Source organism: Parasteatoda tepidariorum, chromosome 1 (genome assembly GCF_982258835.1).
Source record: "Parasteatoda tepidariorum strain Cologne lab strain chromosome 1, Ptep-v5.0, whole genome shotgun sequence".
Taxonomy (NCBI): domain Eukaryota; kingdom Metazoa; phylum Arthropoda; class Arachnida; order Araneae; family Theridiidae; genus Parasteatoda; species Parasteatoda tepidariorum.
The window spans coordinates 101,600,502-101,744,680 of NC_141755.1; the positions used below are offsets into that span (position 1 = coordinate 101,600,502).

Consider the following 144,179-nt stretch of genomic DNA (forward strand, 5'->3'; position numbering starts at 1 on the left):
TAACTTCGTAGCTTTTTATGAATATTCATGATATTTAGTCGCGCACAAACTTTTTTCACAAACTTGAGCACTAAGGAACTGTAGGGTCAACTCTATGGATGGGACGCACATCAACTGGTTTCAGGGGACAATCTAGATCCGACATCAGCATTCCACTAGCGAGGAGGTACATGTAGTTGACGATGGAATGAGGAATCCTTCCTTTCCTTCTACGCTTTTTTCACTGCCGATGAAGCAATTTTTTCCCCCGGTGGGTGATGGGATGAGGTTATCCGAAGTCACAGCCGGCCTCTAAAGAACTGCATAAGTTTCCTCCTCAAGCAACTATCCTGGCGCCTTATAATAACCAGGCTACAGCCCTGTTATTATATATATTCAAAGTCGGTCAGTTTTTACATTAAAAAATACTTAGCTACCATACCAAAGGGATTATTTATAGACGAACTAGGGTAAAAAAGACTATGAAAAATTGAGCTTGTTATAAGTCTACCAGCCAAGAGTGACCGGTCAGGTTAAGTGATAGGAAACAACAAGTTGCTAGTCCAGAGGTTCTGGTTTTCAAACCCAGGACATGGACAATATTTATAAATTATTCGCGATCGCAACACTCGAATACGCCATCTGGGGAGAGACCGGTTTCATGCCTTTAGCCCTTCTCCCTTCCCTCTCCTCCTCTTTTCAGTTGTATAGGAATGTACTACGATATTTTCCCTTTTCTTAATATTTTTCCTTTTTATTTAATAAGAATATTTTTCAAAATTTCCATAATACTTTTCTTTAGAACTATGTTCAATGTAGTTTTCAGTTCCATATAGTTTTTCAAGTTAAAAGATTTCAATCTATATGAAAATCAAGAGAGAAACTAGCGTACTTCCTTCCTCTATGACTTTCCACACGCTAATGGGGAAAGCATGTGAAGTGTTGCCATAGGAAAAGAGTTCTGCTCTACGCCACCTGCAGCCCATTTCGATCGCCAATATTCAATTAAAATATTTTTTTATTTATTTTAGAATACTATAACGCAAATAAAACATTCCTTTTCTTAAAATAATTATTTTTTCCCTTTCTAAGTGCGTAATACCATAATAGCGATCAAATGGGCAAACAGTGTGGCACAATATTTATGTTCGTATTTATTTCTAAGTGCGAATATTAACTTTCAAATGGAGATATTGTTGTTCATATACGATATGATCCCTCAGCTCCCCTTAAAGCACCCCTCAATTACAACTTATGAGGGGTTGCTCAATATGGTTCATTTGAAAAATTGTGGGAAATTACTTAAAATACTTCTAATAAGTCCGACAGCCAAATGAGGCTGGAAGGGTTAAGAGGCAGGAAACAACGAATTGCCAGTCTTGAAGGTCCGAGGATCAACACCTGGAGATTTTCAATATTTAAAATTTGCGTGCAGGTCGTTGGGCTACCGAAGCGGGGGTGCCATCCCCACTGCAGAGGATCAAAATTGTGATGGCATGTCTTCGGATCATCCTCAGGGATGTTTCCCACACCGTCGCCAATAGCCCATTGTGCAGCAGCTCTAGTGCGACGTAAATGAACTACAACAACTGAAACTAAAACTCAGTGGCGCGACACCCCGTAGAGGGCCAAAGCCTACTGTGCCCATCTCAGTTTTCTTGACCTTGGGCTCTGGGGTGCAGGAGCAGATGTTCCGGTCAGGTGGTCAGCCGAACGTGGAACCCTCCAGTGTACAGTTCCCAAGCATGCTTGGTACTCATTTACTGACCCACTGAAGGGATGAAAGGCTAACTACAACAACAACAACGACAATATTTAAAAACAGATCGAGTGTAACTTATCTCGGCTGTATGGAGGGAGAAATATGCCGATCATGCGAAAGAAACCTTGCCGAAACAATCGATTTGGTATTGCCAACAGACAAAGAAGTATTTAACTTCCCTTCTTAGTGTTCCCATTTTCTAACTCATTCTTTAAAAAAAAAAACAACTGTAAGATAGCACTGAAAAGTCAGTTCGTGAAAGTTGAAAAAGTTTAACGGGTTTCTTTCAAATCTTCAGCTGATCTTAAGTCTACTATGCATTTTTTTAGGGTAAATCCATTTATTTATTTCATTTATTGAGTTACCGTTACGTGAATTGTTAGTCATGGGATTTATGTAAATTTGTGAAGTTTTCAGTAACTTTTCTGTTTTGATTGATTATTTACTTTTAAGTAAGCATCCCTTTTTACTTTCTATCAAACTTTCTATCATTTATAAATTGTTATTAACCCAATTATATTTTCTGAACTATATTTAAGGGGGTGTTACTTAAATTAAAATTGTTTGCTATGATAACTATGCCAACCGAGTATTTAACACAGTACATTTATTCTAGTTGTTGTTATTTATTAGAAAGATAATTTTGCATAGTTTAAAGGGTTTGTAAACTGTTATAAAAGTAGTGTGCAGTTTCATCGTTGAAATGCATTACCAGGTTGTACTGATAAAGGTTATACAATAGCCAGCTATAATACTGATTAAATTCTTTGTTTTGTCATTAAATTTTGTTTAAAAATTGTTTCGATATATGTTGAAAGCTTACACTGCATCGAGTTCTGAATTTAATTTTACGTGAGTAGAATTTAAACATTTTCTCGAATGTTACAGTAGGTATATTTAAAAAAATGTGTTTATAAGTAGTTTGCAGTCCTGTGTTTCCCCCTTCAAATTATTAGCATCAAATAACGGTTTGGGCTGGAAATGAAGAGCACTTTTTTTTTCTATTTATTTGAAGGAGTTACTTATTACACATTTTGAAATAAACCATACACTATGATTCTTAAATTTTAGTGTTTTTAATGAAGAAAGCTATTTGTTATTCATTTGATTTTTTTAAAAAGATTTTTGAAACTAAATCTAAAATATTTAGTACATTAACAATATGAGAATCATATGCTCAACTTTAGCATAAGCATTGCGACTTTGAATTAAATAAACTAACTTTTAATTGTGCTGTTCATGTGTGTATAATAACACAGAAAATGTTATTTGAGTTCAGCTTTTTCTTGCTCTGTTTTATTTAATTTTCTCTGTTTCACAGAGTGCGTAGAGTTTTTGAAAAGTGCTTTAAGGTGCTTATTTTTGATTTACATTTTTTAAAAGCCCTTGAAGGTGCATTTTTTATTCGGGGTTAGTAAAAAGTGCTTAATTTTCTATCAAAAAGAGATTTTTTTCTTTGCAATGTTGATTGTTGTTCTAAATTACAAAAGATGCATGATTTTCACAATTTTCTCTGCAATATTTTTCAGAAACTAGTTATTTTATCGTAATTATGTAATGTTTTTGAATTTCATTTATTATATGTTTATAAATGAAGAAATTTTAACGGTAGGGAAAAAATAATTTTTGTTACTATTCAGATCCTAATTATGATTTTTTTTTTTGGAAAGTGATTAAAAACATTTTTTTAGTGCTTTAAAAGTACTTAAAAGGTGCTTATTTTTTGTAGAAAAATCTGGCTATGCACCCTGGTTTCATTATAACATGTTCAGTTACTATATTTACATCTCCCCGCAAGATTTATAGATACACCCTATCTTAGACTTAACATTAAAAATTTAAAATGATGAGATGAAACCAGAGCTCATCCTAGGCAACAAAAAAAAGGGCAGGGTGCAAAAGTTTAAAAAAAGGGCATTATTATTCTAAAAAGGCAATAATTTTAAGTTCCATTAAAAACACTAATTCTTTACACATTCTATTAAAAAAAACATTGTCAATTAGTAAAAGATTTTTTTTTTTTACTTAACTAAAAGTAGCAAACCAATCAATAATTACTTATTTTCATTAATAAATTAACATATATATCAAGTTAATGAGCTAATTAAGCTTAGTAATTTATTTAAAATGCATGCATATATTAATAAAATAATAAATGTATGTTTTTAAGTGTCTGTAGTTATGACTAAATAATTAAAATGATTAATAATAATTATGATTTAATGATAGTGGAAGTAACTGTAAACTTTTAAAGACAAATGCAACAATGGGTTTTGATGGCTATTTTTCCTTTCCCATATAAATCTATGTATTGACAGCAATGACAAACTAAATAAAAAGAGTTAAAAATAACAGTTTAAGAAATTCATTGTAGAGTTTGGGGAAAAAGTAAAGAAGGGTCGAGGAAAGAAAGGGCAAAAAGGGTATGGAGCCTATTACACCAGGGCACTAATTTACTTCAGGGGCAACAGGGTGAATTCTTTTGACTAAAAGGGCAGCAGGGTGAAACACAAAACATTGTTGATGAGATGCTTGGATATTTATAGATATTAATTTTATTTTAAATTAAGAACGTTAATATTATTATTACGATGAAAAGGTAAAATTAAAATACGAGATTACAACGCTGTTTAAACTTATCATATTGAAATTTCATATTCAAAGTTAGGGATCATTATATACAAAGTGAAAAGTATTTGTAAATAAATATTATGTTAACTTATAGTGTTATTTTTTCTGGCGAGTGTGTCCTCAAACCTCGTGGAATGTTGCCCCGCAGAGGTATTATTTATACCATTGCCTGAAGCCAAGTTTGCCATCATCTGGAAACAACACCAGATTGTGGTTTACACCAATCTGACTAAATTTGTGTGGTGCATAAGGACAGTAGTGATAAATTTCATATTTTATCTGCTGAGTATGGGGGTGATTACTGTATCATGATCTGTTACAGAGAAATCACCAAGGCTTGGTAACTTCCGGGCAGCGGCCCACGAAAACAAAACAAAAAATGACAGAAAGGGACCAACTCGAAAGGTATAACCCCTGGCAAACATCTACTTATTTTTATTTTTTTTTAAATTTGCAAGTTCAAAATATGTTTAGCACCTTGGCACCTGTAGTTGGTTCGATAGATAACGACACGGAAATATATATCCGGTTTATGACCGCCCAAAATTTTGATAGAGCAATGAATTTTTTGCTAACTATGTTGATCAAGCTCCATTATTATTGAAATTTTTTACAAAGTTTTTATTAAATTTCGGTTGTTATTTGTAGTAACAGACCACAATACTTTTATTTTGTTAAATTTCGATTGATATTTTTTTAGTTTAATTTCGGTTTTTATTCATATTACCAGGCCATAATAATATTGTTTTTGTTAAGTAAAACTTATAAAAACCATTAACGACACAAATATCAATGTTATGGAAAGAATTAAATGTGTATGATTTCATTCATCATATTGGAGCCAATGTTCATGTTTGCGAGAACACAGAAAAGCAGTCCTTATAACCGATGAGTACCATTCCTGTTTTGAATGTATGTCTGAACTTATGATGGTTCCTTATTGACTATTAAACTTTACGAATATTAGTAAATTTAATGAATCTTATTGTATATTTATACTGTAATTCTGTGAAAAACTGATAAAGTAATTTCAATTTCATATTGCAAAATGGGTATTTGGTAAGGGGAATCAACCATCAAAACCTTTTGATACAATCACATTAAATTGTGTTTAAATATGAAGGGCATATGTTTGTACAGAAAAGTCACTCAATTTTGCAGAGTTCTTAAAATATTCTTCTATGGGAAATATTCACTTGGGAATTAAATCACTCATGACTCCGGGTTTTTGCTTACACTATGAAAATTATTATTTTTCTTTTTATTAATTTTATTACTTAAATCAAGCCTGTTAATATTTTTTAAATGGCTTGTTTTCAAATGAATAAAAAGTGTACTTAAACAACTGCAGCTGAGGTTTTCTTTTACTTTTTCTGAGCATTAAAGACTCTAGGAAATGAAGAGACTTAATTCATGTAACTGTAACCTTATTAAGATTAAATTTGAATTTAAGTACTATTATCATATACATTAATAACGATACATGGCATTTTATTTGTATTTCGTTACTTTTTAAATTAAGAACCTTTGCTTGTTTTTTCATTATTTTTTTCTGAATTTTTTAAAAATATTCCTTTAAAAAAAAATTTTTCTCCAGTTTTAATTATTTTTTTAAAATTTATAAATTTTTTGTATTGTGCATTCTTTTTCTCCAAAGGAAACAATTTTTTTTTTCTTTTCTTACATCAGACTACAATGAGGGTGAGGTCAAAGGTCACAGCGTTACCTCCTGCAAATTCCTGGAAACTAATTACCACCTGCTTGATCCATTTTATTTCAATCCAAAACAAAATATTTAAATAGAACCTTCTGTTCTTGGTTAAGAAAAAAAAGTCTATATTTCGAGAGAACTTTAGCGGAAACAGTAACAAAATCATCCCCCGCCAAGGTGTTATATGTCCCTTTGCTGACGGATGGGAAAATACTTTTAATTCAAATGTCACTCGATTTTATCTTTATTGCTTCAGGAAAATTGTTGTCTAATTTTCTTTTCCATGGCTTCTACAGGGTCCTTTGTCCAAAATTCAAATGCAGATTTCTTTCTCGGAGTTCTTTTTCTTAAAAATTATTAGTGAGAAAAAATAGAGAAGCACAACCTTGGATTTCAAATGAGCTCGTTCAAGAGCACCAGATTGCTACTTTGCATTTAGACCTAATGGTCGAAAAAATATTCACTTCAATAGTTTAAATATTTTTGAGGACTAATATTATATAAAGCAGAAATGTTTGACGAATTTATTATCATCATTAAATGTGTCAATGACCGTTGTTTTAACATTTTCCTATTTTGTATAAATTGACTGAAGATCTTTGAAACTAAGCATTTTTATATTTTCTGAAAATATAATAATTTGTCTCAATTTGTTTAAATTTTGAATTAGTTTTATAATACTTAAATAGTTTAATTTGACGCTTTATTGGACTTTTTAATGTCAAGAAAAAACTAATTGCAGTAAAATTATATTTATTTATTATGTTAATAATTATAATTATTTTTAGCAGTCACATATCTTAATGACTAAAGATAGAATTTTTTTTTAAAACTAGTTTTGAAGTTATTAAAATTAAAAATTTTTGTTTATTTTTATAGGGTCTCGAAAAATAAAAATTTTTACATCTTTATTTATTAATTTTTTACAGAACTAAAAGCAAGTATTCCCTTTTCTCAGAATTTTTTTTATTAAGAGGCTCAATGGTTATATTTATATGGACTAATATCAAGAGAATTACTTGATTTTTTGTTATGTAAGTTTTAAAATAAAAAGTTATGCTTCATTTAATTAACATGTAGTATGCAGCAAAGAAAAATCTGGAGTTTTATTATTTCTTTCATTTTGAATTTTAAAAAAATTTTTCTTTTCCCAACTTAACCATTTAGACATTTAGTTCATCATATAAACAATTTTAAAAATAAGACTTCAGTGATTAATTTTTCAGAAGATTTTATACGAAATATATATATCGGAACTTAAAAAAATCTTCATTATTTAAATCTTTTTTTTTTTTTACTTATGTGAAAATGAAATATAAATTTTATTTTAATGGATTTCAAGGGGTTACTTGTATATGAATGCCTATTTCTTGAGCAAACTGACGGTTCTGCACGTTAAAAGTCCCATTTCAACCCGTAGTTTTCTTCTCATAGCAAAACCAGTTTTTCTATGTTAATAGATAGGGGAGGAACATTCTTCAATTTTGTCCATTTGCTAAACTAGCCAATTGGTTAAACAAAAAATATAATACTTATAGAATTTGTTGAACAAATTTGTTTATTACATACTACAAATTCCGAAAGTAAGATCTGGTATTTTAAAATTAATACTCCTTTTTATATGCTAGCACTAAATTTTGATAAAAAATCTAGATATTTTCAACATTTGCTATCAGAATAAGATTCCCTAAGGAATCTCATTCTGCATCTTTTCCCATGGGGTATATTTAAGCAAAATTGTCAACTCTACTGGCCAGTTTCTCCTGGTCTACTGCTTTCATAAAAATTCTTTTGGTTTTTGTACATTTTGGGAAATCCCCTAAAAAGAATATCTATTAAAATGGAATTTTTACTCAATTTATTGCTTGCTTAAATAGGGTGACCTGGGGTAATTCCTTATCGAAAAATGCAAACATCTATTTACTGGAAGTTTGAGGCTATATGAGATGCGTCCTATGCCAACTTCTTTTGTTTGAAAATCTAATTAGAATTTAAAAGATTTTAAATTTTTAGTGATCAGGAATTTCCCCTGGTCTTGATCATTTGTGGGGTAATTCCTGATTACTTCTGGGGTAATTGCTGATCACCAGTTTTTATTGTAAAGGGGCTGTTTGAAAATAATGGTAATTAACAAGTAAGACATAAAGATAAAAAAATAAACCATAAAGATATGTTTAAGCCGCTAATAAAACAATTTATTTAAAAGCAAGAAGAACGATTAACGCTTTAAATTTTCAAAAATCTTTGCATCGTTCCATACATTTTAGGCAATCAGCCAACTCATTCTCATGTTCTTCTGAAATATAAGAGAGTTCCCACATGGGTTACTTTTGCTGGATTTTTTAACTTCATTAAGGGAAAGTGTAAAGTTAAATAAGGTATGCCAACAGCTCTGGCAGCAGCTCTCACACTGAAATTTTAATTTTCAATCAGTAAAAGAAATTCACTAATTTTGTTTTCCAGAAGCTTAGTATCCTTTTTAGGCTTATAATTTCTCACCATATTTATACTAGGCTCATTTATAAACTTAAAAATTATTCTAACAATTATACTAGGCTAATTTATAAACTTAAAAATTATTCTAACGATGTACACACATAAAATTAAGATAGGAGCAAGGTAAAACAAACCAGAAATGGTGCAAATCAGAATACAGTCTTGTATACAGTTAAAAACAAATTTTGTTCAAAACAAAAATTCCACTTAATAAATATGAACTGTTATTTAAGAAAAGACAATTAGTTATTTATAAGCTATTTTGTATACTATTTATATGAAGAAATGACAATGATCAGGAATTACCCCAGTGATCAATAATTACCCCATCTGTAGGGGGCAACATTTGATATAGTTTCCTATAATCAATTATAAAGTTTACAGTTGATGTGAAACAATTAAACAAAAGCTTACACTACTTTTATATCAAAGAAAAAGAAAGTAACTCAAAATATTTATTATTAAGAGAATGAGGGGGATCTTTGCAGAAATATGCACATTTTGAAACCCATCTTTGAAATGGAAAATACAGAAAGCAGTTTAAAATATAGGGGAGAGTGGGGTCAATTGTAACAGGGTACGATTGTAACAGAGCAAAAATTTCGAGTGTCGGGTTCTAGATTTGGTTCCTAGGTGGCGCACAAGGTGCATTTAACAAATCTACATGTACACCCCTGATGGCAACCATTTTTATGTACTTTTGAAAGAGTTACATCGCAAAAGATATTTTCACGGCACGCAAGTACTTTTTTTGGTATTAGAATACTATATTATAACAAAGAAATTTTATTTAAACAAATAAAAATTAGTAACCGAATATGTAAGTGGACACCTTAATTAACATTTCAATAAAAAAAAGATTAGCTTTGCTAATTAATTAGCATTATTTTTAACAAATGAAGCTGAAATGGCGTCTTGGGGACAATTGTAACAATAAGTAAAGGGACGATTGTAACAGTTGAAAATAAATAATCCTATGTTTACAAACCATTACTTAACTCCTTAAGAACCACCAATAGTTTCCTATAGCATTTATATTATGTTGCATGTGCATTATTTTATTTGTCACCTTTCGCAGCATAAATTAAAATTTTTAACCCCTTAAAGTTAAAAGTTTAACCCTTTAGGTCTCTGTTCATTATTATTTTTACTCCTAAAATATCACTACTATTTTGATCAATAAAAAAATATATCACAACTATGATAATATGTATAATTAACTATGTTTCAGTTGAATTTATGAACTGTTACAATTGACCCCGTAAGTGGGGACAATTGTAACAAGTGCACGACTGTTAAAAATTGTTAATAACTAATATAATAATATTTAAAATCAGGTATTTATTTTTCTTCTAGTAGAGGATAGTCTACTTTAGACGTCTGTCAATAAATACTAATAATATATTGGATTTTTTTGTTAGTTAAAAATAGTTAAGTAAAAAATGTTACAATTGACCCCACTCTCCCCTACTTATTTTGTTAGATTAAACAAAAAATTATTATTAAGTAAATGTAATTATACTTTAGTAAAGTGTACAAGCATTCTTGTCCATGTCTCAAATTTAAAAAAAAGATAATTTTTTTAATTCATTATTTGCCCCAGAAACAGAGTGGTCGTGAATTACCCCGGGTCACCCTATTTAAATAAGTACGTATTACTTATACATAATTAGCTAGGCTCATTTATAGAAATCAGTTTAAAGCTTTCCTTTTCTTCCTTTTTACTAAAATTTTCCTTTTATTTTTTTTCCTCCAGAACTCCCTTATTAAATTAAAAAGTCTTAACTATCAATAATAATGCGTATTCAACGTATTGCATGCGATTCGATGCACATTTCTGCAAAAACTGCGTAGTGAGTTCAAACTGTGAATTCAAATTTCAAGGAAGTACCTGAAATTTTAGATTAGCATTTTTGTGTCAGAAAAAGTGACAAAAACTAAATATTTTGTTAAGTAGCTTATATTTTATTTTGATAGCTTTACTTCATTTTAACTAACTGTTGGTTTTTACCCAGAAAGCTAAAATCAATCAAGACAGCGCAAGTTCCGAGAAGAAATAATATTCATTATGAGAATAATTATAATTCTTATATATTCTTATAATTATAAGAATAATAGAAATAATAATAATTAGAAAATAAGTTTGCGAAAAATGTACAATGGAAACACCCTGTATATGTAAAAACTGTGTTGAGCAATGAATTAAAAATTCTTATTCTTTGTTTTTGTAATACAAGAAAATTGTCAATATGCAATTTTGGTTAATCATTATAAAGTTTTTTTTTTAGTTTATTTCCTTCCTAACATCCATATTTCATTCATTCAATCAAGAAACATAAAGTCCGGTCAATTGACTGGCTATGGTAGAAATATATATATATATATATATATATATATATATATATATATATATATATATATATATATATATATATATATATATATATATATATATATATATATATATATATATATATATACAGTCAATTCGCTATAACTCGAAGTACGATAACTCGAATATTACTATAACTCGATTTTTTTATGAGGTCCCGACCCTTTTATCTTCAATTTCATGTTAATTATTCTCGATTACTCGAATTTTACTCCCTTTAACTCGATTTTTTTGGATCTTTTAAAACAAGAAAAAAAACCTAGGATCTTACATCTGATATCATATTATCCTTTGCAACACGCACACAATGTCTTTCGCACTCTTCATGGAGAAGCTAAAGCTGTCCCTCTTGAAGTATGTGAACAGTGGTTAAATGAAACGTTGCCAAATTTACTTTAAGGATACAGTTAAAATGATGTTTTCAATATTGATGAAATGGGTCTATTTTTTAAATGTCTTCCAAATAAGACTATGATGTTTAAGGATGAAAACTGCTCAGGGGTTAAAATGAGCAAGGAACGTTTGACTGTCCTAGTTGAAAGAAATGCGTCTGGGACAGAGAAATTACCCATACTTGTTATCGGAAAATACCGAAATCCCCGATGTTTCAAGAATGTAAAAATGTATCCTTTGGATTACAAGTCTAACAAAAAGTTTTGGATGACATCAGTTTTATTTGAAGACTATGTAAGAAAATTGGATCGGAAATTCTTCGCTAAAAAAAGAAAAGTGATACTCTTTATGGATAAATGCACAGCGCATAGTGATCTACCTAATTTGAAAGCAGTAAACTTGCAGTTTCTCCCTCCAAATACAACAGCAAAATTGCAGCCGATGGACCAGGGTATCATAAAGTGCTTCAAACAGTCTTATCGTAAATGGCTAGTCAGAAAAATGATCTTAAATATTGAAAGCATTTAGAGGATTTGTAATTAATAAGCATTAATTAAATAATCCGACAAAATTTTGAAAGCCCAAAACCGAAACTATCGGTAAGTCGAACTTCCGATATGTCGAAGTTTTTCGTCAGTCCTATCAGATTCGAGTTATCGCGAATTCACTGTATATATATATATATATATATATATATATATATATATAATATATATATAAAGTGTTGGTATGTTTAGTGTTAAGCAAATTATCAATGTATTTTCGACATGTTTTTTTGTACGTTCAGCTTCAGTAGAAGAACACACGACGACAGTTCTAAAAATATTCTTTACCTACTGAATATTACTGTTAGATACTACAGTCTGCAGGGGTCTGTTTAGAAGAAATTTGGGTCCGTTGACGGACCCTTCACAAAATATCTTTTCATAAAAACGGAACCTTCACAAAATATTTTAACTTAAAAACGGACCCTTCACAAAATATTTTAACTTAAAAACGGACCCTTCACAAAATGATTTTTCTTTTAATCCGACCTTTCACAAATTTGTTTATCTTCATTATTGTTTTGTTAATCGAATAAACCCTTCCCAGGGCAGAAAACAAGAAAGATGGATGTAAACGAATTAAGTTTTGTCTTCGGCAGACGATTCTTCCATTATTCGTCTGAAATGAATATTCTGCGTTCAGCAGTATAGGCTAAATATCAAATGTTGCATCTCTAATTTAGAAGCAGCAATTGCTGTTTATTTTTTAAAATTAAATTTTTTTTAATTATAATTTTTCAGTGCCGAGCATAATCTTGTATCTATTTACAATTTAAAAAGTCTTTGAAAAAGTCTTTTTTTGCAATAACGGACCCTATTTGCACAAATTCATAAAAGCGGACCCTGGTTGAAAGAATGTGAGTAATTTTTTCACAATTTCACGAAAAACGGACCTTTCACAAAATGTCTGGACAGACCCCTGGTCTGACTTCTATTTAACGAACTTCCATTTTGTGAATTTCTCTATTTTACGATGTTTTTCGAGGAACCAAGAGCATTTTGGAAATTTCTTCGTTAAATAACTTCCAAGTAGCGAATTTTCTATTTAACGAACTTTTCCTTGAGATCCACTTTCCCTATTTCCCATATTTCAGACTTGTTAACGTCTTTTAGGCAGGAAATGACCTTGATTTGATTTTCGAAGCCTAACTTATGGAGAAAGCAGTAAAATACCTTATCGTTTGCATTTCAAACGAAAAACTCAGACAAAATTAACGTATTTTATCAGTAGTAATTAAAAATACGAACACATGTGGTAATGTATGTTCAAAATTAGTTTCATAATAAATGTAACTGTAATTTATACAGAATTTAAATTTTTTTTAGTGGAAAATGTATGTAGCACGATAGTGTAACACAATGTTTTGCTTTATTCTTGTTTTACATGCAGATTTCTTTTATGGTTAAAAATAAAAAATAAATAGTAGATACTAGTTAACAAGATGAGGACATTCCAATTGCTATTTTAATTATATCTGGAATTTATAAATTTAAAGCCTCTTTTGTGTTGTTTAAGTATTTCAAAAGGTGACGATCATTTAACGATAGACTATTTAACGAATTTTCCATATAACGAACTTTTTATCGGGATTTAGAGACTTCGTTAAATAGAGGTCCTACTATATGATTGATTGTCCATGTTTACAAAAACGTTTTCAATGTAACCCCTACAGTCATTGATGTCTTTTCGATTCTTGAAAATGTCAACAACAAAAAAATGCAGAGGCATTGATATTCTGCTTTTTTTTTTATTAATCAATATGAACTTTGTAGTTTTGTAGAAATGGGATTTAGAAAATAGTGAGAAATTACTTTAGACTGAACTCTCAGTAGGGGAGGAATGCCCAATCTCCAGAGGTCATTAACGTGGCCAACCTTGCGTTGCTTTTATTCTATTGTTCTTAACTATTCATAACTGTTTCCTCCTCAGTGAGACATATGCGTAGGCAGGCGTGAGGGGGTCATATAAATCAAAAGTTCAATTTATTTATTTATTTTTTTAAGAGGTTGTTTCAAAAGGTCTTAGAGGTATCTTTCTTCCCGATCGAAGAAATGGAGGGGGAAATATGGGTATTTCGCTTTTCGAATTGTTGCAAAAATGAATACGGGTCTCTATAACCCAGCGGTTCCCAAATATAGTGTTCCGTGGAACCCCGGGGTTCCACACAAGGCTTGCATGGGTTCAGAGAGTTTTAATTCTTTAATAACCAGTAATGTTTTTTAAAATCTGTCATATTTATATCCAATTTATAGCAATTGTAATGTAATTTTTTTTTATCATGATCTTTAAAAATTATGATGTTCTTTTAAAAAATGAGAGAAAAAACATTATTTTTAATTCTGCGAATTATCTTTTAAACTTCTGTGATTTCAGAATTTTTATTATTATTTTTTATTTTTATTTTATCAACTTAAAATTCTAGCTGAAACAAGCCACGTCATTGGCGAATTTTTTCAATTCCGAAATGAGAACAGAAAAATCAGGAGTGTTACTTTCCTTTCTGATGAACAAGAATAGTATCTTTAGAATATAATTCTGCAGAAAGAAAGAATAAAAAGTCAAGATGTATCAGATAAGGCCAGATAAAAGGCCAATAATTCTTAGATGAAGTACACATTAAGATGGTCCCAAAGATTCCACAGCGGCAGAATGGCGCCATCCTTTTACCGAATCAAAATCTCTCAATTTTATCATTTGAATGACGTTTCGTTAAGATAAGATTATCCTTGCAACCACCTCCCTTTCAGAACCTCCCTTTAAATATCGAGACAGCTAAAAATTCGTGGCTTTTTCATATTTTCATGGCTAGATAAATCTGTGCCATATCCAAACATCCCTGCAATGGAAATCCCATCAATATAAATATCCAACGAACAATGTTTTCAATACTTCATGTAACTTAATAAAATGCCTTTTTGAGTGATTTAGCCTAATTCTCTTCACTTATCTAGCCTTTAAAGGCATATTATTACATATATATATATTAGTAATTTATTAAAAATATTTTTGAAAATACTTAACGAAACAATAATGAATTTAAAAAAGCTTTTTTGTGACTTAACTCAACAAAATCGTTTCTTTCTAAGAAAGCTTTTAAGTCTAAAACGGGAATTGTAACTCAATTTCGCTTCCCTATCCCCGTAATATTTATGAAATTTCTAGAGCACATTTCGTGTTGAGCCGATGAAATTTTTTTATTCGCTTTGGCGAGAATAAACGGAAATTAACTGAGCTGTGTTGGGCAGAAATGGAAGGTGAAAAGAAAAGTGTTTCATCATGCTTGTTAATTTATTCAGACGGCAACATAAGCTTTTATTTAGTTTTGTAGAAGCTTAAGAATCAAACCTCCCAACAACGGTCTCTTATGACCTATGTAAAGAGATCGACACTATTCGAAATGATTGATCAAAAGATTAAAATAAGTAAAAAACAGATTTAATCCACTAGTAGTCACAGACAGTAAGACTGATGACGAAATGACTGATCCAATGATGATCACTTTTTATTTTTGCGTTTTTCTTCAGTGATGTAGGGTAGCTTGGCTTATTCCTATATCTCGGTAATACTTTAATTGGGGGGATTTAAGAAGTCCCTCTACGGAAGAAAATATCAACAAGCATTGATGCTCCCTGAATCGCTCAAAATGAACGCCCATCATGAATGCAGGAACATTAGTCACTTGATTCATGTATGGATGCTTAAATATTGTCCTTATTACAATAATTGGAATGTGATAATGTATTTAGTAATGATCAATGAGAATCATTGCAAGCTGAAGATAGAAAACCTTGTTTTGAAGTCGCTGTTTCAGAGGTTTTTTCTTAATGTAAATCTTAAGGAACAAATACGGCTCAAAAATAGATCTTATGTTTTATTTTATAACCATCGTTGACCAGCCGACCCATTTTTTGGGTTTACGACTACTTATGTTAAACTACGTAACCTTGTCATTTTGAACCCAATCCAGAAGACAAGGAAAATCCTGGATCAAGTATTGGGGCTAATTTTGCCTTCGTGGAAAACATTTTGATGGAACAAACCTGCGTTTGAGTTACAGGAGAGGAAAACCACGAAAACCTCCCACGGTTAGCCTAACAGCAAGGGGACTCTAACCCATGATCAGTATACCAGGGAGGATATTTTACGTCAGCACTGTGGTCGGTGCGAACCGGGTGCGGAATTCGTATCGACCAGCCATTGCTGGAATTCGAACCCGGTTCACCTCATTGGAAAGCGAACGCTCTATCCCCTGAGTAAAAATTTAACCGTTCTTCGGAGGTTGCCATTATTTTGGGTGGTCGTTAAAAGGAGTTTGATTGTAATTAATTTATATAGTTTTAATTGTTGTGCCTATTTTTTTTTTTTTTACTCTGTTATTTATACTTTGAAAATTTTTATTTAATTTTTTCTCAGTTTCTAACCTCTTTGTTTGGAATTGGACAATTTACGGAATTATGTTAGAATAAAATAATTTTAACCGTGGTCTCCAATTTATATCTGTGTCTAATTGAATTGATTTTAGTGAAGCCAAAACAATCGTCAAATGAGCAATAAGAAAGAGAAATCAATGTTCTTGAAATTCTTTTGTCTTCTGCAAAATTGGAATGACTGCGGCATCAAACAAAGATTCACGTTTTTAATCATTGAGACGGTTTGAGCTGCAGGGCATTATTTCTTATTAAAACTCTTGCTTGGTTAATGAAACATTTACATAATTTCGTTTCCATGATAATTCGACTCGTAATTACTTCTCACTTTCACCATTCTCTATTTTAAAGAAAATAGTTGTTTCATACATTTATTTCAATTTACCAAATTCATGCTTTCCTAATTGCTCCTATGAAACTGCCATGTCATGGTTTTGCGTCCACAAATCGCCATGGCGTCTAACAAATTATAGCTTTCGCTCAGTAATTAAAGAAAGCAGAAGGCTCTTCTTATTCTTTTCATTCCATAACATCTTGACTGGTAAAAATTTGTCAAGGCGCCTTGAAATTTCTCGTTTTGTAAACCCATGCTTATTAATTGTAAGGAGACAGTCTTAACTTAAAAAAGTTTATTTTCATATTCAATTTTTTAATTTTGGGTTCAAAATGTTTGAGCATTTTAGTTATTACAAAGGTAAAGAAGTATTTAGTAAGGTTTTAATTTTTGGGAGCACTATATTACACAGTATTTTTTTTATTATCATAAAATTAAAAATAATAATAATACTCTAACAGCCATCCTAACAGCAAACTAATGTAGTTAAAACAAACGTTTATTGAATTTGTCCCTTCATACACTTGGTCATTAATCTGTAAAATTTTTAAGACTTAAAATCAAATAAACGTCTTACTAGTAATTATACAAATGAAAATTGAAGGGAGGAACGGTTTTTTTTTTTAAAGAACAAGTAAAGTATCAAAGGATAGCTAAGCTCTTAACAGACACCTCTGCCACGCAGTGGCCTGCGACGTAAGGCAGTGGTACTGTGATCGTATTCGTGTAGATCAGGGGTTGCCAAACTTTTTTGATCGTCGACCCCTACATAATTTTTCGAAATCTCCATCGACCCCCATAAAAGTAATTTTCTGTTAATTAAAATAAAACTCTATTAGATACTGTGTTTGTACATTTATTTTATGATTTTGAACATTTATTAAAATAATAGTACATAGTGTATCAAAAGTTTTATGAAAAATATATTAATGTTGAAATTTAATACCTTAATATTTATGAAATAATAAGTAATTAGAAGTAAGTAGAAATAATAAGTAAAGTAACTACGGATTTATTGCTTCTTAATCAATGACATGGGTGTGTCTGGTGTTTTTTTTTTTTTTTTTTTTTTTTTTTTTTTTTTTTTTTTTGCAAGGTTCGTTATATTGGGTTCAAAATTGGTCAATTTTAATCTTAAATCCCCTCGAAACTCCACATTTAATTTATTTCTGTTCTTAGTTAAGATTGAATTTACGTGACTGAAACCGGCTTCAACCATATAGGAACTTGGAAATGCTATCATAAATGGCTGAGCTATTTCGTAAAGTTGTACATATTTTTGCATTATATTTATATTTGTCCAAAATTTGCTTATTGTTAAATTTTTAAAAAGCGTCCTTGCTTCAATTCCCCATAATAATTCAGCAAGCTCATCTTGCAGGTTGATGCCCACGTTTTCAATTTGAGCAGAAAATGGCACAATAATCCAATCAGGGATGTCAATGTTTTCCAAATCAACAAAACTCAGTTTAAAATCGTCGCCCAATTTTTGAAGGTTACCTGTATATATTTCCAAGTCTTCTTCTTTAATTTCTAATTGTCACATATCTGAAAAATACTGATAATCCTTCGACCAATCGACCCTTCCGGTTCGGATCGACCCCCATTCGACCCCCTGGCTCAGATCGACCCCCGCTTATGTTAAATAGACCCCTGGGGGTCTATATAGACCACTTTGGCGACCTCTGGTGTAGATGTATCTCATTTGTTTGCCGAAGCTTGAAACGTAAGGACGTTTTTAAACATCCCAGCTTAGCCCAATTCTAGTTTGTTTTTTTAAATTTTTTTGTTTACCCATCTTTAGCACGGCCAGACGTTATCTATGTTCAGTTTCAAAGAGATTATTGTGTTGTAGTGCCCCCTAGAGAGAAAATAATTCGAGTAAGCAGTGAGAGATTTTGCGTAACGAGTGAAGCTTTCTAATAAAATAACGTTATTCTAAGGTGATCCTTCTTGTGTTGTGAATATTACACGAATTAGCGAGTAAACAATCCACGAGATGGCGGATAGTTAGAAGACTAGAGTGGCTACAGTTTGTCTAAAATAAGAACTCCCCCAGACATTCGTCTGGACCTGTGGCGGTGACTATAGGAACGAGATATGACTATTTCAAGTAGGGGTGCGGTGTCACTGTTTTGGAGTGGATTAGGCTTGGATCGGCGAATGAAAGGGAATCTCTTTCCTAGAGTGAAGCTACCCTCCCTAAAATACACCATTCTTGTTTCCATAGCGCCAGACGACCTCAGACTTTGTGGCGGGAGGAGTTCTTAGCTTAGACAAACTGTGCTTGTTTATGAATCTCGGTGTTTCGAGAAATGTGATGTCCACTCTGCGGAATCAGTTCACAGAGACAGGAACAAACGGTCCGCCTACCTGGTCAAGTCGCAAAAAGGCATCAATGACATCAATGACCGTCGAAGCTTCTAGTCAAAAGAGATAGGTCCGCGACAAAGACAGTACTGTCTCGTAGCCCGTAAAAAGCAACAAGGACATCCATTTCACTGATAACAATGACCAGTATGCCCTGTAGTCATCACTGTGAACCACAAAAAAGACCGTCTGGCATGCCGTGAGAGTCTTGGACAGAAGATGATTCCTTCAGTGATGAGTCTTGATTCAGTCTGGATAGCGAATCGAGACGTGTTCTCCCCTGGAGTCTATATCAGCCTTCTAAAATTTTCGAAAAGGACTGTTTACAGGGTATCCGCGCATCTGAAATGTCATGGAAAGTCATGGATTTTCGTATTGAACAAAATTTGTCATGATTTTTACTATTTTTTTTTTCTTTTATAAAAATCATGGAATGTCATGGAATTCGCCGAAAAATCTTATTTTAAATTGGAATCCCCCACCCTCCCAATTTCATGGTGTTCCGAACCCACTCACAGTCATATTTATTGAAATATAAAAAGTTTTTATCATGTCCTTTCAAAAAATGAAAGAAAAAACATCCATTTCTAGAGCGAATTGTCTTCTAAACTTCTGTGATTTTAGAATTTTTGTTTATTATTATTTTATTTTGTCATTTCAAAATTCTAGCTGAAGCAAGCCAGTCATTATCGAATTTTTTTTTAAATTCCGAAATAAGAACAGAAAAGTCAGGAGTATTTCTTTCCTTTCCAAAGAACAAGAAAAGTATCTTTAGAATATAATTCTGCAGGAAGAAAAAAAATATTTGCTCTTGTATTTTTTTCAGCTATTTTATTGCTTCAATTCTTTCTTTACTCTGTTTTTTAAATTTAAAATCTATAAATATGAATATGCTGAGTATAACAGTTTTGGTTATACCTATCATTTCAATTAATGTTATTATAATGCTTTCTTAAATTTATTGTTGTGTTTTTGTCTGAGAAGTCATGAATAATTCTTGGAATTAGTCATGAAAAGTCACGGATTTGAAAATCTAAAATGTAGCAGATACCGTAACTACTATGGTTGAGTGGCAGGCGTGCATACCGACCTTCATGTGTTCCATATAGGTACCCTGATAGATCAGCGGTACAGAGACGAGTTCCTTGTACCCCATGCGTGACTTTTCCTCGGAGCATATGGACCAAATTTCATCTTCATGTACGATAAATTCCAATCTACACAGGGCTCAGTGGGTAGACGAATACCTCCGTCGGAGGTTATTAAATGATTGAAGTGGCCTGCGATGTCACCTGTTTTTAATCCTGTCGAACACGTATGGGATGCTCTTGGACGCTTAATTGCAGCTTAAAAACTAGCTCCAACGACCCTCCTCGAGATTAAGGTTGGTTCAGGAGCGTTTGATTCAAGCGTTGCAAGAAAATTCAGTAAATATTTTTTCAAAGGAATTGTAACGATAATAAAGAAAAATATTTGTAACTATATAAAATAAAACAATAGTAGTGGACAGGGCCGGGATAGCCTGGTCGGTAGGGCGCTGGGCCCATATCCAAGAGGTCGTGGGTTCGATCCTCGCCGGCCGAAGACTCCCCGTGTAGTAAATGGTGACTGATTCACGTTAAATCTGTCGAGTCTCAAAGTCCTCCATGTTCCCATAACAAATCAATACCTCTGGGGGTACTGATCCAGGAGTTTCCTTGTCTTCTGGATTGGTTCAAAATTACGAGGCTACGGAGTTGAACGTAAGTAGTCGTAAACCCATGAAATTGGGTCGGCTGTTCAACGACGGTTATAAAATAAAATAGTAGTGAACAACTGATCTTACTAAGTCTATGCATCTTATGGACCCCCATAAAATCATACAAAAGGATCCTAAAACTAACAAAAGAATATTCGGCTGTCATCAGCTTACAAACAGTAATAATTTATATATAAATTATTTATCTCTTATGCAAAAATATTTTTATTTTAGAGATATTAAATAAGTTAAAGGTATAAGTCAAAGACGTACTATTATTGATAATACTGGTAATGTGGTTACAGGTTTTTTATGTTTCTCGGAAATGGATAAGTTCGTAAAAATGATTCTATAGTAGTCGTGGAGGTTTGTGAGCGATGCGATAGGGCGGACTTCATTGTATAGCTTATATTTTGAATGTTTTAGCCAAATCAATGTGTTACCCAGGTCCCCCTCCCCCCCGAAATTGTATTTGCTGGTTTTATTTTCCAAAAATATTATTTAAAAAGAGATGACCGAAATCTGCCACGAAATGCATTGGGAAATCATTTTCATGGAAGAAGAAAAAAAAAAAAAAGAGTCTGTTTTCTGAAAATGGCGTGAGTAACGGCCGTTCTCTTAGGTTTGTGTTTATTTTTGTGAATATGACTTCCGTACAGTGACATAACGGAGCAAACTGATTATCTATCACTTTTGCAAGCTGTGTAAACTGATTTTGGGGCCCTCATGAAATAATTCGAGCTATTCTGCAGAAGCCGTTATTGAAGGTTTCCTGTTTTGTCTATTAAAGGTAATAATTAAAATGTACTGTTTTTTTTTTATTATTATTTTGAATTAAATTTCTTCTATTTCTTGTTTTTTTTTTCCGGGCTTCTATTTCGTGTCAAATACACGCCTTCATATTTTCGAAAGAAAAAAAAAAAGTTAAAAAGAGCTTGCAAATTTTGCACCATTTACAACTTGTTGCTTTAAAATCTTAATAAAATTAATTGTTTAGGAACGCCATCATATCTAGAATATTTTTTTTTTAAAATAATACAAGTAAATTATTCTTGCTTCTTTTCCCCAGAGCTTTTCTAAAGTTTCTTCACTATAACAATGTAACAATAACGTTCATAGTACAGCTGGTGCATTTTTTAATAGCATAATTTTATAAATTTTCATTTTAATAAGCAAAAATTATGCTTCCTAGAAAATTTTGAAGATTCAATACAACCAAACAAATAACCAAACATAACTCAATTGAATAGTAAAGGTAACGATTTTTTATTTAAAAAGAAAATAAATGGCTAAAAGTTGAAAAGCAAACACATTTTTCCGGAAAAACTTTAATTATAGTAAACCAATATAAAATGCTGTAAAATTCCGAGCACTCCTTAAATTTTGGCAAAAATCGCCAACATTCCGAGTGGATGCATTAAATGGCACTAAATGGAAAATCAATTTTAATTCACAAACCTTAAATACTATCACTCAAATTTAATTTATATATATAATGAAATAAAGAATTTGTTTGTGTGTCTGTTAATCGGATGACGGGTAAAAGTACGGCATACAGCATGAAGCTAAATAAGTTCTATTGTAAACAAACTTCGAAGCCCGATTTTCAATTTTTCAATTAGATTTTTGATTCAAAAACATTTTAAAAATGGAATTTTCTCATTGGTTTAGCGGTAGCCATTGTTTTAAAATAAACTTTAGACAATTGGGTATAATATAAAAAAAAACACAACTCCTTCCACTTAGTAGGAATAACATTTACCATGACGCAATGCTAAATTCTATGCCACTATCCACATAAATGCCACTATCCACATAAATCAATTATTAATCAAAAATCGAATATCAATTACTTTTCTTTATAATGCAATAAAATCTGGCGAGTACGATCTGGCGATCAATCTATCTACGTGGCCCAACAACATTCACCATGACTGCCACCCTTTCATATATGTATAAACACTAAAAGAGTTCGATATTTTGTTATTATTGGAGTAATTAACCTAATTGTCCGCAAAACATGTTTTTACCAAGACAGGCTCAAAGCGTTGTTTGACGTGTAAGCTGACCAGCTGGGCGCCGCAGACGGCTAGCTATATAAATAAAAATAAATTAGAAATCTATGAAAGGAACCAAAGATAGCTTGCTCTTTTTTTATTCTCTTGTTGTCATGCTCATTAAAATTTAAAAAAAAACCAAAATCGCTACGCACAATAAAAGTTATTGTAAAACTTTATAGCCTGTTGAAAGTTGAAGCACATACTTAATAATTTTGATAATAATGCGTTTGCATATACTACTGTAATGTTTATGAGTGCTTCATATTTCTTTGCTGACATTAGTACTTATGATTATAGTACTTAAAATAAAAGTGTTGATACAAATGTAATGTCGTTAATACCATTTTTGTTGGTTGCATTCATTCGTTATTATGCAACCAAAAAAAGTTGTTCTAGCATATATTTTGTTAACTAACGTGTACGGACAATCCTTTCTTTATTGCTTTATAGAAATTCAAATGCAATCATTGTTTACAACAAAAAGTACCTTTGAAAATTGTTTTTGAAACATCACAATGAGTTCTAGAAAAGAATGTTGTAGAAAGAATCACCTACTACTGTACATTGATGACGATTTTCCATGTTGCCAATCTGATTCAAACATGTAGCGTGATAACATGGACCTCTAAGCTGATGATGAGGTGATCTCCCAGATTTCTGTACAATCGAAAATCAATCCTATCGATCATGTCTTGAAAGCTCTTGGCAGAGCATCTAAACAATTTTGGAAAGAACTTGGCAGAGCCTCCCACAAACATCCCAGGGATTGTCTTAATGGACGAGTGTTCCAAGATCTTAGGTGTATTGCCCCAAACCATTAGTAAGCCTCTTAAACAGCATGAGAATTCGTTGTAAAACGTGCAGATCTCTCAGGAAGCGTCATACTCTTTATTAAGCACTGCACATGCATAGGCGTAACATGAGGGGGGGACACTTTTTGTTTTTAGAAAACTGTTTATTTCAAGTTTTATATAGGCATATTTTTTTAATATTAATGTCTGTCTATAAATGTGTGTTTAAAACTTAGAATAGACGAACAGTTTTATAAGAACAATTAGTGTGCCCCCACCCCCTCACACTACACCTATGTCTACAAGTGCCATTTTGCTACATCTTCCTTAGATAATCCCGCTGTAACTTCATTAATTTAATATCGTTGATGCCACTACTGATTTGTTATCATAGTTTTACTTAAAATTGATGTGATAATAAATTAAAATTATTGTTTCCAAATTTCACTTGATTCTTCTTCTTTTTGGGCACTACAGCCTATGACAGACCAAGGCCGTCCCAATAAGTTTTTGCCATCTTGATCTATTCTGTGCCATGGCCTTCCAGTTAGTTATTCCTATTATCTTAAGGTCCTTCTCAACTGCGTCCAGCCACCTAGTCGGTGGACGACACCTTTTTCTTATACCTTCTGGTTTAAAAAAAAAAGTTACTTTTTTTTTGCGGGGTTGGGGTCTTCAGATCTACAAAAGTATCCCAGCCATCGACTGCGATTGGCTTTACTAACATGAACTATGTCTGGTGGTTTATACTTTTTATGTAACTCATGATTGTAAAGGGTACGCCATTTGTCATTCTCATAGACTGCACCAAAAATTCTTCTATGTATCCCTCGCTTAAAAATCGGCAATTTGTTCTCCTATTTTTGATTAAGAGTCCAGCACTCACTACCATATAGGATCACTGGAGTGTTTTGTATATGTTAATTTTTGTCTTTTGTTTAAGAAATTTACTTTTTAGTTGACTTTTTAAACCAAAGTAGCACTTGTTTGCCATTGCTAAACGACTACCGATCTCAGTTTTTATGTCATTTTTGCAGGTTATAGTAGTCCCAAGATATTTAAATTCATCAACAGCTTCGAATTCATAATCATTCACACGCAAGGGCATTGTCTTAGTGAGCCCTCTGTTCACTTGATTCGGTTCACTATTGTTTGAGCTAACAGCAAAAATGTTTTTTTGAAAGTCTTAATTTAAACTTAAGTTAACAAATTACGCATTTTTTCCCCATAAGAAATAAGGTTTAAGAAAAATTTGTTTTTTTTTTCTCCAGAGAAAACGCCACAAATGCTTTATTTGCAGAAACAGTCAGTTTAAAGCTTAGATATTATACCGAGCACAAGGGAGCGTTTCGATGGGGGGTGATTGAAACAGGCCTTCAAAACTTCTTTAAAATACAGTTATTTCTAGTATTCAAATACAGCTCAAATAGCAGCGTAATTGGGTATACTATAGCCTACGTCACAGGTTGTTTTATACCTACTAAATTTAACCCATGAACGGCACTTTCTGCGAGCCTAACTTCAAGCCACAAATAAACAAACGAAGTGTTTGATCGTTTAAATAGCTGCTCGCCAGATTTTATTGCATTATAAAGAAAAGTAATTGATATTCGATTTTTGATTAATAATTGATTTATGTGGATAGTGGCATTTATGTGGATAGTGACATAGAATTTAGCATTGCGTCATGGTAAATGTTATTCCTACTAAGTGGAAGTAGTTGTGTTTTTTTTATATTATACCCAATTGAACAAAACTCTTCAATGATATAGCTCGGGTCACAGAACACAACTTACAGTTACGAGCATGCTACGACCTATTTATATATAGGCTTGGCGACGAAAATCTGGAACTGCCGATACGATTCTCGCATAACTTTTTAAATATTTGATCCTATCACTTTAAAACTCGAAGTTTCCAGAACAATCATTTTATTGCAAAACGGTCGCCAAGTATCGGCAAAAAAGTCTACGTGAAATTGAGTTCTCCATAAAATATTTTATAACATTTAGACATACATTTGACGTTATTTTCTCTCTAAATTCCGTGACTTTCTAGCACATTTTCGGTCTGAAGCCTCATCACATGTTTACCAAATTCTACAAATTTGTAACAATATTTACCGTTCTGAATGAACGAATTTTTCAACTGTAGTTGAAAGAAAAGGATTCTTGCCATTCAAACGCAAAATTAAATAGAACCATTCTTTTATGTTGCTTATTATGATGGATTTACTATAGGGTGGCAACAGACTACAACGAAAACAGACTATAAAAGAAAAGAAAAAAAGTAGATTGAACCAGAATTTTAACTGATACATTCAACGTGGATCTAAAATATAATAATAATTTAGGATAATTCGCTCTAAGTGGTGGACCTTGATGGGCAGAAACCCTAAAAAGTTTAAAAAGGTGCCGAATGAATTATTGTTCGTTTTGTTTTGGCCAACTAGTATAAGTTGTTCTCATAGTTACTGGGTTTAATTTTTTATTTTATTTATTTATTTATTTATTTTTGAAAAAACATTGATTTGTCATTATTTTCAATTATACTAAATTATTACTCATTTACTAAAACATGTATAAATGTTTTGCTATTCCTGTGAGCAGTATGTTGAGCAACCTTGTCCTAAATGAATACAATGTAAAAACCAAGAAATTTATTTTCTTTGGTCTCTAGTGCGCAAGAAATTTATTTGAGGAATTTGCATCTTTTAACGAATTATTATAATTTTGCGTTCCATTTAATGTATTCTTTAAAATGATGACAATTTCAACAGTATAAGAATCTCAGACGGGAACTCCCCCTTCTTAAACATCAATGCTCGACACGAAGGAGTGTTTCAATTATTTTTAGTAGGTGTGAAGGACGGTAATTTGTTGAAAACCTTTTGATATTCCCCGAATCCCTGGTTAATTAAGAAACTCGTCCTCAAAAACAGGGCAGAGCATTTTTTTAAGATGCACAACGCATAAAGTTTTATAGTTCTTTTTATCTCTTGCAGGATTTGATGATGAAAGGCCTAACTTGGACTCTTCGCTCTTACGCCTCCCGTTGTCATGGCAACACATGAAGTAAGCCCTCTCTCAACTGTTCCGTCCGAAACATTCCATCCAGCGACCTTTGCGAAGACAGCCGAAGAAAAGTCTTTTTACTATTATTTCGTGTCACCCATGTCACACCTCTGTCAGCTGATTTATTGGATCTTTATACGAGAAAGTCCAATATTTGTCTTTTCCGGCTGAACATCCAACGTGAGATCATTCCGTCCTTTACTGGTTCACCGAGAACATTCAGTTGTAGGAAGATTTTTTTTTCTTTCTGAGCTGGTATTTTCTAAAATGATTTTGTTGTTGATCTTTTAGAAGCGATGTGTCAAACATGTTTTTGGATAGTTTGCGAACTGAACGGATCGAAATATGTGTAGTTAAATCCATCCTGTTTGTTCGACTTATCAATGTTCCTAAAAAAGTGACTGCAAATGCAATTTTCGTTTGAAAATGTGACTTGCTGATCGTTTAACTGTGACAACGTGTGTTAGTGTTCCTGATTATTTTTTTTTAAGCTGTTTACATGAACGAACCCTCTTAGTTGAATGACCATGGCCGAGCATTCCGAGCTGATTGTGGAGATGAGTCAAATTGATAAAATGAGCACGCAGGAGCGATTGAAGCTGGCTAAGCGAAGACGCCTGCAACAGCTGAAGAAGTGGAGCCAGCGAGAGAAAGAAAGCAATAAAAAAAGGACAGCAAAGACGGTGGTGCGAAAAAATGATTACAAGGTCCATTTCGTGCCCAGTGTTATGTTGCTCGAAGCAGCGGCCAGGAACGATGTGGATGAGGGTGAGTTTTTCTTCTCAAATGCAACTATAGTTTGTCTAAAGTAAGAACTCCCCTAACCATTCGTCTGGAGCCGTGATGGTGACTATGGACTCTTTCAAATAGGGATGTGGGATCATTGCTTAGGACGGGCTCGAGTCGGCGATAGAAAGGGAATCTGCGGTCTACTGTGTTAACTGTGGAGAGCAGAGAAGCCACCCTTCCTGAAATGCGCTATTCTTGTTTCCATAACAGCGGACGACCTCAGACTTAGTAGCGGGGGGAGTTCTTACCGTGGACAAACTATAATACATGCGAACTGATAAGCTTACTTACCCCAATCAGGGTAATGTTTTTTCGCATGCAATGTCTACAAATATTATTTCCGACACTAAATGATGCCCAAGATAAATTATCATTTTATGTTGGGCACCATTTAGTGTACATTACGGTGTCATCAGAAACGAGTTTGCCATGGGGAAAGAAAACACAATTTCGTGTATGCTGTTCCGTTAAGCAATTGTGTTTTCATGTGACTGCAAAGTAGTCTTATTTTTAAGAATTCGGGGTAGGGTTTGTTGATTTTAAATCAGCTTGATTAAATCACGGTTTCCATCAATCTGATTCCATCAGAGGTACAAAAGTAAAGAGAGTAATGGCTGTTTATCGTTTTCAATAAAAAAAATCTATTGAAATATATCAATGTGAGTAATTGTTTCAGCTACAGACCATATTTTTTAAAAAAAAAAATTTTGTAGTTATGTAAAGAAAAAGAAAACCTTGATAATTTTTAAACCATTGGCGAGATTCATTTAAACCTTGGTAGCTCACATGTTCACAGAACACGGAAAATAGGAAGAAGTCAGGGAATTTTATTAAAATACACAAAAAGTCGAGGAAAATGAATTAATTTAAGTTTAAGGAACCAGGAATTCTATATGTAATAATTATATACTGTTGTAACAATTCTTTTGTTAAAGAAATTGTTTATTTTCAATTCTAACAGCGTGGCTGGGTGGCGCAGTTGGTTTGTCGTCGGCCTTCTGAGCCCAAGTCTGCGGGTTCGATCCCCGGCCCAGACACCGGATTTTCGGGATGCAGAAAATCCTCAGCGGCCATGTCGTATGATTATGCGGCATGTAAAAGATCCTTGGAGTGCCTTATTGGCTCTTGGCATTTCCGGCAAAATTAAATTCCTAGTGCACTTTAGCATCAAAATAGAGTCTCGGTGCTGCCATCTAGTGTGGCAGAAACTAGACGTCCAAATTAACATGACCAACGGTATCTCACCCATTGTGGTGGTCCTGAAAGAGTGGATACCACCTCTGGAGAACGCACTAGGGCTGCTCATCGGCAAGACCGATTGTGCAACTCATTGGAAATAAAATAAAAAAAAAAAAATTCTAATATCAAGTATTTGTCTCTTGTAATAAATTTTATATTTTACACGTTGACTGCCGCACGCAGTGAAATCTTCAGGCCGTATTCTGCTACTAGTAAGTACTCCCTCCTGTTGTTTTCATGGTCTGTCATGTCTGTTTATTTGCGTCCGTTGCTTCGCATCTGTTTCTCATCTAGCCACTTTATACGATCCATTTGAATCTTTCCGAGTAACTGAAAATCTTTACCCCCAATTTGTTGAAATTTCAAGAAGAAGAATCGAAAACTTAGTGAGTCAAATAGCCGTAAACAAAAAGCTTTTACGAGGGCCACAATAATTTTTTTAATAAATCATTTTTGTATTACTTTTATAACAATAGTTTTGTTACTGCTTGTGAAATATCTTTTCGAATACATACGAATATCCTTCACAAGTAGTCAAATAAGCTTCATCCGAATATGGGTGAAGCGGCATAACTGAATTAATGTCACCGTTTACAAAAATCAGGGAAATTGAGTAAATATGTTTAAAAATTAGGAAAGGGTCAGAGTTTTGCTTTTCTGAATGCTTTGAACCTACCTGTGCAGTTTTCGGGGAAAATGTCGAAATATAGCGTTTCTAAACTGATGTCAGTCATTAAAGCCACCCATTTCGCCTGACATTAATCCTTGTGACTTATTTTTATTGGGCAATGTTCGAGACAAAGTATCCTAACAATTACTATAGTTAAAAATTGCCATTCAGAAGGTCACCCAGCGAATTTTTCAGAATTTTGCTATTTCTCCTCTCCAAGTCATCATCAGTCATAGTCATGTATCGAACATATCATGAAATAAATTAGAACATCTTTATCTGCTTTAAAAATTTGTATTGAAATGCTTGAACTTGAAAATTCTATTTTATGTTACTCAATAACTGACGCTATATGCACAGGGTTATTTTCTTTTTAAAAAAGTTATTAATTTTAATCGGCTGATTTTTTTTTCAAAAAATCATTCATATTAGTCCACATTTTTTTTTAAAATTCTGATGTGGATTTTTTTTTTAAAATAGAAATAATGCCTAATATGCCTTTCAGAGAAATAATGGATTTAATATATTGCCTTATACTAAATATGAAATAGACTTATAAATAGAAAAAGAAAGACCAAATGTGAATAATCGCAACGTGAAACTTTGAAATTATAATTACCCATTTGTTGTATATAAAATAGTTTTTTAATATGCATATTTTAATTATATTCGTTTAGTTTTATGTTCATTTAAGTTTAATACAAGCATTTTGAATTAAATGTCCAGTTTGTATTATTTAAATAATGAAGAAAGATTTGTTTTTTCAAAAATAGTTTTGAATGATTGATTTTTTTTTTAATGTTTCCTGCTTTAAATTAATTTATTCTTCATTTGAAGTCTAACTCAACAAATTAGATCTTTTCTTTTTTCAAACTCATGAGTTTATTGAGCTTGAATAAAAATAACTATGATTTTATTGATTCACTGATTAGTTTGCAATAACTAAATAATAGTTTTAATCATTTTAGTTAGAATTATTAAATATTTTAGTTATAATAATGTTTTTAAATAACAATAAGCGTTACTGATACTTTTTTATCTGAGCTCATTTGATGACATGAGCTAATTGGAACGTACGCAAGGTTTCTCGTGGTTTGAGGTTCTCATGGTCTTCCTTTCCATGTAAGGCAGATGCTGATTTTCATCAAAAAGTTCTCCCCGAAGGCAAATTTCTCCCAATACTTGATTCAAGAGTTCTCTTGTCTTCTGGATTGGTTTCAAAATAACAAGGCTAAGAAGTTTAACATTATTAGTCGTAAACCCAAAAATTGGGTTGGCTGTTCAACGACGGTTATAAAATAAAATTAAATAAGTCTACGCGCTTATTTCAAACAACCTGAAATCAGGGAAATTGATAAAGGAACGACGTCTATTCTAATTACCCTGAACTACGTGGTCTTACAAAAATACGCCTAAAAATGTGATACTGATTAGAAATAGTGGAGATTTCTCCAATTTTCGTAAAGTACTGCATCGGTGGCTTTCAAAAAATTGAATTAGCTTACATCTGAACCTCTAACTGATTAGCTGCGCTGACTTAAAATATCCTCTGTGGTAGACGGATCACGGGTAGAATTCCCTTGACGCCTGGCTAACAGTAAGATATTTTCGTGTTTTTTTTCCCTCCATGTAATGCAAATGTGGGTTAGCTCTGTGAGGAGAGAGCAGCTAGCTGCAATTTCTACCTTCATCTATGAAAAGGTGCCCCACCCAGAATCGAGTTAATATGCCTTATATACTAGTGAATTGAAATTATACTTTTTGCAGTGGCAGAAACACTTAAGTACTCCCCCACCAGAATTATATCTGTGATAGAATTCGATGAATGGGATACCACTAGTTCAGGGGTTTCCAACTTACAAGAGGCCGCGGGCCACAATTAAAAACACAAATCAAATGGCGGGCCACAACTTTATCAAAATTTCATGAAGGACTTTTTTATGTTTGAAAGAACATTAAATATTACTGTCAGATTTTTAATAAGTTGTACAAAACAAAAGTATTGAATTACAAATTAAAATAAGAAGTAGATTTTTAAAAATATTTAATTGTTATTAATAATATTTTTAAAAATATTAAGTAAATAATAAAAATTCGGGCTACAATAACTTTAATGTGCACCTATGTATTAAACAAATAATGTGCAACAGATATCTAATTGTAAAGATATGAAACTTTAAAAAGGTTGGTATTAAAACTTACATAGTAGCACGCAGAATATTCAATAGAAAATTGAGATTTGTCTGCTACAACCACCAGAGAATAGATATTTACATTTAAAATTTACAAATGTGTGTGTAAATATTTTCGTCCAAAATGAGTGAGTGGTTTCAAAAAGTTAAATCGGATAATTTCTTCGAGAAAATTTCTGATACGCACATGCTAAATTATATTCACAAAATGCAAAAAAATGAAATAAAATAGAGCTACATACACGATTATTTTTGCATTTGAATAAATATTTTCCTGGGTGCAAAACCTGAGAAATAATTTTTTTTGCACCGTTGGTAAATTTCACAGATACGAAGAAATTAGGTTTTTATCAACGAGAAAAGTATTTTAAACCCATATTGTTTCTTTACGAAAATTGTCCGCAAAAAATGACAACTAATATAGTTTAGTTCGCGGACCACAAAAAAAGGCTTCGCGGTCCGGATGCGGCACTATAGTTGATTCATTGCTGTTTTGTGAGAAGCCAGGAGAGCTGTATTGTACTTTTTGAGTGCTGATCGTGAAAGCTGTATTAAGATCACGGTTGTGGTCGCTCCAGTGTTGCCTTTAGCAATCGAGTGTGTATACATTGTACTTTGTGAGTAATCGAGACTAAGAAGCAACAGCGTGAGGATGTCGCAGTCACAAGTCAACTGTTCAATGTGGACCATTCATCGAAGTAAGCGGGTTCAAATTTTAGTGGGCGTTTCTGTCAAGGTAGGCGTGTTCACATCACGTCCGAAGGTCATCAATGTGGAGAGAGTTGTTAACGACAGTGTCAACCTTCATCTACTCCTCCTCAGAATCGAGTTTAACATGCCCTATATACTAGTGAATTGTAATTATATTTTTTGTAGTGGTTCAATCGAACTACTAATCGAACTAATACACTACAAGTTCAATCGAAAAGTAGTTCGTCGCTATGTTTGATTTAAGAGTTCTCTGGTCTTATAGGTTGGGTTCAAAATTACAAGGCTCTGGAATTGAGCATTGATGGTCGTAAACCCGAAAATGGGTTGACGTCGATTATAAAATAAAAATTAGCCTACGAGTAATACATATATGCTCATTCTGTATTTCCTTTAAGGATAGAACGAGCTATTAGAAATAGTCGCATCCTCTTATAGTAAAAGTAAATGACATGTCAGCTAATTGGTTTCGTTTGTTCTTTTGTTATAAAGGAAGGAAAATGGCCCAAACATTTGTTTGGTGGGTTGGCACAATTCCCTATCTTAGTAATAATATTTATTTACTTTTTAGTTGATTTGTTGCTACGAATGAAATAATGATATCTTTATAGCAAATGATTCCCTTTCAAAAAATTATTAAGTTGGCTATTATCATTTTTTTCAATATGAAGATTCGAAATCTATGTCCGCGCCCTCATTGGCGAGAAAAGAACGCTAGAAAGCTACGCTTGGCGCATTACAATCTCGCCAATGAGGTCGCGGACAATCTAGGCTACTTATGATTGATTTATTTATAGGTTTGTAATATTCACATAATTGATACTGTTATTCTCAGTGAAATTTGAATTCATTTTTAGTATGCATACAATTGACAGTACACAATTGTTTTTATCTTGGTTATTAAAAAAAACATAATAGTAATAATTAATGTATAAATAAATTGATGAAAATTTTGCTGTTATTTTTTTAACAGATAGTTAAAATTTTGGATATTGCTCTGGGACCTTAAATTTCGCAATATTCATTATTTCATTGTATACCTTCCCGTTATTTTAGTTACGTACCATAACTAACCACAGTTTTTTGTAAATTATTATAATAATTCGAAATTATTAAATATTCTAAAATAAAAAATTAACTTATTTACCGTTTAATGATTGTAAAACGGTAATTCAATATGCTTATCATAAAATGTTGCATAATATACTATCATAAAATTACTTAATAATCCTTACTTTGAATGCTGCTTAAGATAATCTCGATTGTTGATTTAATAAAATGATAAGCGAGATTAGGGGAAGAAGCATAATAAAATAGCGTTGAATAGCGTAGCGGTAAAATAACATCAATAAATGTTTCAGTGATCAAGATTGAACATATGTTGTAAAAAAAAAAAAATCGTTAGGAAATTATTTACGGGTAATTACCATTAACTTTCAGCTTATGACTGCCGGATCTTCTTTGTTAATAGTAACATGATGCACCGACAACAATGTGAAACTTTTACGATTCTCTTTTTGTTGCATAATACAATAACTCTTGCATTTTAAACAAAAGTTCTTTCTCTCTATGAATCGGAATTTCAAAAAGTCTGGAGAAAAAATTGTAACAAAAATTTTAAACTTTATGACCCATGTAGTTATAATTAGAACACGGAGATTGAAATTATTCAGAAGCGAATTCAATTTTCGAACACATCGTCCTCCATTATTATATCCCTAAAGTTGCTGCTCCTCAGAGACAATAAATTCTGTCAGCTTAACATCTTCTCTCTTCTTATGAAGAAATAGGATCGTAGGCCATTAAAGCAAAGGGTGCTATTGTTCTTGTTTTCCAGTGGCGCCATCTTAGGCCAATAATTTGACTTCTGGCACATTCATACGCCACACCCGTTTATAGGGCGGACCCATTCATATAACCACAGATCATAATTTTTACCTGAACCAGAGAACGATCCATCTCCAATTCAGTACCCCCAGAGGTATAATTTGTTATGGGAATATGGAAGACTTTGTGACCCGGCAAATTTAACGTTCACCAGTCATTGATCAATGCGTAAGGTGTGAAGAACTGGGGTTTGATCTTGAAGCCTAACCAGCTTCAGGATCAGTTTGTCTACGAAATAAAAGTTACCTGCCCACATTGCCTCAATCAGCGATTGCCACATTATGGAGCCTTTCATGAATCCCCTCATACAAAAAGGGTCGTTGCGGGAATGCTTTACTTATATTCTAGTCAATAAATAATTAGACTTTTGATAAATTAATATCAAAAAAGGAAAAAATTAATTCTCAGCTATCCCATTATTACTAAAAGTTTATGGAATTATCTTTGGATAAACAAATTTTATAACTGTGTGCACAAATTTTTCAATTCGATTTAAAACTGAGAAAGTACGTTTTTGTGTCTGATTTCGTAACTTAAAATAGCGTCTGCACTAATTAATTAGCATATTTCAAGTCAACAAATCGAAGGGTTATTCAGAGTGGTCCGTTTTTCATTTTGTACACTGTACAAGGAAAAAGAGAGAGAATAAGTTCAATAAGAATAAGTATTTCAACAACCAGAAATATATCAGAACAATTAAAAAGTAAATGGCTGAAGTAGCAGTTTTTTTTTTTTTTTTTAGTCTTGATAATTCAAAAAGTTCTATCTTAAAATTATAATCCTTTATTTTATCAAAATTTGACATACGTACTATATTAGAGCCGCGATGGTTCAGGGGACCGCGCCTTCCAATGAGGTGAACCGGGTTCGAATCTCGGCGATGGCTGGTCAATACGAATTCTGCACCCGGCTCGCATCGACAACAGTGCTGGCGTACAATATGCTAAGTGGTAGGCGGATCATGGATTAGAGTCCCCTTGCCGTGAGACTAACCGTGAGAGGATCTCGTGGTCTTCCTCTCCGTGTAACGCAAATTCGGGTTAATTCCATCAAAAAGACCTCCACGAAGGCAAAGTTTCTCCCAGTACTTGATCCAGGCGTTCCCTTGTCTTCTGGATTGGGTTCAAAATTACAAGGCTACGGAGTTGAACATAAGCAGTCGTAAATCCAAAAATTGGGTCGTCTGTTCTACGACGGTTACAGTGGCGCTCACGTACTTAAGGACATGTCTTTATGAAAAGTAAAATCCAAAATTTAATGTTCACGCATAAGTTTATTGAATTGATAATTATGTATTGGAACAAATGACTTATTTTTAATATATTTTCACAATGAGAATCATTTATCTAACTGTTATACTTAAATTATGTATCATTTTTAAAAAAAATATGCATTCTGCATACTTAAGGACAACAAAATAAATATTTCTTAATCGTTAATAAAATTAATAACAATGTAAAAAATGTAACAAAAAATAAAGATTTGGAGCTAGTATTTAGTCGGTAAGCCTTTTGCGGCAATTACTGCTTCACATCTATGAGGCATCGAATCTACTAATCTTGACATCGCTCAGGAGGTATAGCTGCCCAGCCTTCTTGGACACATTTCCATAAACCACCTAAATTTTTTGGTTTTTGCTGTTTCACTTATTTATCCACATCTATCCACAGCATCTCGATCGTGCTTCTAAAAGGTGCATCTAAAACTTTTATTACAAACAATACCTTAAACAAAAGATTAATAACAGTTATGAATTTCTTAGCGGATAATGACTATCTATTAAAATTTTAATAACTTCCCATTTTACATGTATAATATTTTTTTTGGTCTTATTTCTTCCTAAATTCCACACTTTCAGTAAAATCTATTTTTTTTTTTAAATTTTTAAATTCTATGTTATTTAGGCTGGAGTGGAGCTGGACCAGCGGCCAAGTCCTGGGCTATATGGTTAAGGGTTTTCATAACCTAGGTACATGCTCAGGGCTTGGAGGAAAGAAAAAAAAAAAAAAAGCATCTCGATCGGGTTGAAATCTGGTGATTGGGAAGGCCACTGCAAAACCTCAATTTTCTTGCTTGACAAGAAGGCCTTCGCAGTTTTGCTCGTGTGCTTTGGATCATAATCGGCTTGCATGATTGGTTTTCTTGAGAGAAGTTTCCTGTAATAAGGCAGAAAAACAGTCTTTATAATGTCCACATGCACATGCTGATCCATGATGCCTTCGATTTTGTGAATTGGACCACATCCTGAACGTGTCATGGCACCCCACACCATCACCGAGCCGCCCCCACCTTTTACAGTTGATTTTGTACACCGTACATTAAATTCTTCACCGACTCGACGCCTCACATAACTTTTGCCATCTGAGCCCATTCTGTTGAACTTCGATTCGTCTGTAAATATAACTCGATTCCAGTCAGCCGATGTCCAGTTTCGGTGTCTTTTTGCAAAAGCTAATCGAGCTATATTCTTCTTTGACATCAACGGTTTTTTCCTACATACGCGACCCATAAGCCGAAACTCATTTAAACGCCGTTTGATGGTATTATTGCTTACGTGCTTGTCTGTTAATTCAGCGAATTCTTTTCTGATGTCCGGGGCGGTTTTGTGACGATCAGCTTCAGAAATTCGATGAATAATTCGATCTTCTCGTTCGGTAGTTTTGCGAGGACGTGGTTTTCGGGATGCTTTTTTAATACTTTTGGTCACTTGAATAGATTTCAATGCTTGGAAAACTGCTGTTTTTGATAATTTTAACCGCCTACCTATTTCTCTAATGCTTAAACCTTCTTTTCTCAGAGTATCTATTCAACATCTCTGTTCATTGCTATAAAATTTTTTCCTTTACTCATAATAATGTTGAAATTTGTACTAAAAAAAGAAAAAAACTATTAATATAATGTTTTAAAGCATCAAACAAAGATAATGTAGTCTATTACACTTACATTGATCGATAAATTGATTGCAATCATTCAATAACTCATGATTAGACGAACTGTCCTTAAGTATAAGAAAGTCAACAAAATACTATATTTTTTAAATAAACTTTTATGAAACACTTGTGAACACGAATGAATTATTTGAGGATTGAAGTTCAACTAAGGTAGAATTCGTCATTATAGATATCTTGATCAAAAAATAATATTCATCCAATATAATGACGCATTTATTTTGAAAACACAGTCCTTAAGTACGTGAGCGCCACTGTATTTCATCCACAAAGCCTATAGTTGATGGATGTGGAAGTCCATTGAGTGGACAATGGTCAACAAAACTAAATAAGTTATTTGTGAAAGCACAATAGGTGCAAAGATTGAAAGAATTTGTTCTCGTACGAGTAAGTGTAAGGATCTGTTGCTCATTCCAGTGAAGAAGTTATCTGACAGAAAAAAAAGTAGATAAATGCGTAATTGAATGCAAAAATTTAATTAGTTTGGAACAAACGCCAGAGAACGAGGGTTCGCCGAAACAAGTGAATTCTTATATGTAGCTTTTAATGTTGCCACTTTCAAAGATATGATAAGTGTCCAAGCTAATGTTCCTCCTAACAGACAGAGGTTAGCATATTCGATGAAGATAATAAATCAGTTGATTTATCAATGAAAGAAGAACTAAAAAAATGCCACAATTATGTTAGATGGATAATCTGGTACAAGCAGTCACTGTGAAGATTACACATTTGTTTCATGCTGTGGATTGTAATGGAGAAAAAAAAAGCTACTGAAGAAATAGCTAATAACGTTATTAGTGATTTTTGTTTCTTTGTGTGCTTCTGAACTGTTCATAATAGGGAAGCATCCCTAGCCGCTTACGACGATATTTCCTTGCATGGGATTCTATGCAGTTTTAATCCTGATGATGAGCCCTAACTCTCCTAGAAATTTTTCGCAATATTTATGCAACCCCCTGTTATGAATAACGTTTTTAAACTCGTACATTATGACAAAAAAAAATTTATTATTTTTTTTTTTAATGTAGCTTTAGGAGCCAAACTAATTTCATATTTGAAATCCTCAGACTCGAATTAGGCAATAACAAGTATTTGTAGAAAAGCGACAAAAAATTTGTTCCACATTATTATTCATAGTATGCACGTTATTGAGCTAGCAAGCTTTTTAAACTATCGTTTTGAATTTAAATTATTCAACTTTTTTTTTCTTTCTGAAAGAGAGAGAAATAGAATTTTCTCTTATCATCACTGGAAATACATATATTGGGTAAGCGTGCTTATGTATTCCACCTTCACCTCTTCCTCATGACCCTCAGACATCGTGAACTTCATAATTTCCTTTGGCAGGAAACTGTTGCATCTCTTTTAATGGCTTTCTTCTAAACAATTTTCGCAGCAGACGATTATTGAAAAGATGCCAGATCAATAAGATGTATTATCGTTTGAGCATTCGATTGTTTCGTGTTTTGTCTGAATAATTGTTCAGTCTATGTTAACCAGCAAAGTATTGCATTTATTTGCGTTTTCAATTATTAAGGGATTATGTAATTAGCATTAAAATAATTAAATTTACCCACTATTTATTAGTTTCTTCAAAATCGTGTCATTTAAAACCATGTGTTTGCTTGAGTTACCTTGTACCAAATTGTGGAAACCCGTCGTTGTTCAAAAATTTATTATTATTAAAATTTATTCTTTTTAAGAAGAATTTGAATAAAGAAATTACATACGAAGATTTGTTAAAGCTTTTTGTGTTATATATATCTCAGCTTTCTAGTATTATTGTATTCAGAACGTAGACATAACATGCAGCATACACAAAAGGAAAGTCGATGATCTTTAAGTGAAGTTCCACTGGGTGTAGGTATCATTTAAATCAGCGGTTCTTAACCTATGGGTCGCGACCCAAATTTGGGTCGCGAAGCATATTTCTTGGGTCGCGCTGAGTCGAACCAAAAAAGTTACTAATACATCAAATAATAAGTAATACCAACGCCTCCCAGAAGAAGCCATTGTGGCTTACTCAGCCTAATTTTGACTTTTTTTGGGGTCGCGACATGAACATATTTCTCAAATTTGGGTCGCGGGTTAAAAAGGTTAAGAACCACTGATTTAAATAAACGAAAAGTTCGATGATTGAAGAATTTATTTTTTGTTGAATCTACTGGATGAATTATGAATTGCCATTAGTTGAAGAAGAATTTGACTGCTTATTTACCTACTGTCCATTTGAATGAGTTATTTGAAGTTATTCCATATTTTTGATGTACCCTCTAATTTCAAATGCGATATTACATATCTTTAATGTACTGTACCCCCTTCCCGACCGTTCAATCCTGGCGACTTAATAACATCGTTGCCGAGTGGAAGGATTAAAACAGGTCTTAGACCAGGAAGGAGGGTACAAAATTTATTAATTATTGGACAGCGAGCAGCCATGAAAGTGTACACGAAAAGTTGCGCTCCTCGGTTATATATTAGGGAAAATCTTGCAAAGTAAAATCCGTAAATGTCTCTATTTAGGGAAAAGAGGAAAATATTAGAAATTACTATTGGTTTATGAAATAGGTCGAGTGATTCCCACGAAGATTAAAGGGAAAAATGTCCTGCTTTTAATTAATGCATAGTTGAGCCAAAAATAGATTTAAGGACAGGGTGTGAATTTAAAAGTGTGAGAAAGCATTTCGATTAGAATAATAAAATAAAAGAAAAGGATTTAACATAAAAAGATTAATTTAAGCTTTTTATGTTACATATATATATAAAACGGTTAATGTGAGTAGTCAGTTATTATTAATAATAACCAAATAAACTGGTTAAAGTGAATAATTTAAACGAGTTTATCACATTAACCGGTTATTATTAATTATAGCCAATGAAGTTGACCAAATATTCGGCAAAGTATTGTTTGGAAAGAGTTTTCTTAGGGGGGGGGGGTGATTTTAATAGTTTTTCTAAAGAATAATCTAAAATCGTATTTTTTACTGTACGTTATTAGAAATGGTTTTAACACAATTGTTAAGTGCTAAAACTTGTTAATTTTTGTTCTGAAAGACACTTAAAAAAGCGAAATTTGAAGAATTGAAACTAGATATTTTATACTGAAACATGAGTTTTTTTTTTCTTCTAATGCTGATTTTTTTTCTTTTTTTAATTAAATTCAGACAAGTTAATTCATCGTTTTTTAACATTTTATATTTTATAAATTGAGAACTTTTTTTTTTTGTTTTCTTTCTTTTTCTGTTTTAACTAAAGCCAAGGACCGATAGAGGGACTTAAATGATAAAGCGAAGCATGCTAACGGAGCGTTTCAAATAGACGTTATTCTTTAATAGTCACTTGTATGGTAATACATATAACTACTGTCGGACCTCTATTTAACGAAGTCACTAAATCCCGATAGTAATTTTGTTACATGGAAAATTCGTTAAATAGAAAATCACCTTATAAAATACCTAAGCAACACAAAACAGGTTTTAAATTCATAAAAGTTAGACATAATTAAAATAGCAATGGATGCACTTTTATCTCGTAAACTAGTATCTACTATTTATTTTATAAATCTTAGCCATAAAAGAAATCTGCGAGGAAAGCAAGAATAGAGCAAAGCATTATCCAGTGTTACACTATCATGTTACGTTACTTTTTCAACTAAAAAAAGGCTAAATTTATGTATAAAATTATAGTTGCATTTATTATAAGAGTAATTTTAAACATACATTACCAAATGCGTTCTTAAGTTTAATTGCTACGGATAAAATCCCTTCATTTGAACAGAGTTTTTCGTTTGAAATGCAAACAAAAAGGGAATTTACTACTTTCTCTAAGATAATTTTTAGAGAAAACAGTAATGCATTTCATGAAGCAGTAGTAGTAGATTCGTAAAAGAAAGTTCGTTAAATAGAAGTCCGACTATTTTTGAACACTGTGATTCTCAACGTTAAAGTTACATTTCATGACTAAGAAAAAAATATTCTCTTTTTATTTTTTGATAAAATTTTTAACAACGTTTTTACTATGACAGCATTGTTAAAATAGCGTTTCTAATGAACGTTGTTCTTTATTAGTCACTTTTTTTTTCTGAAAATACGGCAATGTGAAAAAGTTCAATTACATTTTATAGAATTAAATCTATCGTTTAAAAATTGAGAACGATTTTTGTTTTGGTATCTATCAAGATTTTCTTTTTCGAAAAACTTAACGTTTTTACAGATGTTTTTATTATGACGCGGTAATTAAGAGGATCTCTATTAGACTTTAACCATCACCTTTTTCTAGAAAATATGGCAATTGGAAAGGTGAAACGTTCAGCTTTAAAAATTTTTTTCAAGAATTAAGATCGATTTTTATGTTTTGCTTCTGTATATAATCTTTGTTTTTATGATAGCGCTGCATTTTTAAAAGCTTTTTTGATAGACTCTATCTTTTTTACTGTTTTATGGATAAATTATTTTTCGGAAAATATTATCTTTAGTTCTGTTTTAAGAATTAAGAGGATTTTTTTTTTTTTTTTACTATATCTTTTTTTTTTCTTCAACTTCAAACCTTTTTTTTTTTACTATGTATCTTTTTTTTTTTCTTCAACTTTATTTATTTCAAATAGTTGTTAGTCAGTTTTTATTTATCTTAAATATTTTTAAGTATCTTCATATCTAATTAATTTAAATTATCCTATGAATTTTAATTATCCTATGAATGTTTTTTTCCATTTACCACATACCAGAAATACAGCTAAATTTTGATTATTTTTCAACAATGACTAAACTTGTTTCTTTAGAAAAATAACATTTATTATGACTCTTTTTTTATTTTGATCGAATATTCGGTATTCAGCCGATTTTTGTTTTGACCGAATATTCGATATTCGGCTATATCACTATAGTTTTAACATTTGAATGTTGTTTTCATTGAAGCGGTTGTTGATGTTGGGTGTATTGCCAGATTTCACCAATGAAGATGGTTTTTTTACTATTTCTTTTCTTTTTTTCTTCAACTTTACAACTTTAGTGTTTTTTTAAATAGTTGTTAATCAGTTTTTATTTTTCTTAATTATCCTATACATTTTGTAGTGTGTCTACCACTACAGAAATACAATTCCTGTTCACTAGTATATAAGACGTGTTAACGCGATGGAGTACCTTTTCATGGATGAACGTTGGCATTGTCTATGTCTATGTGACTCTACCCACAATGGTGACCAGGACGTGATGTGAACATGCCTACCTTGCCCGAAACTCCCACTTCGATATGTGTACGCCTATCTTCTCAGTAACTCCCACTTCGATCTGAACACGCTTACTTCGATGGATGGTCCACATTGAACAGTTGACTTGCTACTTGTGACTGCGACATTGCCCTTCTCACGCTGTTGCTTCTCAGTCTCGTTCACACACAACGTACAACATATACACTAGACTGCTAAAGGCAATATAAGAGCGACCGTGACCTTAATGTAGCTCTCACAATCAGCACTCAAAAAGTAAGGTGATCTTAATACAGCTCTCCCGACTTCTCACAAAACAACAATGAATCAACTAGTTCATCGAATTCTATCACAGATATAATTCTGGTGGGGGAGTACTGTAATGTTTCTGCTACTACAAAAATACAATTCCAGTTAACTAGTATAACAGACATGTTAACGCGATTCTATTAGCGGTACCTTTTCATAGATGAAGGTTGGCATTGTCAATGTGACTCTCCCACAATTTCTATGAAATTTTTTTCCCTTTACCACCTACCAGAAGTACGCCGAATATTCGGTATTCTGTCGATTTTTTTAAAATTACCGAATATTCGGTATTTCACCGAATATTCAGTATTCGGCCATATTACTATAGTTTTAACATTTGAATGTTGTTTTCAGTGAAGCGGTTGTTGATGTTGGGTGTATCTCCAGATTCCACCAATGAAGATGGTTTGACTGCCCTACATCAGGTACTTTCTTTTAGTTTTTTTGTTGTTGCTGTTAAAGACATTCCAAAATCTAAAGTTTCTCTTTCAATGTTATAGTGCTGTATTGATGACAGTGAAGAAATGCTGAGGCTTCTCCTCGAATTTGGTGCCAACGAGAATGCAAAAGATAGCGAGCAATGGACTCCTCTTCATGCTGCTGCTACTTGCGGACATTTGCATATTGTGAAATATCTAATAACCAAGTAAGATCCCGTGTGCAGTCTTCTAAGAGACTTTGATATGAATCTTTATGCACTAATAGTAAGAGTGTCTATCCCTCAAAATAATAAAGCGCGAGAAAAATGCAAAAATGCATTTAACCTACTTTATATGCTGATCAAATATTCACTTCAACAGTGGTCGGAAAAACTATATTTTCTTTGTAGTTGACTACAACTACTTTATTATAATTGTAGTTAACTACCACAAATTTTTTTTTTTTTTTTTTGTAAATGTAGCGACTACAAACCATTTTCGAAATGTAGTCACTCACTACTTCTCTACTTTTACAAAGCAAACGTAACTGGAGAACTTAATTTTCACCAGTATTCAAAATGATTTTGAATGAAAAAATTGGCTTGGTTAAATATGAGGAGATATTAAGAAGTTTTAATACATATTTACGTGAAATAGTTCTTTATTCTATAGCACTTTCTACGAATTTGTTCTTTAAACTTTCAAACTCCATGCTTTTCATGACAGTGATTTAAGAAACGCTTGGAAATTATCTAATAACTAATATTTGTGATTTAAGTGATCAATGCTTTTTTATATATTCCAAGAAATCTAGAACTCTTATCTTAATGGTTTATACAGACGGTATTTTAAGTAAGGATATCAGACGCAAAAACGAACTTTATAGTTCCTGTGAAATCGAATTTTAAAAAAGTCACATATTTAAAATTCGATTTCTCAGGATCAATTCGACCGATTTCAGGGCCATTATTTTTCCAATGTCATCTAAGACAGGGGTGTCAAACTCAAAAGCTAACTTGGGCCAAATCAACAATGCTTAACTTTAGGTGGGCCGCAGGGAAAAGAAAATCAATGTTCATAGAAACAAATATTTTTATTTTGAATAGCACATTGTAATAAACATATATAAAGTTAAATTATTGTTTGTTACTTGACATCTCTTCTCTGCTACTATCTTTCCTATTTCGGGAGAAATTTTTTTGGCCGAGACTACTTTCAAAATTGACCCAACATGAGCGTTATAAATACAGTTTCGGACAGGAAATTTATTTCCATTCATAACAGAAAATTATTGCTTGCACTGATAAGTACTTCCAAACATGGAAATAATTTCATATGCGAATTTTCGAGTATTTTCAAACCTTGCCGGTAAATATTTGTAAAATTCAGGCATAACCACTTCAATGAATTTTGCCTTCAAATTTGAGTCTCACTGAATCTCAATCACTTCCATTTGCATAATACTGGAGTCTATATTTATTGAGAAAATCGGCGAAAACAAACAAAATTTGTTTTCCGAGGAATTAAAATCTTTAAACCTTGTTTCAAATTCCGTTCTAAGATTCGAAATTTTTTTCTGCGTATTTTTGATACGATGCAGTATCCCTAGAATGGCAGGTGCCGCAAGCCAATTAGAATTTTACATTTTCGCGAGTAGAATTTAAAATTATCCGTATAGTTTATAAATAAAATATATTATAATTTCATATGATAGTTTCCTTTCTAATTCACATTTCTAATTTATTTTTACTTTGCGTCGGACTGGGCCACAAAAATTTTGCGAGTTTGACTCCCCTGATCTAAGATAATAAAACAAACACACGCAAGTTTATATACTAACACAGTGATTCTCAACCTTTTTTTTGGTGCGGCACACTTTTAACGATTTCGAAATTTGACGGCACACAATGAAAAAAATTAGATTAAAAGTTGTTTAATTACCTATTTTACACTGTGTTAAATAGTTTGTGATAATAAGTAATATGTACTACAAAAGCACATTTATTAAGGGATTAATTATTTCTTTCGACCAATTTTTTATTAGTTAGTAACAGTTATTTTTTTGCTAGTTATTAATTGTTAGCCTTTTTTCTATAGTTATAAGCAGTTACTTTTTTTTAACATTAACTGTTATTTTTTAATGATTTCTTGTTAACTAGTTATTTTGCTAATTATTATTAGTTAGCTTAATTTTTGTTAGTTATCCTTCGTTAAATTGTTTTTTATATATTTGTTTTGTTAGTTATCCTTTGTTAATTTGTTTATTAATTGCATAGCTTACTTTAATGATTAGCTCCTAAAACCTTTTTTTAAAATTGTGTGTCATATACAATTTAAACGCTTCCATGTTATTTTAAGATTGTCAGAGACAAGACAATCGCCGACTAAGATGTTCACGCGTTCAAAGCGTGGAAAAATTACAAAAAGTATATATATATATATATAATTTTTATTGTATCATTTCTAATATTTGGCGGCACATTTTAAGAATTTGACGGCACACAAAAGTGCCGCGGCACAGTGGTTGAGAATCACTGTACTAACACATTTTGTAGGCTCAAAGCTTTCTGAGGGATCAGCAAACGAAAAATGTTGTTTTTGATCACCATAAGCCAAAAAATTTAGCTATAAATTTTTAATTTTTTACAATTCTTTTTGTTATTATATCAGTAAACGCACAAAATTTCTTAAACCTAGATTAAATATTTACAAAAATATGGATATTTTTATATTAAAAAAATATCTCGCTTTTTCTTGCTATAACAAGTATTATTAGTTTCTTTCCACTGTCTCTTACTTAATTAAAAATAAGGTAATGATTAAAATAATTGAATTGAATTCTTATTAAAGAGGAGCTGATTTATTGGCTGTGAATGCTGATGGAAATATGCCATATGACATCTGTGATGATGATTCAACCTTAGACTACATTGAAAATGAAATGGCCAAGAAAGGTAAGAAGAACAAAATTATATTACCAAATATTTCTCTTGTCTCAATATTTTGTTAGTAATATCAATAAATATAATTTGAACCATGGTGGCTGAGGGAATAGAGCATTCACCTTCTAATGAGGTGAACCGGTTTCGAATCCCAGAGATGGCTGGTCGATACGAATCCGCATTCGGCTTGAACTGACCACTGTGCTGACGTAAAGTATCCTCAGTGGTAGACAGATCTTGGGTTAGAGTCCCCTTGCCTTCAGGCTAACCCTGGAAGGTTATCATGGTTTTCCTCTCCATGTAACGCAAATGCAGATTAAAGTTCTCCACAAAGGCAATTTTCACCCAATACTTGATCCAGGAGTTCCCTTGTCTTCTGGATCGAGTTCAAAATTACAGGATTACAGGATTAAAACCAAAATTGAGTCAGCTGTTCAAGGACAGTTATAAAATAATTTGATAAGAAAATAACTGAATTTGTGTTTGAGCATTATTTTCAATTTACAGATTTATTTGTGTTACAATTGTAATAGTAAATATTGCTTGATTAAAAAGAAAAGCTTTGTTGTAATTATTTTAATTTTCATTTATGAGTGCATTAAACTATATTTTCTTTATATGTAAACTTGTTTGTATGAGTAATAATGATACTGCCATTTGACCTTAAGAAAATCTGAATACTCCGAAATTTTATTTATAAGTTGTGTTATAATTATTTTATTATATTTTTATAATTTTATTATATGGTTTTATTATAATTTTTTTATTAATTACTTTGTTAATAATTAGCATACACTTATTAAAAGTTCTAACATTTAAGTAATAAAGTTTTTTCAATAATAATTTATTTTTTATGCTATTTTTTTCTGAAATTCTTTTTAGTCTTTATTTTTTTTATCTGCATGAAATAGTTTGCTTAATTGGAATTTGTTTCGAGTATGTCAGAAACTGTAGGACGTAAAAATAAGAATAAAAGTATCTAAATTTCAATTAACTTCTAAATACAATTCTTTTAAAATACTTCTGGGTGCCAAATGCACTGAAAATAATATAAAAAATTCGAAAATGTACTAAAACTTGTCTTAATACTCATGTTTAGTTAATAAAAGTTGCTCAAACTCATTTATTACTTAGCCGTAATTGACTAACACATTAGTTATCTTAACTCTCCATCCATTGACTAACACATTAGTGCATTCAAAATGTATTTTTATATAAAGATTGTAACTTAATATGGAAAAATCTAATCATAAGATAAAAAAATTTTAATATTTTTCTGTGTACTATAATCTTACTTCAAAATATATTCCATTTTTTCTAAATGCATATTTTATGACAATATGTTTAGCTGAATCACATACATTTTTTGTTGCCATGGGTTATTGAATCTTAATTTTGTACACATAAATAATACAGATTCCATTTCACAATACTTTATTTTTTATCCATAGTTTTTGCTTCAATTATTTTTAATGAACTTTTACTTAGCTCATTTTATTTTGTGTTTAATAAGTTGCTTAGAATAAATATTCTCTGCTCATTGAAAAAAAATATCAGCCCATTTGTGATATATATATATATATATTATAATTAGCCTTTAATATTTGTTCTTATAGTAAAAGGTATAGACTAACTGAGCAATGAGCAGTATATTTTTTAATTAGCCTAAAGGCATCATTGCAATAAACCTAAATATTATTAATTGATTGGAAAATATTGGATATTTCTGATTAGCCAGATGCATGTAAATAATTTGGTTATGAAATCTGTATTCGTTAATCTAGGTATAACGCAAGAAATGATTGATCAAACCCGAGCGGCAACCGAGAACCGCATGTTGGAAGACCTTAAATATTTAGTTTCTCAAGAGGAATCTCTAAATGCGAAGGACAAGAATGGTGCAAGTTTTGTGAGTGTGAACTTTAAATTATTAACTGCTCTGTTTACAAAATTTGTCCACTTTTGTTAGTTCTAGATTTGAACTGTTCTGAAAAACTGATGTAATTAACAAATTTTTGGCCACATCTATAACCAATGTAATTAACTTAGTTTTGGCCAAAGGTGCATGAATGCACTATTTCAATTATTATTTTTTATTAACATTGTGACATATATTTTTTTAAATTTTATTTTTCTGTTATTTTTGAGAATTCTGAAAACATTAATAAATTATTAGCCCCGTGGCAGAATCACGGCGACATTGCCGCAGAATGTTACGGAGTTCTTGCAGAAATATTTTTCTTTTGAACAGTAAAAAAAAATTCTTTTCTTTTCTACAAAAATTTACATGTGATATTTGAATCTTGCATTTAGATTAATGTTTCGATTGTATTTTCGGCAGTTATTGATTTTGATTTTCAAGTGGATTTTAAATATCCCAATATATTTTAAACAATATGCAAAGTTCGAATCATGCATTTGAGTATTTACTTTTTAAGGCTATAATTCTATAAAATTTTTGGCAGTTATTGCTATTGATTTATCCGTAGTTTTTAAATCCGATATTTTTTGTACGATATTATTTATTATTATAACCAAATCTCGAAACGAAACTCTTATCTGATTCGCGTGATTTTTTCAGCAATTACTACTATGGATTTCATGATTTTTATTTATTTTTTTATTGTGATGAGCATTTACAAAATGCAAGGAAGGAAATAATTTGTGCCCCCCCCCATCAAAATGTGATAATATCTTCCATAATATTAGAATTAAAAATTATTACATGTTCAATTTTAAAAAAAATTATAAATTTTTTTTTTGTAAACAGCATTTTTGTTATTTTAAATTAGTAACATATATGTTTGTTATTATTAGAAGTATCTTGCAGGAAGATATTAGTGCTTGAGAGTTTTGTTGCAGGTAGCTCGAAAAAATTCTGCCACATAAATTATTAGCAATTCAATTGTAGTAAAAATTTTCTGTTAAAACATTTTCAAAATATGTTAGTTTCTTTAACTTGAAATGGTTATTGACTTTATCAAAATGTGTAATTCTTCCACTTGAGATAAATCGTGTGTTTTTATGAGGGATTAAAGTTGCAAGTTCTATAAATGGAATAAAAATAAAACAAATTTCTTTAAAAAAATTAATGTTTTAACTAAATGATTTATTCATTGATTTGGCTAATGGTACGGTAAATGGTAGTAACCGTTTTACTTACTCAATTATTTCATGAACGAAACTTTTTTTGTGCCTTAATGAATGTGATTTAAACACGAAGAAAATAATACAACATTTATTAAAATGTCTATGCTTTGCCTAAATCTGGTTAGCATAAGCAAATTTCTGAAAATATTTGTTTTGCAAATAAAGTTCCATCATAAATTTATTTTACAACTCTTTTCTGGCTCTTCAAGTAATCACAGAAGTTATGAGAGACCTAAAAATCCTCTTTCTTTCCGCCAGACTCATCAACTTACGTTTACTATGACATATCATTTACGATAACATTCTTCTTTGCAAAATTAAAGTTATTAAAAACGTTTATTATTGTATTTTATTAGATCGGTTTGTGCCCATTTTTCACAAGTTTAACAATTCAATTACATGGGTAGGCAATTCTCTGCTAGAGTTATAACAGTGCTCAGAATCAGCTTAACTCCCTTAATTTTCAAGTATTCAAATGTTTTAGCAGTGCTATCTAATATCAACAGATTATTTTGAAAAATAAAATATTTTAGCAGTGCTAAATATTAACAGACAATTTTGAAAAATTAATTTTTTTAAGTAAAGTTTCTCCAAGATTTATTTCCTCTAGTTAGATGTAAATTGTTTAGAATTAATTAGTTTTAAATATATTTAAATGCTTTAAAAATTCTGTGAAAAATATAAATTACTGAAAGCAGATATAACAATTCAATAACATAGATAATCAATTTTCTCCAAGAGTTATAACAGTGAAATTAGGCTGTGCTGTAGAAAAATGGCTCCTGTCTGCATTGATATTCGTTTTTTCTCTGAATCAGCTTTTGTGAAATTAAATCATTCACTCGCTTGATTTTCAAGTATTCAATTATTTTAGCAGTGCTATCTAACATCAACAGTTAATTTTTCAAAATAATTTTTTTTTAAGTAAAGTTCAATTTTTTCTAAGATTTATTTCCTTTTGAAGTAATTTGTTTGGTATTTATTAGTTTTAAATATATTTTAATTCTTATAAAAATTACGAGGAAAATGTAAATTACTGAGTATATATGACTGAAATGTAAATTACTGCACATATTAATTCATTTTAAAAAAAAACTATCATCTAAATATAAATGCAATTTTAGAATAATTTAACTTGAAAAATATAGGAAATAAAATTAAAAAAATAATAAAAATATTTAAAATAATTTTACTGAGAAAAATATTTCTACAGGAAAGAGTAAAATTTTGAGTGTGCTTTGCTTACTATGTGATCACTGCAGAATAATCTTATTATAGAATTCTTCTCTTATAACATCTGCATTCTGTATGATTTCTGACAGCATTTGTAATTGCTTTTTACTAGCTGCATATTGCTGCTGCCAATGGTTATCTATCTGCTATGGAGTTTCTTCTTGAAAACCATGCAACCATAGATATATGTGATGATGATCAGTGGCAACCCATACATGCAGCTGCCTGCTGGGGACATGTAAGTATAAGTTTATTGAACAAATACATATTGAAAAAAAAAGACATTTGTTAGTTGTTAAAGCTTATGTTACCAAACTATTAGCAGATGTCTGTGCAATTATGCAAATTTCAAACAATGTTTTAGTCCAAATTTTTTTTTTTTTTTTTTGCAAATTAATTTTTTTCCTTCTAGTATTTTGAAGGGAAATGGGTTCATAGGACATTTATATGCAGTGATGATTTCTTAAATTACAGATAGAAAAATTGATAGAAAGACAAATATCTTTCTATGTTGATTCAATTCAATTTTTTCTGGAAAAAAAAAAACAACTTAAAATTATTCCAAATGCTTTTGAATGGTTTAAATTCTATCATTATTTATATCTTCATTAAAAATTTATGTTTCTGTTATTACATGCAATGATAATATTTATAAATCTATTTCATGTAAGATATATTTTTTTACTAAATATATATATATATATATTTTTAAGCCTGATGCTATTGAAATGCTTGTGCAAGCTGGAGCTGATATTAATGCTAAAACAAAGAATGGAGAAACACCATATGGTAAATAATTCACCACCAACAATATTTTGTAGAATTTTGTCTAACATTGAGTGCTTTGTGACTTTTTTTTTCTTCTGTATTTTTCTAAATTCATTATAGTCTTACAACATTGTACTTTCTTATTGGAAGAATAGTGTCACATAATATATTTATGAGTATAATTAAGATGAGATTATTTTTCATTGTTCCTTTGATTTAGGACTTATTTCGCTGTGATATTTTTTTAAGTAATATTTTTTTTCCTATTGCTAGTATATTTATGCATGAAATATATTTCATTTTGTTCAAACAAGTATGAAAATATAATAAACATTAACTAAGTGTTATTTGAAACTGATAGATTAGTTTAATTATTTTAATTAAAATATGTGATCATTACCTTATTTTTAAAAAGATAAAAAGCAGTTGAAAAATAAAGTTAAACAGCATACTTGTCTTGTAATTAAAAAACACATGAAAAATCAACACACACATATATATATATATATAAAACCTACAATAATGGAAGAGACACTTTCAGTTTTGTTTTGGACATTTTTTTAACTTTCTCAAAATACTTAGAAGTTTATGTAATTACTTCATTACTTCAGAAGTGTTTAGTTCTTAAGATTTTTCATATTTAGCACGAAAGAAAACGAGTATTTTTAAACACCCTATACCATAAATATGCTTGCAACTTGTATTGATTACCTTGGTTGTTATTTCCAATCACTGCCTGAAATTTCGTATACCTAGCTTAAATACTAATGTAGATTTGGACTCTTTTATGAGAAAAACTAATTTCTTTGTTTTATATTTTCTGACTATCATTGCTGAAATATTCAATAGAATTAAGCAAAACTTTTTGAGTAATTTTTAATTATTAACAAATCATTTTAAAATTGGAAAGAAAAAAAAATCAAACTGTGCATGCGCAAAAAAAAGAAAGAAAAAAAAAACATTTTCGAAAGGTTTTTCTACATTTTGTTCTGAATCTCATTTGAATCACATTGGGTCTAGAATATAGAAGTCCCCAAAAAAACAGGCGGTCCAAAAATTTTTAAACATTATGTGCATGGAAACATTATTTTGTTCTAATTTACGGTTATAAAATAGCTAAACTGAAGCTATATTTTTGAACATCTATGAAAGAAAAAAAATATTTTATGGGTTTGCTTGATTAATTGTGTATCAAAACAAAATGTAATACTATTTTTAACATATGTAAATTAGAAGTTAGAGAAAGTATAAAATACAATGGAGAAAGGAAAAAGTCCATTAACAAGCCAAAAACACTTTGAACTAAAAACTATGTTTTTATAACAGAATAGAGTGCACCGCTCCTTATTGGCTATTGCTTGCCAACCCCCAAAACTGCTTTGCGATTTGAGGTAGTTTCGCCTGGTCTTGCCATCTTGGACTTCGTTAATACTCTATCTTTTATTCTTCAGGGTGCTTAGTATTTTTAAAAAGTGTTTAAAGGTGCTTATTATTAATTTTCCATTTTTAAAAGTCCAATTTTTTTTTTCATTGGGTATTTGTAAAGAGAGCTTAAATTTCTCTTTTCCATAAAAACATTTTGTTTCTAATCATATTGATTGCTGTCATGAATTATGCAAAGAGATGGATTTTCACAATGTTCCATTCACTTTCTTTCAATCGCAATGCGTATGGATGATGCTTACCGGCATCATTCATATTAATCGAGGGACTTTTCTTTATTTTAACATTTATGAAATACGTATAGAAATCTTACATGATTCAGATTTGTTATTTTGAAATAATATGATTTTTTTCCTTTATCATTTAATTTTAAGTAATAATTGAAATTAAAAATTCAGTTTTCTCAGATTTGTTAAATATTAGGAATATACGGACCATGTAATAATTTAATATAATAATGTAAACAAAGAAAATATCTTTTTGTGCCTGATTTCCTAATTTAAAATACACTCTGCTTAATTTAATTAGCTTTTTTTTTAAAATAGACTTTTGAAATTAGGGATGGCACAAAGCAGAGCTTAGCTCTGAATACCTCTACTCATATTGAATTTTAGCATGTTTTAATATTCTTAGTTTCATACATTTTCAGCTTACTATGTATAATCAAATGTAGTGAGGTTAATTAATCTTTATTATAAGATAATAAACATAGAAAACATTTTAACAATAAGTAACCTAGAAGGACTATGTCTGACTTTAATTATTTGCAATAAATATTATGACTTAAATTTTCCAGAATAAATATTATGACTTTAATTATCTGGAATAAATATTTATAGTTTAGTTCTTAGGTAGATGTACAAGTAATGGGCATCCTCCTCATAGTATGGTTTTTAAAAGAAATAAATAATAAATATTTAGCTTTTATTTATTTTTTGAAATTTCTTTGCATGTTTTACAATTTCAGGTCACTGTTGATGATCTTGATCAATGACAATTGGTTAAATTTTGTTGAAAAGGACTTAATTATTTAAGATTATACTTAATTAAGATAAGGTTAAGATATTAATTAAGATTAATCTTAATTAATTAAGATATATTACTTAAGAAAAGGACTTAATTATTTATACCTATAATTATTAAATAAAATATAACTTTAAATGAAATACTGTAAGTTGACCAATTTTCGGCACATCTGCCCTAATAAATGAAAATAACATTATTTTTTTTCCTATTAAGTTTTAAAGCTAGAAATGTTTAAAGAGCAATTCATGCAATATTTTAATAACTTAATTTCAAAACAATCAAAATTATTCTTGTAACTAAGTACAATGTAATGTAACTTATTTATTTCTTTACTCTTTTCAAAGAAGTAGAATTTATTATGAATTGTTGTATGATTCTTAGTTCTAAGAGTTCGATACAAATGCACAAAAACTTTTTAGTTAAATGCCATACATTTCTATTATATTTTATTATAAGGTACAATTGTGCATAACTTAAAAGCAAAAGTTTTATATAATAATAATTGTAAAAAGGATGTTCTGAAAATAAATTGTTATAGGGAGAATCACTGCTCATAGGTGTGTACAGGATTTTTGCATGAGAGGGGAGGGGACACTATACTAATCATTTAAAGTAAAATGCACAAAATTCAACAGCGAATGATCGATCTTTTCGAGGGTTGATGAGTAAAAGTGACCAGGGGGCATAGACGAATATAATTGGTATAAAGTTTAAAATATATTAAAGTATACAATCTATGGTTCTAAGCAAGGCCAAGGTGAACAATCGAATCTAATTCAAATCTTGAAGCTATATCTGAAATCAGCAGAACTGAGTAAACTGTTCCAGAGGTTGGCAAGCGACACCACGCAGATCACCCACTCTCTACATTGTTTTAAGGTCAAGTACCACTGTCCAGTATTCTGAACACTACTGTTTCCCTAATCGCATATTAAAATATTGAAAATATGTATTAAAATATCAACCAATGTATTAATATCGAATCGGACATCCTACAAAAAGACAGTGATTGCTAGCGTTCACCAGTAAAAGATATAAAAATAAAAGCCCATGTAAAGATTTATGAGGAAATGCAGCTAATCTCTGCAAGTGTACAAAAAAACAACACAAGCAAACATTCAACGCAAACTTTTCTGTTTATTTCAAAAATAAATTGTTTTAATCTTATAAATATTTCAGCGATAAATTTGTTTTGTTAATGCATTTTTTTTCATTGCAGATTTAAAAATTCTTCTCAAACTGATATTATTTTATGAACTTTTACGTTAAAAAATTTTTTTTCATTATTTTATCTTCATCTTGATTGTTTAAAGTACAAGTTTATGCAAATTTTTCATGTTAAGTAATATTGCTTGGATTGAAATGAATTGTTATTTATGTAAATTGTTGTTAACGTACATTTGTTAGCAAAAATTTGTATCTTTCCAACATGTAATTAATTATACATGAAAGAGAATTAAGGTATTAGGTATTTCATACCTGCTATAAATTCATATGAAATAAAATAAAGAGGTAAAGAAATACTTGAAATTGTTATAATCATTTTTAAAAGCATACTTAATTGAGTTTTGAAATGAGTGAAATTGAATTAGTAATTTCAGTCATTGTTTTGAAATTTTTTAAAGTGATGTGATGATACGTTCTTTAACTGTATGAAACTTTATCAATGCCATTTTTTGGCAAGCAACAAAAGTATTACTTTTAAAGTTTTTAATTATCTTAACTAAATTTCATTATAACAAGGTAAATATAATAGTAATCCAAAAGCCCAGACATGAAAAAGTTTCTCAGAATAACCAATACAATTGCCTCTAAAACAAATATTTTTATTTAAAAGAAATATTTTTACCTGTCAAATAATAGTTTGATTTTAAGCTACTTATTTATTCAACAATGCTTAGAATAATGATACATTATCAGTTATTTATTAATGAAACTTAATTTATGCTTAATTTTGTCGGAAAAAAAATGAATTTGTTTAAAGCTATTGCAGATAAATTGCAAAACAGATGATAATGACTAACACAGAGGAAAATTCTAAACAGAATGACCAGACCAAAAAAAAAAAAAAAAATGTCAACACAGTTTTTATGTCTCTTTTAAGGTTAATATATCCATAATCCTAGAAATGAGATTACTTTGTTTGAGGCATAACTATAAATAGGAAAAAAATTGGTTATGTGGAGAGCTAATATTTTTAAATCTTATAGCGAGACAAAAAAAGTTGCAGGCAATAGGTAAAATAGAGGCAATTAAAGAAAGCTAAGAACATTTTCAAATGAATAAAATGTGGCAGGGGTGGAAAAAGCGTGAAAATCAAGGCAGAGAGGATTTTGTTTTATTACTTTTTTTAGTGAAGGTTAACAGAAAGGCAGTGGCAATAATTTTATTTTTGTTAAAAAATAGAAAGAGACTCAAATTGAAATGTAAAAAGAAATCTTAGTTTTTATTTTGCGCCTAATAAAATATTTAAAAAATTGTTGAGTTGAGCAAAACAATGAATTGCTTGGGGGAAAAAATCATCAGTAGTAAACAAAAAAAGCATGAAATTACCATGTGTTTTAATTCCCTGAATCCCTCTTTTTACCTCCATCTTGTTGCAGTCTAAAAAATATGGTCCCATCGTCTTCTCAGGACTTGCTTAGATCATTTTCTAATTTATTGAAAAAGTTTATTTTCTTAAGAATGCTTTGTAAAATTTACATTGCTAAAAAATACTCAAGATTATTTCTGATTCTTTTCCGACAAGTGCAAGTTTTTAATCAGGGTATTGAAAAAAAATTTTCAATGATTTCAGCTAAAACACTTAGATCAAAATAAATAAACAATTTTTAAAAAAAATTGCTTCTAATTTCCATTGTATAAAAAAACGATTGGAAGTTTTCGTAATTTGTTTTTTTTATAGAGTTTTAAATTTTTTTAATGGTTGAAAACAGAAGTTCTACTGGTGGTGGGGGGGGGGCAGCCTATGTCATAGCTCATTAATCAGCTAGGCCAGAGCTTTGGCAAGTATGCTGAAGATTTCGACTTTCCAAAGCCTCCTTCTCTAAAAGCATCTCTATCTAAAATTTATGAAGTGTAATTACTAGATTGCAATTTACTATGGTGTTCTGTTTTTCCTTTTATATGTGCTTAGCACACTGTTAAGTTAATTAAAGTGTGTTCTTGGCTAACTTTTGCCTTTTTTAAATCCATATTTTTTTTTTTCATTTTTAGAAATTTCAGAAGACATCGAAGTAAGGGACAGGATAAATCAACTGAAATATGAAATGGAGACAAAGAGAGGATCACAAAGTAACAAGTTAAGGAGAACTCACAGCCAAAATACTCGCAGGTACATACTTCTGCATCTTCAGCTCGCTCTTCATCACCTGATTCTCATTTATGACTCAATATAACAATTTTAGTTAACTTCTATTTAAATGTTCTTTTTTTCCCTTCCAGTCAATCCATTCGAAGAACGAGCATAAGGGACAAAGTCCAAATTTCTCGGAGGGAAGCAAGAGAAGAAGCAATGTTACGACAGGAGAAAGAAGGAATTGTTCAAATTATAGATGTAAGTACATCCAGGGTTGCCACAGACGACTAATATGCGACCTGAGGTGACTGGGGCAACTTGTTTTGCCTGAAAAAGCAACTATTTTCAGGAAAAGGATATTATTAGAAGACTTTTCTGTTCTCCTTTCTGTTTTTTTCTTTTTTTCTAAGCGTGAAGTGGATTGTGCAACTTTTGGCCCACAAGAGCTTCTGAATAAAAGAAAACAAATTCTTGTACTATTATTTATGTCTAAAATGCCAAAAAATCTAATTTTCCATTATATTTAATTAAGTGTATTTTATTTTTTTCTCTAATATATAATTTTGTTATTTTTATAAATTGTTTTTTCCTTCTATCAACATTAATGTTAGTTTTTTACTGTTTTCAACTTTGATCTAGTTACACATTTTCTGTTGTGTAAATTTTTTTTAATTGCATAAAACTTTTTATTAAATGAATCATGGTATAACTAAGCCAGGATAATTAATTAATTCAATAAAGTATTGGTCATATTTTTTGTAAATTTTTGTACTTAGGCAACTATTTCCATGCTTTTGGCTACTAAAAGCAACTATTTTTTTCCTGTGGCAACCCTGTATCTGTAATGCCCATGTGGATTGGCATTACATTTTGCCCTACTGTACAACATTATTGACACATTATTCACATATTTTTAGGATGATCTCATAAAATGTTCTATGGAAGCTCTAGACAAAAATTCTCTGGTGGATTCTGATCTCGATCCGACAGACATCGACATCACCTTCCTCCCGCTGGACGGAAAAGATACGCTGCAGCGTTTCAGGGGCAAATCTGCATCCGAAGCTCTAGAACAAGGGGAACCTGTTAAACGTCCCATCCCAGGCGACGCTACGAATGACAAAACAGAGACTTGTGAAATGGTCGGAAAAGAACGACCTCCCAATAATAGGTCTGATTTGTATACCGAAAAGTTGTCTCCGACTCAAACTATGGTTGTGCAACAGAAGCCAGGACAGTCTGTGAATGTCGAGATTCACGTCACTGTAAATACCAGTCCTACCTACGGGTCTGGACTTGCAGACTTGAAAAAGCAGAGAAATGACCAAAGAAGTAACTCTTTAGACAATAATGGAAAGTCTTTGTTACAAAATGGCCATTTCGCCATCACCTCGTACGACCAACCGCCATCTCCGAGTGTCCTTCCTCAAAAGTTCCGTGGAGATCCGCTGGAAGTAGTTGGTGAAAAACGGAAGAAAAAAGGCTGTTGCCATTTGATGTAAAGTACTGAAATATTTTATTATTGTTGTAATTAAAAAAATCATGCATTCCATTTTGTATGTTTGGATCCTAATGGTACAATTTAAATTGCTTTAGTATTAAGAACTATGTATTTGTAAATGTTTTCGACCCAAACTATGTACTTTCACTTACCTTTTTTTAAATATTTTTATAATGAAAGGAATATTTTTCACTTGAAGATCATGTTTTTCTTATTATCTTTTTAAATATCTAATTTGAATACAATAAAAAATACCTTATAACACGAAAAATAATTTTTTTTTAACTTCCAGGGCAAGATTGTTATTTTGTCCAAAAGAAATATATATTCTCCAGTACATTAAACGAAACTATGAAATAAACTGAAATTGATCCTTGCACTTGTTTAACAATAAATATTATAAGAATAACTTAAATTGAAAAAAATTAAACTTCAAATGCACTAGAACGTTAGCTTTTCACATCATCTAATTATTTACGATTTATTTATTTTAGCTTTATTCAGAATTTAAAATCTATATAACATATTTAAGAAACGATTCGATTATTAAAACTAATAATAAGAATTCTATGTGTGATTTTTAGTGTATGTTAGTATGTGATTGGTTAAATTTAGTAGTATTAATAAAATTTGATTGTGATATTTTAACAGCTCTTTATGCAATTATAAAATAAGATTTTAATATGCCTGTTTCTGTAAAATATTGAAGGGCTGCAGTTATTTTAATTTCTTAAGGAATTCATTAAATTTATTTTTCTTTCCAGTTGTTACTTTTTAGTTTTCACTCATTTAAATGTGATATATTAAATTGCTTGAAAATCAAAATTATTATTTAAACCAGTCTGAAGAATAAATTTTTTTTTAAAATTTATTTCTTTCATTTTTACTATTTTGGGTTGTAAGAAATTTACTTCTTCCTAGGTGGTTTTTACCATTATGGAAGAAATTTGCCATTCCTGTTCTGGGGAAATATTTTACATGAATAATTTAAAAATGTAATTTATATTTAAAAGAAATATTTACTTAAATACTCCTTTTTTTCTATAAGTTTTTTACTTCATTAAATATAGCAAAATAGATAAATAATATTTTTCAAAAATTTATGAAAAACATATAAGATATTGTTTTATAAACAAAACAACTAAAATAAACCTTATTCTCTTAATTACTAATTTTCTGCATTGTTTTTTTTCTGATTATGCATATTAAACTGTTTTTTTAGGAAAAAGAGAAGCAACATAATTCAAATACTGTTTGTAATTTAAATGTAATTTAACAATATTTTTTATGGGACCAAAATGATCTGTTAAAGAATGATAACACCATTTCTTGCAGTGTTGTAAAAAAAAGGATTTAAATTTCGAAATTTTTTGCTAATTCAGAATTATTACACTAAATTTTGAAAAACAAAATATATTATTGCTTACTGTTTGGTGTTTACCTAAATTATTGTTTTTTATTATTATTCATGAGATATTTTATCTCTTTTGTTTTTATTTTTTTAAATGTTTTGTCTTTTTATTTTGAAGAAATGCAATAATACTGCATTATATTAATTATAAATAATCAAAATATATATTAATGTAACTAAATTTCAGAGCTTGTTTTATAAATAAATCTGTATTTAAAATAAATATGATATGTGAAATGCTTCACAAAATGAATGGTTCCAATATTTTGCACTATTTACTTCATAATTTTTACTAGAAATAAATTCTATTGTGATTCAAATGCTGTTAATACATGAAACGTTATGCATGAAAAATGCTATTACTTTGGTATTAATAATGTATAAAAAAATGAATTCAAGCCTGTCTATGTTTAATATTATCCTTATATTTGTATTGATAATTAATGATAGAAATTCTTTAAATAATTATGATTAAAAAAAAAGATGTAAAAATAGGAAAATTACCTTGCTTTTTAGATAGAATTTAAGTTTTGCTGCGCTGCTTATAAAAAAAAAATAATGCTTATTTCATTGTGAAAATAATTTATTTCATTTAAAAGGAATTCAGATATTATTTTCATAAAATTTCATTTTTGTCACAATTGTAATAAAAGGTAAGAATATTCTTACCTGCAACAGACCAACATATGGATATACAATTACATTTTTTAGTAAACTATACAACAGATATTGTGTCACTTATTGTGCTGGTTACTTATCCAATAACCATCTGTAGTAGTTCGAGAGAAATTTTCACATGGAAATCTTAATTCCAACCAGCATCGGTTTAATATCTTTTTTTAAAAAATAAAATTTAAAAAAAAAACGAAATCAAAATACCAAGAATGATAACATTGAGTGTATTAAAAGACTTGGTTTGATTGAAAAGATGTTGCTGAAGAATAGGTACCACTAACAAAAACTAACTAAAGATTAGCTGATGCATCTTAACTTATAATAATTTTACGTATGTTGTTTGTAAATTTTAATTAGTTTAATCTTTGCCAATGGAATTAAAATGATAAATTATGGCATAATTGTGATATGCAGATTGATAGAAAATTATCGTCTTTCCAACTATGACTTGTACTAGGATAGCAATAAATAAGATAGCAAAGTTCTGTTGCTCTCACCAGTAGCCATCTTACAAGTTCAGCTGTGAGTTATGTCTTCACTGAATTGTGAAAACATAGGTTTTGTCACTATAATGGGAAGAAAATTTCAGTCCTTACTAACAAAGTGTGTGAAGAAAATAAAAACTCAATACACTCAAATAATGATATTACCTTTAATTCTGCATATTGATAGTGATGTTATTTTTTTAAAGCAGGGTTCATTGCTTTAAATAAATTTTTTGAAAGAAATCCTCAATTTAAGAATTTACAAAATATATATATGAAAAGCATTTTAATATATATTTTTGTTGAGTTTTAAAATCTCTTATTAGCAGGTTGTTTTATTATTTGATGTTTAACCATATGAAGATAAACATGGATGGTGCTAAGGGTTAAAATTTGTAAAAAGGCTTCAAAATTTCTGCTTCTTATTTATTAGATTTCTAAGCTTATAAAGCTCATCATCCTATATTGCTGTTGTACTTTTACTGTTTGCAGTATGACTTGCACTATTTACCATTCAATGTTTAAATCAACTTAACTTTAACTGAAAGCATGAAAAACTGAAGGTAACACTCATGTCAACTGTTCCTCTTTATGCTGTGATATTATTTCCTTAAATTAACTTAATGTCGTAACCTTTTAGTGTTTATAAAATGCATAAAAGCATTATGAATGGTAAATTTTAAGTTAGTCTCAATTCTGAAACTTATCTATGAAGCCTGTTTACACGGTGGCGTATTGGAAACGTCGCATGAGCAAATCCAAAAAAATCTTAAAAATGGATGAAACTAAATATGAACAATACAGTTTATTAGCAATAAGTATTTTAAGAATAGCTTACATTTACAAAAAATAAAATTTAATATAGTACCTGAAAATTTAAAAGTTTTTAACAACTTCTTTTTTTTTTTAAAAAAGGTTCAGTTTTATACAGAATTTTAAAAGTCTATATATAGTTCTATTTAAGGAGTTAGTTTGTGTATTCATACATAACAATATTTGATTATTAAGATTTCTATAATTGTAAATTCAATAATTAATTTATGTATTCAATTTTTTATTATTCAATTTTTCTATTTGTCTTATGATAATTTTTAATTTTCCTTTTTCTTTAATTTTCCAGTTTCTATTAGTGTACCTATCTATTTAGTATGTAATTTGTAAATTTAATAGTGTTTGTAATAAAATTGGATTATGTTATTTTTACAGTTCTTTACATAATGATAAAACTAAATTTTTCTTTATTCATTAATTTGTTAAGAACTTTTTTTTTCAGTTATTTTTTTTTAATTTACAAATGATATATTAAATAGTTTGTATTTAAATAATTTGTAATTAAGTTAGATTGCCGTTATAATCTGGTTTAATATTTAATTTTGAAAAAGAGTTTCTTTAATTCTTTCTACTTGGGTTAGGAAAAATCTATTTCTACCGTGTTTTTTCCACTGTGGACGAAACTTGCGACTCGGTGAGTAAAGAATTACAGCAATAGTGAAATGATATTTTACAAAGCATAGAATTGTCTTGATATTTTAGATTTCAAATGAGAAATAAAGTGACAATTTTAATGCTGTTATTTTTATTACATATCTTAAAAAGTTGTTATTGAATATGTTTTTTCCTAAAGAAAAACATGATGGTAATGAAAAACCTACTGATCATTTGCCTTAAAACCAATATTTTGTTTCAATATTGTAAATATATTTATGAATCTCAGACTACTAAATACCATATTTATATATACCATATTAGAATTTCATTATATACCATGTTAGAAAATTAATCGAATATGGCATGCTCTTTAAAAATGTACTCAGATTTCCCTTTCTTACAGCATTTTTTTTCAATGATTCATAATTAAAGTTATTCTATATGTAAAAAAAAAATATTTGCTGACCTGCAGTTGAGAGGTTATAAAGCAATGCAATTTATTTGTCAATTTCAAAGTTTTTTTTTAAGAAATAAACTATTTTACATTTTTATTCGACCTTCAATCAATTTGAATCTTGTATTTGCATTTAGGTAATACCTACTACTGTTAAGCATTACTATGAAGCAATTTTTTTAATGCTATTTAATTTGATAGTAATTAATGTATAATTAAGGAGATTTCTAAAATTTAGTTCATTATAAACTAAAATTCTTAAAGTTTCTTCTTTCAAATTAAAAAAAAAAACAATAAAATGCCATTTAAATATTAAAAAAATCTCTTTTTGAATCAAATCAATTTTTTTTAAAAATCGCAATCCCTGTTTTAAAATTATTTTTCAACTGTGCTGTTTCAAATAAAAATTAAACAAACTTTATAAAGTACATCCTTTTATCTGTAATCTCTGATTTGTTTCTCTTTAGTTATATAATTAAATCGTGTTTTGACTTTATTTCTTGTTTGAAAAAAGTAAAACTTTTGAACATTTATTAAATGTAGCATTTCAATAAAACTATGTTTGAAAAAAATTTTTTTTATACATTTATGCTACATTTGTGTGGAAAAAGTAAAATAGCTAAAATTTTATCAAAATGGAGTCTTATTAAACTTTGTACTCTTGTACTATGTATAGTATGTTATATATGTATCAAATGCTTTGGGACTATTAAACAAATCTTACGGCGTACAAGCAAAAAAAAAAAAATTCTCATAGATAGATTAAATTATCACTGTTACCTCATTTGTCCTAAAAGGTACGTTATAAGGTGCTCTTGTGGGGACTAATTGCCACCACGGATTTCAAAATTACTGAAAATTTCGAATAAAAAAGGTAAATAATAAAGTTCTGTATTTATATATATATATATATATATATATATATATATATATATGTATAATAATAAAAGAAGGCATTCAGTGATGTGAACAAAAACAAGGGAACAAATGTTCAATTTTAGTAGATTAGCAGTATTATGAGCTATGTTTATAGTTTTCTTCTATACCCTACTAATATTTTCTACTAATTTTTCTTAAGTGAAGGTTTATTACAAATCTTTGCCAGATTTTAAATATTTATATTTTCAAAACTATTAAACATATTTCATGAAATATATTATTTTTTTATTCAAATACAAAGATTTCATCTGTCTCTTACTGGGCAAACTTCTGATTGAATTCATTCCTCATATTTCATTCATAACGTGTCGTTAATATAACCTAATAAAATGATTTCAAATGGCATAAGGTCTGGAGATCTTTGTGGCCATGTAATTAAGGGTAAATCCCCTGTCCAATGCTGTAAACATTGGAAGAACTTCATTTGTGCAATGCTATTAGAACTGTGAGAATTTAGAAAATGTGTGGAGCAAACTTGATTACAGAATTAGATATCTGCTGTGTACTGAAATGGCCATATATTGAATTGAATGTTTAAAAAAAAAGACTTATATTTCTTTAAAAAATTTGTGCATCAATTATTGTAATATGTGTAGCAGTTTCAAACATGTAAAATCTGCTCATTCATTTCTGAAAACCTTGCAGTGTTGATTTTTTTTAAATGTCTGAAGTTTTCTGTTGAAACATTCTTAAAAAATTTAATTTACTATCACTTAAATGTGTCCTTTCTTGTGATAGAGACATTCACTAATTGTGAAATAAAAAGAGCTTTTTAATGGAAGTTGTGTTGTTGCTTTTCACCTAGATTTAAGCCCCTAAACAAAATCAAAAAGGTCATTTCGCACCAACAATGAATATTGTTGATGTGACATGATATACTGAACAATATAATGTGACAATATATTGAAATGTAATGAGATGTCCTGTATTAAGTACTCCATCATTAAAAGAATTTCTTTAAATAAAGGTTTCTTTTATACATACAGCACAATACTGTATAATGGAGTGTTTTCATTTAACAGGTTCTTCCATTTTAAGCTCTTCAGTTGATGTGTTTGATATTATTGATGCTGGCATATTTTATGTAAGTCTACTTACAAAATGTTAACTTGTTTAAACAAAATATTTCAAGTCTGTGAATCAAAATCTTTAATATACGTATTTTGTAATTCTATACTTAGAATATTTTTATAAAATATTTTGCTGCCCTTTCTAAATGTGATTAAAAATTGGAATAGCATGTTATTCTTTAAGTCATAACTGTATTAAGTTGTTGTAATACTTTAATTAATTGCTTCGTTAACTGCCTCTGCTCTTACGTTTCGATGAATTTCAGAGTGGAAAAAATTTATTGATATAAATAAATATTTATAAATATGTGATAATTATAAATTATTGTATTAAACCATAAATGCGATGTAATGAAACTGAATCTGCATTTTGGTTCTTTTACTTGTTCTTGTAATTAAGGTGGGAAATATTTCATTTTTAATAGAAATATCTGTTTTATGGTGGGGGAAAAAAGAAGTATGAAAATATTACCTGTAAGGTATTGATCAAACATTTCAGAGTGACTAGCTTATTGTAGATTTGTCATAAAATTTTCTGCTTATTGACACAACTACTTCTTCAAAAGTTTTACAGCCAGGCAAGGCCCTCCCAATCAGTTGAAACTATTTCAGCCTACCCAGCACACCTTTTTTATCCTTTCAGTCCCAAAAACTCATTTTTCAATGAAAAAAAAATTTTTTTAAAGCTTATAAAACAGACTCTTTTTGCATTCTAAATATAACAGAGCAGAAATTTTTTTTTAAAATAAAATTTCAAATTATTCCAGATGGCATCATTGGGAACAAAGTACTAAACATTACTCATACTTTTTAGAATCATCGCGAGTGAATTAAAAAAAAATTGAAAACATTATGCATTATTTAATGATTAAGTAATTTATAACTATGGGAAGAAATTGAACCAATTTTTAACATTATAAATGTGGAAGTATTCATTGCTATAACACTGTAACAACAATTGCTTTTTCTTTCTTTTTTTTAAAATTTTACATGAAATGTTCTGAGACAGTTTTTAGTCTTATGGGGCAGAGATGGATTTTTCACACATTACAATCAGACTTAATACATAATTTGAAATTTTTTTTTTCTTTGATGTGAAGATACCATTGAGCAACTTTTGTAAGAATAAGAAATAATAATACCTAAGGACAAAGAGTAACTGAATAAAATAGAGTAAACAAGACAGGTGATGTTTTGTACCCACTGAGTCTATTTGGAATCCTAACTTTTCTAAGAATGAAAACTCAAATATTTTCAAAAGAAAATGATTACGTACTGTTTAAGTACCATTTATGAATATTCGAACAAATAAATATAAAATTTTTAAAAACATCGTTTAATCTCTAATGGAAAAAAAAAAAAAAAACGCAAACAAGCATCACCAACAGATGCAGTGCAATCACCAATCGGCAAAAAGAAAGTATACTTTCTTTAGGAAATGTTAGTAGATAAAAATGTTGTCCATTTGGACAACATTTATTGATTTGGGTAAAAAAATGATTTAGGTAAAAAAAAAAAAATTAATGTTACGATTCCAGTTGGCATCACTGGGACTGAAAGGGTTAATTTTGTCAATCTACCACGCACTTTTTCTCACTTTTAAAGTGCAAGTCAGTAAAAAAAAACAAATTGGTGGTAGGTAACAGTATTTGGTTTTAAAATTTGTTATTTCTTATCACGCTATGCAGTGTTTATGAAGTTTCTTAAAAAAAGTTCATAAAACAATTTAAGAATCAAAAAGGAAAATTAAGCACTTATTTTTAGTTTTTCCTACAAACACTTCTGTTTCTTAAGAGTTTCTCAAAAAACGCAGTAAGCATGTTTGAAGGTTCCCCCTCCCTTCTTCATTTGAGTGCAATATAGGTGACTCTGTTTTTGTGTTAAAATACTTACCTGTTTATTAACACTAATATGAATAATACATTATTTGTGCCATTTGTTTTATGAGTGCAAATTATTTTACCCTAACCAAAGTGCAGATAATTGCTACTAATTATTTATTAAAACATATTTTCTTTTTTTTTTTTTTTAAAAAAAAAGGAATTTTTGTTTTATTTTATGTAAACGCAATCTTTCTTTTCTTTTATGTGTGTGATGTTGCATGGATTTTAAAGTTATTTTGATTTAAAGTGTGTGTGTATATACATATAAAAACACACACACTTTAAATCAAAATAACTGTTAATCAAAATTAGCTTTTATTATGAATCAAAATATTCTTTTTATTACTTCAGATATTATTTTGAAACCTCACATTTTTATATATAAAACTTTAAAATTATGTATTATTTTGTATTTTAAATGCTGTTTTTTATTTAGTTTTCGATTCAGTATTTTAATGAATTTTCACTGTGATAATTTTAATGTATAAAAAACAAATGCTTGTTTAATGTTTTTCTCTGAAAGCAAAGCCTAAAATATAAAAAAAATATCTAAAGTATAGCCGAAATGAAACCTGCTTAATCTTCGCCTAATGAAACTAAGCTGATTCATAACTTCGTGAGTACATAACTTCGCAAACAATAACTTTTCTAAAGTAACATTGAGCGCTTTTTTATTCTATTTAAATAAAAATAATATAAAATACGAATAATATTTAATTTAATGACATCACTTTTATTAAAATTAGGAATTAAAAGCGTTATAACATTTCCTTTTCTAAATTAACATTGAACGTTTTTTATTCTAATTTTTATATAAAAATAATAAAATATAAATAATTTTCACTTTAATATTTTTACTTTTATTAAAATTGAATTAATTATAAATTTAAAGCTTTAAAACATTAACTTTTCTAAAGTAACACTGAACGTTTTTCATTCTATTTATTAAATTAAAATATTAAAAAATATTTTTATAACAATGCATAAATTAATATTGTTAGTTTAATATTTTGATCTCGCGAAATTTTTTCCTCGGAAAGTTTCAACAACGAAGTTTTGACCCATTACCCACCAAATCCTAAGATAGTCTATGCAAATTTTAATATATATATAATATATATATTTATATATAAATATATTATATATATATATATATATTTATGTATATATATATAATATACATATATATATGGGTTTATATATATATAAACCCAACCGGAATATCTGCTCTTGCACCCCAGAGCCCAAGGTCAAAAAACTGAGATGAGCACAGTATGCCTTAGCCCTCTATGGGCTGTCGCGCCACTGAGTTTAGTTTAGTAACGAAGTAAAAAAAAATTAAGTTCAAATTTGTTCCCAATAGAATTTAGAACTAAGTATATGTGTTAATACAATAGCAACATTTTGGGAGCCTTAATGTCTTTTTTATGTAACAAAATGTTAATTGTTAAAAAATAAAATTAATTTATGTAGAAATTTTAGTCAGTGAATCGGACAGTCTTAAAATTGCATTCTTCGTGATGATGGTTTCTGTATCAACACACAGTCCTCTAACCGCTTTTTATCCTCAAACGATATATTTAAACTAAATTCGAAACATGTCATATCTTAGAAAGGAATTTGAACACAAAAAATAAGTGTAACAATGGAATTCTAGATACTAATTATGGATAATCAGTTAAAACATTTTAATTCCTTTTGTATTTGCTGTTACTTCGAACATAACTAATATCTTTTTAAAGTGTTTCTGTAAACATTTTTACTTTTCGTTTATGGAATTTTCTACCTAAATTAATCTGTGACTAAATATCTACGATGTAGAAATTTTTTTAAAGTGGAGTTTATACCTGTAAAAGCTAGTCTTCCACTTCCGTGTACGTATTTCTATTTAATATATAATAAGCAAATATTCCTTTAGAAAAAAAAAAGAAATCGCAATTTTGAATACGAAAAGAAATTTCTAACGTACCTTTATTGAATATTTACAGAAATTCGTATTTGTACTTAATAGATACTTTCTATAGATTTTATATTCGTAATGTAGTTAACATATGAAATATTATATCTGTACAATCTGTTGGAATTTCTGTAAAGTTGTGCGTAGTTTTTGTTGATGTATGAATGTTTTGTTTCTTAAAGAAATAGTATTATGTTTTTAAAAGTTGTATAATTTTTAAAAATGTATACATACAGGGTGATTATAAAATAGATTTGCCAATATATGACCATCTGGAGAGCATACCGTATGAACGAGGGCGACACGAGAATATATTTTTGGGAGGGGGTAATAAGTAGGGTTGCGTAGCGTTGTTAAAAAGTGCTTATTTTTGATTTACGTATTTTGAAGAAGAAAAAAGTGTTTTTTTTAATGGGGGGTTTGTAAAAAGTGCTTAATTTTCTATCTTTCAAAATGAGATTTTTTCTTCGCCGTGTCGATTGTCGTCATAATATACAAAAAAAAAAAAAAAAAAAAAAAAAACATGATTTTCACAATTTTCTCTGCAATATTTATCAGAAACTGGTTATTTTAGCATGATTATGTAAAATCATTGAGAATGTTTTTGCAATTTGTTGATTTTATGTTTATAAATTAAGAACTTTAAACGCTGGATTGTGCCTAATTGTGCTTTTTTTTTTTTGGAAAATGATTTAAAATATTTTTGAGTGCTTAAAAAGTGCTCATTTTTTGTTGAAAAATCTAGCTACTTACCCTAAAATCCTAAATTGACCGAATCATAAATAAGTATGTAATTCAATTGCTTCAAAATTTCACTCAAACTGTATGCTTTCCAGAATGTCGGCTGTATGAACCAGCCTGTATTGTGTTTAGAAATTTATAAAGTTTCGTTACTATTTTGTTGTAATGCTGCTGTATATCTGTGTCGATTGTTTCTTTTTTTTTTTTCTTTCCATTTTCTTTTTGAATCGAAGAAACGAAATATATTTCATTAATAAATATTATTATAGAAATTTTGAATCGAATCTTCATTTTTATTTTTGTAATCTCAAAAAGCCCTAGGAAGTCACTTTTTAAATATAGTTGAATACCATTTTAACGATAATTCATAATAGCAGACGATCGAGATGGTCGTTATAAGCAAATTTTTATATTTAATGTTAAAATAGAAATAAAAAGGCTAAAAAAACGAAATATCTTTATCTTGAAGATATTTTTTATTTTGATTTAAAAATACATATCTAGAGTAGGCTACAGATTGATTTGCTTTATGAAAGGCAGAAATGCATACGACGGGAACGTTTGAGCAACAAGATTCCAAATCTTTACAAGTTCTTGAAAGAAGAAAATGAAATGCAACACCTTTTGACATCATTAATAACCATGATAGGTATAATGAGCATTCTTTTGGGAGAAAGCTTCTTTGAGAGAAAACGTAGCTGATGGTTGCCCACACATTGCTTTATAAAATTGAAGAGAAGAATGAACCGTTCGTTTTTGATAAATAAAAATGTCTTCCGTTCAAACATTTTTCATATAATATAGTTCACTTAGAAAGCATTAAAAAAATAAATTTCTCAAAAACATTTTTTGTCGGAAGGCTAGTAATTTTTAACTTGTTACAGACATAGATTTTTTTTAAAAAATATTATCATTTTGAGAGGGACTTGGAAATTTATCGTAATATCAAATTTCGCGTAGTTTGCCAAGACATAACCCAAGTCTAATATTCTCATTTCGTTAAAAAAAAAATTTATTTTATTTTATAACCGTCGTTGAACAGCCGACCCAATTTTATGGGTTTGCGACTACTAATGTTCAACTCCATAGCCTTGTAATTTTTAACCCGTTCCTAAAGACAAGGGAACTCCTGGATCAAGTACTGGGAGAAATTTGCCTTCGCGGAGGACTTTTTGATGGAACTAACCCGCATTTGCGTTACATGGAGAAAAAAATCTCCCACAATTAGCCTGACGACAAGGGGGCTCTAACCCATAATCCTTCTACCACTGAGAATATTTTACGTCAGCTATGTGGTCGGTACGAGCCGGGAGCGGAATTCTTATTTACAAGCCATAACTGAGATTCGAACCCGGTTCACCTCATTGGAGGGCGAACGTTTTATCCCCAGAGCCACCACAACTCAGTCAGGGGGTTGATGTTAATATTCATATAAAGCGCCGTGATAACCTGGTCTGTTGGGCTCGTGTTCGAGAATACAGGAGTTTGACTCCAGCCGGCTGAAGAATCCCCATGTATTAAAATGTGACTGGTGTACGTTAAATCTGTCGGGGACACAAAATTTTTCCAAGTTCCGTAACACCAAGTTCCGTTTTCCAACCTTCGCCATGTAACGCAAATGCGGGTTAGTTCCATCAAAATGCCCTCCACCACGAAGGTAAAATTTTCTTCCAATATTTGATCCAGGAGTTCCAATGTCTTCTAGATTTGGTTAAAAATTACAAAGCTACGAAGGTGATTGTTGTAGTTCATGTACGCCGCACTAGAGCTGCACAATGGGCTGTTGGCGGCGGTCTGGGAAACATCCCTAAGGATGGTCCGAAGACATGCCATCGCAATTTTGATCCTCTGCAGAGAGGATGGCACCCCCCGCTTCGGTAGCCCGACGACCTGCACGCGAAGTCGAGCACTTTACGGTAGAACAGCATAACGAGGACCCATACCGCACACCCTCGGTCCCTACTCTAATCCAAGTGGTCACCCACCCGCACACTGACCGCAGCCAGTGATCTTGACTTCGGTGATCTGCTGGGAACCGTGTCTTAACGATCAGTTCACTGCGGGAAGCTACGAAGTTGAACATTCATAGTCGTAAAGCCCAAAATTGGGTAGGCTGTTCAACGACAGTTATAATATTAAATAAAATGCCGGCCAGGTGGCCGAGCGGTTAGCGCGCCTGACTGCGAAGCCATTGGCTGCGGGTTCGAATCCCGCTCTGGGCATGGATGTTTCTCTCTCTGTGTGCTGTCCTCTGTTGTGTGTGTGACTGTGGCCAACCCTATAAACGGGTTTGTGGCAGTGTGGCGTGGGTAATGTTGCTCGCCTCCGTGACTTTGGTTCACAGGTGCCCACTGGGTAACGCTAAATGAGTAACAATTCCGGCATTTTCATAGGCAAAGATTCACATTCAGTGCCTGCCATTGGGGAAGAAAAAAAAAGATTAAATAAAATATAAAATAAATACCACAAAATCAAATGAGTGATTTTTTATCAAAGCGTTTTATGGCCTGCAAACCTAAAAACAAGAATTTTAAAGCTCCGCGGCTTCTGCGGATTACAGTATTATTTGTTTAACCTTAACCGAATCTTGGATTTGTGAACAGATTGAAGAGAATGATTTATTTGATGACAAGTGTTTCGATAGGATCGTGATTCAGCAACAAGACAAACTAGCAACTGTAAACGGGATGATGGAGTTATTATTGCCGTGAGAGAGAATTATCAGGCTAGTCAATTTTCTTTACTTGTTCTTTTATTTTATTTTTATTAATTTAAGAGTTAAAAAAAATTGATAGAAGTGACTTTTTAAAAAAAAACGTTTGTTTTGATTCAGATGTTTTCACATGTGCTGATTTTGACTTATTTAATAATAACGACCTCTTAAATGTAAATCGCAACTAATCGCTGTTTTAGAGAAATAATGAATCAAATAAATAATGTTTTAAATTTTAATAGCGATCATTTAGATCGAGTTATAACAAATATTTGTTTCAAAATTATTTTGATGAACTGTAGTGATATACCTCGTGCTCTCGAAGATTTACATCACCTTTCATTAGTTACATGCCGTAGAGATTTCTCTTGTTTTTTCTATAAAATTCTAATTGTTTGTTCTGATATTTTAGGTATGATTCAGTTTTTTGTAAAAAGTCACGCTATGAATTGTAAGCTCATTTTGTAAATATAACTAGGTAAAAAAATAATTTATTTTTACAACATTTTTTAAGACTGCTTCTTTTGATGTTTTTTTTTAATTATGTCTAAATGTTTTATTGTTGCAATCACTTTCTTTTTTTTTCTCATTGTAGACCACTGTAATTGGACTCTTTTTTTTCACATGTAGTGTGCGTTTGGTCGTAAAAATATTAAAATAAATAAATTCAATGAAATAAGATTTTAAAAAATTTAAGTAAATAAAATAACAATGAAAAATAAGCTCTTGAGGAGACATGCAGTAAAGCAGAATAACTTTGAGCTATACAACAATTTCAGAGAACCTAAATACAGTGATATTTATTAGAATTCAATTAATGAGGTGGAGAGTAGTCATCATATCTATTGACATAATTATGATAAAACCAGAAGAAAAAAAAATTCAACTTTCCACAAGGATAGAGGGAAAAAGAAAGAGAGGTAGACTATGTTGAAAAATATCCAAGCAGTGTGAGAGATGAAGTAGAGAGTAGTGATAGATCGAAAAGGCTAAAGCTGTTTGAAACAGCCATGGCTATAAATCGGCAGTAGTGCTGGTAGAAGAAGAAAGTCTCGACATCGAAGTAACAAAAATCTAATACTATTTATACATGTTCATGCGTCCTCTTCGTTTTTGAACATGCTCATTGCGATTTAACTTACAATCCCCGAAACGTTCTTTGTAAAATGCAGCACACCTTAAATCAGTGGTTCCCAATTTTTTTCGGTTGTTGAACTCTAAAAGCCTTTTACCGGAAATGCCCTCAGCAATCATGAACAAATTAATAAAACAAAGGAAAATTTTATTATTTTAGAAACATGTAATGATCTAAATTTTTTCCAATTATTTTGAAAAACATTTAGCGAATGAAGGCAGATCATCGTATCGATATTTATCTTAAAATTGTGCCAGAATTCACAAGTTCGAAGCGGTATCTAAATCTCAATTTGATTTTACTGCACAAATTGAAATTGAATGAGCTTTGTTTCCGCTAAGATAAAAACGAAAATAATAATAGTTCAGAATTGTTTATGGGAGAAGCATGCTTCTTCATTGATATTTATATTAGACATGAAGCACTGATGCAATTTTTCATAAATGCCTATCTTTTTTACAATTCATTCGTTGTATTGTTATCAGGAAGAAAAAAAACATTGTTTTGAATTTTCTTTCTTCACAAAAATTTTAATTGAATAATTCCATAAAACTAATGGAAACATTAAATAAATAAAGGTTTATTAATTGGATATAAATTTAATCACAGATTGAGAAAATCACAACTATTAAAAACTTGTCCCATCTTTTAGAACCCGTGTGGATACGGAACCCTAAGGTTACTTGTAACACCATTTTTTTTCTTCTTTTGTTCCTTTTGTCAGAATTCATAAATAAAACTCATTAACCAAAGAAAAAGTACTGAATAAAAATATTTAATGTAAAGAATTTTTTTACACCATTTTATCAGTTTTAAAATTAAATTTATGATACTAAGCTTAATCAATAAGTTTAATTCGCTAGTCAAGTCTAGTAAAGTTCTAAATTTGTTAAAGCTTATAATAAAATAAATTACGATTTTTGTTTAAGTGAAAACGAAAAAGAATTATTGTAAACTTTGAAATGGAAATATATTTTTGTCTTTGATGAATTGAGGAAAATGTTTTTTTTTTAAACATAATTAATTTAATATTAAGTCCATGAAAGCTGATTTTGAGCCGTAATAATTGGGTACTTGCACTTCTAGAAGAAGGCCGTGTATACCCACACATGTGACCATTGACGTCAGCACCGGTTGATCGTTTTTGAGCAAAACGGCTTGTTAAAGTCGAAATAAGTTTCGTAGATTAGAATGTTGACTAATGGGAAGTTAACTAAATACAGTGCCGTATCACACTTCAAATTTATTGAAATAAAATTCTTTCTCGTCTTTCACTTAACTTAGATTTATTATTTGATTGTGTGTTTTATTCTAACTATGAAATATTTTTTTTTTTTTGTGTACCTGGCAACTTTGATGGTTAATTAGTTTGTTTATGTCCAACATAGCTTCGTGTCTGTCTTTGTGTTCAGTAAAGAAAGTCGTGAAAGAATTGAAATCTTTGTGAAAGAATATAGAATGTGTCATTTAAGGGAATTGATACTTGACGGGGACTTGGCTTTCTCAAAATAAAATGGAAAGAACAGTTGTTAGCGTAAGCAAATGCTATGTTTCAGCAACCAATCAGAATTGAGATATGCACACCACGTCACGTGCAGGTATCCCGTTCTATAAGGAAGAACTGACTTTTCAAGATTCTATTGATTCGTCAAAACTTAGTAATCCTCAAAATCCTCCTTTCTATTCTAAAATATATCTCTATATATGACGTATGTATTTTAATTTTAGAGATTTCTTTTTCTCTGCTGTTTTATTTAAATAATTTCGTAAAAATAACTTTAAGAGAAACCCTGTGGCACGCCCGGATAGGAATCTTTAGGGTTCCGCGGGAGGAACACCTTTTGGGAACTGCTGTGTTTGATAAATCTAGATTAGTTTAAGTTAGGAAATGATGAAATTATTGAAAATAAATATTTATACAAAAAATTAAAAAATTGTAATGCTCAGTATTCGTTCTGGAACGTGGACCCCAACAAACGATTGCAGGAGTGCTATTTACGTCACTGAGAACCTTAGTTTATTTATACTTTTTGGAAACAAATTTTATGAGACCAAAATGCCACGTTAAGAAATGACAGACTCATTCCTTACACTGTAGAGAACAAAAATAAATAAATAAATAAAATTTTAAAAAAATATTAAAATATGACGACATTTTAAAGATTTGAGACTTATAATATTACACTAAACTAAAAATTTTGCGTAATCAAAATTTATTTTTACTGATTGATATTTGCCTAAAATATATATATACAGTCAAACCCCGCTATAGTGCACACGGTATATAGTGAATTCCCGGATATAGTAAACGAAATGTTCTCTCCCGTGCCTTACACGCATAAAGTAATTTTTTGTCGATTAAGTGAACCAAATAAAGAGAGGAAGTTGGATATTATAAACTTTTTTCTGTCGTAAACTGATTTATTTTCTTTATTTTTTTGTAATAATTTTGAAATTTGTACTTCAAAATAAATACGAAACCATCTATAGCATGGAATGTAGCAATAAGCATTTTTTCTTGTTTGCTTTATTATTGAATTGGTTCAGCATTCAAAGAAGCCGCAATCTTCCAGTATCTGGACAAATGATTCAAGTCAAAGTCGATGGATATGCTAAGCGATTTTATGAGAGACTGCTTTTATGTGCTCGAATGGATGGTTAGACAGATTTAAAATTCGGAAAAACTTATATCGAGGAAAGATTATCGGAAGTATTTCCATATCTGATGTTGTGAAGATTGCTCATCAGCTAAAGATTACTAATTTCTTTTCTTTTTTTTTTGTACGCAAGACGAAGAGTAGTAAAAAATAAAAGTTAACACATTTTTGTTACTACGTATTTTTTTCCCAGTCATTTATGTATCTCCTTTTATTCGTTATTTACTTAAATAACGTCATGTAGTAAAAAGGGGGAGTTAGGAGTCATTAGTTAAAATTGTTTGAGGAACGGATAGAGTGAAGACCCGGTTATAGTGAACAGAAATGTCGGCCCCTTAAAGGTTCACAATAGCGGGATTTGAATGTATATATATGTTTCTTTTAATACGAAGATTTAGTGTAATAAATTTTAACTGAAAAAAATATAGCTTTTTATTTATTTCTTTATCAAATTTAACTATTTACTTTAACAAATATTTTTATTATTAAAAAGTTGAAATGAACAGCTATATTACACAATGCCATAATTAAAAATAAAATTTCTTAACCTAAAAATATTAATTATTATAATAATTTAGCTCTGGCTAAAATATTTTTAAGTCGACTGACCCTAGTGCACCGGTTGAAGGAATTGTTTATTTTCGAATTGTTTCAACCGGTTTCGAATTGTAATTCGAATTGTTTATTTTACTGTTTTAACTCTTTACGTTACATTATTATTATTAAAAATTCCCTGCATTATTTTTCACATCCAAATTATTGTTTTCGTTTTAAAGATGTGACAAGAATGCAGGAAAATAATTCTGGATAAATGTGGTAATTTGGCGTTGATGTGCGGCGATGTATTTGGCGCTGATTTCGTCAGTCAGTCGGATACGTAACTTGTGGGAAGCTTTGTTGAATAATTTACGTTATCGGAGAGGAGAGGAAGGGGAAGGCTGCTCTCTCGGGAAGAAATTGTCTAGGAGATATATTTTTATAAAAGCGTGCCTCTTTTCCGTTGGAAGAAGACCGGTTTCTGTCGCTCTTCATGTGCGATCTCCGAGAAGCATTTATTAAATATTTATTCAAACATTTAAAGTCGCAAAATGAAAGGTAAGTGAACCTTAACTCACATTGTTGTTTTTATTCGATATGAATTCACCATCATTTTTTTTCTTCTTTACAGTTATAAACACATAAAAAAATAAGAACACGTGGCTTACATAATAATTAACTGTAACCGCTTCATGAACACGTGTGCTAATAAGGATATTCATCAGTGGCAAACATAGACTTAGGTGCTCCCCCCCCCTGCAAAATTTATAAATGCGCCCTATCTTAGACGCAACACAAATATGTTAAAATTATAACGAGACAAGAACGCTATTACGCATTAATATTCCGCTATAAGGGCATTTATATTCATTAATTTTAATTTATATATTAATTTATATGTTTTAATTTATATTAATTTACATGTTTTATTTATGTTTTATTTTGTAAATTAATAACGAATTAATAATTGCGATGTAAAGGCGGAATTTAGAAAAAGTACTAAATTGATATATTATATGTACTTAACAATTTACACCATCTTAATGATGCGAGGAAATAACTCACTATCTTACAACAATTATGCTCAAAGTTTAGCTAAAAGCTATTTTTATTTGTAAATTGAAATAAAAAACATACTACGAACGAAAAAAACATTTTTATTATAATTCATGAAGTAGGGATGCCAATTATGTGCACTTATAATAATTTATATAAGTAGTGCAATTATATATATAATAATTTTAAAATAAACATCAGTTTAGACAGAATTCTTTTTTATTAGTCAACTTAGTATAATATATTTACGTGAAATTAAATTCTTTTAAAAAATTATAATTTTTTTTTTATTTAAATTTTTTTTCTTCCTTTTTTTTTAATCAATTGACTTATTAATGTATTTGCATAAAATTAAATTCTTTTAAATCTGAAAATTCGTTAAAAACAGAAGTAAACTAAACTAATACTTTGAAAATTAATATATTTCCTTTTGTTAATGAAAAAAAAATATTTATCGCAAAAAATATAAAAATGGAGAAAAAGTAATGGTTTTGTTATCACATCATGTAATAAAAAAGTGTATTTTAAAATAAATCATAATCTAAAATAGAATTTTAAGAAAAATAGATAAATTTTTTACTGAGCAACATAAATGCGAAATGAATATTTTAATGAAATTGTATGGGGTTAAAAATGATTTAAAATAAAACGAAACACATTATAGCTCAAAATAAGGTACAACGTTCAGTATACTTTTAACTTAATAACAATATAATTTGTAGATTATTCGAGAATTTATTATTGATAAATCTTAAAACGGATCAAGATTTATATATCAAGATATCAAAATATTAAGATTTAAAAAGGAAAACATCAATTGCAAGTCGCAACAAATAATCGACAGCAAACAAATTGCAAGTCGTTATAATACCAGATAAAAAATAAAAAAAATATATCACGATTTTCGAAACCCAGTGGAAAGGTGTAGTTATAACTGTTAAAAAAAACAAAAAAAAAAAAAAAAAAAAAAAAAAAAACAATAGGAAAAGAATGATAAAAAAAATCTTTTAGTGGTTCCGAGAAGATATTACTCGAAAATTTACCCCTTTTACTAAAATATTAGGAAAATGTTACTTCACGAGTGAATATTGTTCAGTGTATACGAAGAATGTTTTTCAATCAAAACCAAATTTTGTGAAGGCGTTGACATAAATTTTTAAATGCAATATTTATCTTCGTTTGATATATATTTCGTCATGTTTACAAAAATTTTTGCTCTGAAAAAAAAAATCGCAGGAAATTAGCATCACTTAATTTGAATATGCTTATAAAATCTGTGAAGTAGTACTAATATATTAAGATAATATTTCTTATAAATAAATAAATGTCATTATATATAAATAAAATATTGCATAAAAGTAAAATAAATAGGATATTTCTAAAAATGTTGAAAAAAATTTATAATCTTTTACAAATTTTCTGTATAAATTAAAACTGCAATTTAAAAAAAATGTAATTAGTTTTAATAAAAGCATTACAACAAGAGTTTCAAAATAGTATATTTGCATGGGTGTGCGAACAGTTGTAAACAAATGCTATTACACATTACCTCTTAAAATATTCATGAAATATGAATGTACAAACATTTGCATGGTATTATAAGAATAGATACATGTGCATAGTATATTCCTTATTTTATAATCCAAGTATTATAAAATAAGGATCCATCCAAATAACACGTATAAAATAACACCTAACTTTGGCGCTTATGGACTCCCCCTTGTCAGTAAAAATAAACTAATTACTTATCTCCTCCCACACTTTCACAAGAAAGTCAACCTCCTCTTTCTTTAACTCAAACTTATACTTTTTACTATAGTAAAACTTTTATAGTTATAGTTGCATCTTTTACTTTAATATGTAACTTCGTATGAAAAATAAATTTACGTTTTGATTCATTATTAACTAAATTTACGTTTTAATTAATTTTATCTGTATTGTTGAATTTAGTTATTTTATTTTGTATCGTAAAGTTAAGCGGAAAATATTAATGTAATTTTTTATAGTTAATATTCCGTTACATAATTTATTATTAATATGCATGTTGTTTGAAAACGTCGTTGATTTATTTATTTTTTAATTTTGCTATATTTTTTCATAGTGTCATTTTATTTAAATAATTTCATAAAATAACCGAAGTATAAAATAAATACTGGAATAATTATTTCATATAAATATAATTTCGAGTGAAAAAAAAAATCGAAGGATTTAAAATCTGGTTAAAATAATAAACTCTTAACTTTCGGAGCCCTTGTGACTATTCCTCGGAACACTAGGGTTCCTTTTGGAAACTGTTGCTCCAGAACCAAAAAAGCAAATCGAGTTTCGAAACATGTAAAAAGTTTATGCAACTTCCGAACTATTAGTTCACAGAGACGCAGACAACATTCATGGCTACTGTAAGAGACAACACTGGAAGAGGTGTCAAACTTTCAAATGCCCGTCTCTTACTTTGTCTTAATTTTTCATGAAACAAAATTTAAGTGTTGGTTGGAATTATTGTCCAATAAAGAGCAGTATATTTGTTTTTAAAACAAAGCCACGAGGTGTTTTCTTTTTAGTATATAATTACCAGCCGCTTCTTTCCTCTCAGGATGCCGGAAAAGGGTGCTTATCGATTTATGACAGGAAAGTAATCGATAATATGACGTCATTTTTACAACTCTTGTTCGTTCATTCAAAAGACATATGTCACACAGCTTGTACACTATTGATGTAAAGCTATTCACTGATCTCCAAACGATAATTAATTTTTTTTTTTTTTAAATAGAAAATGTATTTTTTAAGCAAACAATTTAATGTTTTATAAATTAGAAAGAAGTTCTGGTAAAATATCAAAGCATATATTTTAGAATATTTGACCAGAACTTCTTTTTTTTCTTCAATACAATTTGTCGCCCAGGGCGCAAAATAAAATACGGAACATTTTTAATAAAATTAGAACTAAATGATAGCATCACTTTGTATGTAGATGCAATCATATGCGGTTCAAGGTTCAATACTATGGGGGGGGGGTGAAACTTTTCATAGAATGGCATGCCTGCAAATGACGTAGTGTGGATATCTCGATCCTGATTGGTTGTTGAAATTTAGCATTTGTTTATTTTAAGAACCGTTATTTCCATTCTATTATGAGTATCAATTCCCTTAAATGACACGTTCTATATTCTTTCACAAAGGTTTCAATTCTTTCACTATGTATTTCTTATTTAACACAAAGACAGGCACGAAGCCATATTGAACATAAACAAGCTAATAAAGCGTCGAAGTTGCCAGATACGCAAAACGAAAATATATCATGGTTATAATAAAATACATAAGCAAATAATAAATTTAAGTTACGTTAAAGTCGTAGACAAGAAAGAATTGTATTTCAACTAATTCGATGCTCGATACGACACTGTATTAAATTAACTTCACGTTAATTAACATTCTAACTTGTGTAGAGAAACTTGGCTCAACTTTAACGCACCATTTTGCTTACAAACGATCAGCTGACGTTATAGGTCACATGTGTAGGTATCAGTGATCTTCTTGAAGTGAAAGTACCGAATCATTTCCCACGAAACGGTAATTTAAAGTTTAGAGGAAAGTGAATTCAGATAAACTAGTACTTCCATTCTCAAATAGAGTACGTAATCTTTAATGGCATAATTTCTTTTATTTATAATTTATTCATTCCAACAAGAAAAAAAGAGCAACCAATGTTTTTAACACTTTCAACACATTTGAGTTAGACAGTTAAAGGTAATTGATATAATAGTATATTTTCCCTGCTTCATTGACTAATTTGCAAAAGAATATATGTTTTATTGCATAAAATTCGGTTTTTATCACTAACTTTAAAACATATTTAATTATTGGGTTATTTCCGCGACACAAGCTTTTGGAGCCTGCTCCAAGATGTTCTGAGGATGCCGTTCGAAAACTAACAGATATTCCTTCCTTCTCTTTTTGTTAGAAATAAACGGTTTTGTGTAAAATTCAAATGTTTTGAAAGCAAACTTTTCATTTTATTGCGAAATATTTTCCAATTTCAGCACCGATAATATTTATTTTTGTCACTTTTTTATCAAAATTAAAATTCATATAAAATGTACATTTAGAAGTTGACAATTTGATTGGTGAAATTTGATTTGCACCCTATATGCTTTTACAAAAATTTCAATTCTACCACTATATATTTACACAAAGATTTAATACTAAGTCAGACACGAAGCCACGTAGAGAACATAAACTTATTATGCATCGAAGTTGCCAACATTTTAAGTTATGTAGAGAAACTTAGCTCAACTTTAATACTCCATATTGCTGATAAAGATTAGCTGGTGCTTACGTCATAGGTCACATGCGTGGGTATGGGTTGTCTTCATCTTGGAGTGCAAGAACCCAAATGCAATAAGCATACTAACAAATTGAAATTTTGAAGAAGAAAAAAAAAAGTGTTTAGTTTACTGATAGAAATGGCCCTTTATGCAAGCCAAATTTTAAGACTTTCGTTGCGTTTTTCTGGTATGCAAAGTGACCGGCGTTTTGTTTTTTACGATAAGTATAATGGTTAAGTGATTCTCAAACCAGGGTTGGGTTTTTGCCGTCAAAAACTGGTTTTTGACATGACAGTGGTAAAAACCGTGTTTTTACCGGTAAAAACTGTCAAAAACCTACTGTTTTCTTTAATTTATGGCATATAGCGGACAATATATTATTTTCACATAATTGCCTTTGTAAATTATTGAATAAATGAATGTTGTAAACAGGGTTGGCAAGATTTTGCCGCAGGTGGAAAAAACCATGGTAAATACCGGTAAAAACCGTCCTGGCAAAAACAGGTTTTTGCCAAGCAAATTGGCAAAAAGTGGCAAAAACCTATATTTTCCAAGATGAGAGGACAAAAACACATTTTTGATACAAAATTATTCCTAAAATTGAAATATATACCATAAATATAAATAATTACAAAAAAATTAACAAAATTATTATTCCATAATTAAATCATAATGTAATAATATATCATTTTAATAGTTTAAAGCATTATTGATTGGAAAATTTGTGATTATTCTCTTTTTTCCAGTGAAATGAACTTATTTTAAATTAATATAACTATAATTTAAAGCATAAAATATCTATCAAGATGTGTAGTTAATTATTGTACAAATAATAATTTTTTATAATAAATAATAATAATATTATGCAAATAATATTTATTTAAGGATTCTAAAATAAAAAGAGGTCAAAAACTTTCAATCTTTTAAAAATTATTGCCTTTATATTAATTATTAATATGATAAAAATAATTTTTTCATGTAATGTATCAAAATTATTATTCCTTATAATTGATTTAAATTTGTTTCAAGTATTTTGTAATAATATTTAATTAGCAATTTAGATAATTTGTTTTTTGCCGGATTTTGCCGGTTTTTACCAGGTTTTTGCCACTGTCCTGGCAAAAACCCCTTTTTGCCGGCAAAAACTCCAACCCTGGTTGTAAATGATTGCTATTGATTTTGCAACTATATACATGTATTCTTATAGAAGGATATACATTCATATAGAAATATACTTATTGAAAATAGTGATGCTTATTTTTATCATTATAGCTTGATTTGCAAAGGATTCAAAATTTTGCTCTTCTTAATTGTTAGAAATAAACAAACAAACAAAAGAGCTTGGAACTATTAATAAATTCGAGAACTAAAAAGAAGAATTTAAAATTTGGCATTTCTTAAATATTAGAAATAAGCTAAACAAAACTTTCAAAACTTGTAGCTTGTAGCTAACTCTAAGTCAAGAATGACTTGACATTCTTCAGTAATGTAATATGCCAAACAAAATGATGCCTGGAAATGTTGAAAATTTTGTTTAGTATCCTAATATTTTACTTCAAATAGTATGTTTTGATATAATCATTGCTGGGAAAATGCAAGAATCTGTTCTTAAATATCTTTTAACAACTTTTTTTCTAATTTTATTGCCTAAAATGAATTAATTTTAAATTACAAGCAGTTAAACTCAAATAAAAATACAGTTTTACCAAAACTATGGGTTTTTGACAGTTTTTGACGTTTTTGACAGAGGGGTTTTTGACATGACGGTAAAAACCATAGTATAAACCGGTAAAAACCGTCATGTGTCAAAAACTTGCCAACCCTGTCTCAAACCAATTATCTCATGCTTAAGCATTTAATTTCTTCGTAGCCTCAGTAAATTCTTTTGTATACATTTATGTTTTCAAGTCATGCAGTTTTTGCACAGCAAAACAAAATGCAGCAAAAAGTTGACCCACCTAGACAACGGCTTGGTATTTTATGATCTTTTAATATGATGGGAAACTAAATAAAATTGTCTACTATAATAGCAGGAATTTGTCAATTTTTTTTTGTCGTAAATTAAAAAACGAACATTATTCTATCTATCGCAGAGAAGTATAGTTTTAAGATCTAAAGGAAACAAAAGTAGATCTAAAATGAAAAAAAAACAATTTCTGGTGAGGCTGTAACTTAGTGGGTTTCTTATACTAATAGAGCCACGATGACTCAGAGTTAACATGGTTTGGTTGGTTTTTCGGTCGGCAAGGAAGGAAAAAAAAAAGCCACAGCTTAAGTGCCTTATCCTTTAGGAAAATTTGTCATAGGTTTGTCATAAAAAATTACCTATGGTAAAATTTTACCGTAAACGTAGGACACATTTTTACCATAGGCGTATGGTGAGTTTTTCCCATACGTATATGGGAAAAATGCGTGGTAAAATTCTACCATAGATAAAACCACAATGGGATATTCTTTGGAATTTTTTATATAGTAAATTTTTGCCTTAAAATTATGGTTTGCTGTAGCCTTTGATAACATTTTTCCATCTGCTATAGCAACATTACTTCACAGGCGTATGAAAGTTTATCATATAATTATACATAGGCAAATTTTTACATTGACAACAATAAACAAGAGTCATTGAATTACGGGGAGCTTTCGGGGCTTTTTACAGTAATTATGTTACAATAATTATATAAGAAAGCAAAGAACTCTTACCGGAAAATATTTGGATAATTTTAATCTTTACAACAAAAATAATTAGAAAACAATAAAGGCAATATTAGTAACAAAAAAAATTTAAACGGAATGAATTTACAGATTTGTTGGATCTCTACTGTTCATTAATCCAAAATCAATCAACATTAAAAATTGAACACAATATCGTAGAAAGGCACGAAATCTAATATTAGATGAAATTCACTCAACATTGTTGTAGCCGCGAGAGCTAATTTGGTTCTGGATTATCAAATTTTTTATAAAATAGACGTAAAAAAAGTTTGTAAAGTTCAAAAAGTTAGAAAAATTTACTTTTAGGAAAATTTACTCTTAAAAAATTACTTTTAGGTTAACTTTTATGAGCTTCCTTGACTACGACGGGCTGTAGCGGGAATATTTTACTTATTTTGTTTTTTATTATACTTTGGCAAAAAAGAATTAAGTAGAAACTCGCTGGCACTTAGAAGCCCACCCAGCTTCAAATCGATGGTTAACAACTGCTAGTCTAGGAAGTAAAGATGGCTTGGCTGCAATGCTGATCACATTGCAATAATCATGCCTTTAGTTTGTTCAACTTTTTTATGATCTTCCTTGACTACGAAGGGCCGTAGCGGGAACATTTAACTTTATATATATATATATATATATATATATATATATATATATATATATATATATATATATATATATATATATATATATATATATATATATATATATATATATATATATATATATATATATATATATATATATATATATATATATATATATATATATATATATATATATATATATATATATATATATATATATATATATATATATATATATATATATATATATATATATATATATATATATATATATATATATATATATATATATATATATATATATATATATATATATATATATATATATATATATATATATATATATATATATATATATATATATATATATTTTAGCGGCGAAGAAGAATAAGGTAAAATATTAAAATAAAGATCCGAACATATCTAATCTAATGAATTCGTTAAAAATAATTTGTCAAATTGACAAAACCCACGTATTTTATTTTTAAAAAAAAAAATCAAAAATTTTAATGCACGAATTCTGATTTCCTGATTCAGGTTCTTATTGAGTTTGAGATGAGGAGATTGAAATAATGCAACTTTATGGTGATACTATTTTAAATCTTCTCTTGCTAGATTTAAAAAAAGGAAAAAAAACTGAAATTTTTTTATCTTCGCCATCTTGCCTGAAAAAGTGTAGTACTATCTATCTAGTAGTGTAAGGAATAACAGTTCACTACATAGCTTAAGATTAACTTTATTTATCGATCTGTGCTTTATATTTTGTTATAAGAATATTGTTTAGACCTCTTTGGAGTTTTTTTTTTATTCCTTTCGGTTACATATAACTCCTTAGATTTGTTCCCTCGATTACTTAATGTCGTTTTAAGTTAGACGCCGTATAGTTCACACCGACTCATATGCTAATGAACTCTCAAATTTTAATTCTTAAATTTATGTTTTGCGGCAAGCTAATTAGTAAACTCTACTAACCACTTAACACTAAAATTGCATCCCTAGCTAGTTTTGTTTATTTAAGTATAATAAGATTCCTGTTTAAAGGCTCTTGAGTCATAAAATTCTATATTACACTAAAGAACCTGACATTTTAGCCATAAGGAAAAAAGAAATTGAATCTAGATTACTGTTGTGTTTAATGTAGGGCTTATATAGTATGAGAATATTGAGCTTGATTTGGAAAAAATTTAATTAGCTGCAATTAAAATTAAGTATACTTAGGTTATAAGAAGAAAAATTTTGGATCGTGAAAATATTTAGAAAAATATAACTAATCATATAGTTATATGTGAAATATGTGATTAATACTTTTTATAGTATGTTTTTATTTCTATAACTGTTTCAGAGTTCATGAATATTTACTAAACAGTTTTCTTGTCATAGGATGCTTATACTAATGTGAATTGAAAAAAAAACTTATTTTCAAATAATTAATAAAAGTGGTTTTTGATTTTTTCCCCCCTTTGAAATATGCAGTTTACTGAACAAAAGCGCCAAATATAAAAAGGAGTCCTTCTGACATTACCTAATTATGTTGTTAGCAGTTTTGGACTCTTAAATATGTTATTAGCAGCCCTGTCTTGTTCCTTTGCTTTTACAGTAGTTATCTAATTTTACTATTAAATTCAAATAAACGATGTAACTTTATATAGAACGAAACTTACGTTTCAATATATTTTACAAAATTTTGAATAAATTGCTAAATCTTTTTTAAATTTATTTTATGGAATTTTTAGTGAAACATATTTTAGGTATCTGTTGTATTTTCCTTTTGTGTTCAACCCTCTTGATCTCTGAAATTCTTATAAGAAACACTTCTTCAACATTTTCTTTCACAAAATTTACATCATATTAGAACAAATGTAATTTTTTGTCACAATATTTTTTAACTTAAAAATATTATATATATATATATATAAGATAAAAACTTTCCATAAATATCCATATTTTGCGCAAAATATATTTTTTAATTTTTAATATCAAATGTAATTTTAAAGCTATTCGTCTTAAAAAACAGTAGAATATAATATTTTTTTAATACTAATACTTTCTAAGGATTCGATAAAAAATATTAATCTTGTTCACGGAAGGACTCTCCTCGTTTAATATGAGGAGATATTTAATAATATTGAAATAATTATCGAGAAAAAGTCCTTGCAAAAAGTAAAGTGAACAATTAAGTGCTGTCAATTGAGTAAAAACTGGAATTCTTCCAAAGGTCTGTTAGACCTTCTTCTGTTAAACCGCGACAAGAGTAAACATCTTTTCGCATTAAGAAACCTTCTTTGCCCTGATTTTCAAATAAAATACTTTTAGTTCGTCCTAGTTATTCAAGTTAAAAAAAAAAGCTTGAAAAAATTCTTTTTTTTTTTCTTTCTTTGTAGTGCGCAAAGTTGTTTTAGAACTAAAATCTTGATCAATGATGTTATAACTACTTGGCTCTGTTATGTTGAATTCCTTCTAATTCTTTCTTGAGCTACCAAATTTACTCCAAATAAAGTTCTATTTCAATTTATAAATTATTAAAATTAGAATAAATTATAATTATAAAATTTTTTATTAATGTTATTTCCCTTTCAAAAATTTATAACAAAACTATAGTTATTTTTCGTTTTGTTAGATTGTCTTAATTTAAGTAGTGTTGAATAGTTATTCATTAACCATTAAGTGTTCATTTAGAATCATTTTGAATTTTTATAGAAATAAAAACTTTGTTGTATGTAATTATTTAGATTTATTTTCGATCCCTATCCAAAATGGCTGCAGAATTTTGAAACAATGAACGGTGCTATGATGCCGCATTTTGTCGTACCAATTATTGATGGCAAAACTTACATTTTTCGAGCTATAGCATCTATAAATATATGCAGCTATACGATAAGTTATGGCTCGAGAGTTGCGTGAGAAAGTAGTGCAAGCACGTAAATGGAGCATTGCAGTGAGTTTCCTATGCAATCACACGCGACAGAGATGGAAATAATTTTAATACTTCTGCCGCCTACAGTGCTGAAGCGTCTCGAACTCATACTGATGGTGGTTTGAGGGATTTAAAGGCTTCTGGACATGAGGACTGGGTGGCGTTAAGATTTTGACATCGCGATGTAACGTCATGCAAACATCGCGATATTTTGATGCATCGCGATGTTTCGGTACATTAATGTTTTATATTTAGTAGGGGAGAGTGGTGTCAATTGTAACATTTTTTACTTAACTATTTTTAACTAACAAAAAATCCAATATATTATTAGTATTAATTGACAGACGAGTAAAGTAGACTATCCTCTACTAGAAAAAAAATTAAATACCTGATTTTAAATATTATTATATTAGTTATTAACAATTTTTGACAGTCGTGCACTTGTTACAATTGTCCCCACTTACGGGGTCAATTGTAACAGTTCATAAATTCAACTAAAACATAGTTAATTATACATATTATCATAGTTGTGATATATTTTTTATTGATCAAAATAGTAGTGATATTTTAGGAGTAAAAATAATAATGAGCAGAGACCTAAAGGGTTAAACTTTTAACTTTAAGGGGTTAAAATTTTTAATTTATGCTGTGAAAGGTGACAAATGAAATAATGCACATGCAACATAATATAAATGCTATAGGAAACTATTGGTGGTTCTTAAAGAGTTAAGTAATGGTTTGTAAACATAAGATTATTTATTTTCAGCTGTTACAATCGTCCCTTTACTTATTGTTACAATTGTCCCCAAGACGCCATTTCAGCTTCATTTGTTAAAAACAATGCTAGTTAATTAGCAAAACTAATCTTTTTTTTATTGAAATGTTAATTAAGGTGTCCACTTACCTATTCGGTTACTAATTTTTATTTGTTTAAACAAAATTACTTTGTTATAATAAAATATTCTAATACCAAAAAAAGTACTTGCGTGACGTGAAAATATCTTTTGTGATGTAACTCTTTCAAAAGTACATAAAAATGGTTGCCATCAGGGGTGTACATGTAGATTTGTTAAATACACCTTGTGCACCACCTAGGAACCAAATCTAGAACCCGACACTCGAAATTTTTGCTCTGTTACAATCGTACCCTGTTACAATTGACCCCACTCTCCCCTACTGCGTAAATTCGCAATTGGTAAGTTGCATTTTTTAATAATTATTGCTCAATATTTAAAGACGTGGATATCTGCAAAATAGCAGTTAAAAAACATTAAACGGCTGAATTGATTCTTTAAAAAAAAAAAAAATCAACAGCTTTTGCACATATACAATTAAAAGAAAACCCTTCCATAACTAAGAGATTCAACAATACTTCGATTTTCAATCGCATTCGGATTCATCATGTCAGCAAAATGATGAGTCACCATGTAAAAAAGGCGGTGAAAGATAACGATCATCGCCACTGCTATCACTGCACTTATACTGAAGAAAATGCTCTTCGCGCTAGCTTGCAGACATCGATGTACTATCGGAAACAGCGCTCAACATCGCGCCTGTGGACATCGATGTCAACAATACATCCGGAAATATCGTACACATCTCAATAAATCATGATTTCCGATGCCAATCCAAACATCGGATTTGCGATGATTGCATAGATTCGATATTTTTCCGATGCATCGATTTATCGCTCTAAAATTCAATACATAGAGTACTTATACAATATCACGGACATCTCTTAAAAATAGTTAACATTGAAATCAAAGTATATTCGCCCGGGCAGCAGCTAGACGACGAAAAACATTTGATTAATATACTGTTTAAAAACTTATCTAAGTTTTGGAATAGGAGAAAGGTTTGATGAATTAGAATATTTAAATAGAGTTGTTCTGTGCATTCAGTTTGTTTACCATTAAAGTTTATACGTAATTGAACAAGTTAATTTCGAAAGGTGACCAAGCTGATTACTAAAAGCAGCTAGTTATAATTTTTGTTTTTAATTTAATGTCCAGAAGAAAATCAATATAATTTGTGCATTAGTTTTGAGAAATCGCTTCCCCGCATCGATATCTTTCACTAGTTCAGACTTGTATAATATGTGCGAACAAGTTGTCACCGTCGCGGATATTTTTTTACTGTTACAAAAAGTGAAAAAAATCAGCCTATTCAAAGAAGGTTTGTCTTTTTCGAATTCCCCCCCCCCAAAAAAAAAATTATTAATTTTAACGCATTTTACTTCCAATGCAAACGCGATTTAAAATTACATTCGCATGATTTAAAATCACACAGCGTGAGTCCTATTGAGGCGATTTAAGATCGCGCATCGTGTTTCTTATTTTTACGATTTTATATCAAACATCGCGTTTCGTGCTTGTGCGATTTAAGTGCCATTATTATAATTCGTGTTTAAGTGACTTAAAAATTATGCATCGGAATTAGTATTCACGCGATTTTAAAATCTAACATCGAGATTCGTCTTCACGCTGTTTTTTTAAAATTAAATGTCGAAATTCGTATTCGCTTGATTTAAAATTTACACATTGAGATTCATATTCACACAATTTAAACAAACAAATAAAGAAAATCTCGCATCGATATTTTTATTAAAACGTTTGTAATATTTTGTGGATAAATGTATTCCACATGCACTTTTTTATTTTTCAAGTTTCAGTTTTTTTTTTTTTCATTTAAAAAGAGTTTTTGATCGTAATATTTTTAGATTTCCCTTTTCTGCTTTTTTGGTTTTCTTCTCTTTTTTTTTTACCAAAATTATTCCTGTGATATGAATCAATATTGAATTTTACAAAAGTAAAAAAATTAAAACAAAAAATCTCGTTTCGAAAATCAAACGAAATCTTTCGAAATTGATTTTCAACCGAATTTCGTGAAAATGAGGTGACGAAAGGGTTGAAACTAGCTCAAAGAGTTAAACAATTCTTGCCGAATTTTTTTTAAAAATTGGGTACTTGCGCTTTTAGAAGACCTCCTATACCCTCTCATGTGACCCATGGCGTCAGCTAATCTTTATCAGTAAAAGGGCGTACTAAAGTTGAGCTAAGTTTTTCTACATAAGTTAGAAAGACAATTAACGATAAGTTAATTAAATATAGAGCCAGTATCGCACATCGAATTAATTGAAATGTAATTCTTCCTCGTCTACTTACTTTTTACTACTTACGGTTGTTACTACTTCTTCGTCTACTTGACTCAGGGCCGGATTAACCTATAGGCACACTAGACACGTGCCTAGGGCCTACAAAATTCAGGGGCCTACGAAAAACTTGGGAGAAAAAAATTTGTTGTCAAAAATAGTTTAGCTTTAAAAACAACAAGTGTATTTTGCACAAAATTATAAAGATACAAATTAAAATATAATATTTTACGGTAATAAATTATTTTGCAGAATCTTATGATCTAATATATTACTTTTTTGCGATTTTTGGATTCAACGAAATCTTGTATTATGCTGTCGAATTCCAAACTACGCAAAATGTCGTATTCAATAGACATAAGTGCGAGTGATGCCAAACGATCTTGATTCATTGTTGAAAGTAAATAATTTTTTATCAATTTTAATCTGGAGAAAGATCTTTCTGCTTCTCCATTTGATCCAAGAATCGACAAATATATTCTTAATGCAATGTGAACGTTAGGAAAAGTATTCACAAGTTTATCTTTAATTTGAGCCTTCAACATTTCTTGTGCAGATTTATGTTCATACAAATTTGAAAATAGTAAAAATTCATCTACAAAGTTTTTCTCTAAATCGGATGAGTAAATTTTCATCAAATTTTGCGCTTTTAGTTTAATCTCAGATTCTGACAAATTTTTGTTAACAAGAAAACCGAAATTATCGTACAAATCACTGTAAGCTTTATGCCTTTTAGTCATTTCTGAAATTAATACATCTAAAATGGCGTAATACGTTTCCATACGAAGAAAATGTTAGCATATATTTTGAAAAGAGGGGAGGAGTGGGGGATGGAGGGGAGGGCCCATAAACGGCTGTGCCTAGGGCCTACGAAAGGCAAAATCCGGCTCTGACTTGACTGCTTACTTAACTTAGATTTATTATTTGTTTATGCATTTTAGTGTGACTGTGATGTATTTTTGGTTTGTGTACCTGGCAGCTTCGATGCATACTTAGTTTGTTTATGTTCTGCATGGCTTCGTGCCCGTCTTTGTGTTAAGTCTCTGTGTAAATATGTTGTGAAACAGTTGAAATCTTTGAGAAAGAATTTGGAGTGTGTCACTTTAGAAGAGAATTGATACTTGGCGGGCTTTGCTTGCTCGAAATAGAATGGAAAGAACAGTTGTTAACGTAAGCTGTTACAGTTGTTATCGAGACACCCACACTACGTCACTTGCTGGTATCCATTGAGGTTTTGTGTTGATAGAAAGTTTTTCATTTTATAACCGATGCTACTTTTAAAAATGCCGGACTAACTATAAATCTCTCTTTCAATGGACAGGTGGTGTTCTAGATCGTGTAAGGGGTCGATCCCTGGATGATGATGAAGAAGGAGAAAGTCTCAAAAGTCCTGTGGGACAGAAAGAAGAAGTGCGATTAAAAAGGGAAGTAGGACTCCTCAGTGCTGTCTTTCTCATTGTTGGAACTATGATAGGTAATTGTGATCCATTCTCTCCCTTTCAGGAAAAAAAATTTGATCAGGTAATTGTGATCCGTTCTCTCCTTTTCAGGAAAAAAAATTGATCAGGTAATTGTGATCCATTCTCTCCTTTTCAGGAAAAAAAATTGATCCGGTAATTGTGATCCATTCTCTCCCTTTCAGGAAAAAAAATTGATCAGGTAATTGTGATCCATTCTCTCCTTTTCAGGAAAAAAAATTGATCAGGTAATTGTGATCCATTCTCTCCTTTTCAGGAAAAAAAATTGATCCGGTAATTGTGATCCATTCTCTCCCTTTCAGGAAAAAAGCTAATCTAACATTTTGATTTTGCGACCTCTTACCATCGTGCGTTTTTAAGGCTGTTTTTTGAAGACTCCATCATCGAAGGCTCACTATTCGAAGGTTCATTCATGAGAAATGATGCTGTTTTGCTGATAATATGCTATTTTCATAACTGCTTTGAGTTTGCTACACTAACTTATGACTGTTAGGACAAGTTAAGCCTATCTAATTGCTAGCGTTGTGCATACTTATTTTGAAAATGGCGCTAAACGTCAATATGGAGAAAAGCCACAATTTTGTAAAAATACAAAGTGTTTGTGGACTAATTGTATAATATTTAAAAACTTACTCCAATGCTGCATTAGTTGGCAGCATAGAAATTTTCAAAAACTTAGAACAAGGCAATGATTTTGATAATTTTTATCTGGGTTGAAAAATGTTGCCGAAATGGCGATTTTTTAAACATTTTAATAACTTTAAAAATATTTAAGTTATTTGTCAGTTCTAAAACCTTGGTAATTCTTTACGCAAAGGTAATCTATATTATTTAAAATCATTACTCTGCTTCAAGTGTAAAGCCTTTAAACTGTGTCTTTTTTAGTTTTCATAGCGACAGAGCATCAAGAAAACCTTATTAATGGTTTAAAAAAAAATACCAGTAAAAGGGCATTGCTAAAGCGCAAGCGAAACTTTTCGTGTCAAACTTTTTTTCTCCTTGAATTAGTAATTTTAAATTTAAGTTCTGATGAAACAAGAATTTCAGATACCAATAAAATGTTTTCAAAATATAATACAATATCTTATTAATCTTTTCATAATTCTGAAAACATTTTTTCAGCATTTAAAACTTAATGTCTTTCCTTTTCTTTAAACTTAAATTACTTCCGTAGGTGAAAAAGAATTAGCCGTAAAAAAAAAAATTTTTTTTTTTACACCCGATATGACCTATGAACCGAAAATCATCCGATGCATTTTACGTATAGATGGCGCTTATTACAGTCAGCCTATTTTCCTCTGGCCTTATGTGAAGTTTGCGAAGATTTAGTTATCGCAAACTGCTAGAAAAAATTCTGGCTAATTGTGCACACTTCGATAAGCCTAAAAGTGCCAGGCTGATTAGAAAATACTGGTTTTTTTCTCAGTTAGCCAGGCTCATTGCGAAATGGCGTTTATCAAAGTGAGACGGATTATTCCTTTGACTTATGAGAGATAGAATAAGCCGTCCAAACGGCGATTTTCACACTCTTGAAAACTTATTAAATTTTTCACTGATGAATTGTTTGAGTTTCGCGAATTGTTACCAGGTAAATTGTTTGAATGCTACAAATTTTTACCTGGTGAGTTGTTTGAATTGTTGCAAGAGGCTTTATCGTCAAATCGTTTAATAAAAATCAAAGAACTTCATAAAAGAAACCTAAACAAAAAGCGGCGAGGAATATGAATGTTTCTGATTATTACCCGTGGGGGCCCACTTTTTATCTGTTTCACTGTAAATGTAAGCATGCCAATTTTCAACTCCCTACAACGATAAGCAAGTCTTAAACCTCAACTACCCTTCCCTCTTCCGCTTGTTTTTTGCTTTAACTTTTGCAGCAACGATTTAAATATACGATGTAATTTTGCATTAAAACAACATTTCTTGTTTTATTTCATCAATATTTAGTAAAATGCAAAATATTCTTCCGTGTTTTTCCTTCTGTGACAGTCAAGACTTTTGATTTTGGAAACTCTTTGGAAAAATCTTTCTTTAGCTGATTTTCATTCCAAATATTTGTTTCCTCTTTTTTAATTAAAACAATTGAAAAATAAAAGTTTTTTTTTTAAATTAGGGGTAAGCAAATACTCATCAGTAATAATAGGCAAATCACAAGTGCTTGCTGAATATCTTAACGGTCCTCTTGTTTTTCACGCCATATGCAAGTTTTCTATTACATGAATAGCGATGGCTCAGGGGATAGAGAGTTCGCCTTCCAATAAACCAGGTTCGAATTCCAGCGATGGCTGGTCGATACGAATTCCGCACCCGGCTTGCACCCACCACAGTGCTGATTTGAAATATCCTCAGTGGTAGACGGATCATGGGTTAGAGTCCCTTTGCCGTCAGGCTAACCGCGAGAGGTTCTCGTGGTCTTCCTCTATATGTCACGCAAATGCGGGTTAGTTCCATCAAAAAGTCCTCCACGAAGGCAAAATTTCTCCCAATTCTTGATCCAGGAGTTCCCTTGTCATCTGGATTGGGTTCAAAATTATAAGTCTACGTAGTTGAACATTAGTAGTGGTAAACCCAAAAATTGCGTCGACTGTTCAACGAGGGTTATAATACATGGATAGTTGGGACTAAAATTCTGACTTTTCGCTGCATTATTCCTTCAACATTATTTTTTCTCTGTTTGTTTTTAAAAATAAGGTTACACTCTACTGTATTTTAGAAGCTCTAAAGTCACCCAAAAAACAAATCGTTCAACAAAAAAAAGTTTTAGAATTCTCTAATTTTTTATATGAAATTTTATTTTTTCTCGTTTTTTATATGATATGTCCAATTAAATATTGTCTGCTCATTAGTTTAAATGATAATTAAGGAAGAACAATACAGTATAGGCCTGTAAAAAGAGGGAATTTTTAATGAAATTCTCAACAGATGTGAATGACTCGATACATTCTTTTTTTTTTATCTTATTGTATATATGTTTTAATCTTCATTTAATCTTCATTACGTAACGGCATGATTTATATAAGTATTGCTCATATTCTTCCCCGTGGCAGAATCACGGCGTCATTGTCACAATGTTGCTGAGTGCTTGTAGAAAAAATTTTCCTTTTGGGAAGTAAAAAAAATTGGTTTTCTTTCCTGCAGAAGTTTTCGAAAAATTTTATCTTTTCTCGAGAATCATATTCAAAAAGATGCCAATCTCGCGCATCGGAGAGGGGGAAAAAATCCCTCGCAAATTTATCTATTCTTAGGTATGAATGAAGTAAAAATTTTGGTTTTCTTTCCTACAGAAATTTGCATTCTATTTCTTCTTTTTTGCAGCTATTGCTATTGATTTCCACACATTTTTTTACAAAACACGCATTTGTAAATGCCATTTTTAAAGAGTTCGATTTGTGTCCGATTTGCGATCTTTTATTTTTTCGGTAGTTACTGCTATTTATAATTGTTTTTAAATTTGACGAACAAAAAAAAAAAAAAAGGAAATAATTAGTGTGCTTTCCACACTACAAAATGCGAGAATATCGTTCATTATATTAGAAAAAAAAAATATTACACATTCAGTTTAAAAATTTTACATTATTTTTTCCGGAAAGTTCTTTTCTTTTGAAGTGGACGCTTCTGTTACTTAAATTAGTAACATGCATATTTGTAATTAATAAAAGTATCTTGCAGAAAGGTACTAGAGAGGTATGTCATAGAAAACCCGAAAAAATTCTGCCACCGTTTTAAAAAAAAATCAAATCACAAATCCCTTCACCCCATTGCGTAATATGTGAACGATTCCACAGTGAATATTTGAATGATTAACCTGAGATTAGAATAATAAAAATAATTAAGATTTACGTAAAGCTGGGCGGAAATGAATTGGTCAATTCCGCGTCGACTGAATTTAACATAATTTCAACCGAATAGAGAGTACATCTGTGCTGAGAAATGACAATCTTCTTGCAAATCATGTTAATATTAATAATAATAAAAAAAGGGGGACTAATTGAAATGGACAGCGGTTCAACCTTGACCTACCAACAACAAGGATGTATTACTTAAATATGTATTTAAATGTGGAAAAAACGTTCTTCTAAATTAGGTCTTCTAATTAATTTATGATGTCTTTAGCCAATGTGGTGAAAGTTATCCAACAGATGGAAAAATATTTTTCTTAACATCATATATTTCCTTTAGAATTAAATCATCGATCCTGTGTATGTTCTAAAATATATTGAATTTAGGGTTACTTTTTTCAAAAAGAAAACGTCATTTTAACTCATTTATTACCCTTTGTGCGAACGTTCTGTAAAAGACGATAAAATTATTTTTTCCATATTAATAATATTTTAATAATCCTTTTCTTAAAAATAATATTTCAATTTGATTTGGGTCATTCCGTATGAAGGTGAATACTACAGTTTCTTATCAAGTTTTCGAGTAGGATCTTATACAATGTTTAGGATAATAAGTTTTAAATATATTTAATTACTTATACATATTATTTAATTATAGGAATAGTTTTTTCTCCCCCGGAATTTTTCATTATTTTAAATTTTGATAGTTTTAACATTTTTCTCTGTGTTCTAAACTAAATATTTCTTTTTCAAATGAAACAAAATTCTTTCTCTATTTTTAAAAAAAAATTAAATTAGGGTTTTTAACATGTACAAATTCTTCCAAAGTCAGTTTTGAAATCTAAGGGGTGCTGGGGAGGCGTGTAAGCAGACCCTACCAATGATTGGAAGCAATTAGCGGAAATTTCTATTGGCGTTAAAGGAGCGTTCTCGACAATCGCCAAACAGCTGTGTTCTCATGTTTTTGTTTTGTTTTCGGTATAGTGTATCTATCATTCAACAAGTTAGATATGGATGCGACATTTCATAGCTTCAATGAAGCGATGAATCTTCTTAAAAATTTCTCGAATATCATTACCAAAAAGGATGGGAAAGTAATGGAAATCCGCTCTTCTTTCTATTAAGTCAAATACTGTTAAATGAATTAAGTAATTAAAAACATAATTATATGTTATTTTTTTTAATTATGTTTTTAATTACTTAATTCATTTAACAGTATTTAGGAATCTATAAATATATGTTACGTATGATCGTTACTGAATAACCTGTATGTAAATAAAATATATTTTTAAAATTGTGCATTATCTATTAATTGCATTTATTATTCTAATATTGAAAGAGTATCAAGGTATTTATGACCTCCATAATAAATGAAGTATTTACTGACTTTTATATATATTAAGGAATTGAATCAATTTTTCACGAAGTTTGAGATCTCATTGCAAAAAAATTAATTCAATAATTTTTTTTTTTACAATAAATGCTTCTAGTAATGAAACAAACGCTTTCGAACTTAATTTTTTACATAGTTTCACTCAAACTTGATTTTAAGACTCAGGTAAACTCCAGGTTTTCAGTCTAAACTGATAAAATAAAAAACATAGTCAAAACCTCGCATAATAACTTACAATTGTTTTCTTAATTTACTTTTAATCAATTCTCATTAAATCAGATAAAATTTAGATATCATTTATATGAAATCAGATATTTTGATAGATTCAGATTAAGTTTATGATAAATAAATAACATTTAGAGTTTAAAACTAGTGACAGGTCATTAAAGAAAAATCCCTTCATTGGTACATTTTTTCCCCCTTTTGAAATCAATTGCACATTATATTTCTTTTGGCAATAGCGAATATTTTTGAATACTCTTATTGTTTTTCTAGTAAGTAATATGTCTTTGTTAATTTCACAAAAGTCTTCGTTAAAAAGTTTACATTATTCTTTTATCAAGACTGATTTGATAGAGAATATCCCTAAAATGAAACAGGCTATGTTTTCTTACAATAAAAGTTAAATAGAATTCATTCTTCAAAATAGCGTTCGAATAAAACATGGTATTAAAATGTTACGTTATTTATTGTGATTGGTTCATTAATAATTTTTTTCCTTCGCAAATACACTTCCTGTTAAAAAGATTTAAAAAATTTAATCTGTTATATCAAAAAACAAGATCATTTTATAAAATATAAATTATTGCATTTTATTAAATATAACTTATGATCTTTATGACTTATAACTTACAATCAATGCTCAAGAATTTCCATCTATCATCCCAAGTTTTTTTTTTTTCCATCTTCTCTCTCTTTTCATGCCAAGTGTCACATAACAGTATTATCCTTCTCCTTTGTTTTCTGTTCCATCTCATCTCAGAGGCATGTGGTTCTTCTTATTCTCGGAATTCCGCGAATCTCAAGGCCGTATTGATTCGTGCATTTCCGCGATAACAATCCCAACGAAATTTTTTTGGATTACCGATAATCTAAAATTAAAACTTCGTTACTTTCGCTAAGTCTCGTTAATGAGTCATTTAAACCGCCCTTATCAGCACCCCCCCCCCCATTTTTTTAAAAAAAGTTCTTATTTACGTGCAATAATGACTTTTTTTTATGCTGTTCGGGAAAAACACAACTTCGGATAAGCTTCGAGAACACAACGCAGAAAGAAAAAAAAATTCCATAACTTCGACTAGGATTAATAAACCACTGAGGCAAACACAGAAGTTTAAAATTGATAGTCTAATTAGTGATTCCGAAATGGCAAACATTTAAAAAAAAAAAAAATTCTTCTTCTTTTCCCAGTGCCCACCTGTGTTAACATTTTTTCGTCAATTCAGGCATTTATAGGGCACATTTGTTGACCTCTCTTTCAGAGGCACCCTATTAGGTGGGCCAACGTTGCTCCCACTGTACAGAGAAGGAAAGAACATCCATGCCTTGCCCGGGATTCGAACCCTGAACCTTTCTGATGCAAGGGCAGTTCCCTAACCCCTACACAGGCCGGTCGGCAAACATCTAAAAGATCGTTCGCTAGAAAAAATTGTGTTTTTTTCTCATTTTTTAAACTTATATTTGAATGAGCAGCAGTTTTGTTGTAAATTCCGATTTGCAACAGAAGAATTATTCAATGAATGCGATATATGTGCCCTCTATTTTTTTATTGCTACAAGCAGGTCGAATTAGTTTTTAATGTTATTAATTCTCTATATTATTATTTCTCTAAGTATAAATAATTCAAGTATAACTACCACCAATATATATACAAGAATTAATCTATTACCATTTCGCCATAATGTATTTTTTCGTATTTTACTTTATTTACAGAAGAATAAAATAATATGCAAATTAAAAACCAATGTGTCTGAAAGGAGACCAACTGAAATATATGAGATTCTCCAATTTACAAAAGAAATTTCACGAAAAGAGTTTTTTTACTTACCACCTAAATTATATAATAAATTACCATTCCAGTTGCAAAATATCCAAATATATTATTCTTTTAAGCTTGCCTTATTTCAATTTGTGATGAACATCGACGATTTAGATCTCTATTTTTCACTTTAAAGGAAGCATTTAATTTTTCGTACCAGTCTTGTGCCAATCCAAATGAATTTCTTATGTTACCTTTATTATTTTTTTTATATAGTTTCATGTATTATTTTTTTTTTCTTTTTCTTTTTAAATTTCTATTTTAAACTGATTGTATTACCTTTCTTCGTCGCCTTGTCAGGATTTTCCTCTTGGCGACGAATATTTATTCTTTGTATTTATGTGTATGTTTTTGTTCCCAATAAAGTGCTTTGTTTGTTTGTTAATGTGATATTACGACATGGCAGTTTCGAATCGTGCCTTTCAGTAATCACTTTTCAACGCGCTTGATCAACACCTACTAGGTGGTTATGGCTTGATACCATCCTAAACCGTGTTTGAATCCCCCACACCCCTTTTTGCAGTTGATTTAATAGATTTTCTGATGAGTTTTAAAATTCCGATATTATTACAAGACGCAAAATTTGAATCACGCATTTGAATAATCACTTTTTGATACGCGTGATTGGCGTCCATACCATCTTAAATCTATGCGTTGTTTTGATTGTTTTATCGGCTATTGCTACGAGTTTTCTCAATTTTTTAAAGTTTATTTATTTTTATTTTTTTTAAATTTTTGTATTGTTTATACATTATTATTACACGCAAAATTCAAGTCGTGGATTTATTAGTCACTTTTTGTCGCGATGATACTGTTTTCTCCGATCAACGTTTTCACAGTTATTGCTATTGATATCCTCGTGATTTTTAAATCCCGATATTTTCATACGATATTATTAAGAAACGAGAAATTAGAATCGCGCACTTGAATAATTTTTAATTCTCGATTTGCGCAGAATTCATGCTGCGTTTCAAAATTTTTATTTTTTGGCAATTGGGTATAATATGAAAAAAGCACAACTACTTCCACTTACTAGGAATAACATTTACCTTTTAGTTTAATTAATAAACTGAGTTTTAAATATGCTTACTAAATTCATAAACTTCGGTAAAACAACAATATAAATTATTTCCAAAGGAACTAGACTAATACAATTCAAACTTGGCGAGTAGCGACTTATAACAAGACACTTCGTTTGATGCTTTTACTTGTTGCTAGAAATCAGGTTCGCAGAAAATGCTGTTTACTAGTTAAATTTAGTAGGAATAACACGATCTGTGACGTAGGCTATAGTATACCCAATTGTTGCTTTTCACTTCATTTTTTAAAATCCCGTTAATATTATGATACGGGGAATTCAAATCGCGAACCTGAGTATTCACTATAACACGTTATTTCTATCGTTTTTTGAATCAATTTTTTCACAGTTATCACTATTAATTTTCGGCCGATAATTTTTTAATACGATATTATTAATTACGACACAATAATCCGAAACGTACATTTAATTAACCCATTTTGATCAGTGTGATTCCTGTGGTTTAATCGTGGATACGCATGGTATTATCATCAATCTTGCCGTTATTGCCGTGGAATTTACGGCTTTTAAATTATTATTATTGGCGCGATAACGACTTGTACAGTCCTAAATAGGAAAAATATGTAGTTTCTTTTTTCCAATGCATGTGTTCTTTTGTGTGTTGAAGAGGAAAAAAAAATTTGAGGTTAAAAAGATTTTTCTTTCTCTCTTTAAATTTTTTAAATGCTACTTATGTGTATAAAAACGAGATTTTTATTTATTTTCTATGTGCAAAAAAGAAAAAAAAATTATCAGATAATTTCTTCTTCTAGTAATCACACGTTTCACTCTCTTTCAATTATCCTGCACCACGTTAAATTTGGACGTACTCTTCGCCGTTTTTCCTCTGGCGCCCAGTTAAAGGCCCATTTCTGTGCATTCCTCCGGTAAAGCACCGTCTGCTAATTTTAATTTCCTCACCTATGAGTTTAATTTTTGTTTTTTGTTATAGCATTTCATTGGTAATGGTTATTAGAGTAAAAGACATAAGTTTTTTTAATAGCAAAAAAACATCTAGAAAACGAAAATCAAAAATATACTTTAAATTTAGGTATAGTGAGAAAAATGATCTCTAAAAGATTGAAAATTAAAGTAGAACGGGGGTATAATTATTTATTTTTCATTATTGTTTATATATATATAAAAAAGAAAGGGGTATTTTTAAAAGTTTGGTTGTCATCTTACAACTGATAAAGTTAAAAAAAAAAAAAAAAAAAAAAAAAAAAATTAAGTTTGACTTGCATATTAATGAATTAAACTTTATTTATTTACATATGAATTGAATAAATATTTCAATTACGTTGCAATTTTTTACGTGTATGAATTATTTAAATATGTATTAATTGAGAGTTTTATCTTGTGACATATTTACAAAAATGTTTTTTTTTTCTTTTCTGAAATTTAAATTTTAAAGAGTTGTTATGATAAAATGTGCAAAATAAATGAAGGTAAAAAAAAGTAAATTGAAAGTAAAATTAATTTTGTGTTACTTTAAGTAGCAGTAAAAAATAAGTCTCATTTGAAATGAGTGTTATTAATTCTAATAAGTTAAAAAAAAATAATAATAATGATGCTTTCTATTTACAAATGGGCACTTGTAGGAACTGTTTTTTACGTAAAACTATAAATTTCGCGATGAAATTAGAGAATATAATTTTTAGAAAAATTGAAGACAGGTTTTCTTAAAAGGGGTCATTTTTTAATATTATTATCGATAAAAGTTACCGATCGAATGCTAATTGCACGGCACCATTCTAGAGATAGAAATTCTGAAATTGTTTATTTCCTAAAATTATAGATTCAGTGGTGTAAATTAGACATTATTTCTAAACTGTCCCTTTTTAACGTTAAATTTTAAATTACTTTTTTTTAATGTCATTAATGGAAACATTATTTTACAGATGGACGCGTATAGGTCCAAAAATATTTATATTAATTGGTATTAAATGAGTGAATATTATTTCGAAATTGTTAATTTTATCATTACCTTTTATATTGTTTTGTTCATAAACATTTGAGTATGTTATTTTGAAGTGTTAAAATACTTTTTCATATTATATAAAATTTATCGCTGTTTTGCCCTATATATTTTTTTGAATAAAAGAACAATTCTGGGACTTTTATAAAAGAAATAACTTTGTAAGAATTGTTTTTTTTTCATTAAAAAGAATGACTGAGCTAAGCACAAAATGAAAAAGCTAATTTTTTAATCTGAAAGATGATACAGCTAAATGTTTTATGCATGTAAATGCATCGACATGATACTTTGTCGATAAATACATAGATTACGTTTATACATTAAGAATCTGAAAGACTAAACTATATACTTTTAAATGAGCGAAACACTCATATTTTTAAAATGCTTTTTTTTAGAACATGATGTATTGATTTTTTTTCAAGATAGAAACTGTGAAAGATAATTATAGTATGCATTATTTAATTAGCGGTTATTTTCAACCACTACACCATTAAAATTTCATTTTAATTTAAATTTAATAATTGACCAACAGTTGCTGTCTTGATGTCGTTCAACCTGTGGTACAATTCGAAATGTACAACCTCGGCACTTAAAAAGTATCACACCATTTTGAAAGTATTTAAACGAAATTGGTTGAATAGCTCTAGAGAAATCAAATTTTAAAAATGTATACGACTCAGAAATTATTTGACCAATTGCATTCAAAATTAGTATTTTGCCATTTAAGATAGCATGCTTTAAAATGATATAAAAAAACTGTATGCTTTATAATTTAAATTTTTCGATTGTTATTAAATAAAACAAGCTCTCTCATGCCTAAACTATTGGAGCCATGTTTCTCACAATTGCAGTAATATTTTGAGGATGATGAATTAATAATCGCCGAAAAGAGAGGTATGTTTATTTAAAGAAAGTACGTTTATGTGTTGGATTTCGTGACTTAAAATATCACTGCTTAATTAACATATTTCAGATTAAGCCCTCGAACTATTGAGATTGGCTCCTAATAACGATGTTAGATTAATATGTCAACGATGTTAAATCAAATAATCCAATGGTTAGATCAATAGTTATTCCTGGTGCTTACTTTTTTTGTCTACTTTATCACAGATTGAAAATTTGCATTGAGCATGAGATCATCTTTTGAAGATAAATAATTTTGTTAAATAAATCAAAAATTGATGGATTTTTTTTTATAAATTGATTCAAAATATAAACTTTTTTTTCCAACACCAGTTGATATAAATCAGTACAACTATGCTTTAAACCGTTTTCCCAGGTTCTGGAATTTTCATATCCCCGAAAGGAGTGCTTGTTCGATCTGGGTCTGTGGGTGCAAGTCTCATTGTATGGGCTGGATGCGGTCTCATTTCACTTTTTGGTAAGTATTTCACCTATAATTCAGTTTTTACGAAAATGACTATTGTCGTTTTACCTCTAGAATACTGTTAATATGAAAATACGCGGTTGACTATAATTCGAAGAGCAAGATGTAGCTGATGTAAACGCCTAAGTAACCTGTCAATTATCGTTTCAGTGTGTGTTATCGTTCGTGATACTGTTCATTCAACGTTCATTGTGTGTTATAGTTGGTGACAATTATAGTTTTATGTCTAGAATGCTAAAAATACTGTTAATATGAAAATACGCTTTTGACTATAGTTCGAAGAGCAAGATGTAGCTAATGTAAACGCCTAAGTAACCTGTCAATTATCGTTTCAGTGTGTGTTATCGTTCGTGATAATGTTCATTCAACGTTCATTGTGTGTTATAGTTGGTGACAATTATCGTTTTATGTCTAGAATGCTAAAAATACTGTTAATATGAAAATACGCTTTTGACTATAGTTCGATGAGCGAGATGTAGCTAATGTAAACGCCTAAGTAACCTGTCAATTATCGTTTCAGTGTGTGTTATCGTTCGTGATAATGTTCATTCAACGTTCATAGTGTGTTATAGTTGGTGACAATTATCGTTTTATGTCTAGAATGCTAAAAATACTGTTAATATGAAAATACGCTTTTGACTATAGTTCGATGAGCGAGATGTAGCTAATGTAAACGCCTAAGTAACCCACACTTGCAAGCATCGGATGGCATAGGCGAAAAAAAATTATTCAAAAAATTAGGCAGAGGCGTAAAAATTATATTTAAAGTATAGGCTTACAAATTAGCCGGAAGTAGTTTCCCGGAAGTCTTAGAACGACTTTTTATCCCTAGTGCCACTACGAGCGATTAATGCTCACTTCGGCCGTATCACGCTATTGGTCGTAGATGACATCACTGTTTGGGGGAAGGGACATGCTGTGTATTGCATAGTAAATTGGCGACAGATCTTGATTTGGCTACAGATTTTAAATCTAGCTTTCAAACGAGCTCTGTTTACACGTGGTATTAATGTTCTTGTTTTTATCTATTAATGTTTTCTTGTTGTTATTAATTATGAATGAGGTGATTTGCGAAAAAATATTTAAACGAAATAATAATTTATACGAGCATATAAAAATGTTCATAAAGCTAATGTAAAAACTGGAAGTTTAAAATGTCCTATGAATGGGAATATTTATTATAATCAAAAAGTAATAAAGACAATATTCACATTTTGAGCAGTTTTGTGGTAATTTTTATTAGAATCTAAGTAAGTGATATTAAACAATACTGCTTTTACGTCACGGGCAACTGGGGCTGATCAAGAAATGCAGGGGGGGGGGGGGGAAGCTAAGCACAGAATTTTGGTCATTACTTTGAACTAAATTTAAGTGTTGTTTGATTATAAAGTTTTTAAAATTACTCATAACACAACTAAATGAAGATGTATCAGTAAATTTGAGCTTATATTTGTATCAACTTCGTTACTTTATAACTGTAAAAGATAATTCTCAAGGAAAAGCTACAATAAAAAAAAAACTTATTTGTAATATTGCTCCAACATCTTATATTTGCAAGAACATTCATTATATTTATTTATTATAGTTTTCATGAATTTCAATCAATTAAAACAAAAATATTGTCTGAAATACTGAAGAGGACATTTACCTATCTCCCCCACCCTAACGACGACATAATATTATGTAAACATTTACAAGGAAGAAATAAATCCCGAAGCACATGTTAGTACAAAATTTGTCGCCAAAATCATACAAACACCAGCCAATAGCCACCATCTCCCTTCCCCCAAATAGTGATGTAATTTTCGACCAATGGCATGATCCGGCCCAAGTGAGTATTAATCGCTCGTGTGCCACTTATGCTTAGCTTTATACGGTCAATTATCCATTGTGGAAAGTTGCCTAAACCGTACCTCATCCCAATCGTACCACCTTTTATTTCTGAAGAATCATTGTACGCTACCGATAGGCGTGTGAGGCACCCAAATTTTGTCCTGGTCGAAATAAAAATACAACAGTTACAAAAGTTCTGTACTCGATTGCAAGTTAAGAAAACACCCATAGCGGTAAAGAATTTAAGTAATCATCCGCGACTGCATATAGTTCCGTTTTATTTAGCTATCGAATTATATAATTATGCTTTCAAAACAATTTAAAAGCTTTTAAAAGTTTAACTCTTCGGACGGAAATTGAATTCATGCTATTTTTTATAAGCGAAAAGAAGGCCATACCACGTCGTTTCAAGATTTGGCGATGTTGATATTCGTTCGCGCTTCGAGCTTGGCATCCATTTAACATGCACTTAGATGCAAGCAGGCTCTCTCTATAGGGAAAATGGTTTTTTCTTAACTTGCAACAGAGTATAATAATTTAAAAAAATTTATTCCATCTGCCAAATTATTATTATCTCAACTTGTTTATAACTCGATTAAATTTAAATTGATAATGATTCCTGAAGGGGGGGAAGGGGACTTTTTTGAAGTTCTTAATTTATTGTGGGAGCATACACCCACCATCAAACGTCGCCTATGGCTGTAGCGGATAAATAAAGTAGCTCTTATCATTACCGCTTGGAAATCCACGCAGAAGAATCTGAGTATAGTTTTTACTTAAATTTGTAGGTTTTACAAGTTTTTAATGTAATTTTTAAACATCCTGTTTAAGGATATAGTTGAACAAAAGTAATTATTGTTGTTAAGCAACTTATTTTGCTATATGTTCTTTGGCAGCTAACTATTGCTCAAGGCACTTTGTTTAAAACGTAATGCTAAATTGTGCGGATCAACTTCAAAACTGGATGATAACCGCTATCATTATCGGTAGCATATAGATTACCGATGTATAAAACGTAGTTCTAAATTGTACCGATCAACTTCAACTACAGTGGATGATTACCGCTGTCATTTTCAGGTGCCCTCTGCTACGCTGAACTGGGTACCTCTATACCTGTGTCTGGTGCTGAGTATTCCTACTTCCTACACGTATACGGTAAGAAAGGGAGGTTCGGTCCAGTGCCCGCCTTCCTCTACATGTGGATGTGTTCTATCATCATAAAACCTGCCGCAGTATCCATCATGTTGCTCACCTTCTCTGAATATATAGTCACACCATTTTTCCCAACTTGTTCCTCGCCTGACATTGCCAAAAAACTCATCGCCCTCGCTGCTATATGTAAGTATCTCCATCTTGGAATTTTAGTTTCTTTTTGATGCTATTGACAAACAAAATATCTTTTAACAAAAAGGTAGAAAGTGAAAAGGAGGCGCTTTATTAGATTAAGAGAAATAATTTTTAGAACTTTTATGATTTTTTACTCTTAACTTCAAAGCAATAAAAAAAAAATTACTATTCGTGGTTTTGAGAAAGTAATTTAAAACTCCACATTTCTCCATTTTTAAATTTTGTTTTTTAAAATGTAGTTTTTTTTCAAACGTTGTAACCAAATCGGTTTTAATCTGTTTAAATTGTAATAATTTAAACGGAGTAAAACCGATTAATTTAACGGAACAGACTAAAACCGCAAATTGCACAAAAATATAAATATTTTTAACTATAAGCTAATTAATATAAGCTAAACATTTAAAATATAAACCAAGAACAACCGAATTTAACTATATTTCAAAACTGCTGTTTTTTAAAACTGTATTGGTATGCCGGAAAAGCATAGTTAGAATTTTCCCTCCCCGTCTCTCGCCCTTCTACCGCAAAGAATATACAGAGATGAAGAAGGCTAGCTTCGATAGACAAAATGTAAACCGGTCTTCCATAGCTTGGTGCAGTCCATGTGTATAAATGAAACAACAACATTTAGGAGAACAACAGCAGAGAGTTTTGAAACAGGTTCCGTTTTCACTCTTCTCTCCCCCTAACCACTACTGGTAGAAGATGCAACGTTTTCTTTATCTATTATAAGTTTGTTCTGCATTTCTACGCCATTTATAAACGGTACTGTCCAATTAATTAAGATATTCTTTGAGAATACATTTATATCATTTTATATATGTTGATTAAATATGCTAACATATTTTGAGGTAAAAAGAATTAATGAAATGCATACGTGCCAACTTTTACGCATTTGGCGTAAAATTTTATTTTTATATTTAAAGTGGTAGTAAATATATACTTTTTTTTCTTTTATAAACTTAATTTTTAAATGATTTTGATCACCACTATACTTAAAAAAATTAAGCATATATATTGATATGTGTTGCTATCATGGTTGCCAGCTTAAGCTTTTTCAAATACAACGTATTTTCTGGCTTAAAATTTAAATTTTAATTCCATATTAATACCACCGGAAAAAATCATAATGGAAGGGATTAAAAGTTGGCAGCTATGGAAATGGCAGGAGACAGCGTACACAACCTTACTTGTAGAGTTATAAACGGTATTGTCCAATTAATTAAGATATTCTTTGAGAATACATTTATATCATTTTATATCTGTTGATTAAATATGCTAACATATTTTGAGTTAAAAAGAATTAATGAAATGGCAGGAGACAGCGTACACAACCTTACTTGTAGAGTTCTAAACGGTACTGTCCAATTAATTAAGATATTCCTTGGAGAATACATTTATATCATTTTATATATGTTGATTAAATATGCTAACATATTTTGAGGTAAAAAGAATTAATGAAATGGCAGGAGACAGCGTACACAACCTTACTTGTAGAGTTATAAACGGTGCTGTCCAATTAAGATATTCCTATGAGAATACATTTATATCATTTTATATCTGTTGATTAAATATGCTAACATATTTTGAGGTAAAAAGAATTAATGAAATGGCAGTAGACAGCGTACACAACCTTACTTGTAGAGTTCTAAACGGTACTGTCCAATTAATTAAGATATTCCTTGGAGAATACATTTATATCATTTTATATATGTTGATTAAATATGCTAACATATTTTGAGGTAAAAAGAATTAATGAAATGGCAGGAGACAGCGTACACAACCTTACTTGTAGAGTTATAAACGGTGCTGTCCAATTAATTAAGATATTCCTTGGAGAATACATTTATATCATTTTATATATGTTGATTAAATATGCTAACATATTTTGAGGTAAAAAGAATTAATGAAATGGCAGGAGACAGCGTACACAACCTTACTTGTAGAGTTATAAACGGTGCTGTCCAATTAATTAAGATATTCCTTGGAGAATACATTTATATCATTTTATATATGTTGATTAAATATGCTAACATATTTTGAGGTAAAAAGAATTAATGAAATGGCAGGAGACAGCGTACACAACCTTACTTGTAGAGTTCTAAACGGTACTGTCCAATTAATTAAGATATTCCTTGGAGAATACATTTATATCATTTTATATATGTTGATTAAATATGCTAACATATTTTGAGGTAAAAAGAATTAATGAAATGGCAGTAGACAGCGTACACAACCTTACTTGTAGAGTTCTAAACGGTACTGTCCAATTAATTAAGATATTCCTTGGAGAATACATTTATATCATTTTATATCTGTTGATTAAATATGCTAACATATTTTGAGGTAAAAAGAATTAATGAAATGGCAGTAGACAGCGTACACAACCTTACTTGTAGAGTTCTAAACGGTACTGTCCAATTAATTAAGATATTCCTTGGAGAATACATTTATATCATTTTATATATGTTGATTAAATATGCTAACATATTTTGAGGTAAAAAGAATTAATGAAATGGCAGGAGACAGCGTACACAACCTTACTTGTAGAGTTATAAACGGTGCTGTCCAATTAAGATATTCCTATGAGAATACATTTATATCATTTTATATCTGTTGATTAAATATGCTAACATATTTTGAGGTAAAAAGAATTAATGAAATGGCAGTAGACAGCGTACACAACCTTACTTGTAGAGTTATAAACGGTGCTGTCCAATTAATTAAGATATTCCTTGGAGAATACATTTATATCATTTTATATATGTTGATTAAATATGCTAACATATTTTGAGTTAAAAAGAATTAATGAAATGGCAGGAGACAGCGTACACAACCTTACTTGTAGAGTTATAAACGGTGCTGTCCAATTAATTAAGATATTCCTTGGAGAATACATTTATATCATTTTATATATGTTGATTAAATATGCTAACATATTTTGAGGTAAAAAGAATTAATGAAATGGCAGGAGACAGCGTACACAACCTTACTTGTAGAGTTATAAACGGTGCTGTCCAATTAATTAAGATATTCCTTGGAGAATACATTTATATCATTTTATATCTGTTGATTAAATATGCTAACATATTTTGAGGTAAAAAGAATTAATGAAATGGCAGGAGACAGCGTACACAACCTTACTTGTAGAGTTATAAACGGTGCTGTCCAATTAATTAAGATATTCCTTGGAGAATACATTTATATCATTTTATATCTGTTGATTAAATATGCTAACATATTTTGAGGTAAAAAGAATTAATGAAATGGCAGGAGACAGCGTACACAACCTTACTTGTAGAGTTATAAACGGTGCTGTCCAATTAATTAAGATATTCCTTGGAGAATACATTTATATCATTTTATATCTGTTGATTAAATATGCTAACATATTTTGAGTTAAAAAGAATTAATGAAATGGCAGGAGACAGCGTACACAACCTTACTTGTAGAGTTATAAACGGTGCTGTCCAATTAATTAAGATATTCCTTGGAGAATACATTTATATCATTTTATATATGTTGATTAAATATGCTAACATATTTTGAGGTAAAAAGAATTAATGAAATGGCAGGAGACAGCGTACACAACCTTACTTGTAGAGTTCTAAACGGTACTGTCCAATTAATTAAGATATTCCTTGGAGAATACATTTATATCATTTTATATCTGTTGATTAAATATGCTAACATATTTTGAGGTAAAAAGAATTAATGAAATGGCAGTAGACAGCGTACACAACCTTACTTGTAGAGTTCTAAACGGTACTGTCCAATTAATTAAGATATTCCTTGGAGAATACATTTATATCATTTTATATATGTTGATTAAATATGCTAACATATTTTGAGGTAAAAAGAATTAATGAAATGGCAGGAGACAGCGTACACAACCTTACTTGTAGAGTTATAAACGGTGCTGTCCAATTAAGATATTCCTATGAGAATACATTTATATCATTTTATATCTGTTGATTAAATATGCTAACATATTTTGAGGTAAAAAGAATTAATGAAATGGCAGTAGACAGCGTACACAACCTTACTTGTAGAGTTATCCAACAACCAGTTCACAGGAGACATACTATCTCCGGAATGTCATTTTACTTCTTACGCGCATGCTCTGTATTGCTGGCACAGTTTAGATAGAGCGCAGTTGAAATTGCTAAGTAAGCATAATGAGTTGTGGTTGTAGTTCATTTACGTCGCTCTAGAGCTGCACAAAGGGGCTATTGTCTCACGGTCTGGGAAACATCCCTGAGGATGATCCGAAGACATGCCATCACAATTTTGATCCTCTGCAGATGGGATGGCACCCCCTCTTCGGTAGCCCGACGACCTGCACGCGAAGTCGAGCACTTTACGGTAGAACAGTTTAACACCCTCGGACCCAACATAGACTAATCCAAGTAGTCACCCACCCGCACACTGACCGCAGTCAGTGATGCTGGAACCGTGTCTTAACCATCAGTCCACTGCAGGACAAGCAATCACAATGAAAAAGTCATCTTTGAACTTACAAGAATTTTTATTAAACAAGAAAAATTATAACTGAACTTAGACATCACATAACTTTATAAGAGAAAACAATCCTCGAGAGTATTCTACTCTCCATAACATGAGGTAACAAAAGTCACTCCATACAGTCATGAAAATCATCAAATCTAATCTTGATTTGTCTTATATATATATACAGGCATATAACATCCAATCAAAAAACACTTGCAAAATGAGGGTAGAAAACGTAATACGCCTAAAATTAATATGTAAATTTCGTCTTTAAAATATTTCTAAATGATCGAACTCCCTCGTTCAGAAGTTTTTCAAGCTTGTGATTTCTGACTCACCGTTCTTCTTACTCGAACCTTGTTCTTTGAAATTCGTAGTCTGACATGGATCTTGGTGCATATGATGTTCCGCTATATCTGAGTATATTGCTTGCTCAATAAGTTGTTTACCTGGTATAGCATACCGCACCCAACAGTTCCGGCCTTAGTTGCGTATTCTATCTATATTCTTTGTTCTAAAGTTGAGTTCGATCGAGAGAGGAAGGGCTTCTTAAAAGAAAAGAGTTTAAATGAAAGCTTCTTTCTTAAAATAAACAGTGGGCAAAATAGAAGTTCTTAATCTAGTGATCTGATTTCAACGAACCCAATCAGATTTTCACTAACTAAGATGCAATTTTAATGTTGCAAGCTGATACATTAAAATTTTTACAGACGATATTTTAATCGTGAAAAATGGAGGCAATGGGCTATTAGGAAAATGAGTAGAATATTTTGAGTTATGAAATCAGACACAAATACGTACTTTCTCTAAATAAACATACTTTTTTTTCAACTCATAATCTTCGAAATGTAGCTGCAGTCTCAAAAATATAATCACAATAGTTTAGGCAGGAGAAAACACGAAAATTTCGTCTCTTTAATGCTGTTTGAAGATAAGTAACAGATTGCTTCTTATCTTCTAGCAAAAGAGTATAAAAATTAATCATCTGCCACTAATATAATACTATTAGTTTACCTCGAATGGTTTCAGCCAAGGTATATTTAACACCGTAGAAAAAAACACAATTCATTTTGATATGAAATAACTCAAAACCTGCATGTCTACATTAATAATTTTCAGAATATTCTTTCAAACATTTCTCTAAAAATTTGCAATTTAATATTATATCATTGATTTCTTTTTGCGTTATGAGAATGAGAAGCCGGCGCGGTGGCAACGTTAACAGCATTAATCATAATTATTTTTAGACATACTGGGGCGCTCTGTCCTCCACTTCTTGCTGATCGCTGCTTTTCGCTTATTTTAATAATAGAGACTATGCCCTCTGCTCGTTATTGCTGCACAATCCTCAAAATTTCTTGTACGATTCATGATGCGAAAGAGCTTACGAATGCTAGAATTCTTGGTGCAGGTTTGGCATGACCAAAAGCTCGCTCTTTTCACCTGTACAACCTACTGTGAGACCGTTTGCAGACAAAGAGATATTCATTCTTTAGCTTTATAATTTAATTACTAAAAATAAATTAGAAATTTAACCAAAGACTTCAAACTGTGTAAGTAAAAAAATAATCATAATTTTCCAGCTAGTTGTTATCGTATTCCATTAAGACAGTGTTTCCCAAAGTGTGGTACGCGTACCCTTAGGGGTACGAGAGCAGTTTGGAGGGGTTACACGTTCCTATGCGAAATATCTTGCAACAATTTGCGAAAATTTCAAACAATTTTATTTTAAAACAAAGTTAACCACGAAAATTTACGATTACGTATTTTTCTATTGGCTATTTTTTGCAGAGTTAACAGTTAATAATGAGTGGTATCAGCAGCCAGTTGTGATTTTTATCTTTCCTCTGCAATTATTTTATAGTAAGAAATATTACTCATTTTTTTATTAGTGGTACACAGCGTTTCAAAAAATTTAGAACGGGTACGCGAAAGTCATAAGTTTGGGAATCACTGCATTAAGACAACGGGTGCATTTTTGTTGTCTTACAGTTGCGCCATCTATGGTAAAGAATTCGACTTCTGCCACACCATTTTAGAAAGAGGAGCTATTCATGTATCCATTCATTCATCCGCAGATCGTAATTTTGACCAGAGAACGATCCATCTCCAATTCAGTACCCTCAGAAATATAATTTGTTATGTGAACATGGAGGACTTTATGACCAGACAGATTTAACGTGCTCCAGTTACTACACTAGGAGTCTGGATTCGAACTCCTGTTCTCACGAACGCGAGTCCAGTGCCCTGCCAACAAGGCTATCCCGGCCCTTCTCCAGCTACTAGTTTCGCTAAACTAAATTACGCGGCACAATAGTTAATCTTCAACTTTGACATAAAATAACGATAAAACTAATAATCTTTTACATATTTGTAATGAGCTGCGCTCTCTAATTCTTATAATAGCATAAGAAGTACATTTAGAAAGCTTTGCGATTAGATCTCCCATATTACTTCATTCATATATGACTCACATTTACTAGTGGTTGGGAACCACTGCCCTAGATGAAAGTATGATAACGGATATATATATTTAAATGCTATCCTTGTTACTTCCATTAAGAGAGCATTTTCCGAAATTCTTACTTAAAAAAAAGGAAATTGTACTTTAATCTATGATTCATGTCTATCTAATCTTTTATCGTACCCTCTCTGAGGTCACTTCAATTCAAAGAATTATTTTCAACGAGTAAAATAGTTATTAAAAAAAACGTGCGTCATAATAAACTATCTAGTGTATGGCGAAACTTTCAATTATGCATTCGATGAATGACGTAACCAAGAAATATTTACCACAAAAGATTTTTGATACAAACGGTGTCTGATTTTTATTGAATTATGAACTTGACTTAACGCTTGTCATCTTTATGAGCCATACAAATTGTCTGAAAATATTTGCTTGTAATATATCTGTTTTATAATATTTTTTTGTCTAATATTTATTCTAAGATTAAAATTATGGAAAAAAATGTTTTGGCGTTGTAGTGCTTAAAACAGTGGTTGGTGGGTGAAGCGACTATTGTTACCCGTTACATTTATAGTCGCTTATTACTTTTTAACTACATAAAAGTGCTACTTATTATTAATTAGTAATCTTATTTTACTTAATAACCACCGTTGAACAGCCGGGCCAATTTTTGGGTTTACGACAACTAACGTTCATCTCCGTAGCCTTGGCATTTTAAACCCAATCCAGAACAGAAGGGTCCCGCAGTGGACTGATCGTTAAGACACAGTTCCCAGCAGATCACCGAAGTCAAGCATCACTGGTTGCGGTCAGTGTGCGGGTGGGTGACCCACTTGGATCAGTCTGCGTAGGGACCGAGAGTGCGCGGTATGGGTCCTCGTTAAACTGTGCTACCGTAAAGTGCTCGACTTCGCGAGTAGGTCGTTGGACTACCGAAGCGGGGTTGCCATCCCCTCTGCAGAGAATCAAAATTGTGATGGCATGTTTTCTGATCATCCTCAGGGATGCTTCCCAGACCATCGCCAATAGCCCATTGTGCAGCTCTAGTGCGACGTAAATGAACTACAACTACAACAACAACAGAACATAAGGGATCAAGTATTGGGAGAAATTCGCCTTCGTGGAAGACTTTTTAAACGAACTAACCAGCATTTGCGTTGCATGGAGAGGAAGACCGCGAGAACCTCCCACGGTTAGCCTGACGGCAAGGGGACTCTAACCCATGATCCGTCTACCACTGAGGATATTTCACGTCAGTACTGTGGTGAGTGCAAGCCGGTTGCGGATTCGTATAGAGCAGCCATCGCTGGGATTCAAACCCGGTTCACCTCATTAGAAAGCGAGCGCTCTATCCCCTGAGCCATAGCGTCTATGATACCGGATACAACTACAGTGTACTCCCGATTATCCGGGTTAATCACCGGGACAGGTCGCACGGACAATCGAAAAACACGGATAATCCGAAAACTCCTTTTATTAAAGAAAAATTCAATATCAGTACAAAAAATATAAAAATTACTGACATTTGCATGAATAACATCAAACTAGGAATTTTCCTTTTTAAAAAATGTGTAATGCGTCTCCGCCATATATATCGATACACATATTTTACGAATCGCAGTAGTGTCACCGTAATCAAATCCTCCCATATAATCTAATAAAGTTTCCACAGAGCAGCAGAATGAGAAATAGTATTTCATTCATTTACTACATCTTCTGCATCAGTTACTATCATCACTATTTTATTTAACAACATAACGATGTCTTCATCAGTCAAATACTGGAAGCCAGGCTCACATGCATCACTTTGAAACCAATCTTCTAAATTTTCTTCATCAAGAATTTCGAAACCTTAGATTTCTTTTGCTTGTTCGAGAATACTGTTATCATATTTTTCTTGAACATCTGAAGAGGATTGTTCATCAAGCGGTACGATCTTTCTCCAAGATCGTGATAACGTAGACGATTTTACATGTGACCATGCTGCTGATATTCCATATACTGCAATCCAATAACGAATATTGCTTCCAAAAAGATGGTAGTGTTATAACTTCATGAATCAAATTTTTTTAATCTTGAAAATGTTTCTCTTTATATTTTCTGTGTGACTCCGGAATGAGCACGGATAATCCGCAAACCGGATAATCGAGAGTGTACTGTAAGTCTGGTATCTTTAAATAATACTTTTACAACTATAACTGGAGAGGGTAGGCCTAGAGGATTGTTTTAATTTTGTTTATTATTTTATTTTGGACTAAATTATAAAACAAAACCATAAAAAACCGTACGTTTTATCACTTCAGTGACTTGTTTCCATCATTGTACCACTTACAGCTTCGCTCAATCAGCACATCTTAATGAGGAAGTTAAAATACCATTTTATCAGGACACCATCACATCTTTCACTCTATAACTTTCCTATACGGGATTCTTTCTTAATTTTCTTGTTCTGGTTTCATTCTGTTGAGATCTCTCCTTTAAATCTTCAACCTTTTTATCAAACGAATGTATATACTTTTAATTAAATTTAAATTAAACCTGTTCAAGGATAAATGACCAGCAATTAAACAAACATCGTGATTTATTTCATTTTTACCAGAAACAGAACCGACCTCATTTCGTTTTTAGCTTCCGATTTTATTTCCCTTTTTCATAATCCTCTTACTTCGAGTATTAGGATATAAGATAGATATAAATGATATAAGAGTATTATGGCGACCTTGTTAAATATCGCGTCGAATTCTACCGAAAACAGTTATTAATTGTGATTCTTCTTAAAACAAAAAGCACACTTTCGATTTATTACTATGTTTAATTCGTCTTGAAACATTCCGAAAATCACTAAACGAGTTCTAATACCTTCCTTCCTAACGTTTAAAGAAAGCTAAATGTTCAGATATTGTTTGAAGTTTCATCGTAGAAAGGCAGTTCGAAAAATGTTTTTGATCTCATTCGATCCACAAAATAAAAAAAGTTTCTCTCTTTCTACTGCCCTTTGTAAGAATTGTAACAATTTAAAACAATCCCCTTCCTTTCCTTTAGTGCATCGATTATATTTTAACACCAGACTTTTTGGCAGGGCGTGCAAGGCTGGCGATTGACAGGAGCGCCATGTTAATCGAATATCTCTCTCAAACTATGGCAAAATACTTACAAAGTAAAGTCAACATTAAGCGGTTCAAATTTTCGACCACCCCCCTGGCCAAACCAATGGGACCATAATCTGACCAAACAAATAGGACCATATTTCCTTGATTAAAGGCCTGTTTACACGGTCCAATTTCTTGAATCCGAGAAATTGGACGGATTTCTCTGTCCAAGAAATTGGATGATTCGTTGACACTATCCAAGTTCTTGAATGTCGCTGATTCGTTGAAAGAAAAACTTGCGCATGCGCATTGTTCATATTCAACATTATAAAATAATACTTACATTAGTTTAAAATTACTAAATAAATTCAAATAAAATCATAATAACACAAATAAACCTCAACAGATCAATTTATTTGGACTAAAATCTATGAAAACCCACAACAAAATGACATAATTTGCTGCCAGCTTGTTGACGTCACAAAACCTAAGACGCTGATTGGTTAAGGGAGAAAAAACTTGGATGGAAAGTAGAACATGCTCTACTATCGTCCAAGAAGTTGGGCCAAGTTCTTGGATGTTTGTTTACACGATCAAAGCTCAAAGCAAAACAAGTTTCCATCAATATCAATCAATCTCTGTCCAAGAAATTGGATCGTCTAAACAGGCCTTAAAGGCCTGTATATACTCGGGCCTGTATATATATATACTCGTGTTAGTAAGATTTTATAATGTTGAATATGCGCATGCGCTAGTTTTTCTTCTGACCCATCAGTGACATTCAAGAACTTGGATAGTGTCGACGTTTCATCCAATTTCTTGGACAGAGAAATTCCTCCAATTTCTCGGATTCAAGAACTTGGACCGTGTAAACAGACCTTAAGACTACTCCCTATATTTTGGGGATCAGGAATCATAATCATCGTAATCCATCGTTAAAAAGTAGGTTATATTCAGAGACAGTACGTTTTTTTTGTTTGTCAGATTTCGTAAATTAAAAAATCGCTTGCACTAACTAATTAGCATATTTGAGGTCACCCCTTAAAACCATTAAGATTGAGTTCTAGTACGTTAAAATCCTATCATTAAAATCGAATGTTATTCTTGTTTAGTTTTTTGTACACTATACACGTAAACCTGTGTATCAAATGCTCTCTTAATATAATGTGAATTTGTTGATAAAAACCTTAACATTTTATGTAAAAAATACTCCTATTTTGTTTCAAAATGTTATTTTAATTTAAGTTTTTCATCCAAATTTCAGCGGATTTTTGAGGACAGTTATTTAGAAACAAAACGGAAAAGTAAATTTCAAGATAATTAACGAAAACTAGATAATATTACCAAAATGTTAGTAAATTTTATGCTAACAACGAGAAACATAGATTCATTCTTAAAATACTTTACATATTTTGTTCTTCGATATATATTTAAAACTTTTCCTACATTTTTTTCGGGGGAACTAAAGTAATATTTCTTTTTCTCTACAACTATTTGCTAACAGCGGGATCGAAAATTTCTTTGTTTATCTGATTTATCTACACGTTCATTATTGTTGTAATTTGCGTAGCACGTGGATTTTTATATGTAGTATTATAAACCTATATAATAGTCTGGGTAGAGAAAATCGAATCATCCCCCAAAAATCTTATCTATTACTACGACGGATGTCCGATCTTTTGTAACTGCATTTTATACGAGGTCATTTTTTGTTCACTTTAAATGGTTATTTTAAAAAGGATGTGCAAGTTACTGAACGCAAGATACTGACGCAAGAATGGCAGAAATGGGTGGTTGTTTACTTCCACTGGTGAATGTTGACAATCACATAATTGCTTCGGTAAATGTCCGAAATATGTACTAGGTCTAGTTAAGTGCCACTTCCCGGTGTACATGTGCCCCGTATGCCCTGCGCACTGTCTTTTTAAGGTCAAGTGCCACTGCCCGGTATCAGTGGCGTACGCAGAATTTTTTTAAGGGGGATGTTCATAATGGGGGGTTTCATTTTCTGAAACTACTAAAAGAAATTCGTAATAAAGCATTATTATTTCCCTAATTTAGACAGCTAGACAATTTCGAATTTTTATTTAGACAACATTGTTTAGTTAAATTTTGATTTCCTTTTTTTAAGTTTAGGAACATAATGTAATATCTTCTGAAAAAAGTCCAATGTCATATGGGTGGGAAGTAACACTTTGAGGACCACTTTCACATTCATCAGATTTTGTTATGCTAGAAGCGTTTTCTTCAACGGAAGTATCACATTTCTGTACAACAGAAAAACTTACATTGGTACTAGATGCTGTCACGTCACTATTAACGGTCGTGATTTTTTCTCAAAATAATTAAAAATTGTTAAATTCTTGCGTTTTGACACCCTAACGATTATATATATGTATATATATTGGCACAGAAATATCCGCTATGCTAGGATCTCAAAGTTTCGAGCTGGAATGAATAACTTCAACGAGCACAGTATCTCCAATGGTATTGTTGCTGATTTTTTTCACTAGTCGAAATAGTGGCGACGACGGGTTCGGCGATTGAATGAACTTTTTGTTAAGACAAAGCAAAACAGATTTAGCGACAAGCTCCGAAAGACAAGCGGCAGAGATAACTCTTAGTCTGACTAACTAACTCCACTGTACTCCGTTACCCCTTTTATATAATTTTTCACCGCATCTCCAAAATTCTCGAATTGTCTCTAAGACGACAGAACGTCTAGGATTCCAGAATCATCGCGTAAAGACCTCGCGAATGACAGCTAGTTTCGAAAACTATACTGGCAGGACAGAAAGGAACCAGTCCGTAACAGTATCACGTGAATTTAGTTTCAAAAGTACAACCCTATTATAGTAAATGTTTTTTCAGTATTCTGAGAAATACCGTGATAAAAAAAAAAGTAGGCATAAGGCAAATAAAAATATATAGTCTTAAAAAATAATAGCACGCATAATTTCTACTAAAATTTTTATTTTTGCCATTTTATCTGAGCTCAAGGGGGGTGTTTAAACCCCTAAACCCCTCCCTTGCGTACGCCACTGCCCGGTATACATTTGCTCGGTAATCCGAGCACTGATGTTTCTCCTAATCTATCTTCAGCCGATATTAAAATATCGAATACATATAATAATAATATCAACGAATAAATTAATATCAAATCGGATATAATAAATATTTCGGGCATTCAAAAAAACGACTATGTGGTATGTTGACATTCACCGATGAAAGTCGACATTCTCTTGATTTCGTTCATTCACGGTAACATATACTATTTCATTAATAGTATTTTATTAGAAGTGGATTAGTCAAAGGTGTATTAACAACAAATTATCAAAAGCAGTGAATTTAGTTATTTGTGAATCATTAAAAAATCTTTTTAATGAGAATAGGCGAATCAGAGAATCAGTTTCTGAATGCATAAAAATGTTTATAAACCTATAAATTGTGTTACGGCAGTCGGCAACAACATTTTCATTTTTTAAACTAATTTTTCACAAAATGGCGTTACATTGAATGGAAAATACCTTAAAAATATTATTGAAACTTGTACAATTATAAGAAAGAATTAATACGTTTACTTCCAATTGATCTCCTCCAACATTAGTTCATAAGAACAACTTAAAATATATTTTTTCGACCATGTGAGAATAGATTTAGGAATTTTGTTGACAATCCCACTATCTGTGTCAAGTAGGGAACATTCTTTAAGCAAATTAAAAGCTATAAAAACCCATTCAAGGTCTGACAAAGGGAGACTAAATTCTTTGGCAATAATTTCTATGGAATATTAAACCGCAAAAACGATGAAAGTTTGAAGTCTGTATAAAACTGTTTGCGCGTGCCAAAGAACAAAAAAATTAATGTTTTATTTGCATGTCATAGAAGATTATATGCTCATTAAAAATATTAATTATGATAGATAAATATATTCTAGAATACTTGAGGTGATATTTTCATTCATTAAATTAACAGGTCTTCTTTTTTAACATTGAAATCGTAATCGTAGTTTATCTTCATCGTATCTTTATAAAATCATCATTTAGGGTTGATACGGATTTTTTAATAGAAATATTGTAATTAAAAATATAAAAAGCAATTTTATATAGCATTATGACTTCAGTATAGCAATTCAAAGGGAAAAATAAGTTATAATTATTATTGCTTTTTTTTTATTCAGATTCCTTTTCCAAAATTGTGTTTAGGGCCCCGTTTTCAGAATCGCCTGGAGCGTGAAAATGTCTTCCGCCGGCACTTCTTTATGGTATTAATTTTAATAAAATTGGAAATAAAATTCTTCCATAACTATTTAATCCTACACCAGCTGCTGATAGAGAACGAATTTGAGCATGAAGGGAATCGCTTAACTGACGCAGTGAACCGTATTACATTATACGGCATGCCTGCCTTCAATAAAACTGAACCGGCGTACAGTTGAAAAATCAACAAAAGCGACGAAAAATTCGAAATTAAGATTTTTTTTAATATGTATTTGGCATCTTTATATGGTAAGCTAAATATTGCAAAGAAAAAAAAATTTGAAATAAATTTTATTTTATTAGTTTTTTTGAAATTCTATTTTAGCGTTAGTAAATAGAAAAAGAAAAGTTGTCAAGCCACTTTTCTCAGAATCAATCGTGAAGCACTTGCCTTGATTTTTCAAAATATCTGTCTTTTGATCCGAATTATATATGACATTCATTTTATTTTACATTCGTCGTTGAACAGCCGACCCAATTTCGGGTCTACGACTACTGTTGTTCAACTCCGTAGCCTTGTAATTTTGAACCCAATCCAGAAGACAAGGAAACTCCTGGATCTGTTTCCCCAGGGGTATTGATTTGTGATGGGAACATGGAGGTCTTTGTGACTCAACAGATTTAATGTGCACCAGGGGACACCGGGAGTCTTCGGCCGGCCTGGGATCGAACCCATGAACTCTTGGACATGGACCCAGTGCACTACCAACCAGGTTATCCCGGCCCTATATGGCATTCATTGATCTTGTGGTTTTGATCAAAGCAAAATATTCAATAGTCATCTGATTTAAGTGCAGTTAAAAATTCATGAGCATTATTTCGCTGCGCCATTTCATAAATTGCCATTTCCGAGCCAGCCTGGGGGATACGAAAAAGTACTTTTGGTTTGATATTTTATCTCGAATTTCTGAATTATGTAATTTTAAAAGGATATTAAATAAAATTGATTATCATTTTAAGCTCTATTAAACTTTAAAACAAATTCTGACGGTATTAATTTTAACAAAATGGTTTATAACGGGCTCGACTATCTTCCTTCCATTAAATCCAGACTTTCAAAACAACGAATTTATGTTTCCGCGTTGCCATATTAATTTCTTAAACTGATAGTGGCATTTGAATTTTTTGTGAAAGTTAAATAATTTACTCAAATGGTCGTTTTCCACTCTATGGTCTTGTTTCTGAATCTATCTTGCAACAAATTTTATGATTTATCATAATTTTCTTAGGAAACAGAAAATCCTTTGACACATATGCTAGTGCGTGAAATTCATCAGAAGAACTATAAAACTTGACAAACACGGATTGAATAATACATTTTTCTCCCAGGGACTTGAATGTCTAAATTCCCTTTTTATTGTGTGTGAAGTCACCAGGAAGATCAATAAAATACTGACAATTCATCGTAATCATCGGATAATTTGTTATTATTATTATTTAATAAAAAAACAAGATTTTGTTTTACAGTAATATTAGTTCATTAACTATAAAATACCGCCGACCGGCCTGTGTAGGGGTTAGGGAACTGCCTTTGCATCAGAAAGGTTCTGGGTTCGAATCCCGGGAAAGGCATGGATGTTCTTTCCTTCTCTGTACAGTGGGAGCAACGTTGGCCCACCTAGTAATTTCCCCATGATATAAAAATAACCATTAATAACTAATTTCGAAAATTACAATTATGATTGTGATGAACTTCCGACTATCAAGAATTTGTATTGTTTAACAAAAAATTTCAAAGATTTGTCAATTCAATTTAAGTTTTAAATCAGCTCGAAAATTCAAAGCATGGCTTTAAAGAGATATTTATTGTGAGGTTTTTCTTTGTTTGCAAAAATATTTACAAAATAGTAATACCACAATTACTTATTTTTCGCAATCTGTATTGTCCATATCGTCATTACTCATGAGCAATTTATTTTACCGAGTACGAGGAATGGATTTCTCAGGTAGTTCATCAATAAAACATTATACGCACTCCTATTCCTATAATCAGTCGCCATCGATTTTATTTTATAAACTTCGTTGAGCAGCCGATAATTTTTTTTTTTTGGGGGGGGGGTTTACGGCTACTCAACTCCGTAACCTTGTCATTTTGAACAAAATCCAGAAGACAAGTGAACTCCTGGATCAAGTATTGGGAGAAATTTGCTTTCGTAGAGGACTTCTTTGATGGAACTAACCCGCATTAGCATTACATGGAGAGGAAAATCACTAAAACCTCCGACAGTTAGTGTGACAGCAAGGGGATTCTAACCTATAATTTGTCTACCATTGAGGATATTTTACGTCAACACTGTGGTCAGTGCAAACCGGATGCGGTATTCGTATCGACCAGCTATGGCTGAGATTTGAACCCGGTTCACCTCATTGGAAGGCGAATGCTCTATCTCCTGAGCCGTCATGACTCAGTTGAATCGATTACTCAGACTGCAAAAGTCTGACTAAAGCCTAAAACTAGAATTGAGCTACAAAAACTAAACTATTGTAGTATTTTAGGTACAACGCCAATAAGTGCTGCCTCCAAACGCTCAAATCGACTGCCGATTTTAAACTCAGAATACCAGCTTAGTTCCGGGCAGCATGACCGATCAGGGTTGACGCTTCAGCTACGTTAACCAGTCCTAACAATCCACCTCTTTAGACAGTTTCTTGTAGTGAGATATATAGGCCACAAGATCATATTTTTAGATCCATATGTTCGAGGGTTTACATTTTTTGGGTTAACTACCTAAATCGAAGCACCTTTCCTCTTTTTCCTTCTTTGCGGCAGACTGAATGTATGTTAGCATCGTTCGATTTCATAATATTAAAGTAAAGCATTCCCAGAACAACCCGTTTAGGTCCAGGGTGTTCATTGAAGGTTAAGGCTGCAACAATTTCGTGGCCGCCGAATATGATGGCGTAATTATGGTCAGCATTGCTCACCGACTACCTATATTTCCCAGACAAGCTCGTGCCCATCGATCTGAACTTGTTTGTTCGTCATTTACATCGTGATGCCGGTTTTTTGTGCCATTCATTGTGTAAAACAGGGAAACTGTATAGCCGGTCTAGCCATGAGTTGCATTTATGGTCCTGGAAAGGGAAGTCGTGGTTAAAAATTTCGACTTACAGAACGCTTTTCGTAAAATTACTTTCTCAAAAATTACGAATAGTTCACCCAAATGTTGTTAGTATCCCATGTGACAAAGACCAAACTTGAAAGACGAAAAGTGGTTCCCTTTGAATTTGCTCGTGGGCTGTACAAATTTTGTGTGAGAGGTAACATAGTTCAATATTTATGAATAATAAATCAGAAATTGGACTCCTTTATGTAACTAAATTGAAGTTCCCATTCGGTAGCAATCTTCCTCCAACCACCCTAGAAACAATTTTACCTTGGCCCCAGTTGGACTCAAAATGGGTCTTATAAGAACGTGCATCCTATAAGAACATTGGATATAAAATATTGGGTGAATTTTGCAATTCTATGTAGGAGCGATATTGGTTGTAAAGTGGATTTATAGGGTGAATATCGGACAATTCTATAAAGGGCCAATATGAGAAAAATAACGGCCTTTTGAACTTTTATTGAGCCAAGATTCATGAAAACTGGCCCAATAAAGACCCAAGTTATTTTGCTGCTAGGGCAGTCTGTCCAAAAAAAAAAAAATCTTTATTATTGCATTCGTTCACTGTGTCATTAGTACAGATTGATTTTGAGGTAGCTAAGGTAGATCAGTAATCACATCAGCCGTCTGATAATCACGCATCGTTTTTCAATCCCATCTCCGACTGAAAATAATTGTAGGAATGTTGCAACACTCCAAATGAAGAGAAGAAAAAAAAGTGTTGTTATCGTTTGGGTTAAGAACGAAAACAAAAGTAACTTATCAGATTTGTAAAAAAGATAATTCTGTTAAGCGTTAAACGATATATGTTAGTGTTGTTCTTTTATCTCGACTTGAACGTTATCGATTGGAGGTGTTTATTTTATCTCTTTTATTGGCTGGATGAATGATGAAGAAGATTTCTGTCAATATTCAATAAATGAAAACATCGTTCTACAGAACTTATTCCCCTTTTTGAAAGATATGGCTATCAGGGCTTTCATGTGTTCCGCCTTTCGGCAACACTCATGTAAATATGTTTTTGCATAGCCACGTGGTTTCGAAGAAAAAAATAACACGCTTGGTAACACATGCGATTTAAAGCTTTTGGGGGTTTGAGAGATCGACAATAAATTAAAAACAAAAAATAGTGTTTTTGAGCACATTACGCCACAAAATGTAGCAAAATATTTTTTCATTTGCAACAATTATTTTGGTTATTATATGCAATAATTGCGTGAAATTTCGTAAGGCTAGCTTAAATATTTATGGAGATATGAACATTTTTATGAAAAACTAATTTTTTTTTTGTCCTACGTTTTTTTCCCCCTTTTATTTAATTATTTTTAGCTCTACTTTTAAAAATATTCAACAGAATTAAGCAAATTTTTAGAGAAATTTAAAATTGGTAACAAAATTTTTGGTTTAAAAGTTAAAAAAAAAATTCGTTGAAAACGGTACAATATGTAAGTAATTAATAACAAAATAATAACAAAATTTTTGCTTTAAAATTAGAAAAAAAATAGTTGAAATCTGTGTAATATATAAGATAAGTAATTAAAGTAGATATTTTATAGTGCGCATGCGCGGAAATAATTAAAAAAAAAATTTTCTTCATAATTTTGTAATGAATCGTATTTGGCAAAGAATGAAAAAAGTCGGACTTGAATATCTTTGTGTCTAATTTTTAATAGCTTAACACTTTTAAAAACATAAGAATGTTTATAAAAAAAAGTATGTATAAAAATGAAGCAATCCTTCATTTTTTCTAGAAATCTGATATTAGGAATTATAAGAATATTGTTTATGAATTGGTATTGATTTACGAATTTTTTTTACAGTTTTCATCACGTTCATCAACTGTTACAGTGTGAAGCTGGCTACAAGAATGAATAATTTTTTTACAGTTGCTAAACTCTCTGCTATAGCTATAGTTGTTCTAATAGGAATATACAGATTTTCCACGGGTAAGTTTACACATGTTAGAAATTAATGCTTCCAAACTCAATAACAATATAAGATATGATTTACGTGATAAAGATGAAATAATAAATTTAGCATTATTAATTGAAGGCAACAATGCGAAACTTTTTTTTTTTTTTAACTTTTTGCAATATAACAAAAAGTTCTATTAATTCATTCCTTTCAAAAAGAAAGCAATTCATTTTTAAGTCACAAATGCTGTTCAAGATTCAATTTTGATAAACTTTGTTTTTTAATTTGAGGGTTTTTATATTTTTCTGTTAACGAACTTTTGCATTGAATTTTTTCCCCTCATTTTCCAATAAACTAATTTTGAGGGAGGAAATCTAATTGATTTTTGTAAGGTGGTAAAGGTTAGGTAACAAAGGTAAATTTTTTTTCAAGATTAGCAAATATTTTTTCAAGAAAAAAATATTCTTACTGCAAATAATATAAAATAGCTAATTTAGCGAATAAATCAAAGTTATTTTCATTAAAAAAATATCCACATTAAAAATTTGAAAATAGTTAGTGGTTTTAAAAAAAATTGAATATAGTACATAGTTTGTTTTCTGAAAAAGCTTTGTTGATCCTTTCTTAAAAGACCTTATGAACCAAGTTTAAGACATTGATTGGTCGGAAACTATTGCGGCAGTTGTTATGTATTCATACCCTCCAACTTATGAGAATTTTGAAAATAATTCTTTCTAGTGGTAGCGAACCAAAGTAGAAATTTTTAAAGCAAATGGATCTCTCATAAAACTTTTATCAGAACTTAAGAATCTAGCCATATGGCCTGCACTTTTATAAGTAATAGTGGACAAGTTACGCTAAAATTAATTTTTTTTAAATATTAAGACATTAATTTTGCTACCATCTGAAAAGAAGATTTCTGAAACTACGGAAATTCCGTAGCAGTTGGAGGGTATGTGTATTGAATGGTCTTATGAAAATAAAGGCAAATTTAAAAAAAAAAAAAATTGTGATTGCCTCATTGCGATTACTGGTTACCCATTCGTCAAATGCTTTTTCTTCTAGATCAGCGGTTCCCAATCTTTTGTGGACCATCGCCCCCCTCTTGGGGTTGGCTGACACATATCGCCCCTTTCTCTTTTTGCTCAAAAAACCATTCATTGTTGCTTGTGAGCAACCAAACACTGAATATATGCAATGTTATTTGATTTTATTTTAAATTGTAATGCAAATAAGGATGCACATTTATCCTGTCATTTTTATTAATTAAAAATAAATTGTGCATCTTATTTTTTTTAAAAAGAAATGATATTTGAAACGGAATAATCTAAACAATTGTACATTTTTTTTAATTATATTTTAATGTAATTAAGAAAAAGTTAAAACGTTAAAATTTGAGAAAAAAAAATGAAGATTGAGAAAATACATTTTTACCACTTCAATGACTGCCCTGTGCTTGGTGTATTTCAAGTTAAAGCTTGAATGTCAGGTTTTATGCTCCTCAGATTTAAAAGCGGGTCTCCTTTGAAACAAATGTCCAACCTTTCTCTTTGCATTGTGAGCAGCTGGAAGATAGAACTAAATCATGTCTCTACTAAATATGTTGACGGGAACGAGATAAGAAGCAGCTCAGTTTGTTTCCACAATTGTGGATAAGTGCCCATAAGCTTTACCCAAGCTAACTTGTAACCGTATTTTTTAAAGACGACTTTAGCCTCACAGTCATACTTCAAATCTAAACTCTCAGTCTACAAAGAGGAAGTGAGCTTATCCTTAACTTCAAAAGAGAAAGGATCGAAAATCCAATCCGCAATTTCTAATTTCTTTAAATCTTGATTCCATAACTGATCAAGGTGATCAGTAAAAATTAAGATTTTATTTTCGAGAATCTCGATATCTGCCATTGAGCACTTTTTAAGAGTTGGAAGTTGCATTAGCTCTTTGCGACCAATGTTTGACTTGTAGATATCAAACTTGGCGATGAAGATATGATTCCCTTAGCCTTGATAATGTTCATTTTATTTCCTTGAAGTTTTACGTTGATTTCCTTCATTTTTTCAAGACTATGAGTGAGGTACGCAGTTTCCAACTTGCGTTGCTTCAAACTCTCACTTAAAACAGGATCAGTGATGTCAAGAAACTCAGTAACCGAATCCAGCAAGTTGAAGAATCGGCTCAGTTTCCTTTTGAAAGCCATCTCACAGCTGTATGGAGGAGCAGAAATTCGAAATCTTCATCATTTTCATAGCAAAGTTCTCGGAACAAACGGTTATTAGGAGAATTAGCTTTTATTTTATTGATGACAGAAATAACCAATTTTTCGCAGACAAAAGTTCATGATGAATGACATAATGAATGGTGAGATAACTTCCGGTACTTCTTTTTTAAGGTGACCCAGAAACCCAGTATGACAACCAGACATGGTTGGAGCACCATTTGTTGCACAAGCACTTACATTTGTGAGGGGAATTTCTTTTACCTCAAAATAATCTTTGACCTATTTAAAAATCGACGATCCTTTTGTATCTGTGTTCAAAATTCTTGTAAACAACATTTCCTCGTTAATCTCCTTACTCTCATTTATGAATCTCACGTAAGATAAAACAGCTTTGTTATCTATCACAGTTGATTCATCAATCTGCAACGCAAATTTACCTTCTTTCAGAAATTTGATGAGTTTTGATTCAACGTCGGCGGCCATCTCATCAATACGCCTGGAAACAGTAGTATTGCTCAGAGGAACAGAGTGACTTATCATATTTCCGCCTGCGATACCAAAACGTATGACGAAAACGATCCTGAACTTGAATTTTTAACTATCATAATTCTTTGTCTACACCAGAACCATAGGTTTCATATATATTTTCAATTTCAATCTCAAATAGCTTTTATTATTAATATTATTAGCTATTTTTATCTTTTGAGTACTCGTCGCCCCCCCTTAGGATTATCGCCCCCTTGAGAAGCTCTATCGCCCCCTTTGGGGCGATCGCCCCCAGGTTGGGAACCACTGTTCTAGATAAACACCGTTTACGCATAGCAATGCATGTAATGACGACGCATGCGCACTGTTTACTATTACTCTTGAACACAGTTGAAAAGTGTGGACGCCATCAAATCTAAACCAAGACCCATTTTACCAATGGGTAATAATCTGTAACTCCTATACTTGAAAAGACCCTCGATGACCTTTATTGTTCTTCAATTACTCAGCCAAATGTGTAAGAAAAGTGATTTATTCAGGGATGAGATTTTTCCGCTTTTTAGCGGATTTCAGCCATTTTATCAAAAACTCTGATTCTCTAAAAGTTTTAAGTTTTTCTTTTTTATAAATATTCCGCTTTTTTCTGAAGATTCGGTTGTTGAAATAAAATAATTATATTTATTTCCGATTTTCAAAGATAAACAGAAAGTTCAAGCTACGTACCTGCCACCCCTTCCTCATTTTTACTTATTTTAGCTATTTTTTATGCTCAGAAAATAAGATTTTCTAGTTTTTTTTTATCCTCGTATTTTCGTATTTATACGTGATTTAAAAATTAGACATTGTGGGATTCATATTCAGGCGATTCAAAAATTACCATCATGATTTGTATTTCTGACATCTAATATCGAGTTTCATATTCATGTGATTTAAAAGCCACATATCTGGATTCTTATTCTCTGAATTTTAAATCAAATATTACAATACTTATTCACACGATTTTAAAATCGCACTCTTTTTGTCAAATTTTTGGATATTTTATATATATATATATATATATATATATATATATATATATATATATATATATATATATATATATATATATATATATATATATATATATATATATATTCTTGGATTTCCTCCTTTTTGCTCGCTGACTACTCTCATCCCTGTTTATTATTTTTAGGTTATATTCATAAAGAGCAATCATAACATGTTTAATTATAACTATTTACACGGTTGCGTTCATTTTTCAGGGTTTTTATGCTCACATACTAAGCAGTCCCTTAAAACTCATAGTGTCCCTATGGTATGGGTGATTTCGCCAAAGGTTTAAGAGCTTTAAGCTTTGTTTTTCGAAGGCTCCGTCGTAATATGAATTGATACTTCTTTGCGAATAATGAGCAATTTTCATAAATGATCTGAGTTTGCAACAGTTACTTATGAGCAGTTAGTTATGCAGTCAAGCTCAGCCTATCTAATAGCCAGTAATGTGTATACTTATTCTGAAAATAGCGCAAAACATCAACATGGAGAAAAGTCACCGTTTTGTGAGAATGAAAACCGTTTTTGATCGATTTTTTTTTTTAATATTTAAAAACTTACTCCAATGTTGTATTACTTGAGCTCATAAAAATTTGAAAAAACTGAGAATGAGAAAGTGATTTTGATAATTTTCATCTAGGTGGAAAATGTCACCAAATTGACTATTTTTAAAAAGGTTTAATAGCTTTTAAAGTATTCAAGTTATTTTTCTGTTTTAAAGCCCAGATAATTCTTCACGGCAAGATTATTGATATAGATTAAAATCATCACCGTGTTTCTTCCAAGTGTAAGGTGCACTTAAATTATGGCTTTTTTTTATTTTTCTTGTCGACAAAGCTTCGGAAAACAGCGTTAACAATGCATTTCTCTTTCGCCAAGTAAAATAGACCACAGCCAAATAAATAAAGCAAAGCTTACTATATACATCATCTTGCCACGAAAAATATCTGGATTTTAGAACGGACCTTTAAAAGTTATCAAACCATTTTTAAAATCGTCATTTAGGCGAGACTTTCCCATCTAGATAAAAATTATTATCAAAATAAATGGTTAATTCTTAAGTTTTTGCAAATTTTTATAAGCCCAGCTCGGTCTATGACTTTTCAGCTCGATGTTTTGTTTTCGTTGTTGTTTCATTCCTGTCGCCATTTCCAGTCTCTTCACGATTTAGTCTTGTTATTATAATTTAATTCGTCAATTGGCGACTGAAATGGGCTACAGGTGTCGTAGAGCAATACTCTTATACCTATGGCAACACTTGTAGTGTGTGGAGAGTCATAGGGGAAGGAAGTACGTTAGTTTCTGTCTTGATTTTCAAATAGGATTAAAAACTTTTAAGTTTAGAAACTATGTGGAACTAAAAACTAAATTGAACATAGTTCTAAAAGAAAGCGTAGTTGAAATTTTTAAATATTTTGACATTCAAACACGAAAATATTAAGAAAAGGAAAAAATATCGTAGTATATCTTATACTAGAATGCCTAGAATACAGGCACTCAATCCTATACAACTGAGAAGAGGGAGGGTCAAGACATGGAACTGGTTCTCTCCCCAGATGGCGTATTCGAGAATCATAGAGTTGGAGAATTGAGATCTCGAATTTTGACATTCCATCCCATTTTTTACTTTTTATTATTTTAGTGGTTATGTTTCAGTGGCCGTATTGTGATTTCTTTTTAGTTTGTTAAATGATTTATTTATTACTTCTAGTGACAGTGAATCAGGAATTTTAAATTAGTTCTATTTTTAGCAATTTTTTTTTAATACCCTATAAATGACGTCATTATAGAGTTACGTTGGAGACAGCCTTCATACCTCCAAATAAACATATGAAGTCCAAAAATAAATGTATATTATTAAAGTAATTATGTTCATTATTTGTAATACGTATTATGATTGCCCAGGTAGCAAAACGATATTATTTAACATTAGAAAGCAATAATTTAAACAATAAAAAAATAAGTATTGCATATATTTCATTTATATAAAAAGAAACTATTCGATATAGGTCATTACGAACACATAAATACTGGATTTGCGGGAACAACAACCTCTTTCTCAGACTTAGCAACAGCTTTTTACTTTGGTCTCTGGGCTTACGATGGATGGTAAATACCTATTCAGGTTATATATTTATCAATTTTGTTTTTCAATTCATTTTTATTATTTGTTTTTTCTATTCTAATTTCAGGAATAACTTGAATTTCGTTACTGAAGAGCTGATCAATGCATCTGTGTAAGAAGTTTTAATGATTATAATTTGGATTATTTATATGACTTTATGATAAGGAATTTATATATATAATATTAAATTTGTTTGAAAACTCCCATGGTGGAATAACTTGTATGTAGTAAAAATGTACTGAGTTTGAATTTAGCTAAGCTGCATAATGTAACTTACAAATTTTATAAGTAATATCAGGGGTCTGTCCAGACATTTTGTGAAAGGTCCGTTTTTCGTGAAATTGTGAAAAAATTACTCACATTCTCTCAACCAGGGTCCGCTTTTATGAATTTGTGCAAATAGGGTCCGTTATTGCAAAAAAAAACTTTTTCAAGGAGTTTTTAAATTGTAAAGATATACAAAATTATGCTCTGCACTGTAAAATTATAAAAAAAAATTTAAATTTTTAAAAATAAACAACAATTGCTGCTTCTAAATTAGAGATGCAACATACAAATATTTGGTATTTAGCCTATACTGCTGAACGCAGAATATTCATTTCGGACGAATAATGGAAGAATCGTCTGCCGAAGACAAAACTTAATTCGTTTACATCCATCTTTCTTGTTTTCTGCCCTGGGAAGGGTTTGTTCGATTAACAAAACAATAATGAAGATAAACAAATTTCTGAAGGGTCCGATTATAAGAAAAATCATTTTGTGAAGGGTCCGTTTTTATGAAAAGATATTTTGTGAAGGGTCCGTTAACGGACCCAAATTTCTTCTAAACAGACCCCTGAATATGCTTTACAAACATTAACTTTTGGCTTTTAAGTCGCTTATCGCAGGTGAGCTTTTTATTCTGGATACAGCTCGAACTGTGTGTTTAAGAAAATGCAAACAACTTTATAAGCGTGTTAAAGGAAATAGATTATTTTAAAGGAATAGATTATTTAAAGGAATAGATTATTTAAAAGAATAGATATTTTTTCTTCTTCTTTTAATCGGACCTTTCACAAATTTGTTTATCTTCATTATTGTTTTGTTAATCGAATAAACCCTTTCCAGGGCAAAAAACAAGAAAGATGGATGTAAACGAATTAAGTTTTGTCTTCGGCAGATGATTCTTCCATTATTCGTCCGAAGTGAATATTCTGCGTTCAGCAGTATAGGCTAAATACCAAATAGTATTTGTATGTCGTATCTCTAATTTAGAAGCAGCAATTGCTATTTATTTTTGAAAATTTAATTTTTTTAAATAATAATTTTACAGTGCTGAGCATAATCTTGTATCTATTCATAATTTAAAAACTCCTTGAAAAAGTTTTTTGCAATAACCGGACCCTACTTGATAGAATGTGAGTAATTTTTTCACAATTTCACAAAAATCGGACCTTTTACAAAATGTCTGGACAGACCCCTATATATATATATATTAGTCTTTTTTTTTTCTTTGGAAAGATTTTTAAAGTCAACTGTTGTTTTCATAACGTTGTCGCCTAAATTTATTTTTGGGACAATGAAATTAGCTTTTTTAAAAACCCCTTTATTGTTTAGTGGTCTGAATACGAAGAAATCGCATGAAAAGTTACATTTGTAATGTACCAGATTCTGAAGTCCGGGTTTGATTATGCTTAGTGATTAAAACGTTAGCAAAAGTAAGACAATCTTGGTCTAGCAGTTGAATAATGAAAAAAAGCGCACCGACAAGATGTTGAGTGTATAAATACTGTATATTTAATAACTATTTGTGCCTTATCTTCGATATAATCAAAATGATGCATACTCAGCGGTAGAAAGTTGCATACCCATGAGATGTAGCCTTCAAAAACATATAGCAGAGATGATTGTGCTCCGGAAAAAATTCGGTTTTCCGGATTTTTCGCTAACCGTGATCTGGAAATTTCGGATATCCAAGGTCCAGAAGTTTAAAGAAATGATGGATCACATTTATGTATAAAAATTCTTGTATATTTTATTTAAAAATATTAGAACTAGAATTTATACTTGGCATCTCTTTCATTTTATCTGATTGAATAATAAATGTGATTAGAGATAAAAGTAAACTTATACATAATTATTCATTTAAATTATGTTGCATATAATTTATTTAGAATTTCATGTTTTGAAAATATCATTGATTTAAATTTATAAAGACATTAATGATTTTACTTTTTTTTTATTTACTTTATTATTTACTTTTTTTTATTTTACTTTATTTTTGAGTTGGGCTCACAATCACTCCTGATATAGTAAATTAAATTTTCTAATTTAATAGCAAATTAAAATAAATTTTGTGAATTTCAGTCTATGATGATTGAAGGAATGCTGCTCATCTATATTTGCATTTTGCACGCATGGGAATCATGGTGATATTTAAAATGCATTTGTCTTCAAACACATTCCTTTGAAATAGCATTCTCAGTTACTCAAATTTCACCAAACAGCCTTTTCATTTTTTTAATAAGGTTAATAACCATAGCAGTGGCGTACGCAAGGGAGGGGTTTAGGGGTTTAAACACCCCCCTTGAGCTCAGACAAAGTAGCAAAAATGAAAATTTTAGTAGAAATTATGCGGGCTATTGTTTTTTAAGACTATATATTTTTATTTGCCTTTTGCCTACTTTTTTTTCTCACGGTATTTCTCAGAATACTGAAAAAACATTTACTATAATAAGGTTGTGCTTTCGAAACCACATTCACGTGATAATGTTACGGACTGGTTCCTTTCTGTCCTGCCAGTCGCGATAGTTTTCGAGACTGGCTGGCATTCGCGAGATCTTAACGCGATGATTCTGGAATCCTAGAATAGTGTAAATAATTTACTTTTCTTTTATCTTCAATTGTTTCTATTATTATGTATCAAATTGCGATTTTATTGTTATGTATAACCCAGACTAGAATTAAGATTTTCAACTATTGTACATTCTGAGATTTAACTTACTGTTAGCGCAGCAACCCCCTTCCCACCCTCCAGTTTATTTTTCTATTGCGATGAAAGAGCAGATATCCAACACTGGATAGGTACACTGATAAAACTTGAATAGTTAGCTAGTGGAGTTAGTTAGTCGGACTAAGAGTTATCTCTGCCGCTTGTCTTTCGGAGCTTGTCGCTAAATCTGTTTTGTCTTAACAAAAAGTTCATTCAATCGCCGAACCCGTCGTCTCCACTATTTTGACCAGGGAAGAAATCAGTAACAATACCATTGGTGATACTGTGCTCGTTGAAGTTATTCCTACCCGCTCGAAACTTTGAGATAGTAACATAGCGGATATTTCTGCGCCAATATATATATTTTCTGTTCTTGGATCTTTAGGATGTCAAAACGCAAGAATTTAACAATTTTTAATTACTTTGAGAAAAATCACGACCTGAAATTAGTGAAGTGACAGTATATAGTACCGATGTAAGTTTTTCTGTTGTACGGAAATGTGATACTTCCGTTGAAGAAAACGTTTCTAGCATAACAAAATCTGATGAATGTAAAAGTGGCCCACAAAGTGTTACTTCCCACCCATATGACTTTTTTTCAGAAGATATTACATTATGTTCTTAAATTTAAAAAATCAAATCAAAATTTAACTAAACAATGTTGTCTAAATAAAAAGTCAAAATTGTCTAGCTGTCTGAATTAGGGAAATAATAGTGCTTTATTACATACTCGAATTTCTTTTAGTAGTTCCAGAAAATTATGAACACCCCCCTTGAAAAAATTCTACGTACGCCACTGAACCATAGTGATTTGAATAATAACAATATAGATTAATGTTAAAGTTTGAATTTTTTTTCCTAGTGAGTCATTTTATAAAAAAAAAAATTAAAATACAAAAGCGTGCAAAAAAGTTCAAATGGAATCATTCCAAATGGTTTTCTGACAAATTTTAAAAAAATTTCCCTTTTGTCTTATTTCTGGGTCTTACAATTGTGGACGCCAACTTGGAAGAAAAGCCATGCGCAGAAAAGTGATCTATTATTTTTGTTATGATATTGAAATTTGTATGATAAATCAAGATCCCGAAAACGATTATCAATTAACGAAATTTTGTGCAAGACTGCCGATCAATTAAACTTCAGTTTTTAATGTACATTTCCCCAATAAACCCTACACCTACCAGCAGGGCGCATGGCTTGCCCTGCAAGTAAAGGCATCATTTGTGGTACAGTTAACCCCGCTTAAAGCAATACTCTATTCAAATAAGCGGGTTATTCGATTAAAAGGGCAATGCTTTATTCCATCTTAAATGATACATTTTTGAGAAATGCAACTTTTTAAAGGTATTTAATGAATAGTGTAGTTTTTTTTGAATAAACGAACTCTACTCTATAATCAATAAACAATTGCAATTAAAACTGTCTGTGTTAGCATCATAAAATATGAATGTTATTTAAAGTTCACTGGATTAAGCAATGATTATTCTACTTAAGAGAAAGACACACTGAACACTAGTGTGTTTTAAGGTTTTTGAAACCTTTTCTTATTAAAACTAATAGCGCACTAATTGACCACAAAACAAATCACTCATGTACCTTTTTTACATCCTAAATGAGGTGTGAGTGAAGTAAGTCTAAGAAGGGTTTATTTACTTCAATGTATGGATGGGTGGTCTAATGTAAACAATAACAAGCGTCCTTTTAAACCGGAAGAAATTTAGAAAATTTCCGGTGTATCCCTCCGCTTATGTTATGACTACGAGGCGATGTGTGAACAACCCTAATATTCTATGCAGTTTTGTTATTGTAATTTGGGTTCAAATCTAAACATACATAATTGTACCACTCATAAGAGCTTTCAGAAATGTATTGATTCTCAGAGGTCGTAAGGCCAAAAAAAATTTTGGAAAGTTAATATCTCATTGTGAACAATTCTTAAGGTTTGCCATGTTTTGTATTTTATCTCTTATTTGGCTACATTTGAATAAAATGTCGCCAAAAATATCTTTAAAAGTTAGCTTAATTAGAAAATATTCTAATGATTATAATATTAATATGATAATGCTGAAGTTTAAAGGCTGAAAGAAAGAACTCGGTACATGTGAAATACTGCAAAAGATATGATGCAATAATATGATGGCGCGTTTTTTCAAGTAACCATCTATTGTATTCTTATTTTCTTAACTGAAACTGGTGAAACATTTCTTAAAAATAAATTTCTTTCCTTTTCAGTACCTTTTCTTTCTGCAATTGAGGGAAGGAATTAGAAACAACATGTATCCGTTTAAACGAGGAAATTTAAACATCAATTTAACATACAATGATTTCGTTCCGTTAAATTTTATTCGTATTAGCGGGTTATCCGATATGCAATTAAGTGGGAACGACTGTACCATAAGGGGCTGCTGCGGGAATGTTTTTATATTAATATACTTGTGGTCAATCCTTTCAGGAATCTTCCTCGTTCCATCCTCATTGGTATTCCACTGGTGACTGTCTGTTACGTATTGACCAACATATCCTATCTGACCGTTCTATCTCCATCAGAACTACTCGCATCTGAGGCTGTTGCTGTAGTAAGTCAACACCACATAAGCACTTGAAGAATAAGTCACTAATACTAAACTGGTGTATATATATATATATATATATATATATATATATATATATATATATATATATATATATATATTAGTTGAAAAACATTCACTATAAGCAAGTTAAGTACTACATAAAATTCACATTTCAGTATTTTGCGTTTAGTATAAAAGCAGGCGTAAAATGTGAATTTTTTGAAAATTGTTCTTCGATTTTGAATCATAGAGAAAACATGGAAAATAATAAAGATTAATGTAAAGAAAAGAAGAAAAATTATTAAAATAAAATATTTTAAAAAAGATTTATAAAAAAATTATATATTTAAAAGCTCGAAAATGAAAAGATATAATCTCTTCGTCAACTCACATGATTACATCCGCAAAGAGGAGTGCTTTCTAATATTCTATCAATATATTAAAACAATGTGAGGAGCACTCAAAAAATTGAAACAAAATAGAACACATTTAGTAGATAATATATTACGTGTAAAAAAAAAAAAAAAAAAAAAAAACAGAACAAAACACAAAACAAAATCTATAAAGCGAGTTGCGAATTCAAATGAACTCTCGTGTACCGGGAATCTTTCAAGAATGATTTAAAATGTTTTCGTAATAAGATTGCCAGTGCCAGATTACAAAATATGAAAAGCGTAAATGGAGGGTTTTGTTTCATGGCGCATTCTTATTGTAGTACTGAAGCGCGTTTGGTTTGTTAGTTACTAAACATTGGCCCGAAAATGGATGCGAGCAAGGTGATTATATTATACTGTATAGTTTAAAGAAATTAATATTTAAAGGTTGATGTTTAATTATACAATTTTACTGATTTTAGAAAATTAACATTTATTTGAAAAAGAGAGAGAACTCTGATCATGGGAATTTTCCGTGTCCCCCTCCCATATAATAAAAAATGGGTCGGCTGTTCAACGACGGTTATAAAATAAAGTATAAACTATTAAAAAAAATTTATGAAACTATAAATAGAAAATTTAAGTGGGGTCTACTGCTTAGAACAAAGGTGAATATGACAATACCAAAAATGCATTTTCATTTAACTAATTATCTTCATTTTGTTGATTTTTTAGGGCTTTGCAAATCGTATGTTAGGACCAGTGTCCTTCATCATTCCTATATTAGTAGCTGCATCTGCGTATGGAGCATCGAACGGAACTGCACTCATCGCCTCAAGGTAAAGATTGTTCGAAATACTTCTCTTTTTCAAAAACGTATGCAAATAAATGCTTAAGGTGAAAAAGGGACGATCTGAAGTGTGGATCATCCACCGAACGACTAAAGACACTAAAACTTTATTACATTTATTTTTGCTATGAAATTGAGTTTTTTAACAGATAAATATTAGGCTGAAACAATATATTTTACAAATGTGTTTGAATATTAGTTTATTAAATTGTATACTTAGTTGGAAATAAATTTGTTACCTTGTGCGCTTATGTTTACTGAAATAAGAATGAATTTAAAATATAGATATTTATAAAATATATATTTTTCAGTTTCTTTTATTTAAAAAATAAAATGCAGCCATACATATATGTGGGAGTCATAGCAGCATTAGATGAAATAACGACGATAATTTGACAAAGATAACAATTTAATAGAAACAAAAGGATAGAAGGATATAACAGTTAACATTGACATGTCTGGTGAGAGCTGCCTTCGCGCAGTATCGACCAAATGCATGTGAATAAGAAATTAAATTGTTCTATGGCAGTGTTTCCCAAAGTGTGGTACGCGTACCCCCAGGGGTACGGGAACAGTTCAGCTGGGATACGCGTTCTCATGCGAAATATCTTGTAACTAACGAAAATTTCAAAAATTTTTATTTAGAAACAAAGATAGCTATGAAAATGTAAGATTACGTATTTTTCTATTGGCTACTTTTTGCAGAGTTAACTGTTAATAATTAGTTTCGTCAACAGCCAGCTGTGATTTTTAACTTTTGTGCAATTTTTTATAGTAAAAAATACATTCATTTTTTTAATTATTGGTACACAGCGTTACGAAAAATTTAGAAAGGGTACACAAAAGTCATAAGTTTGGGAAACACTGTTCTATGGTATAAAGTCAAGAGTTAATTATAAATTCGGGAGTTTCCCATCGGGACTGGATGGCGCCTCTCAATGACAAAGAGGATGATGTAGCTTCTTTTAATATTACAAGATGACTGACGGCTTACACAATCTGTCGAGATATTACACCATGTTTCTGAAAGTCTACATATATATATATAAAGATATATTTTTAATTTTTTTTTTGTTAGAAAAAAAATAAAAAATGAAATGCATCCATACACGTCATAGGAGCTAAAGAGTATCATTAAAAGAATATTTTTTTTTTGGTGGTGTTTATAGGGTAGATTAAAAAAAATTTCAGAAGTTTAGTTTTTTTACGAATTTTTTAAGGAATTTATAAATATTTAGTTAATGAACAGTATTTAACATTTAAATGCTTATCCAAAAAATTTTAATTGGTTGTCAACAGATTAGGATAGATGAGGTTTCTAAAAGCTACTCACAATTATTGTCTCAGATCATTAGAGAATAAATCGTTTCAGGTTACCCTTCGTAGCTGCTCGACAGGGCCATTCAATCGAATTGATGTCTTACGTTCAAGTGAAACGTTTGACTCCTGCACCTGCTCTCATCTTCAATGTAAGTACTATTACCTCGCCTTTTGTATATTTTTAGATTGTGAGTCTGACTGCACTGTCTGCAGGAAAGTTTGAGTATTAAGAATTTTTTTGGTAGCTGTATTTTGGACCTGGGTGGATATCCACCGCCTGGTAGGTTTCTTGGTAAATCAAAAGATCGGTCAATCGACCATAGAACTACTAATATTTGTGTTTATACTTGATCGATTTGCATGAAAATTGAGTCAGTACGCTATAATCACTGTTTATAAGTTCAATAACTATGTGTAGGTGTAGAAAGTACATACCATAATTCTGAGACAATGCATCAGTATGGATTAGCACAAGTTTCATCTAAGCAATTCCAGATAAGTTTACAAATCTTACAATGAGGTTGAAAGCATTCCATGGGGCTAAATGTGTGCTTAGTTTTTTTAAATAAATACTTTCCTGGAAGTTGAATATTTAATTAGTTTGATAAATGTTCATTGTTTTAAGTAATTTTGAGTCAAGTTTGTATGAAAAGAACTATGTACGAGGAATCAAAGGAATATTGGAACGAGCAGTGTTTTGGAATTGCCCTAAATTCTTAGAAATAACATTCATTATGGGCCTCATTGCATCGCGATAAATATCGGCCTTTTTCTTTTTAAATTTTTTTTTTTTTTTATGTATCAGGAATGCGTATGATTACTCATCAGATGTAGAAAAGTGCTCACGAGAAGAGTTGTAAATCAAAGGAAAAGCGAGTAATAAAAGTGACTCAGATTTTTAATTTTGATGATAACTGCCTGATTAACTTTGGTGATAAATTTTACAAAAAGATACCCAAAAGATTTAAGAGCGGTATTTTGACACTCTTTACAATTAGTAATAGTTTTAGAATGATTAAATGCTATTTAAAAAAAACTTGTTTGTTTATTCATTTATTTTAATCATAAATATTACAAGCTTTTTTGTAAGAAATAGCTTGAAAAAAGTTAAAATTTAGGGTGCCAGGTGAGACTTTTTAGGAGTCAGAGCGACCAAAATCTCACGATTTTCTACGCCTACAGATTCTTGGACTGTTAGTGAATTGATAAATGCATACTAACTCAATATTTCTACCAGCATGTCAAATATAAACACTAATATTATTTGTTCTGCGATCGTGCGACCGCCATCTTTGATGACGTCATTGCTGGAAAATGTGGCAGGCGTGGGATGTCCAAATTTCTTTCTCATGTCCAAGTCCGAGGATGTACAAATTCAAAATTCTATCTAATACAAATATAAATAAATGTAATATACAGATATCATTTCTGATTAATAATTTTCCATTTCAAACTGTTGGATTTTGTTGAGAGTAAATTAGACTGAAAGTCACGTAGAACAAACTGAAAACTTAACTTTTATTTACATCAAAAAAAAATATCAAAATAATAAGATGTTGCCAGCACAGGAAACTCAAACTATCTAACTAATCTCGAACTCAAACCTCAACACAAACCTTCCTATAGAAGTGCACTCAGGTCCAGGATTATATTCCGAGTTTCATCAAGATGGGCACGGATGCAGATTAATACATATCTGTAGTTATTCGAGATGGCTGAGTGCTCCCGTGCCCTAGGTCCTGGGTTCGATCCTCGAGCCGGGTAAGATTGACTCAGCCTTTCATCTCTTCAGTGGGTCGATAAATGAGTACCAAGCATGCTTGGGATCTAAACACTGGGGGTTTCGCGTTCGGCTGACCACCTAACCGGAACATCTGCTCCTGCACTTCAGAGCCCAAGGTCAAGAAAACTGAGACGGGCGCAGTAGGCCTTGGCCCTCTATGGGCTGTCGTGCCACTGAGTTTAGTTTAGTTATTTGATAAAAACTGAGACGTGGGCCCATTAAAATTAATTGAATGGGTGATTAGAATTCAGGAAATTTTTTTAAGGAATGTTATCCGCTTACTTTGCTGTTTCATTGATAAACTCACTGATTTGTTGATTCTCTCATTGATTGATTCGATTTTTGTGAATTTTCAATTCGCTCATATATTGATTTGTTAATTTATCTATTCGCTTATTTATTCGTTCACTTACCTTCAGGGCAATAGAACCCTCTTGGCAATAGAATAAAAAGGAAAACCTAAAAATAATTGATGCAGGACGATTGTAAACGAATTGAAAACAATAGGAAATCTAGCCACAAATTAGAGTGAGATGGAAAGCTATATGCTCCAATACGGAATGAGAAGGAATATATATGTATGGGTGAGAGATCACGGGTTGGTTCCATTAAGAAAAAAAAAACTTTTCCGAAGGCTACTTTGTCCTAATGCTTGATCCTTCTTGCCTTCTGGTTGGATCCAAAATCACAAGGTTAAGGAGCTGAACATTGATGGTCGCAAACTCAGAATTGGGTCGACTGTTCAACGCCAGTTATAGAATAAAATAAAAAATAATGCGGGGTTCATAGTTGTTCCGATTTTTTCTGTTTGTTTAGAACATACCATTTTGACAAACATAAGTTTTTAAAAAATCATTTAAATTTAGCACAAGAAAAGAAGACAAACTAGTGTCATGTCATAAACTTGCTTCAAATCAAAAGGAGTTAAAGAGGAAAGAAAAAAAAGAACTCCTTCATCCAAGAATTCGACTTCTGCCTCACCCGTTTATAGGGCGGACCTATCTATTCACAGATGGTAATTCTGACCTGAACCAGAGAACGATCAATCTCTGATCTAGTACCCCATAGGTATAATTTTTTATGGAAACATGGAGGACTTTTTGACCCGACAGATTTAAAATGCACCAGTTATCATTCACTACACGGGTCGGCTGGTTTTGAACTCCCGTTCTCGCCAACGAGAGTCCAGCGCCCTGCCAACTAGGTTGGTAACATTGTTAACTTTGATGGCAGCCGGGAGGCTGCCATCAAAGTTAACAATGTTTTTTTTTTTTCAAAATGCCTTTAATTTTGCTTTCTAATAATTTTTGTTTGAAATAAAAATTTCCAGTTTTCACTAAAAGTTTTCATAGTCTACTAAATATGAAATGATAAAGTTGTTTACTATCTGAAAATAAATGCAATACAACATAGCAGTCAATCCGTTTAACGATTATTATTATTTTATTTTAAAC

General features: G+C 30.8%; 2 protein-coding genes across 5 annotated transcripts in view; both read left to right on the forward strand.

The window, feature by feature from the left end:
• The first annotated feature begins 1,669 nt into the window (after window positions 1-1,669).
• On the forward strand, window positions 1,670-59,367 carry LOC107439595 (protein phosphatase 1 regulatory subunit 16A). 3 transcript variants are annotated; one of them, XM_087149705.1, is made up of 11 exons: window positions 1,670-2,071; window positions 26,635-27,472; window positions 43,004-43,074; window positions 43,150-43,295; window positions 45,919-46,022; window positions 47,795-47,919; window positions 50,506-50,631; window positions 51,107-51,182; window positions 56,847-56,964; window positions 57,075-57,186; window positions 57,846-59,367. In XM_087149705.1, exons 2-11 carry the CDS (start codon window positions 27,226-27,228, stop codon window positions 58,428-58,430), a joined length of 1,710 nt encoding a protein of 569 aa, XP_087005831.1. In that variant the 5' UTR covers window positions 1,670-2,071; window positions 26,635-27,225; the 3' UTR covers window positions 58,431-59,367. The 3 variants fall into 3 exon arrangements, with proteins under 3 accessions (XP_087005831.1, XP_042905883.1, XP_087005832.1); XM_043049949.3 differs by having other exon boundaries at window positions 1,973-2,193; XM_087149706.1 differs by lacking the exon at window positions 1,670-2,071 and adding an exon at window positions 2,313-2,593.
• Window positions 59,368-72,060: 12,693 nt separating this feature from the next.
• Window positions 72,061-144,179, forward strand: part of LOC107439593 (b(0,+)-type amino acid transporter 1) — a 79,077-nt gene continuing 6,958 nt past the window's right edge. Inside the window, exons 1-10 of one of the 2 annotated variants that reach the window (XM_087149717.1) lie at window positions 72,061-72,197; window positions 92,578-92,730; window positions 104,340-104,441; window positions 107,358-107,618; window positions 126,882-127,007; window positions 132,739-132,838; window positions 132,922-132,966; window positions 138,278-138,401; window positions 139,508-139,611; window positions 140,995-141,091. In XM_087149717.1, the coding sequence (XP_087005843.1) occupies window positions 92,724-92,730; window positions 104,340-104,441; window positions 107,358-107,618; window positions 126,882-127,007; window positions 132,739-132,838; window positions 132,922-132,966; window positions 138,278-138,401; window positions 139,508-139,611; window positions 140,995-141,091 (966 nt within the window). In that variant the 5' untranslated portion in view covers window positions 72,061-72,197; window positions 92,578-92,723. Of the gene's footprint in view, window positions 72,198-76,873; window positions 77,073-92,577; window positions 92,731-104,339; window positions 104,442-107,357; window positions 107,619-126,881; window positions 127,008-132,738; window positions 132,839-132,921; window positions 132,967-138,277; window positions 138,402-139,507; window positions 139,612-140,994; window positions 141,092-144,179 lie in introns of those variants that run through there. The other variant, XM_087149714.1, reaches the window with a different exon arrangement.

Coding starts and splice junctions, on each gene's coding strand:
- LOC107439595 (XM_087149705.1), top strand. CDS start 27,226: ATGACCATGGCCGAGCATTCCGAGCTGATTGTGGAGATGAGTCAAATT. Junction 43,075..43,149: donor GTTTGACTGCCCTACATCAG/GTACTTTCTTTT, acceptor TCAATGTTATAG/TGCTGTATTGATGACAGTGA. Junction 50,632..51,106: donor CAGCTGCCTGCTGGGGACAT/GTAAGTATAAGT, acceptor TATATTTTTAAG/CCTGATGCTATTGAAATGCT.